This window comes from Rosa chinensis, chromosome 4, assembly GCF_002994745.2.
Source record: "Rosa chinensis cultivar Old Blush chromosome 4, RchiOBHm-V2, whole genome shotgun sequence".
NCBI classification, from domain to species: Eukaryota; Viridiplantae; Streptophyta; class Magnoliopsida; order Rosales; family Rosaceae; genus Rosa; species Rosa chinensis.
Window position 1 is genome coordinate 32454733 of NC_037091.1, and position 139589 is coordinate 32594321.

General features: G+C 37.6%; 9 protein-coding genes, 5 long non-coding RNA genes and 1 pseudogene across 20 annotated transcripts; 11 read left to right on the top strand and 4 right to left on the bottom strand.

The window, feature by feature from the left end:
• The first annotated feature begins 4553 nt into the window (after window positions 1-4553).
• Window positions 4554-7658, top strand: LOC112199129 (annotated as a pseudogene).
• Window positions 7659-20200: 12542 nt separating this feature from the next.
• Window positions 20201-32292, bottom strand: LOC121052829. Its single transcript, XM_040518718.1, has 4 exons — window positions 32118-32292; window positions 31721-31887; window positions 30474-30672; window positions 20201-20271 (listed from the first exon to the last, which is right to left on the bottom strand). Exons 1-4 carry the CDS (start codon window positions 32290-32292, stop codon window positions 20201-20203), a joined length of 612 nt encoding a protein of 203 aa, XP_040374652.1.
• Window positions 23616-27163, bottom strand: LOC112200788. 4 transcript variants are annotated; one of them, XR_005809465.1, is made up of 8 exons: window positions 26910-27163; window positions 26703-26819; window positions 26044-26160; window positions 25895-25957; window positions 25415-25448; window positions 24744-24816; window positions 24387-24462; window positions 23616-23948 (listed from the first exon to the last, which is right to left on the bottom strand). It is a non-coding gene; the product is annotated as an uncharacterized LOC112200788 (long non-coding RNA). The 4 variants fall into 4 exon arrangements; XR_005809464.1 differs by having other exon boundaries at window positions 25332-25448; window positions 26673-26819; XR_005809463.1 differs by having other exon boundaries at window positions 24979-25448; window positions 26673-26819.
• Window positions 32293-53446: 21154 nt separating the features above from the next.
• On the top strand, window positions 53447-56937 carry LOC121052490. Its single transcript, XR_005809249.1, has 2 exons — window positions 53447-53552; window positions 56613-56937. It is a non-coding gene; the product is annotated as an uncharacterized LOC121052490 (long non-coding RNA).
• Window positions 56938-58931: 1994 nt separating this feature from the next.
• Window positions 58932-60155, bottom strand: LOC112199133 (snurportin-1). The gene has a single exon (XM_024340183.1). The coding sequence runs from the start codon at window positions 60153-60155 to the stop codon at window positions 58932-58934; it is 1224 nt and encodes a 407-aa protein (XP_024195951.1).
• An 887-nt stretch (window positions 60156-61042) lies between these two features.
• On the bottom strand, window positions 61043-63045 carry LOC121052520. The gene is made up of 3 exons (XR_005809328.1): window positions 62694-63045; window positions 62034-62184; window positions 61043-61434 (listed from the first exon to the last, which is right to left on the bottom strand). It is a non-coding gene; the product is annotated as an uncharacterized LOC121052520 (long non-coding RNA).
• A 4375-nt stretch (window positions 63046-67420) lies between these two features.
• Window positions 67421-74331, top strand: LOC121052660. Its single transcript, XR_005809723.1, has 3 exons — window positions 67421-67595; window positions 67736-67828; window positions 74294-74331. It is a non-coding gene; the product is annotated as an uncharacterized LOC121052660 (long non-coding RNA).
• A 211-nt stretch (window positions 74332-74542) lies between these two features.
• On the top strand, window positions 74543-76668 carry LOC121052830. The gene is made up of 5 exons (XM_040518719.1): window positions 74543-74899; window positions 75022-75183; window positions 75540-75653; window positions 75773-76395; window positions 76557-76668. The coding sequence occupies exons 1-5, from the start codon at window positions 74543-74545 to the stop codon at window positions 76600-76602; spliced, it is 1302 nt and encodes a 433-aa protein (XP_040374653.1). The 3' UTR covers window positions 76603-76668.
• A 17-nt stretch (window positions 76669-76685) lies between these two features.
• LOC121052831 lies at window positions 76686-77362 on the top strand. The gene is made up of 3 exons (XM_040518720.1): window positions 76686-76847; window positions 76972-77217; window positions 77324-77362. The coding sequence occupies exons 1-3, from the start codon at window positions 76686-76688 to the stop codon at window positions 77360-77362; spliced, it is 447 nt and encodes a 148-aa protein (XP_040374654.1).
• A 681-nt stretch (window positions 77363-78043) lies between these two features.
• LOC121052832 lies at window positions 78044-92999 on the top strand. The gene is made up of 4 exons (XM_040518721.1): window positions 78044-78127; window positions 89542-92051; window positions 92142-92247; window positions 92346-92999. Exons 1-4 carry the CDS (start codon window positions 78044-78046, stop codon window positions 92997-92999), a joined length of 3354 nt encoding a protein of 1117 aa, XP_040374655.1.
• Window positions 93000-97272: 4273 nt separating this feature from the next.
• Window positions 97273-97824, top strand: LOC112196407. The gene is made up of 3 exons (XR_005809728.1): window positions 97273-97297; window positions 97379-97480; window positions 97605-97824. It is a non-coding gene; the product is annotated as an uncharacterized LOC112196407 (long non-coding RNA).
• An 8633-nt stretch (window positions 97825-106457) lies between these two features.
• Window positions 106458-111494, top strand: LOC112195771 (F-box protein At3g07870). The gene is made up of 4 exons (XM_024335969.2): window positions 106458-107823; window positions 108035-108172; window positions 110372-110509; window positions 111033-111494. Exons 1-4 carry the CDS (start codon window positions 106555-106557, stop codon window positions 111153-111155), a joined length of 1668 nt encoding a protein of 555 aa, XP_024191737.1. The 5' UTR covers window positions 106458-106554; the 3' UTR covers window positions 111156-111494.
• An 8699-nt stretch (window positions 111495-120193) lies between these two features.
• Window positions 120194-123102, top strand: LOC112198387 (probable 2-oxoglutarate-dependent dioxygenase AOP1). Its single transcript, XM_024339501.2, has 4 exons — window positions 120194-120379; window positions 121421-122197; window positions 122313-122631; window positions 122732-123102. The coding sequence occupies exons 2-4, from the start codon at window positions 121818-121820 to the stop codon at window positions 122987-122989; spliced, it is 957 nt and encodes a 318-aa protein (XP_024195269.1). The 5' UTR covers window positions 120194-120379; window positions 121421-121817; the 3' UTR covers window positions 122990-123102.
• A 192-nt stretch (window positions 123103-123294) lies between these two features.
• LOC121052944 lies at window positions 123295-126233 on the top strand. 4 transcript variants are annotated; one of them, XM_040519113.1, is made up of 4 exons: window positions 123295-123822; window positions 123991-124101; window positions 124189-124249; window positions 125842-126233. In XM_040519113.1, the coding sequence occupies exons 1-3, from the start codon at window positions 123521-123523 to the stop codon at window positions 124238-124240; spliced, it is 465 nt and encodes a 154-aa protein (XP_040375047.1). In that variant the 5' UTR covers window positions 123295-123520; the 3' UTR covers window positions 124241-124249; window positions 125842-126233. The 4 variants fall into 4 exon arrangements, with proteins under 4 accessions (XP_040375047.1, XP_040375046.1, XP_040375045.1 ...); XM_040519112.1 differs by lacking the exon at window positions 125842-126233 and adding an exon at window positions 124333-124396; XM_040519111.1 differs by lacking the exon at window positions 125842-126233 and adding an exon at window positions 124336-124395.
• Window positions 126234-128536: 2303 nt separating this feature from the next.
• On the top strand, window positions 128537-133535 carry LOC112198212 (protein CMSS1). The gene is made up of 6 exons (XM_024339294.2): window positions 128537-128863; window positions 129003-129198; window positions 129368-129440; window positions 131459-131508; window positions 132705-132818; window positions 133205-133535. Exons 1-6 carry the CDS (start codon window positions 128578-128580, stop codon window positions 133335-133337), a joined length of 852 nt encoding a protein of 283 aa, XP_024195062.1. The 5' UTR covers window positions 128537-128577; the 3' UTR covers window positions 133338-133535.
• Window positions 133536-139589: the final 6054 nt, after the last annotated feature.

Here is a 139589-nt window from a genome sequence, read left to right on the forward strand (position 1 = left end):
TTCGAAGACTTTAAAAAGTATGCTTAAAGTAGCTTTTGGGCAAGTTCTTCTCTATAAGTTAGAGCCAAATCAGCATATCCAACTGGTTAACATTATACACATCCTCATCTTGGAATTAAGCTTCTGCTGGTGTCATTGCTCCTTTTGACTTTGTGAATCATTCACTGAAAGAATCTTTTCCATACTTGGTTTTCAGCTAAGAAGTGTGCCCAGCTTTTTTGTCGATTATACTAGATGTTTCACAAACTAATAGAACTAATGAACAAAAGTTTTGATCATGTGGGAACTGCATTTGTAATTTGGGCTGTTTTGTGTCAAAGGTTCTTAATCACATGTCAAGAACCTTGTTTCTAGTTATTGTATCGCCACTGTACTAATTATGCAGATCTTTGGCTCAATCTCATGCTTTAGGTGAAATGTTTACTCGCATTCCTTGTATGGAATGAAAATTATTTTCTCAAACTGTAATCATGCGTTCCTCATATGAACTGCCATAACTGTGCCCCAGCATTGTCTGATAGTTGTTGACTTGTTGTCGTCTTTCAGATCAGTTGAGCAGCACCGTTTCGCCACCAAAAAACAACACCGTTTCGCCACCAAAAAACAACACCGTTTGATTCTGTTGTTCCCCATTCTTTCAAATTCATCATTCTCCAATGTTATCTCAATACTGTTACTCTACTTGGTTCTCTATGCTTAGTAATAAATGTGAGTTGATGTGGTAGTATTAGTGACTTGGTTTTCAAGTGGGAAATCATCTGCATGTAAAATGTGTATGTTGCTGTCAATACCTGTTTTGTGCGAGTTGGTTTACTGTTGTGCTACAGATGTGGCCAGATCATTGGCCTGTAATTTGGTTGCAACCCTCTTCATTCTTCAAATCAATATTTTTTTTTGGAATAAACATTAATTATTATGCATTTCTCACTTAAGGAAAGTATTCTTTTTCTTTTTACTATACTTCTCTTTATTATTTACATGTACACTATAACTTAAATTGTTCCTGAGTTCACTATGTATTGCTGCAGTATTTGGACGAGAACAAGTCATTGATTCTGAAGATTGTTGAGAGCCAGAATTCAGGGAAATTGAGTGAATGTGCAGAGTGAGCATTTATTTCTTTTATTCTCCTACTTTGCAATTTATTAGCACCACGCAGTAAGTTGGACCCTCTAAAGCCTAGGATATTGGAAACTGCTTTGTGGGGTTTAACCTATTAGTTTCTAGTAAAATCAGAATTCTTGTTTTGAAAGTTAGCCCTATTTGGCTTGGAGGTAAAACGTGTACTTTCAGAATTTACTGCTAATTAAAGCCAGTCAATATATCTGGGTGCTGCCTAGTAGTGCACATAAACATGTGCCAAGGTCCTGCTGAAGGCAGACTGGATATTCGAAGTGACATACATTTTTGATTCATGAACTACTCTTTAGTATACTATAATGATGAAGTTTTAATTTTTTTTTCTTTTCATTCATAAAACATGCAGTAGAGTTTGTTATTAGGTCTCTGGTTTCAGTCTCTACTTCTCACCATTTAACAAATCTATTAATCTCTTTATGTTCCATTATTGTTTTCCAAAGTATCCTATAAGTCTCTCTCTGACAGGTTATGGAGGTCATGAAGATATTGGAGATTGACCTTGAAAGTGGATGGATTTTGCCCAAGTTATTTCAGGTAATTGATAATAACTTTTACTTGGTCAAATTAAAAGCATGCCTCCAGAGTTTTTGTTGTATCTTTAGGATTATTTGTGATAAATAAAGACAGCAATGCACTATGCCAAAAACTGCATCACACTACACTTTTTAGACAACGAAAAAAAAATTTCCGTTGTGTGATCACTGAAACTGCTTCACACAACAGGTTTAATGAGATTGGCGTTGTATAAGGAAGTCGTACATCAATTTTTTTGGGTCCAAGATTATTGTACAACAGTTTTAAGGATTTGTCTGTTGTCTGAATGAAAAAAGAAATTCCCTCCCACCTTGCTCAAATTTGGTTCAAAATTTTGACTCAACTTGTACAACAGTATAGTTGTATCCATTGTATGAGAGTAAATTACAAACTATCATACAACACATTTTTTATTTGTGTTGTGCAAGTTTGGAAGAAAAATAGATGTCCCTTAAAATGAGAGTCATTACCCCCAAAACGGTCAATTTTTGGGTGAAATGCTTGTAAGCTCCTACAACAGAATGAGCTATTTCTGTTGTGTGAACGTGAGATGGCAATCCTAGGCGGGAGAATTGAGTTTGTAATTCGCACTAGCTAGGCGGGAGACTTGCTTGTTGGGTCTCTAAATTTCAGGTGTAGACTATCAGACAACCAAAATTCATTTATGCGTTGTCTGAATTGATTATACAATGTAAAAAATTACATTTAATGCGCCTCTATCTATGCACATTGTCTCACACCTAGCCGTTTTCAAGACTTAGCTAGTCTTCCAAAAAAACTGCAAAACCCATCTTCTAGCTTCTGAAAGCAGAACTCATCTTCTTCTTCTCTTAAAGAATCGAATCCATCTTCTTCTGGAAGCCCATCTTCTCAAAACACCATCTTCTGAAAACACTCGACTAGGTTCGATCTACTCGGACAAAGAAAAAAAAATTCACACTTCCCCTCTCTCATTGCACTTCTCTCTCTGCGATTCTCTGAGTCGCAAACCCTAACCTCTCTTTTCTTCGATCTTCGATTTTCGGTTTTCAAGATGCGGGAGATTCTCCTGTCTCTACTCTCTCGACTTGAGATTGGGGTTCCATTCGTAAAGGAGGATTTCAGGTTCGATCTGTAAGAGGAGGGTTCTGTGTACTGAAAGAGGAGGTTATTTGCTCTATAGGTTCTCCGTAGTGGGAAGAAGAAGCTCATCAACGGAAATGAAGGCTGGGTCTTCAAAACTCCAACAAATCTCGTGAGTTCGTGGCCGAGACATCTAAGATAATGAGATCAAAACAGCGGCGCTCAAGTAACAAGATTAGGGTTTGGGAAAAGGAGGAGCGAAACGACTGCGTAAGGTCCTCCACCCATTTCGTCCGCCTACTCTCTACATTTAGATTCAATTTCGGTAACGAAATTTCCTTGCATTAGCAATTTTGTTGAAATTGAAAGTTGGGTTTCTAGACTTGAAACAGATCTAGAATTGAAAGTTGGGTTTCTAGACTTGAAACAGATCTAGAATTGAAAGTTGGGTTTCTATAGAAACTGGGATTAAAATATTGTGTTCTGGTTAGAGTTGGTTTGTGTCACTACTAGAATAATGTCATTAGACATCGCCACTATTAAATCGGTCAGGATTGCACCTGATGTTAAAAAACATGTTAACATCAGTTTGTGAAAAAACCGATTTCTATTGTTATTATAGACATCAGTCACCAAATTAAACAATGAGAAAAGTTTCGTTCGAAAAATTTTAAAAAACGCAGAGGGACTAAGTTTTAAAGTTTGAGAAGCGCGGGACCAATTATTTCATTCCCCCCCCCCATTTAGTATTTTTTTCCGCTTTCTCTAAAACTTTCGAACCCTAGCTAATAACAACTCTCACAATTTGACTTCAGCAGCCCATTCACCTTGTCGACCTCATCGTTCTTCAACCTGACCTGTGTCGAGTCCCCAACCTCCTTCTCTAACCTGACGTGCTCCAAGTCATCGACTCCATTCTCCGACGCAAGCCGACCTGACCCCGCCTCCTCCCTCTCGTCGGCGCCATAGCTGGCTACTTCTCCTTGTACCCCGGCAGGCCTGAAGAGGTCGACATCGAGTCCGGCGAGGTCTTGTACCCCGGCCTCAGCAAAGGTGAGAATCAGCTCCTCCTCACCACAGCCATCTCCTTCTTCACTGTTCTCTACGCTCCGCTCAACGATCTCCTCAAGGGCAGCCCTGGCCTTCACATGTTCTTCGCCTTCCTTCCCTTCATTTGTATGTACCATCCAAACCCTAATTTGATTCTCGATTTGTGGTGTTTGTTGGTGATTTAAATGTTGGTGCTGGATGGTTCAAATTTAAGATTGAAGGTTTAGATCGAATATTGTTAGTTGAAGATAGAAATTCAGATCTGCTCCCACAATCTATGTTCGATTCGGACCAAGCTACTCTCTCTCTCTCTCTCTCTCTCCCTCTCCCTCCCTCCCTCTCATCTCTCACTGGAAAAGGTACGATTCCTATCTTCAATTCAGAGTTTCAATTGAACATCCGCTATCAAATTTTCGGAGACGAAAAGTTTGATTTATATCAATTCCGTTGCTAAAGGTTTGGATGTTTGAGGTGATATAGAATTTTCAATCGAAATTCTCAATATGATTATTCTTCATTTCAACTTTCAGCTCAGCTTTGAACTAGTTCAATATCAGAGATTCATTTGCTTGTGATTTTTACTCTTTATTTTGTGCATGCAGAACAATCAGAACCTGTTCAGGCTTTTGGGCTTTGCGGTGTAGTGCTGGTATTCTAAGCTTTGCAATCAAAAATTAAGATGCAAGTTAGATACAATTCATTTCATTGCTTTTGTTTTTAGATTTTTGTGTATGGATGTTTATCCAATTGCTATTTAGGTTGAGAACATGTATGATATGATGATGGTGAGTTTAGCATATTATTACTAGTTTCGAGGGGCTGTGGCTATTTGGATTTTTTACTGGTGTCATAAATCTTTTGCTAGTGTGATACATGCACTCCGTGGCCTGATGATAGAAAACCTGAACTAAAAGCTTTTGATGATAAAAAAGAAGGTGTTAAAGGCCTTGTAGATGCTGGCATAACCGAAATTCCTCGAATTTTTTTATCATCCACTGATCCACCTGAAGAATGCTCCATTGACAATACCTCTGGTTCAGAAGAAGTCCAGTTTAGCATTCTGGTCATAGACCTAGCTCAAAGGCCTCTTCGATCCAACTAAACGAAAGGAGATTGTTGCAGATGTTGGAGAAGCATCAGAGACGTGGGGATTCTTTCAAATTTCCAATCATGGAATACCTTTTGATGTGCTAGAGGAGATGAAGGACGGGGTACGTGGGTTTCATGAGCAGGATACTGAAGTGAAGAAACAGTTTTATAATCGTGATGACTCCAGTAGTCCATTCGTCTACAACAGCAACTTTGATTTGTATAGTGCACCGACAACTAATTGGAGGGATAGTTTTTTGTGTCATATGGCTCCTACTCCTCCTAAGACAGAAGACTTGCCAAAAGTATGCAGGTACATGAAGAGTGTTGAACTCTTTTATGTTTGTGCTATAATTGGTATGTTTATGAGTGTTTATTTAATTCAGATTCCATTGTGAATTAGATGGTATGATTATGTTTTGACATTTCCACTTGTTACTAGAGGGAAGTTAATACATTGACCAGCTTAAGGGTAGGTGTGTTGGACAACAGACCCATAAGATAAGAACTTGTAAGCAGATTTATACAGATGGGTAGGCAGAGTCACATAACAAGCTAGTCTTTGCTAGTACTTAGCCTGTGTCAGAACTGGCTCAGTTGCTTATCTGATATCGGAGGGGTTTTAGGGTAGAATGCCATGGACATGAAGAATCATATTTCGAATAAGAGAGAGAATCTCTTGGTTTCTTCTATGAATGAGTGAGCAACTTTACTATAGGCTAGCTAGTCGGTTGGCTTGAATTGCAAAAACCCTGTCCCTAGCAATAGGTTGTATTGAAGAAATTACCATTCTGCTTAAAGAAACCTTCTATTTAACAAGTTTCAAGCCATTTACAATTCGATATACCAAAAGGAATTGGTCATTAGAAAAATATAATTGCAGACATGTAATAGTAATAAACGTGTGTATACCCGACACATATATTATGTACTATTGTTTTAGGAAAAACAAGATGGTATATATGACTGCCTCATATGCTTTTCTGGGTTTCCAATTTGCAGAGAAATCCTTGTTGAATACTCGAAGCAAGTAATGAAGTTGGGGAAGCTATTGTTTGAGTTGTTGTCTGAGGCTCTTGGGTTAAAACTAACTCACTTGAATGATATAGATTGCAGTGAGGGGCTTCTGGTTTTAGGCCATTACTATCCTGCTTGTCCACAACCAGAATTAACAATAGGCACAAGCAAGATAATATTGGTGGTCTTCAAGTCCTCCTGCAAGATAATATTGGTGGTCTTCAAGTCCTTCATCAGAACAACTCGATTGACGTACCCTATGTACCGGGTGCCTTAGTGGTTAACCATGGAGATCTTATACAGGCAAGTTTAAGCATCGATGCTTCTTTTCAATTAAGAAATGCTGCTTTGCTTGTTTATCTCTTAGATCTTGGTATATTTAGATTTTTGCATGGCATTTGGGACTTTGTTTTTCGTCCTCTCAAATCTAAAGTGGCTATCTCCTAATGTTGTATTTCCTTATTATTGATTCTGTTTGAGTGACATTTTCTATAATGCATTTATTTGCAGAACAAGGCCCAGCTTGTGGTTATCGCTCATGATGTCGATCCAATTGAGTTGGTTGTATGGCTCCCTGCTTTATGCAGAAAGATGGAGATCCCCTATTGCATTGTGAAGGGCAAAGCACGTTTGGGAGCGGTAATTCTTCTTACATATACATTCTGTTTTTTTGTTCTATCATGCCACGGCTACTTGAATAAACTTTCACTATCTTCTCATAGAATCCTTAACCTTTATATGTTATAATGTCACTTAATTTTCTGTCATGCCTGGTCCACTTGAGGTGGCATCAAGTTAGTATAATTGATTCTCTAAAACTGCTATCACTATTTCGATCTTTCCAGTTTCGAAAACCAAATACAAAACAAGGTAAAATGGCATTTCTGAGGTCCGTGGCTAGTGCCATAGCTACCTCTCTATTACCGGCTGCCCATGCCTCTTATTCCTCTCAATATTTCCGATTCCCTAAACTCCAAAGCTTTCCTTTCTCTCCTCCTCCTCCCCAAACCCAAATCTTCTATTCCTCGCTACAAGCCTTACCCACTCTCCCTCAGCTCTCCACATGAACGCTCCCACATTGGAACGGAAGTCCTCCTTTCAGGTCGCACTGCAATTCTCACACCCTTCTTTGTTTTCTATTCATTCTTTGATGGGTTTAATCTGATTCGTCGATTTACTTAAATTTCATTGATGGTTTCTATTATAAATCTTCAAGTACTCAACTTTTCTTTACTGATTCTGCAAATTTTATTGTTTTTCAACTGCAGAATGATGTTGTATTGCCAGAGCTACTGGTAACTTCCAACCTTCAAGAATTTACTTTCTTTTGGTTTAACTATATCAAATTGCATCTGTTTCTATTGAGAAATTTTGATTAGGATATGAGTTTCCTGGGCTGGAGTAGATTTGATGTTTATTTCAGAGGAAACAGTTATCTATGCTGGCGTTTTTTAGTTATGAAAATTAAGGGTCTGCTGATCTTGCTGAAAATCTGAACTGTTGGTTTTGGTTGGTAACAGACAGAGTACATGGTAGATATGAAATGTGAGGGTTGTGTTAAGGCTTTCAAGAAAATGCTACAAGTTGTTGATGGTGAGACTTTTGAGCTACTAAATTATACTAGAATTTTATGCTGTTTTGCCTCTCATCAGTAGCAATTATCTTATGCTTAATGGGGTTTTCCTTTAGGGGTTAAAAGTGTAGAGGCGGACCTCAACACCCAAGTCTTTAGGATTCTAGGTGTAACCTCTAAAGACCATGACTGAAACTCTCAAGCAGACGGGTCGAAAAGCGAGATTGATTGGGCAAGGGATCCCAGAAGGTTAGGTCTTTTTTCTTGCTTTTGGTTCAGTTCAAATTTGTTTTCATTATCTTCTTACTTTGTCATTGAATCAACCATTTAGGGTACATATTCATTGTCATTGGTACCTTTTGCATGGCTCTGGTTAAAGACTAAGATTCTTATTCGAGCGAGTTTTTCTTTTAAGTAATGTGAAAAATGAACAGCAAGACTACTTTTTAGGTAGTCTAGTGAGTTATAAAGTTAAAAAAAAAACCGTCTTTTAAGTTACAAGTAGAATACAAATGATATATCTGAGTATGAAGAATGGTATGGTTAGGCACATAGAGCTTGTTTTGATTACCCATATTAGTCGATCACAACATCCTGGTTTTCTTAATGGACTTTCTTTTCAGGTCTTCCCATTAAAAAAATTGTGCTCTTGCGTATCGGATCTCATAACTGAAAAGGCGTGTCACAACCCAACCTTGAGTCATGACTAAGGTGGTGGTTAAAAACTGAAATCAGAGTAAGACATTTTTTTTTTATGGTTAAATTCTAATCTTTTTGGGTGAATAAGTATTGAGACTCTTGTGATCACAAGAGTCTCAAGATCACAAGAGTCTCAAGTACTTATTCCTCAGAAAAGATTTGTTATGTTAAAGTTCTGTTTCATAATTTGCTGGAATTCTTCGAAGTATGAACATAAACTATAATATTCTGTGTCTTCTTCTTACAAAGCTTTACGGCAAATAAAGCTGCATCATGTCTTTGCCTATTAAAAGTTGATGCTCAAGTGAAAAGCTGATTTGAAACTAGCATTTGAGCCATACTTACAGAAATTCTCTACTTTGTGCACACCAAATTATATCCTCAATTTTACTCTTTTCCTTAAATGCTTTCTCGTATCAAGTTCTCAATTTGGTACATATGACGTTGTGTTTTGGTATGAAAAGTCTGATTTGAAATACACTCTTGTGTCACGTTCGTTGAGTCAAACTTGGAACCAAAACTTTCATTATTGGGCCTATATTAAAACAAAGTTCTTTTCTTTCTCTTTTCTACACCCTTTCGAATTTTACGACTGCTGATATACATGTTCAACATACTTGCTGACTTCTTTCCTGCCTTGCAAAAAAAAAAAAAAAACTGATTTTTGATTTACCCTGCACTACGTTTTGAAACAAAGCTTCTCAATTGTGGAATTCACTTGAAGCAAAGCTTCGTTCTTTGACTACAGCTACACAGCTACATTGAAGTTACGAGTTTACGAACTCAAAAATAGATCACTCAATGAAGGTTTGCCTGTATTAATAACTAATAGATGCTCTTGGCTTTTAAGTACTTGTGACGTTTTAGCCTTGGCCATTTACCAAAAGCCTTGGCAATGACTTTCTGATCTGAACAAAATCTTTTAGCTGTGCACAGTTGGTCATTTTCCCTTTTTTTCCCTGAGTTTGCTTACAGTAAAGAGACTTTACATGTTAAGTTGATGCCAATTTCAGTTTTTGCTAATGAAAAAGCTGATCTCTCATACTTTCGAATCAAAGTATGGGTAAACTTTTCATTTGTTTTAAGTCTAATTCTTTTATCTGATTACCCTTTTACTCATGGTTTGTGAACTCGAATTTGTATGTTGTCGAAAGTCTAGCTATGCCTATGAAAACCAACCATTACTTCAATGTACAAGGTTTATATATATGTTTACTGATTTGGCTTTTCATTAAATTTTATATGAATTATTTACTTGAGATCAAATTTTATTCCCTGATCATGCCCCTTGGTATTCGCAAAATGATTAACTAATCCTTTTGATATAATAAACTGATTTCAGTGGGAGAGGAGAGGCAGCAACCAATGCACCCAAGTGGATATTGATCAAGTGCGAAATGAGTGGGAGAAGTTTGTTGTCAACACATATGTGCATGAGCCATGAAGTAGCGCGCTTGTTGCTGGTCCATTTTTGCTAAGGAAAGCATCTTTTTTTGTGCTCATTGTCATGCACCATGTGTTGCATGTTTTGGAACAATGGATATATATGTATTAGCTTTTTGATGTCCCAAGTAGATGGGCATGCACTAGAATGCTTTTCTTGTTTAAAATGTTGGGTTCAATGATTAGTGGTTTGCAATGTTTATATTTGATGGTTTGCAATGTTTATATTTGGTATGTAAATGGATCAAATGCACAATTTAATTCAGGAATAGGATATGTTCAAATAATCAGACAACAGAACAAATATAATGATAACTACCTGTTGTCTGAATGACCAAAAATGGGGACATATCACACTGCAATCATTCATATATCATACATCGGATTTTAACAAATCACTGTCTTCTAATCTACACTCACACAACAGAAGCAATTAAACTCTGTTGTCGCAAAGTTAATCAGACAACAAAAGAAATTGAATTATGTTGTCCCAAAGTTAATCAGACAACAGATATAGTCCAAGAACTGAAGTTTGAATATCAGTCCGACAACACACAAAATAAAAGTCCGTTGTCTGAGAAGCTCAACATACAACAGCTTCAAAACTAGCACTGTTGTCTGAAGGCAGCGCCGCAACTGCCGCGCAGGTGCGCCTGGCATCTGCCGAGCCACCTGCCGAGCCATCTGCCTAGTATCACACAACACATTTAACACATAAACGTTGTCTGTATGTTTCTCAGACAACTGTGTTCCACCGTTGTCTGAATTTTCAACAGACAACGGCTCGGTCTACAACGGTGGCACTCCAAATCAGACAACAGTTTCTGTCTGTCGTCTGATACGTTTTTAGGCATAGTGATGTATGAAGTGCTTAAAGCTGTTGACTATGAGTGTGCATATAAACTTTGTTAATTTTCGCTTCTTTTACTTGCTACCTATTTACCAATTTCTTTCTCTCTCGATCTGTTGGTATCATATGCCAAAGCTAGCATGTTTGCATCATCTCCTTTCGAATAGACTGCAGCTAAAATCTAAGATGTATGAAAACTATTTTCACTATTTGAATGAAATGTGATGATTTTCCTTTTGTATGTTATTTTTCTAATTTACTCACAAGAACAAATTCCGCAGCAAAGCGCGGGCAGTATTTCTAGTATATATATATATATATATATATATATATAAATATCAACTCCTTCCAATTCTGATTACTGTTGTGAAACATATCCATTCACATTAACTTGTATTTTTTTTTTAATACTTGCAGTGGGAAAGGAAAGCAAATCACTTCTACACACAAAAAGACATTGATCAGGTCCCGGCCGAGTGGGCAAAGTATGTCAGCCAATTTCAACAAAGCTAGTGTGTCGAGAAGATTCTAATTTTGGACATGCATCATCTATAACCCATATTAACTAGTTATGCAGTTGGTCTAAGTATCTATTTTTGGCCTGCAAGTACAGTTTATGATCAGTAGTATGAGATATCAGTGTTTTTTGGGTTACATTTGTTGATCATGCCAACTGCTATGGGTTATTGAACTGATGTTTATTAAGTTTAGCTCCATGATGGATGTATGTATAGCTGCAGGAACAGATTGATCAAATATTGGTATTTTTGTGAATGGATTTCATATTTGATGAATGCATTGTGTTGTTCCCAGATTTACATGATTATGGCACAACAGGGATATTAGTATGACATCTGGAATAGAAAGCAACAACAAAATGATGTTGTTGGACGCGTCAAAGAACAACAGAAACAAGAAAAAATGTGTTCATATTTGGACACTCAAACAACAGATAATTGTCGTCTTCATGTCAAAACAAAGACAGAGTCGAAAATGAAACAACATTTAACTGTCGCTCAAATTAGCTTCAAGCAACAAATAATTGTCCTGGTGCTCTTCAACCTTCAGTTAATTGTTGTAGAGTATAAACCACAACAATAGATAAATGTAACCTTAACAACTTTTAAACCACACTTAATTGTAATTCCAAGTTATATGCCACAACAGATAACTATTACTATAAGTTAATAAAAACCACAGACAACTGTTATTTGTATTCTCTTTAAACGTCATTTAACTGTCATCTGTGACTAAACTCAAACGGTAAATAAATGTAGTATTAACTAAGTTCAATGTACACTTATCTGTGACTATAATGCATATAAAACAACATATAAATGTTATCGTAGGCGACTAAAGACGATAGATAATTGTATTTTAAACTGAATAAGAATGACAGTTAACTGTTATTGAACTGGAATAAAACAACACTTAACTGTTATTATAAGTCCATTCAGACCACAGAAATTATAAGGAACTGTTATTTGTTTCTAGTTCACACGACATTTATCTGTCGTTTGAATTCACTAGCCTCATATCTCGATTTCATCAGACAACAGAAGACCTAACAAATTTCTGTCGTCTGATAAATAAGACGACAGAGGAAATCTGTCGTCTGATGACCCAAGAGACGGCACCGTACTAGACAACATAATTTTTTTTAATCAGACGACAGATCTCCTCTGTCGTCTGATTGCTTTTCTGGCATAGTGTCATTTTCCATCAGAACAAAGAAATCTCAGAAACTAAACATACTGACCCTCATAAACTAAAGCTAATGATCTTTAGATGGTCCATATAATCATAGATTGCACATATTGCAGAATTTTAATGCTACTGACGCTCAATCATCATAGATTGCACATATTGCAGCATTTTAATGCTACTGACTGTCAATAAGCTCAGACAATTCATTTTGTACTATTATCAGCCACATAACATCAATTTTCACTGCCTAGCTACACATAAAAAATGAGATTGCAATACACATAGATTTACTGACCCTCAATAGCCTAAATGTTAATTTCTTAATTTGTTAAAGCTACTAACCCTTAGAATTTCTCAACCATTGAGAATAATTAAAATTTCTCAACCAAAATCATTTACCTGAGGGAGAGACTGACAACACGAGGCTGAAGGTACTGACCCTCAGAATTTCTCAACCAAAATTTCTCAGGTAAAGCTGCTAAACATAATCAAATTTCGACAGTGTTGAATGCATTGCACAAAAATCAGACCATAGTTATTGACCTTCAGTAACTACAAATTTCTCTACTGACCTTCAAGACTATAGCTACTGACCCGCCGGTGTCTCGCCCTTACTTCGCTGCTGGGGTCGCGCCCTTGGTTCGCCGTTGAGGTCGCGCCCTTGCTTCTCCGCCGGGTCGCGCGCTTGCTTCGCCGCTGGGTAGAACGCTTGCTTCGCCGTCGAGGTCGCGCCCTTGCTTCTCCGCAGGGTCGCTCTCTTGCTTCACCGCTGGGTAGAGCGCTTGCTTCGCCGCCGGGGATGCGAGCTTGCTTCTCCACCGGATCGGGTCCTTGCTTCGCCGCCGAGTCGCCCCCTTGCTTCACCTCAGGGTCGCGCGCTTGGTTCGCCCGCTTGGTTCGCCGCCGGGGTCGCGCGCTTGGTTCGCCGCCGGGGTCGCCCGCTTGCTTCACCTCTGGGGTCGCACTTGCGCCCTTGCTTCGTTGCCTAGATTCACCAGAGCCCTAGATGTCGATTTAGTTCAGACGGTTTAGATTTTGGGATCGCTTTGATTTTGGGAGAAATGGTTTATATTGGTCAGTGGCATGTTTGGTAATTTTTTGAATACTTGAGAGTTATTTCTTTACGATTATGGCCGCACGGACTCCATATTTTGGATTTTGCTATTGGTAATTAATAATAATGCCATTTTGTAGTTATTGGTCATTATCTCACAGATTAATTGAAAACATCAATCAGTTAGAAATCAAAGCTAAGTAAAGTTTTGACCAACTTGTACAGATCAACATATAGCTGCTCAAAAAACAAAATAAAATACTGAATGGAATCCTTGTAATTGAGATCGATTTCTGGTTTAAGCTTGTGGTTCTAATTTTTATCGATGATTTAGCATGCAGCAAAAGCTCAGAATCTTCCAAGTACTCTAGTGCGAAGCGATAATCACGTACTAGATCAAACTTTGGAAATACGAACACTATACCACCAGTATGTCTCAACCTTTTTGACATCAAGTTTGTAACAGCTACGTACGTACATGTCGCCATCTTGAGTTAGAAACTAGTCCTTAGTCCTCGATCAATCCTCATCCAAATCTTTACCAATACAATTTGAGCTTTGAATCCCATAATCACATCATCCACTAATGACTAATTGATTAGACAACTACACTATTTTTTTTCTTTTCTTTTCTTTTCTTCTAATCTCATAACCTCCGGCCGCCTATTTTCTGTTAGATCTCATGCAGTTGAGGAAACCAGAGATGAGGGTGAGGAGGGCGAATGAAAATTAAAGAAGAACGAGTTAACTTTTCCGCAAGTCGTTTTCTACCACAGAACAAAATGAATTACTGGTTGAGATATTTGTAATTCAGATCTTTTTTTGGTTTAACAGTGTAGTTATATATATATATATATATATATATATTTTGACAATGATCTGTGCATGAACTCATGAAGCAAAGCTTGAACTCTTCTTAGTATTGTGAAACCAAGATGAATATTAGATTCACATTTTAAAGCTCACCATTAATTTCAATACAACAATTAAGTTTGGATCTTCCCGTGTTTATATTATCGCATTATATCCTTTAATAGTTTAATTGTACCCTATGACTTCATACGCATAAACACATGATCAATCACAAAATATCTAACTAACAACAAATGTCTACTGACATGAGGCATGTCCAAGTCCCCAAACTATCCTCTATCCATATATATCCATGGACGTATGGGTTCAAATCCTTAGAGTGAGTGTAACAGCATATGTACGTGTTGAACTCTTTGTAGTTGAGATTAGCTTATGATTTTTCTACTTTAGTTTAATTTATGATGAACGTACGACAACAAATTATTTGACATAACAGATCGAGCTGATTATGTTCATAGACTATTGTTTAATGACGCTCACTAGAACTAACTGAACCAGAGATGTAAATAGGTTAGCCATTTCTATAGTTCGGGGTAACAAAGTACATAGCTTAACCACATTCCTGTGCGCCTGCTCACGTATATCAGAGATTTTTTTTTTTTTGTTTTTCCAATTTTTTCCACAAAGAAAATTCTTTTCCTTTTTGTCTTGGGTTGTAATATTATTCTTTCCTAGTTTCTTTAGCAAAGACTTTGTCTCAGCTTTACTAGCTAGGAATCCGTTTGGATCTGGGAAAGAAATTATCTATATAAGGAGGTCCTTGGGCTCTGTATTCCTCACACTTTATTCTCAAAGCACTTCGTGATTGAAACTTTGATTGGTACTTAGCTAATTGAGATTAATCAAGACGAGATTTCCAAATATGTCGCAAGAAGGCAACAAGTGGACGATGGCTGGAGACAACAAGAAGGACCATTCTCAAGAAAACCGCTCCTGTGAAGGCCGTTCGTGTCCACCAGCTCCAAAAAAGAGCCAACCTTCTCCAAGATACAATGACTCTTTTGGCGGACAAAACTTAAACACGAATTTCAACCAAGAAGCTCGAAGGAGTAGTTAGAGCATATGGTACTATGAAATAACAATTTGATTTGTTGTGCTTTGATCTATTGATCACTTTCTGTTTTACTGTTTCTCTAGCTATATTTTATGTAATAATGACTGGTTTTTGTTTAGTGATGGAGAATTTATTATATCTTAATACAGAAATTTTTTGTTAGAATGCATGAGTTAATTTTAACAATTCTTGGTTATTAGTTTTGAGAAACTTGCGTTTCAATTTGAACTTGTCAATCACGCATAGATGAGCTGAAGCTAAGAAAAGGAGATTCAGAAGATCTTTCTCCCATTTTCTTTGGATCTTGGGGGATTTCTTTCCTATTTTCAATTGCATGGAACACCATTTATTTTGCTGATCGAGGCAATAATGGAAAACAAACAAACATTCTTTACCATATATTCTGTAGACAGTTAAGTTAAATTTCTCCTCGATCAACAGGAAAAACATTCATGTGATCGATAAAATACAATTTAGTGTTCTGGGATCACATACTCGTCCAAAGAATTAATGCTTGACCAATCAACTGTTATCTAATTCGTGAAACTCTATCATCTTGAATTCTTGATTTATGTTTTGTTAAAAAAGGCCTCACTAGCTGGCGATAATGAAATTCTTGAGATCTATTTCATTGATCATTCTGAAGGACTATTTCAACACTAATGATTAAATGATTCAGTAACGCAATTAAAGCTAGCAAGTAGCAAACAAAGGCATAAAAAGAGAAGGCCAAAATGTCAACATTACACATAATCCGGTTTCATCAAGTTGATGAGATCGATCAAGTCCTGCGACACAAGGGAAGTAATGAGACAGACACCAATTAAGAAAATCATTCACGTTGAGTTTGTGATGTGAGAAATCTAGGCTCATGATCCACCAATTGGCTGAGAATGACGAATAAACAAGCCTTGGAATCAACTCCTAACATTAATCTTGCTAAATTATATTTACTTCCAAAGAATTTCACAATCTTCATCCAAATAATAATCGAACTCTGGCGGTAAATCAAATTAAGTTCACAAAGCCTTCTTTCTCAGTTCTTTGATTGATTGCTGTCCAAGGATCATGGAAACCTTTGAGGATGTTTCCTCGCCTATATTTTCAGATAATGCAACATGTCTGCTGAGCATTGAGCATGACTATATGGCGTACTCACCATTAGCTCCTCCAACTCATGGTACTCAAGCTTTTTTAGCAGACTTTAGTGGAGTGTCAAGACTTTTATGGAGTGCCAAGTCTTTCTTTGTCAAATTTTTTTGTTTTAGGCCTGTTTCAGCAGGCCTCTTCCATGTAACCAAAAAAGAATAAAAAATTGTATGCAGGAAACTAAAAATTTTTTACTGGCTGGTGTAACTGTGATTTCCTGCACCACTATATATCACATACAGATGATGTGAAGTCACTAGATTTTCACAAAACTTCTTTGTTCTGTTTTTAAAGGGGACAAGCTAGCCTTACAATTTTGATACTAGTACGTAGAAGTAATTCAATGTTTTGATTCTTTGTTCACTGTGTCTTTGATACTGCAAGAGTAGTACTGTTGACGTGTTAAAAGGTATATGATGTAGTCAGCTTCCTCTTGAATTCTCTCCACTTCTAAGAAGCTGAAGCTAGGACCAGTTCCTTGCCTCCAGCGGTACCTCAAATACCATCTAAACAGATGACAATTGTTCAGATTAAAACCAAGTCTAGGAAGGTGAAGTTGCTGTTACACTAATGAAATAAACAAAGGGGTCATTTGAATACCTCAACACATTGCCATATCTTATTTTTACGATCTCTTGGCACCTGCTTCCAAGTAGGTCTCCAAATAGGTGCCTTGGTACGTGCAAGTATACCCCAATGTATGACTGCATTTCCTTCGCTGCAGCACCATAAGGCGAACCTTTCTTGTTAAATGTACAAGACTTTAAGCTTTACACCAAGGATTTTTCAGCGCACAATCCTATGCATAGTTACACAACCTCGCTTCAACAACTATAAGCCATGTTTTTCGGGGCTGGAGGCCTTTGATGACTTACCCTCCTTCTTCTTGGTCAATGACTTTTTATCTAAAACAGAATTAATTGCAATGGGGAGCAAGTCATGGAGCACTATATGGCAATCATGCGATTTCATGCCAACAAGCAGAAGATCTTCCATTGACACTAAACTCCTCACATTAGAACAGAAATGATCAGCTAACTTCATACTGAAAAAAGAAGTGCAAACTATTCTCTTCTCTTCTAACATTAAATTCCAGCTTACCAACGGTAACTTCTACTTTTTTCTCGAAGTATCGGGCTTCAAACTAGTCCTTATACCCATAGCAACCATATCAAATCGAGCAGCCACCCCATCTTTTATTTTCCCAGCAATGTTCAGCAATGTTCCAATGATTGCATCACATACATTCTTCTTGATATGCATGACATCTAGAGTGTGTCGAACAGGTAAAAACTTCCAGTACTCCAATTCGAAGAAAACTGATTTCTTCTTCAACATGGTCTGTTCACAACTTCAACACCCTTATATGATGGATGACGATGCTTTTTACCAAAAGGCATGTTCAACCCTTCCACTCTTTCCAACATTTCCTGTCTTGTTAATGGAACATGAGCGAGGTCAACTTTTTCAGTGTTATCGAAAGCTGTTGCTCGCCTTCAATAAGGATGGTGACGTGGTAAGAATCTTCGATGCCGCTGATACGACATCCTTTGACCATGACTGAGCCTAAGAGGTTTGGTGTTCTCTAGACAAATAGGACACGCATTGTATCCTTTCACAATTCTGCCTGATAAGTTCCCATATGCAAGGAAGTCGTTGATTGTCCAAAAGAGGATTGTTTTTAGTTTGAAGTACTGATTCCTATAAGCATCATAGACCCGTTCAACCCATCCCACAAAATCTTCAATCATCTATCAATAGTTGGAGGTAGACATCAATGTCATTTCCAGGTTGTTTAGGTCCTGAGATTAACAAAGTGAGCATCATGTACTTCCTCTTCATGCATAGCCAAGGAGGAAGATTGTAGCTCACTAATATGATAGGCCAACAAGAATATGTACTAGATAGGGAACTGTGGGGATTGAAGCCGTCGGAGGAAAGTGCGAGCCTTAGATTCCTAGGGTCTGAACTAAAAGCAGGCCACTTATCGTCCACTAACTTCCAAGTAGGGAAATCAGTTGGATGCCTTAATTTGCCATCCTTGACTCGCTCATCAGCGTTCCAGGTCAAAGTTTTAGCTGTATGCTTCAATTGAAACATCTTTCGGAACCTAGGTATAGGTGGAAAATACCACAAAACTTTACCTGGAACCCCTTCTTTCTCTACATTATTCTTTCCTAACTTCCACCTAGATATACCACAAGCAGGGCAGCTAGTGGCATCAACATGATTGTCCCTATATAAAATACAGTCGTTAGGGTATGCATGCATTTTTTTTGTAGCCCATTCCTAAAGCACACAACGTCTTTTTGGCCTTGTAGAAAGGACCAGTATCTCATTACCTTCTAGAAGCAATATTCCGATCAGTATTAACATGTCAGAATAGCATGCATCACTCAACCCTTGCTTGGCTTTCAGATTATACGTTTTAACAAGCCCATTCAACTTTGTAAAACGGGTACAACTAGGGTAAAGAGGTTTATCACCATGATCGACAAACCTCAATAACTCATCAGAGTCTTCTGAAAACTCGACCTCATCATCGTGCCCTCTATACCTATGTGATTAGGTTTCCATCTCTACAATTTCTGAATACCCTTCATTCTCTGAATTTCCCCCATGGTTAATCCATTTTGTGTATGTTCTGTCTATGCCAAATTCGATTAAATGATCTTTCACAACTCTAGCCTTATGATAGTTAACGTGCGCACAATTCAAACAAGGGAAACATATTCTATTAACATCACAATCATTCTCTAATGCAAACTGAATCATCTCTTCAACCCCTAACTGCAAATTTCGCTATCTTCTATCAGCATACATCCATGATTTATCCATCTTACAAAGAAAAGAAAAAACCAAAAAAAAAAAAAAAAAACACAACTTAGAAAGAATTCCCACAAGTAAACATCATACTTATCAAACATTTTTATCGCAACTATTCCAGGTTGTATACGATATGCATGTCATCACAACTAGGCATTTCAACAAACATATGCTTTAAACTTATAAACCTATATATATGCTTCACTAGCTAGTACAGATCGAATAAGAGAATATATGCTAAGAAATACTCACTTCAGCTTATACTCCTCCACCAGTGCGCAATAAGGTTATACTCTTCCACCATAAATAACACTAGGCCAAAAAAGCGAACAAACAACGGACCAAATTCGTTGTGTGATTTGGATGATCTCCGTTGTGTATCGGAGCGTTGTGTGATGAAAAATGGCACAACAGTGGAAACCCGTTGTGTGAATCACAAACAGTCAACACTTATTTGGTTAAAACTGTTGTGCCTTCTCTCGGCAGATGGCAACCGCAGTTGCCGCGCAGTCATGCTGCACATGTCATTGGCATCATTCACACAACAAAAGTTGTTTCCGAGCCGTTGTATGAAAGGTGAATCAGACAACAGCATTTTATTTTCTGTGTTGTATGAGTTATCCTCACACTTCACTTTTGGAAATTTTATTGTTGTGTGTTAGTTTTAGATAACGTATTCTAGTTATTACAGTTGTGTGATTGTAAATCAGACAACGTATGTTTGTTAGAACCGTTGCATGTTATATAAGGATTCATTATGTGAACATCCAAATTGTTACTTCACAACAACATTATTAGCATAAGAAATTATGTTGTGTGATAATCATCTTTTCTGGATTTTGTGCATTGTTAATAATGCTCCATTTTACCTAATGAACAGTGACTAATTGTGTGAAGTTTACTATATTAGTGCTTGAAATCATTATCCAATGAACAATGATTAATATTTACACCAAAAGCAATGTGATACATCAATAAAATTCCAATATATCCACCAAATATTGAATCCAAGTATTATGTCATTGCTATAAAGTTTCATAGCTAGCTGAATTTACATGATGAAAGAAAATATATTTTGCTTCATTGCTTGGTATTCCATGCTTGATCACTTAGTGACTCTTTAGGCAACATTTCACTAGATATTCCCAAACCTGCAAACAAAATAAGCAAAATTCAAGGTTATGAAGGATTTAATCAGGTAAAATAAATGTCTGGTCATGGGAAGAGGATCTGATAACCTAGTTTTTCACTCATTTCTAAGTAATCAAAATTGCAAAAGCATTAAGATATGTCAACCAAAAAAATTGAAAACCCAGAAAACAAAAAGTTAGGGAAGTGTCATAACTAGCTGCTATCTTATCAAAGTTGGGTTCCTCCCTTGAGGGAATAATACCATATCTAGCTCGAGTAGGAAAATATCTGAAGTAAGGAAAATATATTACAACTAAGCATTAACTAAAAGAGTAGTTTTAAATACACACCCCTATTTTCTTAATACACATCCCTATTATTTTATATTTCAAATCAGATTTTATAGGTAGGTTAAATGACCAAAACAGACATCTATCATTAGGGAAAAAGAAAAAAAGAAAAAAAAACTGAATCGCGCCCTAGCCGTCTAACGTCTTCTTTTCTACGTCTCTTTTCCTAAACCTAGCTTAGACGTTGCAATACATCTCTTTTCTCCACAATTCATCACCTGAATTTCGACTATTGATATAATCACATGAATTCTCAATCTTCAACAGAGGTATGTATTCTTCATCTTGTTTAACATTCTCATGTTGCTTAATTGTTTCCAATTGTTGAGCACTTGAAAAGTAACCATAGCTTCTGGGTTGATAAATATTCTGCCCGTTTTAGTGTTAAATTCCTTCTAATCATGTGGTTATGGTGTTGCATCGATTCTTGGTCAAATAAGAAAGAAAGGTTCGTTTATAATCAAAAAACTACATCAAGAGTATATAATAGAAAGAAAGGTTCGTTGAAGCATAGAAAGAAAGGTTCGTTAACAATGCTTCTAATCATTGAATTTTTGCTTAATATGATGAATTGTTCTCTTTTGCATTTTAGGATATATAGAACTTAATTTGGCTCCTTGTTTGCATAGTACTGTAACTTTGTTTCATCCTAATCAATGCTTCGAAGACCTCTGGTCATGCCTCTATGCTTCGAACTTTGTTTCATTCTATTTGTCATGCCTCTATTCTATTTGTCATGCCTCTGGTAACTTTGTTTCATGCCAAATTCTGCCTCTGGTCATGCATTTTAGGATATATAAAACTTAATTTGGCTTAGAACTTCTAGTGCTGCCTCTAATATAGCAAGCCAACCATACATTAGAATTTGACTTCACCTAAATTGAATACAATACAACATGATTTCGATACCTAAATTAATAAGTTTGTGAGCATAAGCATGATTCTTGTAACATAGTGCTTTCTTTTGCAATACTCTTACTTGACCTGCTACTATTCGGTCAAGAGGAAAAGTTTTGACATCTAACTTTTATTGTATTATAGCATGCTGAAGTCCAACAACAGGATGTCTCGACCATATATAGCAGAATTAGAGAAGAATGTTCACCTGATTATACCAATGAATTCACGACGTACCAGGTAATAATTGTTCAATTTGGAATTTGGATTGTGAGTTGTTATGTATATTAGGTAGTAAGTTGAACGTGTTGTGTACAGGTATTTGAAAGCAAAGCCGCATTGATTCGATGGGTCCTTACGACGGGGAAGAGAAACAATTGTGTCATAGTGATACAGAGGTCCAATTTCGGAAACTCGGGCAAGAAAAGAAGGAGACCAAGAATAAGATTCAGTTGTGAGAGGGGTGGAAAGTTTAGAAAGTTTAAGGGAATAACCAAGATGGTTGACAAAAGTACCCAAAAATCTGAAGTAGATAGTAACAAGGCTGATGAACAACAACGCCCGAGGCTGACTTCTACAAAGAAATGTGAATGTCCATTCTTATTAAAAGCCTTTAATATTGGTAGGGATGAGTGGGTACTTGAGGTTGCTTGCGGAATCCACAATCATGTTGCCCCATCATATCTAGAAGGTCATTCCTATGCAGGGCGACTATCTAAAGAAGAACATGAGTTGTTGGTGGATATGTCTAAGCGTTTAATGAGACCCAAGGATATATTGACTTCCATAAAGAGCCGAGATCCAAGTAATACATCAACGATGAGAACTATATACAATGCTAGGTATTTTGCTCGGATTATCGCTAGAGCAGGCAGAACTCAAATGCAACAATTACTAAAGAATTTGCGCGATCATCATTATATTGAGCATCATAGAAGCGAAGATCACGTGGTCACTGATTTGTTTTGGTGTCATCCATTCAGTCTTCAAATGCTACGTACATTCCCACATGTTCTTATCATGGATTGCACCTATAAGACAAACAGGTATCGTTTTCCACTTTTTGAGATTGTGGGTATTACATGCACTGAGCAAACTTTCAACGTTGCGTTTGTTTACATGTCAAAGGAGGCAGAAGATAATTACAGATGGGCACTGAGTAGGTTAAGAACACTTATGGATGAGGATTCTATGCCTGGGGTAATTGTCACTGATCGAGAATTAGCACTTATGAAAGCCACTGAAAATGTCTTTCCCGATACTCATCAGATTTTATGTAAGTGGCACATTGGTAAGAATGTGATGAGAAAAAGCAAAGGAAAATTCACAACAAAAGAAGGGTGGGAAGCATTTAATAATGATTGGCATAGCTTGGTGGATTGTAGCACTGAGGACGAGTATGTACATAGCCTTACAGCTTTTGAATCAAAATACTTTGCATTTCCTGAGGAGATAAATTATTTGAAGACCAATTGGTTGAACAAGTATAAGGAAATGTTCATTGCAGCATGGACAAACAACTACATGCATCTTGGTGCAAAGACACTACACCAATTTTTCAATCAGACGACAGTTTTTCACTGTCGTCTGATTATATACTTTGCTGTTGTCTATCTCAATGCCATCTGATACATGGATCAGACAATACCAAAAAACTGTCGTCTGATAAAGTTTACTACAACATCGACTACTATGCTGTCTGTTGTCTGAACACCAAGAAAAACAACAGCGGCTTATATACTTGCTGTTGTCTGAATGCTGTGCTAGACAACAGCGGCTTATATACTTGCTGTTGTCTGAATGTTGTGCTAGACAACAGGGGCTTATATGCTTGCTGTTGTCTGAAGGATGTGCCAGACAACAAGGGCTTATATGCTTGCTGTTGTCTGAAGGCTTAATCAGACAATATGTACTTGCAAATCTCATTGTCCATCCATTACTGATACTATAGATTTCTCCAAAAAACTGTTGTTAGTTGTTTTGCTGGACAATGACTTTCTCGTTCTTTTAGTCCTTATAGTATTATAGTTAGATGACTCATACAACAGTTTTTGTTAGGCATTTTGTGATGATCAATTATTGGACAATAGTTTTTAGCTGGATTGAACGATCTGATAGACATTCAAAATGACATCACATCCAAAACACATTCATTTATGTTAAAATCCGATACATTCATCCATATATCCAACAAAGTCATTACATCAACAGAACTAGTTTTCTAACAAAGTTTAGTAAAATGTTGAAACCAACCAAGTCTTGAAGAACACACTTTGTGATGACAATGAAGATGCCAGCAAAAGTTGCATCAACAACAGCCTTTACTTTCGCTGTCACTCCCCTATGCCTTGATGCCTCTCCTGTATGCAATTGCTGCTACAATACTTCAAGGGCATCATGAATAGCATGGTTTTACTATAAGCTCGGTTGTACTATAAGTTCAAGGCTTCCTATATAAAATAAAACCAACAGATTTCAGTACTCAAATTCTCGTATGTAATTAGCAAGGAACTCTCTAAATATGTAGACAGAAGTCTTCAGAGACTTTTAGTCAGAACCGGGTGTTCCTCCTCTATTATAGTGCCCTCTTCTACTATAGTCCTGTGGGGTATTCTTGCATTGAAGGCTGAGTCTATGTATCGTATTACAACTTCTCTCCAATTTGAAATAAAATCATTATTATAATGTAATTTGGATAATATACAAATAGGACTCTAGCATACCCTTAAACTCTTGAAATAAATTTCCAGAAAAATTGTTAAATCTGTTTGATTATCAAAGTAATATATCAAGACTTGGGTATAATTGGAGTTCCAAGAATTAATCAACCATTTGAGAATCGACAATCTTTCCCAACAGAAATCAGAATATGAGAATAAGGGACTTACAAGTCAGTAGTCCCTGGACAAGCTTAGCATACCACTCCAACATGTCACTGTGAGCCAGAAGCAATCTCTTTTTACTCTGCATAAAACCTACAACTTCAGTATCTCAATTACAGCAGAAATGAGCCTCACATACAAAATATCACCTATGAGACTAAAACATTGCTGGGCTAATCATTTCGAACATCATTTTTCTGCATAAGAGAACCAGCTAGACAAAATATCGAACATCTGGTGTGCATAAAAGTAACTTGTAAACTGACACACAATTATCTGTAAACATACAAAGGAATTGAGTCCATGCAGCAGACAAGGATACACCAATGTTGTAAAAGAAGAACATACTGAGAAAGATCGAACCTTTGATTAAGGGAAGTCTGATCGATTCACTTCTCAAATTCCAATCAGTTTCATTTCCACAAGAGACTTCAGCCTATATGACAAGAAAATCCATGTAATGGAAACTAGATGTCAAACCTTGTAATATTTTTAGAGTTGGACAACAGGAAATTGCAATTGCAAGCACTTGTACAATAGATAATATAGGATTGTTTAAATAAAAAGATAAATAAACTTATTATATAGGACTACTTACAATGTTAATATCAGATTACCTAATAGCTTAGGTAAGAGCGTCCTGAATTAGTCAAAAAGCTAGACAAGGTGGATATGATTGATTGACAGATTTATATCACCAGAAAGCATGGTAGCATTGCATCTTGTAATATACAACATTTGCAATTGATATGTTAATTACATGCCAGAAAAGGTGCAAACACCAATTACCGAGCTCCCTGCTGGCTGCTTATTGTTAACATACAGATTGCAGAGAAAGCTTCCTTTAAACTAGATTATAAAATTAGAGTAGTGATCTATAAACTAGATTATGCTCAGATAATTAATTCTAAAGTAAAGATTCATTCAGAATTTGCATTTGGTGATCGATACCTGGGCATTTGAACATATTCATTTAACCCCAAACAATGAGAAGACTACTGATATTTCAGCAAAATAAAGGCAAGGCATAATACCTCGTGCTGCAGCATCCTCTTTCCGTTTTACAATCTACATGAAGCACCAAAAAAAAATGAATGTTGAAATTTGTATTGTATGGACCAATAAAGAATTATAATACAAATTTACAGGAACATTTGATGCCATTTTTTTTTTTGTAGGAAAGGGAAAGTAAGAAAAAGATCAACAAGAGACAAAAAAATCTGCTCTAAGAATGCTCAAGTAAATATCTCAGAAATCATTCCCAGAAAATTTATTCCTCGCAAGATACTCCTATTCATCTGTAACTAGAGTCACCGAAAAAAAAAATGCATAATGGCAAACATCAGTGCTCTACATCCTTTATGTTCAAGATAGTTATGAAAATTTTCAGTCTCTTTATAAAAAAATATATAAATAAATAAAAATTTGATAAACAGGTTGACAAACATCAGTGCTCTACAGCTGAGTATTAAATTTCCATGCAATCAGACTTTAGAATTTCTTTCAAGTCATACCTCTTCACACTTTCTCAGTTCAGCTTCTTTAGCTTGGAGTTCCCTCTCCCTCTTTTTCAAATCCTAAATCAAATAATAACAACTAAAATTAGAAAAACACTATGCCAAATACAAGTAATCTAATTAACAGCCTCTAAATTCAAACTCACCCCACTTCCATCAATAGGTATATCAACGGTTTCACCAATACCATAATTGAAACTAGCACGTTCTGGAGGCAGAGGTGATAGTCTGGAGTTCTTGGCAGGAGCAATGCTTCCATGATTCTGGTCAATATAGATGCATTAGAGCTCAAACAGGTATAGTTTCTATGTTTATACATACAAAAACCAACGGCTTTCTCCGTGCCTAATGACTTCACAGTCCATGCTACGACTCGCCAAAATCGATCTAACAACCAAGGAAAGAAGCACGTACGAAAACTGAAATATTCAGAAAACTATCTTCCAATGAATGTTGTAACATTTCCCATTAACAGAGGCCAAAACATATGCAAATATGCAATTCAATCAATCAATCGATTCAATTCTCATTCACAGAGGCCAAAACAAATGCAATTCAATTATTAATTAATCAATTGATTCAATTCCCATCCAAAATAGATACAGAGGCCAAATATTGATATTTCAAAACAGATACAGTAAGCAAAGTCGTCCAAAACAGCTCGAACCCAGCAACTTAATCGAACCCAGAAACACCACAGCCCAAAATCAAAAACTTAAGAATGAGAAACTTAATCGAATCACCGAACTTAACAAGAGATTCAAGAAATTCGAACCCAGAAATTGAGCTTGAAGAATCACCGAACTTGAACCCAGAAATCGAACACAAATTTCTCCAAGCTTGAGTCACCGAGCTTCACAGAATCACAACTTGAGGAAGAGTCGAAGAGAGCAAACCAAGAGTGAAGAGTTCGAGCCTTCGACTGAGAAGTGTAAACCCAGAAATTGTGAGATTGTGAGAATCATGATTCATGAGAGAGGCAGCAAATCAACTAAGAGCCGATTTTTAGAACCTTTATCGTGAAGGGGGTCGGAGGCGTCTAGGGACAGAAGCTAGGTTGGGGGTTTGGGGGAGAGACGACGGCGACGACGTTGCTGAGAGGATGAGAGGGTCTCGGTGGGAAGAGATGCACAGCAAGAGAGAGAGAGAGGTCAACTGAAAAATAGAGGCGGGCCGAGCAAAATTGCAGTGCGAATATGTGTGGGAAGAAAAAGTGGGAAGTTTAACTTTCGACCAAAAAATTAGGCGGGCTGAGCAAACTATATATTGAACCCTAAAACTCAGACAACATCAATTTCAGTACATTGTCTGAAACAAAGTCACACAATAGACAACTAAAAAACTGTTGTGTGAATCAAAACAATCAGACGACATATTTTTCAACCATTGTATTAAGAGTAATTGCACAACAGAAAAGTAATAACTGTTGTGTGATTAAAAACAATCAGACAACATCTTTTATCTACCATTGTGTTAATCAACCTTGGACAACATCACATAATAACTGTTGTCTAAATGAATTAATTTAGACAACATCAAAAAAATCAACCATTGTTTGAAATGCTATTGCACAAGAGCAAAAAAAAAACTGTTGTTGGATTCGAAAACTTAGACGACAGAATATTTTTTGCTGTCGTCTGATTAATTCAGACGACAGTTAAAATGTTTGCTGTCGTCTGATATGTGTTGTCTGATTCCGAAATTGGTGTAGTGAGACTTCGAATCGGTAATATTTATACATTGCCTCATTTCAACTTTGTTATTCTTAATTATCTTTTTTACTTAATCAATTTATTTCTTGATCAGGGCCGAGAGTGCACATGCAAAGCTCAAGCGAGAACTTAGATCTTCCCAACTTGACTTCAATGTATCATGGGAGCACATCCACTCATTATTGTGTTTACATCATACTGAAGTTAAGGCTTCATTTGAAAAAAGTCGATGTTTTGTGCAACATGAGTTTAAGCATGCATACTTGAGAGAGTTGATAGGATTTGTGTCCATTGCGGCATTGAACAAGATCGTCTATGAAGCGAACAAGTAAGCACTCATTGAATTTTAGATTTATTATGTTGGCAACCTTCTATGGAGATAAATTTATACAATGCGAGGTTGTGTTTAGGTCTGATAGTAGGATTTTTTTTTGGATTACATAGGGCTGATGATATTACATCGGAACTTGCATCATGTAATTGTGCCATACATAAAACACATGGGTTACCATGTGCGCATGAGATAGCTGAATATAAGCATTGTGACAGTCCCATACCAATTACATCTGTGCATCACCACTGGAGAAAGTTAGAGATCGGGGCAATAGTGGAAGACTCGAAAGTGCACGAAAAGGTTCCTTTAAAAGAACAATTAGAACGATTGGCAGAATGGGCTGAAGAACAAAATGAGGATACAAGACGTCAAATCTTAGTGAAGATTGATGAGCTGATAAATCCGACCTCTACTTTACTTAGGGAGCCAGCTGAAAAGAGAAAGACCAAAGGGCGTCCAAGTAAGGAAGACAGTGGCACTCGTCGTTTGCCATCCGGGTTTGAAATTATAAATACATTGTTGTCTGAGCGTGAGACCCATTCGCCTCTTCCAAGTGTTCAAAAAGTCTCACGTAAGTCAAATACGAAAACAAGTAATGACCACTCAGAGAAAAGTAAGGTACGGTACAAATATGCTTTTAGTAATATGTACTTGAACTTTATGGATAATTTACTAGTTGTTTTATGTATAGTATTATCTTTTCACAGGAAGATAAGCTGGCTCAGAAGGATATGAGGTTTGAGCTAACTCAGAAGTATACAACACAGTTCATATTTGGCATGCGGCCATATATTATCGGTTCGATGGATGTCGAAAATGATGGTAATTGTGGTTTTAGAGTTGTGGCATCGGCTTTGGGATTTGGTAGAAAACATTGGCGTAAAGTGCGAATTGATTTGCTAAATGAGCTAAAAGGCACGCCTGAGCTTTACGAAGCTCTTTATGGAGGACAAGGTGCTGTGGACAAACTTTGTAAACGAATTAACCATTCTGCGTCCAATATTGCACCTAAACGGAAATGGATGGATCTACCAGACATGGGGCATTTGATTGCAACTTGTTATGGAGTAGTGGTTGTCAACTTATCAGATGGTCAGTGCTTCACATTTCTCCCATTACATGAATACAGCGAGGGAAAACCAATGGAAGCAAATTTACGTGAGATTGGCCTTGGATTTGTGAACAACGATCATTTTGTTCAGGTGAGGAGTAACATAGATCAATTTGCTGGTAAATTTCATATATATAATTTTATGTGACTAATGAAACTTCTTGTTTTTTTCAACACAGATATGTTTATTGCCTGGGCACCCATTGCCACCGGTTACACCAAATTGGATTTACCATGCAGATGATAAAGCTAAAAGTTTGTACTTGAAATATCAAGACCGTTTCCAACAATATGATCAATTGCCACATCCTGAAAGAGTGACTAATATATGCTCAGAAACAGTGCAACTTGACGATGACAATGAACTTACTGATGAAATTGTTCAACTTGGTGATGCCACTATATCTAGCAAAGAAGAAACAATGCATCTTGGTGATGACTGAATTGTTAGAAACGTACTGTTGGGTTTATTAGCTAACTGTTCAACTTATATTTATTTATTGAATTTGTATAACATTTTGTTTTTTTTTTTCCTATCTGTTTTTAGTTTTAATCTTGCAGACCATATTGAATATGTATACATGTTCACCTTACAGACCATATTGAAAGTGTGAATTTTGAAGGACTTCCAAATTAATGTTTGAAAGTTTATATTTTCAAATTTCAATCGATTGATGTCGTAATGGAGCTAGGACATGCCAAAATTTCCAGCAAAAAATAGAACAAAGTATGTAAAAAAAAAAAAATTACGAAATGTCAATACACTAATATATAATAATTATATTAAATAATTGCCTTAATATAGTCAAATAATAGGATTAAAAAAAGTAAGGGTATTTTAGGTACTTTGGGTTGTGTATCTAGTCAAATATTAGAATGAAAAATTAGATAGGTGGTGTATTAAGTATGGGATGTGTATTAAGAAAATAGGGGTGTGTATTTAAAACTCTTCTAACTAAAAACAGATACTGTACTTCACCAAAAGAACATAATTCAACCCAGAAAAAGTTCACACTTGACAGCAGCAAAAATGGTATCAGAAGCTCCTAACAAGGCATTATTATAATGCTTCTGGGTGAAAAGACCTCCTAGCAAAATTTACAAGTCTACAACTCATTTATTAATACTCAGAACCTAGGACCTAAACCTTTACCTGCCCTCCCCACCAACTACCCACAACTCACCATCAGACCCATTAAACTATCTACCAAAGCCTTGATCAACCAAAAGTACCTAAGCAACCAAAATTAATAGAATCTAGTTCGATGTTATCAAATTCAATTTCCTCTATTGAATTATAATAAGCTGTTTGAAATTGCTCATCTAGAAATGTAATTATCAGGTGCAAAGTTAAAAGACTCCAACCACAGACAAAATCACAACCAAAGAATGTCAAATATGAGTACACTGCAAACTCACCCTGCAACAGGCTGAAAGTAAAAGAGTTTATCTTTGATACTGTTGGGTCCATGGATTGCATGTCAACTATGTATCTTATATGCAGATGACTCACTGCTGCTCTTGATTTCTCCAATGCTTCTGAGTTAGTACTACATTTCTTTAGCTTGCTCAGCGAGGCGACCTTCTTTTGGTACTCAAATTTCATAAGCTCACCTGCCTACCCAATAATAGTCAATCCCAAATAAGATCGAGTACACAGCTAGCTGATATATAGTAAAATAAATAACACACTAATCTGAAGTGTCAAACTGGTATATCTAGTTCTGTAATCTGAGGTTGCTGTGTATGACATTGATACTAGTATGACAAGAGACCACAATCAACAAGAGCAAAGAATTATGGAGACAATTTGACAAGTTAGAGTCATTTAATTATATGAAAGTGCAAATGAATTCCTCTAAACATGATCAGTATAGTTCTGTAAGAAGCCGAAACGTACATTTCTTGCCCACATGATCAGTATAGTTCTGTAATAGAACAAAAAAGGTCAGAAGACTTCTTTTTAAGTCATAAACATTACTATTTTAACTCTTAATAAGCAGTCAGCTTGACCTGAATTGGTGCAGACAAACTAGATATATCCATCAGCTATATATTCAAAAAAGAAAAGAAAAGTTACTTTAAGTAGATACAAGTTAATTGCAGTAGAAACTTGTAGATATATCCATCAGTTATATATTCAACAAAAACAGAGGTTACTTTAAGTAGATACAAGTTAATTGCAGTAGAAACTAGAAGCAAAATACAATACAATTGGCATAAATATGTGGTGTTTGTTTTCCAAATTAAGACAAAACACAATAAAACAATGACAATAGAAGCTAAATGAATAGAAACCGGTTTACTTGATTAATGCAAGTTAATGTTTACCAACCAATGTTACTTATAAACATCGAATTGATATAGTATAAGAATCGCAGGTATCACAACTACCACAAATAACCTAATAACAAAGACTAAGGAAAAAGTACCAAAGCATGCTTATAACAATCATATTCTTAAAACCAAATCCAGAACAGTGTATTAAAATATCAATGATATAACAAAATGTAAGACTTATAAAATTACATTTGAAAGACATCATATAACCAACTACCCCAAACTGAACACGAGTGAAATCGATCATATGATATCAAGCACGCAAATTATCCTTAATCAATACCAGCAAGGAGCAATATTATCTAATCAGTCATCTAAAACCTCACCTGCCAATCCAGCAAATCAACAACAACATTCTCAGCCACCCCGTTTTTGGGTTGAAGCTCTTCCAACACTTTGGGATTGGAAACCTCAACAACTGTGGCAACTCTCGTGTTCTTGCTATCGAAAATCCCTCTCTCTTTGATCAAAAGAGGATCTATCAACGCAATCGCTGCTCAAATTCAAAATAAAACCCTTAAATGAAACTCAAATTCCATTCACAACAAAAACCCAGATCCAATTCCACCGAAAGCTTTCACCTTTATCAAAATCTCAATGTTACAGCAAAAACCCAACAAAACCCAAATGCAATTCCACCTAAAGCTTCCACCTTTATCAAAATCTCACACTTACAGCAAAAACCCAGATCAAAATAGACTCTAAAAGTTTAAATCAACTTACAAGACCAGACATCGGTGAGTTTCTGACTCTGAAACAGGAAGGTGTTCCAGCCTCTCTCCACGGCGGCCGTCATGACCTGCTTGCTCTCCGTCCAAACCCACACCATCTTCTTCGAGCTCCCAAACGACGTCGTAGAAGAAGCAACTGATGAACTCTGGGTGGCCTTGGATTCCATTGGGTGTTTATTATGTGAAGAAATCAATCTGCAAATAAAAGGCAACCACATAACCATAACAATAAAATAGAACAATTAACTAATAGACAATTAAATATACATTTATTGGGGTTGCTCGATGAGGAGCGCATGAACGGCTTGTTAGCCTTGTTGGGGTCGCCATTGGCTTCTCGAATCATCTTCTGCTCCCCAATGCTTTGTACTTTTCAGAATCTCAGACAAACTCAGCATGCTTTGTACTTGATATATGCCCACAGTTTACTTTACCTAAATAACTTAAGAAACTGGGTTTAGGGTTTAGACACTAAAAACATATCCTCAAAAGCATATTGAGGTTTACATCAGCAGCAATATCCAACAAACATAGTATATAGGAAATGAGGAAGTATAATTGCAAGTTTCTCCACATATATGTACGAAAAAGCTGTTATCTGTAGCAAATAATGGTACTCGATCCATAAACATATAGTTTCAAAATTTCATAATAAAATTCTCAACCGCACCAACTTACGCTGGTATCATCCTAACTATTAACCCTTCTTAATTCTTACAATTTTACTGCATCATCATGCTACAAGCGAAATCCATATGAATTGAATCAAACAGTGCTCTGAGTGTTTTGGCCTATACTTAAAAATCAAGCCCAAGCATGAATCCACACACACTACCTTAGTGCCCGAAATGACGTCGTCCGAGAACGAAGGGATATGCGAGTACTCTATAGCTGGAACCTCACCATGTCCATCACTTTGACCAAGTTTCAAAAGCCGCCGACTAGAATTTCTAGCAAAATCGTCAACATTAATTGCTACTCATAATGTCTGTAACCCAAGTTATCTTATCAAAACTAACAAAAAATCATAAATTTCTAAGCAAAACATTTATGCTAAAAGGCATAAGTAAAAAAATTCAGATGAAGGTGTATTTGCCTGAAGGACTTTGGGACCGAGAAGATGAGATGACTTGCGAAGAGCGGCCGGGTTGGGTAACGACTTGGCTCCGACGGATTTGAGATCCATGTTGAGGAGCTCCGATTTCATTGACTTCACCACCGTGCGGGTTTCATCGGCGAATGCCCAGTGGATCAGGATCATCGCTTAGAGTTTCTCGAAGTCGCCTCCGAAGCACCATCCTCGGCTTCTTAGGGTTTCGATTGTGGCGTCGGAGAGAGCCCAGAGCTTTCCTTCCTTCAATAGCTTGTTTGGATTATAAATCTCAAGTCGAGACAACTCCCAACCCCCAATCTAAGCAGATGCAGAGAGGATGAGACAACCCCCAACCCCTAATTTCTGAGAAACCCAATGACAAACCTAATAACAAACCCAGAACCCTTTGTACCAGAACACATAATCTTTCAATTTCCGTAAACAAACCTTTGTCGGCCGCTTTAGGGTTTGAGAGAGAGGATGGGGATGGTGAGAAGAGATTTGGGGATTTGAGAGGAAAGAGGAGAAGATATGGGGATTTGGGTCGGTATATCGAGGAAGAAATGCGGAGGAGGAGTGAGAGGGGTCCAGAGGTTTTGGGTCGGTATATCGGGGAAGAAAGGCGGAGAAGGAGTGAGAAAAGGTCGAGAGGTTTTGTTTTCTATTTTTCCCTTTCGCACAAGATATGGCTAGGTCTAGGGTACGCATTAAACTTTATTGAATTCTCAAGTTGATCCCACAACAGAATCGTAGAACACTGTCGTAGGAGTGCACGACATAAAATCAAAATGTGGAAACATGGAGGGAAACAAGGCGCCTACAGCATTTTGGCTCAAAATGTTGCCGCCTAGTTCTAAGTTCACACAACAGAAAAGCTTAAATCTGTTGTATAATTTCTACAGCTTGCACTAAGTGTATCTAGTAGAAGACATTCAAGCAAGCTTCCTCAAAATTTGGTGCTCAGTTTTTCAATCATACAACGGAAATAGTGAAACCGTTGTACCTAGTAGCCCAAATATATCTTCCTTGATCAGACAACACAAAAACAGAAACTGTTGTATGACATTTTGCAAGCTACACTCATACAACATATATAACTATTCTGTTGTCCTTTGGAGCACCAATTTAGAGCCAAATTTGAGTTAGGCTAAGAGGGAAATCTGCCGCTATTTTTTTTTTCATTCACACAACGAACTATTCTTATAACTGTTGTGCAATGATCTACTAGCTAAAAAGTTCAGAATTTTAACCACCTTATACAACGCAAGTTTTGTAAACGTGTTGTGTGATTCACTTTTCTTCATCACACAACACTTTTTTTTTTTTCGTTGTGCAAAAAGTGTTGTATGTTGAGGTTATTGGCCTAGTGTAAGCTTATATATACTCCTCCACCAGCAATAAGATCAAAGCACAGTTCATCTGCCCATATTGCAAACTAAAAGTTACATTTTCACAACCATGCATTGTCATCGAAATCAACAGCAAACAACTTCAAAATCATACAAAGCAATAAGCTATGTTCATCTGCCTATATTACAAACCAAAAGTAACATTTTGACAACCATCATTGTCATCGAAATCAATAGCAAACAAGTTCATAATCATACAAAGGAATAAGCTCAGTTCATTTGCCCATATTACAAACCAAAAGTTGCATTTTCACAACCATTCACTACTACAAAAATTGAATCAAACGACGGCTAAAAACCGTCGTCTGATATGTAGGCTAACCGTCGTATATCGAGGAGTCGTCTGATGAAAGTTGATTGTAGGGAACCGTCGTGTGAAAGACTCGGCAGCATGCCTGCAGTCTGTCGACAACATTAGTTGTTGTGCGACTGTTATTCAGACAACGGGCAACTTTAGAAACCGTTGTGTGATTGCGATTAAGAAGTCGCTTTATTTTATATCCGTTGTGTGACTTTTATTCAAACGGCAATTTTTCAAAGTATCTGTAATCTATTTTATATTCATACTACAGTTCTTATTTTGGTTTATTGGGGTCATTGTGAATATTGTGCACATACGACAGTTTTTTTGTGGTTATTGTTATTTTAATAGAATGATTCAATGCATTGTATATACTGGAACAGAAATAAAAAATGATAAAATTAATAGAAGCTGATCAATATATAGAAGAAATTGTTATAATCCACATCATGCACCAAAATAGATTGTGCAAAGGTAATCTTTCATCCACAAAAGGAGTACATCTAATACTACGTACTCTCCTAGCAATATACACCAGAAATTTACTTAAGGAGTCTAGCTTTGCTGCTCTCATGGCCTCATTGGAGTCTAGCTTGGGAAGCTTTTGTAGGAGCTTTTTGCTCTCTTTCTGTAGTTCCAACTGCATATGGATCAATAGTTCACTGAGGGGTACACTTGCCAGAACAGAAACTGAACCAATATGGGCAGAACACTAGTTACATCTGCAACTCAATTATACCCTTTCTCACCAGTCAATGCTAGGATCATGTACCTGAGATTAGAAAAAAGGAAACAACAGACTTATTCATATATGCGGTCAATGAAATGTATTGCAACCTGCAGAACAGAGAACAATACTAAAAAGTGTTGTAGAGAATTGGAAAAAATGTATTGTATTCCATCTCACCATGAGGTTTATATAGGGTTACATCATATATACAAAAGGCAATACATAATAGCTATACTAATCAATCGCACATTACAAGTATGTCAATCGCATACATTACGAGTCTGTCAATCGCATACATTAAGCAATACCTATTGCATGAATAGTCATTATCATTCACAACACTCCCCTTTGGATATTCCATGTCAATAGTGTTGCCTCTGCTATGCGCTTCTAAGTTGCCTCGTCAAAAACCTTGCCAAGTAATAAATACCCTGTGGGAAAAAACAACCTTGGTCAAAGGAGAAAAAGAGTACAACGCACGTGAATGTGGAGTAGTCGACATCCTTCAATACTCCCCCTTGTGCCGCTCAAACTTGGTGATGACGCTTTGATCGTTGCCTCACTAAAAACCTTGTCAGGTAACAAAAACCCTGTGGGACAAAAATAACCATGGTCGAAGGGCAAAAAGAGCACAACACGTCATTCACTCTTCGAGATCAAACATGTAGACATCATACCTCCCCCTGATGTCAAGGTCTCCCCCTGATTTCTACAATTATGGGAGTTCGGATAACTTTCTTAATCTGATGCTCTTCACATGTTTCTCGAAGGTGGATTTAGGTAACGACTTGGTAAACAAGTCCGCTACATTATCCTCTGAACAGATTTGATTCACTTCAATATTTAGAAGTGTTTGTTGTTGCTGATTGTAAAAGAACTTAGGCGATATATGCTTGGTGTTGTAGCCCTTGATGAAACCTAACTTCATTTACTCAATACAAGTTGCATGATCTTCATAAATTCATGTAGGTTCATCTGTGGTAGACTTCAAACCACAAGTTCCTCGAATGTGTCTAACTACAGACCTTAGCCATATGCATTCTCGCATGACTTCATGTAGAGTGATAATCTCTCCATGATTTGAGGAAGTAGCAATAAGGGTCTGCTTTGTAGACCTCTAAGATATCGCAGTGCTTCCCATGGTAAAGACATAACCAGTTTGGGAGCGACCTTTGTGAGGGTCAGAGAGATACCCTGCATCAGCAAAGCCCATCAAGACATCGTTGTCATTTTGATGGAAGGGAGGAGGAGCACGGAAGGTGGCGTTTTGCCTTGTGGAGTCCGATCCCACACTTTCATTATTTCTTTTCTCTCTGTAGGGATAGAACAAGCACATATCAATCGTACCTCTCAAGTATCGAAAGATTGGCTTTATGCCAATCCAATGGCGGCGTGTTGGTGCAGAACTGTGTCGAGCTAACAAGTTCACTGCGAATGAGATGTCTGGTCTTGTGCATTGAGCTAAGTAAAATAATGCACCTATTGCACTTAGATAAGGCACTTCAGCCTCTAATAAGTCTTCGTCCTCATCCCTTGGACGAAACGGATCTTTTTCAGGCTTAAGACTACGACCAATCATGGGAGTACTCACAGGCTTTGCTTTATCTTCATTAAAGCGCCTTAATCATTTTTGAGTATATGCTGACTGATGGATCATAATCTCATCACTACGGTGCTCTAGTTCTAGTCCGAGGCAAAACTGTGTTTCCCAAGATCTTTCATCTCAAATTCGGATTTCAAGTACTTAGCAGTTTCCTTTAACTCATCTAGAGTTCCAATTAGGTTCATGTCATCAACATAAATTGCTACAATTGCAAATCCGGAACTTGTCTTCTTTATAAACATGCATGGGCATATTTCATTGTTGACATATCCCTTCCCAATCAAGTAGTCACTTAGACGGTTATACCACATCCGTCTGGATTGTTTCAATCCATATAGTGAGCGTCTCAATCTTATTGAAAACGTGCTCTGTGGTTTAGAGCCACTTGACTTGGGTAATTGAAGTCCATCTAGAACCTTCATATATATCTTTGAATCTAGATCTCCATAGAGATATACTGTAACCACATCCATAAGCTGCATGTCAAGTTTTTCAGAAACTACCAAACTGACAAGGTAGCAGAACGTTATAACGTCCATTATGGGAGAATATGTCTCCTTGTAGTCGATTCCAGGGTGTTGTGAGAAACCTTGCGCCACAAGGCGGGCTTTGTATCTAACAACCTCATTTTTCTCATTACGCTTTCTAACAAAGACCCATTTATGGCCAACAGGCTTTATACTTGGGGGTGTCAGCGTTATAGGCCCAAATACCTGTCTCTTTGTTAGTAAATCCAATTCAACCTGGATCGCATCTTTCCATTTAGGCTAGTCTGCTCTTCGTTGACATTCTTCAATGGAGCGAGGTTTGATATCATCGTGTTCTATAATTCCTTGAGCAATAGAATATGCAAACACATCATCAAGGATAATAGAATCTCGATTCAATGTCTCATGTACACTAGTGTAATTCATGGAGATCTCCCTATTCCCTGGAATTGGTTCTAACATTGGAGCATCCCCCAATGATGTCTCTTGGACATAACCATAATCCGGAATATCTTCATGAGACGGGTTATTTATGTCGATGATTGATGGATCTTTCTGTGCCAAACTCGCTTTCTTTGTCGGGCGAGAATCCATCGAACCTTTGGGCCTCCCACGTTTCCTTGTTGGGAGCCGGGCCTGAGCCACATTGCCATCACTATTAGTGTTGGCAGCGCCATGCCCAATACCCCTAGGGGTGGCACCATGTCCATGATTTTTAGGGACATCAATCCTTGCAGGCACGTTTGCAGCAGGTATATGTGATCTTGTCACTTTAGCGATATCAGAAAACGCATCAGGCATAGAGTCTGCTACGTTCTAAAGATCGAGAATTCTTCGCACTTCAATTTCGGACTGTGCGGTTCGGGGATCAAGATGAGACAAAGTGGGGACAGACCACGACAATTCCTGTCGTTCCTGTTGAACATTATTGTTCATATCTCCCCCTAATGACTGGAAGACTGTCTCATCAAAGTGACAATCTGCAAATCTAGCGGTAAATAGATCGCCTGTCAAGGGTTCTAAGTAGCGGATAATGGTTGGAGAGTCATATCCAACATAAATGCCTAATCGTCTTTGAGGACCCATTTTGGTGCGCTGTGGCGGTGCAATTGGCACATAAACTGTACACCCAAATATGCGTAAGTGTGAGACATGAAGCTCATATCCAGTAACCATCTGGGATGCAGAAAAGGGTTGAGTGGCAGTAGGCCTCAGACGAATGAGCACAGCTGCATGCACTATTGCATAGCCCCAAGTAGAAACAGGGAGATTGGTGCGCATAACCAATACTCTAGCGACCATTTGAAGTCTTTTAATGGCAGCTTCTGCGAGACCATTTTGGGTGTGAACATGAGGAACAGGGTGTTCAACCTCAATCCCAATGGACATGCAATAGTCATCAAACATTTTTGATGTAAACTCTCCAGCATTGTCAAGACAAATTGACTTAATGGGATGATCAAGGTGGTGAACCCTTAATTTAATGATTTGTGCTAGGAGTTTAGCAAATGCAGCATTTATTGTGGACAATAGCATGACATGTGACCATCGTATCGATGCATCAACCAACACCATAAAATATCTAAATGGTTCGCAAGTTGGTTGAATAGGTCCACAAATATCACCTTGGATTCTTTGTAAGAATGGAATATTTTCTTTAGTGTCCTTTGCATAGGATGGTCTTGATCCTAATTTTGCTAAAGAGCAGGCTTTGCAAAATGAAATATGGGCTTTAGAAGCAACCAGGGAAGTACCCGGTTGAGCCACGAAGTCACAATTGACTGTAGAAGTAGAAAAAGGAACCAAGGAGGTATTGGTGGCGTCAATACCACTTTTTGGCCACAGGGGGTAGGCGACGCCAGCCCTACCTTGGATCGAATTTTGGTTCTGACTTCTTTTCGTTTGAAAAATGGATGTCCGTGTGAAGTCTTTAATATACGGATCATCATATCAAGACCTGGGTGTCCCAAACGGTCATGCCAAAACCTATATGTGTCAGAATCCCATAAGTCATCTCTCATGACATGGTTGGATTCAATAATTCAAATAGTGGTTGCATACAACCCACTAGAGTGACACATAAGTTTCTCTAATACTCGTTTATGTCCGTAGTCATTAGAGGTGATGCAAAGGAACTCTTGTCCATTCTCACAATGTGTTTCCACATGAAAACCATTGGCTCTTATATCTTTAAAACTCAATAGAGTTCTTCCAGCCCTAGGAGCATATAGAGCTTCAGTGACATTAATACTTGTGCCATTTGGCAACATAAATTGAGCTGGTCCTCGACCATGAATCAATTGTGATGGTCCAGCCATTGTAGTCACAGAAGATCGACTAGGCGTCATCCATAGAAATAGTTGCCTATGTCCCAATATAGTATGTGTGGTGCCACTATCAACAAGGCATTCCAACTCTCCAGGAAACATACTGAAAAATAATAAAGTTCGGAATTAAAACATGTCCATGACATCGAATAATAATACGATACTTTATTAATAAAGATAGCCAATGATTACATCAAAGGTCCCAAAAAGTCTAATCCAAAATAAAATCAAACTAAGACACATTGTAGTCACTCTATCCGTTTGATAACTCCAATCAAATATGACCAGGAAAGTAGAGAGAGATGTTGGTGGAGCGAGGCTCTCTTAAGTACCATTAATCTCAATGACTTTCCTAGACATCATATTTCATTAGGTGCACCACATAAGAAAGAGTTTAATACAATTGTCATTTATTGACTAAGGCTTATTGCCATTACAAAAATTCTTGGAAAATAAAAGGACTATTCTAATCAAAGTCTGCAGCATCCTTGTGCACTTCATCTTCAGCTTTGAAGTCCTCTATGGTGAGATTGACATCTTCACCATCTTCTTCTTCTTCTTCTGCAAGGTACACTTCTTGCTCCCTCAGGTCCCTGTATGCCCTGTATCTTGAACCTAGTTGCTCACTTGCCTTGTCCATATGGCGTCGCATCAAGATAATTGCTTGAGCATGCTTCGTAGGTGTTCGCATGAACACACGATCCGGGTTAGGTGCCTGGATTATGGGTAATATTCCCTTTGAAGTGAGGTGGTTCTCAACATCGGTTACCCAACTGTGGTAATCCGAGCCTGTTGAGTCAAGCATGTGAAAGTCGAGTATAGGTTCATTCGACATCCTGAAAATAAGAAGAGAAGATATATTAGTTTCGGAGCTAAACTTCCACGAAAACTAAAATAATAAGATTTCTGAGCTATGCTACCAAGAAAAAAATTTCCAAGAATCTCTTTTGGATTAGACCAAACAATAATGTTTTAATATGGTCACAATTTGATGCTTACGGACGCTCTTAGTCCGAGCATTATGAACACTCTTAGTTCTTTAATCGTGAATCCCCACAATTCCGCTTTATTAAATAATCGAACCCATGTTCGTATATTGAAAATCCTGCAGAAAATAAAGGAATTTAAAAGACAAGAAAGCAGGAACTTTAATCTTTAAAACTTGTTGAAATTCGGAGCAGATTCGCTTCTGAATAGCTCCCACTTCAAATGGTGTACAGATCTCAAAATGACTCCAATAGGGCTGAAATTTGGAGGTCAGATAGAAGAGGCAGAGATGAACAACTTTGATGAAGGAATGATTTTGATCTGAGGTCCTTATCAAGACGTTTCTGGGCGTGCAAACAGGATGATCTGCACAGGAATGAGTGTGCTGCTGTGCTGCAGGGGCAGCAGGCGTGCAACGATGCTGCAGGGGCAGTAAGAGATACACGGGTGCTCAAGGGCTGCAGGAGCAGTGCAAGGTATGGCTAGCAAGGGCTAGGAGCTTGCGGCAGTTTTTGGTGAAAGAAATTTCAGGTGTTAGGGTTTTTTTTCCTGACTAGGGCTTGGGTTAGAGTATCGTGCTGATAACGTGTTGTAGAGAATTGGAAAAAATGTATTATATTCATCTCACCATGAGGTTTATATAGGGTTACATCATGTATACAAAAGGCAATACATAATAGCTATATTAATCAATTACACATTACAAGTATGTCAATCGCATACTACAAGTATGTCAATCACATACATTACGAGTCTGTCAATCGCATACATTAAGTAATACCTATTGCATGAATAGTCATTATCATTCACAACAAAAAGTTCAAATAGTACTCATGTATTCTTTTAGCATCACATGTTTTGTTGTCATGGTGACCAAAGTGCCTCAGCATCAAACAAGTTATTTGTCATCAAAATAGAAAGCAGATGATACATTTGCACTTCAGATCAGAAATACCAAGTTCAATATATATTATGAATCCAGGAGATCATTGGCTTCCATAGTCACTTGAGGGATTTTAATAAACTTCGGAAGGAGCCCAAGAATCATAGGCATAACAAAAAAGGGAAAAAATGACTGTAAATTCCTAATCAGATGAGATGAAAGAATGCATACTTACGTTGGTATCCCCACTATATCCTTTAAAGCACCTGCTCCAAGTTGCATACCTATATACTGCATGGCCATACCAGAAGCTATACCAGACCCCAGCCCAATAACTATACAACTTTTAATGTAGGTATCCACCTAGAATGTCAAATATGAATCTTCCTTCAATTAGTTCCTACATATACCAAGCATACAAATATCATCAAAGTAAGACATAAATATATAAATATAACTACTGCCAGCTCTATGATTTCAATTTTCATGTTCCTTCTAGCTAATCTAGTGAGCTATAGTTCAACTACTCCAGCCAAAATGATAAGACCTCCAAATTCCACTAGAAGCCATATGAATTGTGGTCCCATCATATGTGTTCTATTCCACAACCATAAAATGTGGGAATGCTAAAATATATGTTATGGCTAGACTCATAAAATGTACTCGTAAAAATCAGCATATCTTCATATCAAAGAAATCAAATATAGCAGTTAGAAACTGTACCAACACCAAGGTATTAGTTTAGTAGTGCCAAGTCAGTTACCTAGTGCCTTTTAGACATGAGGAACATAGAAGGATGACATATATATATATATATATATATATATATATATATATGCAAATAAATTAAGAATGCACAAGAGGTTAAAAAAAGGTTCTTTTCTAAACATATGCAAATAAATACCAAAGGAAAGCAGAGGTGCTTGGTGATTATAGGAACTGTAAAGTATCTGAAATTCAGTTATCGGATCCGATACGCAAGAGCACAGTTTTTTTAATGAGAAGATCTTACAAGCATGTGAGTTTCATTTTGAAATTCTTGAGGCATATTTTCCTTGTCAATAGTAATATAAAAAATTTGAGACATAAACAGAGTTAATTTCTCAAGTTCATTCAAGTACCTACCAAGAAGTGAACAATCCAAATTCTAGCAAATTCAAAATTTTACCATGACGATGACGAGTAATGCTATAAGAATATGTGCCTTCAGCTATTTCAGTGTATAAATTAGCCTCCCTGGCAACACGTCTTGCACAATCAACCCAGTTCCAAATGTTACTATACAAAAGTAGGACGAAGAATATATATGGCCAGATTTTGCATGGAAATGTAAGAAACAGCTAGTGCATCCTAACCTGCTCCACTAACACCAGATTTTGAGTCGATAAAAGTATTGTTAGATTGAATGAGATTAGCTTGCAAAGAAAGTCCATTAAGAAAACCAGGATGTTGTGATTGACTAATATGGGTAATCAAAACAAGCTCTATGTGCCTAACCATACCATTCTTCATACTCAGATATATCATTTGTATTATACTTATAACATAAAAGATGGTTTTTTTTTAACTTTATAACTCACTGGACTACCTAAAAAGTAGTCTTGCTGTTCACTTTTCACATTACTTAAAAGAAAAACTCGCTCGAATAAGAATCCTAGTCTTTAACCAGAGCCATGCAAAAGGTACCAATGACAATGAATATGTACCCTAAATGGATGATTCAATGACAAAGTAAGAAGATAATGAAAACAAATTTGAACCTAAACCAAACGCAAGAAAAAAGTTCCACCCGTCTGCTTGAGAGTTTCAGTCATGGTCTTCAGAGGTTGCACCTAGAATCCTAACGACTTGGTGTTGAAGTCCGCCTCTACACTTTTAACCCCTAAAGGAAAATCCCATTAAGCATTAGATAATTGCTATTGATGAGAGGCAAAACAGCATAAAATTCTAGTATAATCTAGTAGCTCAAAAGTCTCACCATCAACAACTTGTAGCATTTTCTTGACAGCCTTAACACAAACCCTCACATTTCATATCTACCATGTACTCTGTCTGTTACCGACCAAAATCAACAGTTCAGATTTTTAGCAAGATCAACATACCCTTAATTTTCATAACTAAAAAACGCCAGCATAGATAATTGTTTCCTCTAAAATAAACATCAAATCTACTCCAGCCTAGGAAACTCATATCCTAATCAAAATTTCTCAATAGGAACAAATGCAATCAATATAGTTAAACCAAAAGAAAGTAAATTCTTGAAGGTTGGAAGTTACCAATAGCTCTGGCAATACAACATCATTCTGCAGTTGAAAAATAATAAAATTTGCAGAATCAGTAAAGAAAAGTTAAGTACTTGAAGATTTACAATAGAAACCATCAAAGAAATTTAAGTAAATCGACAAATCAGATTAAACCCATCAAAGAATGAATAGAAAACAAAGAAGGGTGTGAGAATTGCAGTGAGACCTAAAAGGAGGGCTTCCGTTCCGATGTGGGAGCTTTCATGTGGAGAGCTGAGGGAGAGTGGGTAAGGCTTGTAGTGAGGAACAGAAGATTTGGGTTTGGGGAGGAGGAGGAGGAGAGAAAGGAAAGCTTTGGAGTTTAGGGAATCGGAAAGATTGAGAGGAAGAAGAGGAAGAAAAGGCATTGGCGGCCGGTAATAGGTCTAGAGGCAGCTATGGCACTAGCCACGGACCTCAGAAATGCCATTTTAGCTTGTTTTGTATTTGGTTTTCGAAATTGGAAAGATCGAAATAGTGACAATATAGGCTTTGTTTTCGATTTCGAGTTCGCGAACTCGCTTCTCGCAATCGTAAGGCGGCAGACGCGTCGGAAATTAGATCTATTAGTGAGAAAGAAGTGAAACCTAAAATCATAATCGAGTCACTGAAGGTGGTAGATCGGAGAGAGATTGTCGCCGGAGAAAGCATCTTTGGTTGACTGCTCGAAGAAGTCTTGGACCGCCTCCGGGTTTATGTTACTGCACTTCGTTTCTCCAATCCTAGATTGAAACCTTGAGCGACATCTTGGGGATTTGAAAATTGAAAATTTGAGGATTTGAAATTTGGGGATCTAGACGGAGTGTGGTGGAGATTTGAAAAATTGAAACCCTAGAAAGCTGAGGGAAATATTTGAAATTTGGGGATGCAGACGTTGTATAGTGGGGATTTGAAAATTGAAACCCTGGAAAGCTGAGGAAAAGAGTGAGGGTTTGGGAGAGTGAGGCTTTGGCAGTGGGTTTTGGTTCTAGGGAGACGTTGTCGAGAGACTGAGGAGCATTGGGTTTTGGTTTTGGGACTGTGTCGAGAGAGAGTGAGGAGCTTTGAGTTTTTTGTTATTTTTTTGCCCAAGTGTTAGGGTTACAAGCCGGGCCTATATCAATTTGGACAAGGTCTGACACAACAGAATTTTATAAAAATGTGGTCTGAATGCAGCCATTTTAAATTTGGGGTTTGTCTCCTATCAATTTGATTTTCCTCTTTGGAGAGTTGGAGAAAGATGATGGTGGGAAATCTCCCTCCTTCTTGTCAAACATATTGATTAGACCACATTTTTTTTATTTTTCGTCGTATGATCAACACATGTAGGAGGGAAATTTGGGGTCAGAGAAGGGGTTTGGCACCACAGAGACGGTGGGAAATTTGCCACTCAATTTTTTTAGGGTCATACAACAGTTTTATCCTTAAACGTCTTCTGAACTAGTTCATAATTCCATATCAGACGACGGATTTTATAAAAACGACGTACAAAAAAATAAAAATCAATCAGACGATAGAAAACTACGATGCGTTGTCTGAGAGGTGTCGTCTGATTCAATTTTTGTAGTAGTGATTGTGCTCTAAATTAATAGCAAACAAGTTCAAAATCATACAAACCCTAAAATTACAAATTTGAGATGCAGTTTATAAATTTCACAACCCCAAAATTGAAATCAACAAAAAACCCCCAAATTTGACAACCCCCAAATTGAAATTACTAACAAACCCTAAACCCAATTCGATTTCTACCCCAATCCCCAAATCCATGTTATCTAGAAAATCAAATATACACAAAAATTGATTTGAATTCGAAACCCTAATCCCATATCCAAATCAACCCCGAAACCCTAACAAACTTGTAAAGTACCGTTCGTACCTAGCTCAAAGAGGGAGTAGTGAGCTTCAAGAACCTCCAACGCTTCAATTGAGGGAGACGACTACAAAGTTTCGATTGAGATGTGGATGGATGAGTGAGAGAGATGGCTGAGAGTTTGATGGCTGAGGGCTGAGTGATGAGAGAGAGGTCAGGACTTCGGATCTAGAGAGAGAGGGGTGAGATCATCGGGGACAACGATTTTGGGAGAGAGAGGTGATGAAGGCTCAGGTTTTTGGGAAAGAGTTTGGGCTGAGGGCGGGCTCGAGTGTTTTGGGAGGGCAAAAGTAGAGGGAAGTTTTAATTTTTAATTTTGTCTAAGTGTTGAGATGTATATAAGTCAACTAGGGTAGAATAAATTATAACCCTAAAAACAGACAACATAAATTAAAGACTAATTGTATGTAACAATATCACACAACAAACAACAAAAGATGTTGTCTGAACTGAAAATATTAGACAACATAAAAATATGGTGATTGTCTGATCATTAATTGCACAATAACACTGTGAAAAGAGTTGTCTAACTAAATTTATTCAGACGACATCAAATTTCAACCATTGTTTAAATAACTTCGTACGAAACAACATCATCATTTATTATGTTGTCTGAAACTACCTATTTGGACAGCAATCTGAAAATCTATTGTCCCTTAAAGAAATGCAGACAACATCACACCTATTTTATAGTAACTGTTGTATGATTGAATCATACACAATAGAATAATTCTTGCTGTCGTCTGAATTTTTCAGACGACAGAAAATATGTGCGTAGTTGTTTGATGCGTGTCGTCTGATTCAAATATTGGCATAGTACTGTTAGTCCTTAGTCCTCGATCAATCCTCATCCAAATCTTTACCTATACAATTTGAGCTTTGAATCCCATAATCACATCATCCACTAATGTCTGATTGATTAGACAGCTAGACTTTTTTTCTTTTAATTCTTTTCTTTTCTCCTAATCTCATAACCTCCGACCGCCTATTTTCAGTTAGATCACAGATGATGAAACCAGAGATGAGGCTGAGGAGGACGAATGAAAAATAAACAAGAACGAGTTAACTTTTCCGCAAGTCCTTTTCTACCACAGAACAAAATGAATTACTGGATGAGATCCTCGTAATTGAGATCCTTTTTTGGTTTAAGAGTGTAGTTATATATATGTTTTGACAATGATCTCTGCATGAAGCAAAGCTTAAACTCTTCTTAATTAGTATTGTCAAGCCAAGATAAATAGATTCAGATTTTAAACCTCACCGTTAATTTCAATACAAGAAGCAGTTTGGATATTCCCGTGTTTATATTATCGCATTATTTCCTTAATTTAATTATACCCTATGACTTCATACGCATAGACACATGATCAATCACAGAATATCTAACTAACAACAAATATCTACTGACATGAGGCATGTCCAAGTCCCCAAACTATCCTCTATCCATATCCATGCACGTATGGGTTCATATCCTTAGAGTGAGTGTACCAGCATATGTACATGTTGAACTCTTTGTAGTTGAGATTTACTTATGATTTTTCTACTCTAGTTTAACTTATGATGTACATCAACAAATTATTTGACAAAACAGATCGAGCTGATTATGTTCATAGACTTGAACGGTCACTAGAACTGAACCAGAGATGTATATAGCTTAGCCATTTCTATAGTTCGGGGTGACAAAGTACATAGCTTAACCACATTCATGTACGCTCACGTATATCAGAGATTTTTTTTGCTTTTCCAATTTTTTCCACAAAGAAAATTAATGCTTTAATTTCCTCTTTGTGTTGGGTTGTAATATTATGATTCTTTCCTGGTTTCTTTAGCAAAGACTTTGTCTCAGCTTTACTAGCTAGGAATCCGATTGGATCTGGGAAAGAAATTATCTATATAAGGAGGTCTTGGGCTCTGTATTCCTCTCTCAAAGCACTTTGTGATTGAAACTTTGATCGGTACTTAGCTAATTGAGATTAATCAAGACGAGATTTTCAAATATGTCGCAAGAAGGCAACAAGTGGACGATGGCTGGAGACAACAAGAAAGACCATTCTCATGAAGACCGTTCCTGTGAAGGCCGTTCATGTCCACCAGCTCCAAAAAAGAGCCAACCTTCTCCAAGATACAATGACTCTTTTGGCAAACAAAACTTGAACACGAATTTCAACCAAGAAGCTCGAAGGAGTAGTTAGAGGATATGGTACTAGGAAATAACAATTGATTTGTTGTGCTTTGATCTATTGATCGCTTTATGTTTAAATGTTTCTCTAGCTATATTTTATGTAATAATGACGGGTTTACGTTTAGTAATGGAAGAATTTACTATATCTTAATACAGAAAGCTAGCTTTTGTTAGAATGCGTGAGTTAATTTTAACAATGCTTGGTTTTTAGTTTTGAGAAACTTGTGTTTCAATTTAGAATTGTCAATCACGCATAGACGAGCTGAAGCTAAGAAAAGGAGATTCAGAAGATTATTCTTTCCCATTTTCTTTGGATCTTGGGGGATTTCGATCTTTCCTATTTTCACTTGCATGGAGCACCATTTATTTTGCCGATCGAGGCAATAATGCTTCTTGCTAGGCTTTCTGCAAGGGAAAACAAACAAATATTCTTTACCATATATTCTGTAGACAGTCAAGTTAAATTTCTCCTCGATCGACAGGAAACGTTCATTTGATCGATAAAATGTTCTGGGATCACATACTCATCCAAAGAATTAATGCTTGACCTATCAAAGCTGCTTCACATACTGTACTGCATAATCCTTCAACTAGTCTACTTTCAAGTTGCACCTCTAACACCAGACCCTGACTTTACTTATCCACACTGACCCAAACACCTAGTGCAAAATTTCAATTATCCTTTTCGGAAGACGGTACATATCTCCAAGGAATCCTAGGCTAATGGCATACGGTGACTACAAGAAAAGCTTGAACAAGCCAAACATTGAAAGAGCAAAAACGCAAGAAAACAGACCATTTTCCAGTATCCTTCCACGAGAAGCTGAGATTTCGGTTTCCCTGGAGCGTACATATCTTCCAGCCAGTTGGCTCTGCAAAACACACACAACAACATCAACACAGTGATAATCAAGAACAACATATATGTAGAAGAAGACCCAATAATACCTGGCCCGCCGCATTCTTAACGAAAGTGGGTTCCTCAGAGAAAATGTGATGCTCTAAAACCTTGCCACATCCGGAACACCATCTAAAAAACAATCAAACAATTACAATTGCAAACAACAATAAAGCAATCAAGTTTAATGGAGATAGAGAAAGAAAAAGGGTGAGTGAGACTAGTCACAGTCTACCAGCATCGCTGGTTTCTTCAACTAAGACAAACAAGGGCAACACCAATTTGGTTGGTTGTGTTGGAGAGTAAAGATCCCACATTGGAAAAGTGATAAATAAAATATAACTTATAAGTGGGTGGATCTCACCCAATTGTATCGAGGCCTTGTCATGGGCCCGAATTTGGGTTTCTTATATTGCCATCGGAAAATTCCGATTGGATTGTTACCAAGTGCCCGATGTGGGCCTTGGATTGTTATATTGGCCAAGTCTCCGATATGAGACTTGTGTCCCAATTTCCAATGTGGGAATTGGATAGTTTAATTATTTCACGTGCAAACCTAGAGCTAGGTTGCACGTGAGGGGGCGTGTTGGAGAGTAAAAATCCCACATTGGAAAAGTGATAAATAAAATATAACTTATAAGTGGATGGATCTCACCCAATTGTATCGAGGCCTTTTGTGATTAAAACCCAACATCTATCGGGTGGTTAAGTTGGGACAGTATCGGTACAATGGTGGGCCACGGGCCACGCTTGTCGCTGTTTAACAGGTTGCCCACAAAATTTGAAGTGAAACAAAGTCGAACCCAACAGAGACAACAGTTTGGTTGTTTTGGGTTGTTCTTGTACTCGGTATTCCGTCGGACTTCAGAGACTCTTGTCTTTACAAGGTTTAGTGGGAGAATGGGTTTTTTACTTTTTACTATCCCACGATTCAGGGAAAACTGTGCGGTTTATAATTTAGCTCTGGGTTTGGTAAATTGTCTCGCTCTGGTAAAGGGGTTTCGGTAATTCGGAAACTATTTTGTGTCCTTTTTTCCGTTCCATAGCTATTGCTTCCATTTTGAAGGGGGGAACCAATTTCTTGCCTGCGGCAAAATAAATGTCCCATAAATGTTTACGTTTTGTTATTTCTGTAATAAGATTTTTTTTGAAAGAGAGGACGTCATATTTCATTGAGAAGTACTAATTGTTACAAAATAAATTTCTGTAATAAGATTGTCATTATTAATAGAAAAATACTTAAATGCACGTTTATACTTTAATGCACAATCTTCTAAATACGTTTGTCATTATAAATGTACTTAGTGATTAAGATCATTCAATTGTCACGCACTTTTTCAATTTATAGATGATTTCATTAAGAGTTTTAAATATTATAATTTATAAATATTTTGGACAATTCATGTTGCGGTGAAACTTGTAACACCAAATGAGCGCTTGAGCTTTAGGACTTGGGGTTTTCATATCCAATAATTTAGGGTGTCTCCACCCTCTGTGGTGAGTTTTCCCTAAGCTTTGTCTCAGATATGAGGCTTTATGTCTCATTTTCATATCGTCTTCTTTGCTCTAGGCCAATTCTTCTCCAAATTAATGCCTATATTTACTTTCACTTCTCTCATCCTCAGATCCACCTCTCTGTTCTATCCCATCTTTTTCTCTTTTTTCCCCAATTCCCTCACACTCATTCTCGACCTGGGTATATACACCTAATTCTACACTTAGGAATAGCTGTCGAACCGGTACTCCACCGATGTTTGTTGACGTCACCAGACCAGTGGAGTTGTGTTGCTCGGTGATCTCCAGGCCACCACCACGATTGTCGTTTTTATGTCCTTTGGTACCTTTGTCCTTCTTGTGCAGACTGTTCGAGTATGGAGAATGATGGTGGACAATATTTAGAGTATCTACTAGCCAATATTGATGAGCCAGCAGATCTAATATTCCCAAGTAGCTTCACCACCGCAAACCTCTTTTATACTGTCCTATATTTTTAGTCGCGAAACTTTATCCTACCAGAAGCTCCCCAGCTCTTTCTATATAGGTCATAACGTTAAACAACAATTAGCCATCACATCCCCAAAAACCCCCAGAACACAGGTGATCAGGAAGAGCTTACAGATTTATTGACTTACAGACACTTAAGAGACTAATCAGTTTGTAGTAGATGGACTCTATAATAGGACATATTAATTGAAAACATCAATCAGTTAGAAATCAAAGCTAACTAAAGTTTTGTCCAACTTGTACAGATCTATATGTAGCTGCTCAAAAAACAAAATGAAATACTGAACGGAATCCTTGTAATTGAGATTGATTTCTGGTTTAAGCTTGTGGTTCTATTTTTTGTCGATGATTTAGCATGCAGCAAAAGCTCAGAATCTTCCAAGTATTCTAGTGCGAAGCCAAAATCACGTACTAAATCAAACTTTGGAAATACAAACTCTGCTATACCACCGGTATGTCTCAACCTTTTTGACATCAAGTTTGTAACAATTAACTACATACATGTTGCCATCTTGAGTTAGAAACTAGTCCTTAGTCCTTAGTCTTCGATCAATCCTCATCCAATTCTTTACCAATACAATTTGAGCTTTGAATCCCATAATCACATCATCCACTAATGACTAATTGATTAGACAAGACAGCTAGACTTTTTTTATTTTCTTTTCTTTTCTCCTAATCTCATAACCCCGCGCCGGGCCGCCTATTTTCAGTTGGATCTCAGAGAATGAAACCAGAGATAAGGGTGAGGAGGACGAATGAAAAATAAACAAGAGCGAGTTAACTTTTCCGCAAGTCCTTTTTTCTACCATAGAACAAAATGAATTACTGGATAAGATCCTTGTAATTGAGATCGTTTTTTGGTTTAAGATCGAGTGTAGTTATATATATATTTTTTTTTTTTTTTTTTTTTTTGACAATGATCTCTGCATGGAGCAAAGCTTAAACTCTTCTTAGTATTGCACTACTATTGTGAAGCCAAGATGAATATTAGATTCACATTTTAAACCTCACCATTAATTTCAATACAACAAATTTGGATCTTCACGTGTTTATTTATCGCATATATTATTTCTTTAATAATACCCTATGACTTCATACGCATAGACACATGATCAATCACAGAATATCTAACTAACAACAAATCTCTAGAGACAAGAGGCATGTCCAAGTCCCCAAACTATCCTCTATCCATATCCATGCACGTATGGGTTCATATCCTTAGAGTGAGTGTAACAGCATATGTACGTGTTGAACTCTTTGTAGTTGAGATTAGCTTATGATTTTTCTACTTTAGTTACTTAATTTATGATGTACGTCAGCAAATTATTTGACATAACAGATCGAGCTGATTATGTTCATAGACTATTGTTTAATGAACGCTCACTAGAACTGAACCAGAGATGTAATTAAATAGCTTAGCCATTTCTATAGTTCGACTTCGGGATAACAAAGTACATAGCTTAACCACATTCATGTGCGCCTGCTCACTTATGTCAGAGATTTTTTTTTTTTTTTTTTTCCAATTTTTTCCACAAAGAAAATGCTTTTCCTTTTTGTGTTGGTTGTAATATTATTCTTTCCTGGTTTCTTTGTCAAAGACTTTGTCTCAGCTTTATTAGCTAGGAATCCGTTTGGATCTGGGAAAGAAATTATCTATATAAGGAGGGTCTTGGCCGGGCTCTGTATTCCTCACAATTTATTCTCAAAGTCGTGATTGAAACTTTGATTGGTACTTTGCTAATTGAGATTAATCAAGACGAGATTTTCAAATATGTCGCAAGAAGGCAACAAGTGGACGATGGCTGGAGACAACAAGAAAGACCATTCTCATGAAAACCGCTCCTGTGAAGGTCGTTCGTGTCCACCAGCTCCAAAAAAGAGCCAACCTTCTCCAAGGTACAATGACTCTTTTGGCGGACAAAACTTGAACACGAATTTCAACCAAGAAGCTCGAAGGAGTAGTTAGAGGATATGTTACTAGGAAATAACAATTTGATTTGTTGTGCTTTGAGTTTGATCTATTGATCGCTTTATGTTTAATGTTTCTCTAGCTAGCTATATTTTATGTAATAATGACCGGTTTATGTTTAGTGATGGAAGAATTTACTATATCTTAATACAGAATTTTTTTGTTAGAATGCATGAGTTAATTATAACAATGCTTGGTTATTGGTTTTGAGAAACTTGCGTTTCAATTTACACTTGTCAATCACACAGAGACGAGCTGAAGCTAAGAAAAGGAGATTCAGAAGATTTCTTTCCCATTTTCTTTGGATCTTGGGGGATTTCTTTCCTATATATTTTCACTTGCATGGAACACCGTTTATTTTGCCGAAGCAATAATGCTTCTTGCTAGGTTTTCTGCAAGGGAAAACAAACAAACATTATATGGTAATATTCTGTAGACAGTTAAGTTAAATTTCTCCTCGATCAACAAGAAACATTTATAGTGTTCTGGGATCACATACTCGTCCATAGAATTAATAGAAAATTACACACAAATGATCTTTTGAAACTTTAATTAGTCACAAAGCCACCTTATATTTTTTTGTCTTCATAAGGCCACCTAATGCTTCAATTTTTTCTCCAGTTGACAAATTTGCCCTTCCACCTTATCTAAACGAGATGAAATAATAAGCACCATTCTGCTCCACATATTCTCTCTCCCTTATATTTTTTTGTCTTCATAAGGCCACCTAATGCTTCAATTTTTTCTCCAGTTGACAAATTTGCCCTTCCACCTTATCTAAACGAGATGAAATAATAAGCACCATTCTGCTCCACATATTCTCTCTCTCTCTCTCTCTCTCTCTCTCTCTCTCTCTCTCTCTCTCTCTCTCTCTCTCTCTCTCTCTCTCTCTCTCTCTCTCTCTCTCTCTCTCTCTCTCTCCCTCCCTCCCTCCCTCCCTCCCTCCCTCTCTCTCTCTCTCTCTCTCTCTCCCTCTCTCTCTCTCTCTCTCTCTCTCTCTCCCTCTCTCTCTCTCTCTCTCTCTCTCTCTCTCTCCCTCCCTCCCTCCCTCCCTCTCTCTCTCTCTCCCTCCCTCCCTCTCTCTCTCTCTCTCTCTCTCTCTCCCCTTCAGTTCTTCACAAACCCACACGACACCGTTGCCTCTCTCTCTCCCCTTCACAAACCCACACGACGCCATTGCAGACCTTAGACCTCACAAGCTCACCGGCAAAACATCTGATCGTCGACGGCAAGCAGTTCGAGCCTAGCCGGAAACATCTGGTTCTCCACAAGCAGTTAAACCTTCGGATCTTGGATCGTGGGTGTAGTGGATTGAGCTCGGATTGAGGTCGGGAGATCCGTTGTTCCGGTTAACGGTGAGAACGAGGTCTGTTGTACTCGTGGTCGAACGCCAAAGCGTAGCGCAACCGTAGTCGAGAAGCTTCAGCGAGCTGAGGTCGTGGATCCGGACGATGACCTTCGACGACCAAAAGCCTGGAACCTCCGATCTCCACTCTGTAACTTGATTCGGTGAATTCTGGCACTGTTATCCTTGATCTCGTATTAACAAATCATCAGATTAGTCATGTTGTGATTGAAATTGTTCCCTTTTGATTGAAATTGTTCCAGTTTGAAATTGTTTCGTAATTGTAGGACAGAATGAGAATTGTTGAAGTTTCTGTTAAGAAGGATTGTCATTTTGTTCTGGTATAGATGGATGAATGTGATGATTACTTTATCAAGTTCTTGAGTTGTGTTTGTTTGAAGTTGAAATCAGAGTAATTTGATTCAAGTAGTGGACATTTTCAATTTATATTTGTTTGATGTTTCATAGTAGCTTTTGTATTGGCTAGGAACAAATTTCTTAGTCATTGTGAGTAGCGTTATTAGTCTTAATTTAAGGGATTAGCTTTTGTGTTACTTGGTAGTAGATTTTGTTATTGGTGAGAATAGATTTTGTTGTTTGTTTGAGTAGCTTTTGACGTTATTGAGAGTAACTTTTGTTGTTGATTAGAGTATCTTTTGTTGGTGGTGATCGTAGTTTTTGTTGTTGGTAAGAGTAGTTTTTTGTGTTGATAAGAGTAGTTTAAGTAGTTGGTGAGAGTCGATTTTGTTATTTGTGAGAGCAGCTTTCTGATGTTGGTGATAATAACTTTTGTTGTTGGTAAGCGTAGCTTTTATTCTTGGTAAGAGTATATTTTGTTGTTGATGAAAGTAGCTTTTAATGTTGATGACAATACCTTTTCTTACCTCGTCGAAACTCTCACTGGAGTAGTTTTTGTTGTTGTTAAGAGTATCTTTTGTGGTTGGTGAGAGTAGCTTATACTGTTGATGACAGTAGCTTTTCTTACCTCGCTGGAAATCTCACTGGAGTAGCTTTTGTTACTGGTAGGAGTAACTTTTGGTGTTGGTGACAGTAGATTTTATTATCTTGCCGAAGGCTGTCGAAATTCTCAGGAGTAGCTTTTGTTGCCGATGACAGTAGCTTCTGGAGGTCGCCGGAAATCTCAACAGAATAGCTTTTGTTGTTAGTGACAGTACCTTTCGTTGCCAGTGATAGTAGCTTTTGTGACTTCACCGGAGGTTGCCGGAAATCTCATCAAAGTAGCTTTTGTTGCTAGCCACAGTAGCTTTTGGTGTTAGTGACAGTAGCTTTTGTGGTCGCCGGAGTTCGCCGGAAGTTGGCCGGAGACCAGTCGGAGTTCGCCGGAGGTTGGCCGGAGACCCGCCGGAGTTGACTTGAGACCCCGCCGGAGGAGAGAGAAAATGATTATTGACTTTTTACTGTAGTGGCATTTTTGTAAATATGTTGATTTTTATATCTAAAATATAACATCTTTTTTAATTAAGTGGCCTTATGAGGGAAAAAACTAGTTGGTGGCCTTATGACTAAAAAACATTCCGAGATGCACTTATATGTATTAATATGGGTTAATTTAATGCTTGACCAATCAAAGCTGCTAATTCGTGAAACTCTATCATCTTGAATTCTTTATATAAAGAATGCCAAGTTTTGTTCAAAAAGACCTCACTAGCTGGCGATAATGAAATTCTTGAGATCTATTTCATTCATCATTCTGAAGAACTATTTCAACACTAATGATGAAATGATTCAGTAACGAATTTAAAGCTAGCAAACAAAGGCATATATAAAAAGAGAAGGCCAAAATGTCAACATTACACACGGATATATAATCCGGTTTCATCAAGTTGATGAGATCGATCAAGTCCTGCAACACATGGGAATAGTAAAGAGACACACCAAGAAAATCATTCACGTGAGTTTGTGATGTGAGAAATCTAGGCTCATCATCCACCAATTGGCTGAGAATGACTGATCAACAAGCCTTGGAATCAACTCCTAATATTGATCTTGCTATCAATTATATTTACTTCCTCCCAAAGAATTTCACAAAACTTCATCCAAATAACAATCGAACTCTGGCAGTAAATCAAAGTTCACAAAGCCTTCCTTCACAGTTCTTTGATTGATTGCTGTCCAGGGATCATGGAAACCTTTGAGGATGTTTCCTCGCCTATATTTTCAGAGAATGCATGCAACATGTCTGCTGACTGCTGAGCATTGAGCATGACTATATGGCATACTCACCTTTAGCTCCTCCAACTCATGGTACTCAAGCTTTTTAAGCAGACTTTTATGGAGTGTCCAGACCCAGGAAATCTGGGATTTAGCTGTAAAGGCCAAGTCTTTCTTTGTCAAAATTTCTTGTTTTAAGCCTGTTTCAGGCCTCCTCCATGTAACCAAAAAAGAATAAAAAATTAAAAAATTGTATGCAGGAAACTAAAAGACTTTTACTGGCTGGTGTACGTAACTGTGATTTCCTGCACCACTTTTCAACAGGCATATATATCACATACAGATGATGTGAAGTCACTAGATTTTCACAAAACTTCTTTGTTCTGTTTTTTAAAGGGGACAAGCTGGCCTTACCATTTTGATACTAGTAGAAGTAATTCAATGTTTTGATTCTTTGTTCACTGTGTCTTTGAGACTGCAAGAGAGTTGTACTGTTGATGTGTTTAGTTCAGCATTCACAGCCACTGATGCTTCTCAGCACTAAAAATCCACATGTCGAGTATGACAATGTAACTCATATTCAGTGTGCATGAAAATTATATGATATAACATAATGCAACAGAACTGAGAATTTGTAGAGACCTATTTTAGCTGCGAATTCCATCCACACATCAAATGCGGATTGCCTTGGCTTAATTTACTCTAGCCTATAACAACCTCTTTGTGTACTTGCACATCAACTTCCCGTTATCAGTATTGTAATTAATAAATGGTAAAAATAGGAATACAAATTTAAGACCATATTATACTAAAACAAAATCTATGACATTATTACAATGAATATCTAGCTTCTTTGCAATCAAACCACTATAGAGACTATTGTGTGATTCTTTCCGCATAAATCTCACTTTTTTTTAAAGTTCGGAAGTAAAAGCCTTACTGGGTAAGTCTTAGCTTAGAAGCCTAGATATATACCAGAAAAAGATATCTGCTGTACCAGGCTGCAAGGGTAAGTCATTCGCGCCTTCAAAAGTGTCAATACGTCTGTCGTAAGTTTACATCATTGAGCACGCTTTAGCATATGTCTGCAGTCAATTAAAAGCTAGAATTTATTAGATGAATGAATCAGAAGACAAACCTCAATATATAATAAGAGCCAAATGTCATTAGCAACAGTAAATGGTGAGCAGATCCAATACTATGTGGGACAATCCATACACTGCGTTTCCATAAGGCCTTCTTTCCTGCAACTCCAGATATTTCACATCTGATAATATCACATACAACTCAGTACATGGCATTTTAGAGTATATAAAAAAGCCAACAAGTCGTCAGCTCCAAACATATAGCCATTTACATGCATGGGTTTCCCTAATTAAAGTCTACTTTGCTGATTAACTACTCAAAAGAGACGTCCCCCAGTGCGTATCGGTATAGCTTACCAAAGTAGAGGCTCCCCAGTGCACAGGCCTTAGAAACCTCTCGGCAGAGATTGCAATTAAAATTTGAATGGATTCATAGATTGGACAGTATCTACAATTAAAACCAAAGCACACAACTGTTGACAGAAAACTGTAAACTTCACTTAGATCGAAGATGCAAATTGAAAAACTTCGACCAATCAAAAAGCTGAAAGATTAGAATTAACAAATTTTCAGAGGTTCTGCATGATGTCAAATAAAAGCTTAATATCATCCTCATTTTTGCAATTCTCAATCATGGACCACAACCAAACATTATGGGACATTAATCATTTGGCATTCACAGATTCCAGCATTTTATCATTCAGCTCCTTCAAGTCTTACACTAAAGTGTTAAGGAAACATAGGAACTAAACAAAAGCAAATGAGACTCCCCCAGAATTTGTCCCAGAAGCATCAACATGTTGCACACCAATAAGTGTCAAAGCAACTAATTTGAAGTTTTGAACTAAGAAAATGTGAATGTATGTCACTTGTGAAAAAGAAGCAACACAATTAAAAAAAAAAAAACAATGTGACTGCTATAAATAATTTTGAGAAAACAGATACATATAATTTTCAAAAAAAAAATGATATATATACATATAATTTAGATGCAAGAGGTGAAACAAAATAATTTGCAATATCACGACGAAGTGCACAGCTAGCGCAATTTAGAGAACTTACCTCTAGCCATTGTTGTTCAAGTCTGGACAGATTAGCCACATCATTTCACACCTCTGTAAAACGCTTGAGTAAAATAAACACATCAATAAACAACATAAAGGCAAATTTGTTACCACAATCTAATTATATAATTACCATTAACCATCCATCATCTCAACATCAGGTCCGTTTGCTCCATCGTCGGATGAACTAATTGCTGCTATCAGATCATCAATTTTAAGAGAAGATCCTCGAACCATACTTTGAAACATGATTTTGGAGTAACTATCTGCAAATGCACGTGCCCGGTTGGACTTGCCAAGGTAATGTAAATCTGCCCTCTCAAGCTTCCCATCCACAATGGTCAATCCTCCGTCACCAATAGCAAAACGAAGAAGATATGGTGACTGCAATGTTCCCAACTTCTGTATCAAGTCCAAACCTAAGCAACCAAATACAACGGGAGGATTATCAGATGTAGTCACTTTTCCATCACGTTGCAGCTCCAAAACTATCTGCTGATGGCTTGGGACCTTTCCTTCATTGTTTGTGTCAACAACATATTTACTACAGTTCTGATCCTTCCAAACCAAGGCCAAGGGTGTTATACCGGGTTGATAATGTGCATGTTTATTATAAAACATTAGACCATCCTTTACGTAAGGTACCGCTCCGGTATATGCTGTGTGTAGGGCAGTGAGATCACAGGTATACCGAGGAACCAAGCTGAATCTATACCTATGATAATATGATGGAGGGTCGCAAACCCGGGTCTCGGCTAGCTTAGACTTTAACCAAAAAAACCTAAACTCAGCCGTGCAATCATACAAAGAGTAATCTCTCCAGCACAACATGTCAATGACATAATAAGTCTGGTCCATCTCGTGAAATATACAGTCTAGTATAGAACAGGAAGGTTGTGCTTTGGTCCTGCAGCAACCATCGGATAAAGCAGACGGGAAACGATGAAGAACGGTGCCGTTTCGTCTCCTACTGACGGTGGTTCCGCCGTATGAAACAACCAGGCAGCGTTCCCCGGCTGGCCTGGCTAATACAAACCAGTCTTGGGGCAAGCGACGAGGGACGTCGATCATCCACTCGGGAAGCATGAGCTGCTTTTGAAACCACTTTCGACCCTCTAGGCCTCCTTTGAGAATCTTAGAAGCGACCTCGGAGGCAAGGTGCAAGTCGGAGTAGTACTCCGTCGAGGAGGCTCCGGGTTCTAGAGGGAGGGAGAGGAGTGCGGAGGATACACGGCGGGCGTGGAGCTGAGAATCACGGCTTTGCTCTTGACGCTTCAGAGAAAGATCTCTGCGCCTTTGCTGGTCTGAGAGCAGTGGCCTCTTGAACGGACGGCGAAGGAGATCGGAAGAAGGTGACATCTTGCGGCGGAATGGGCTAAGTTACCTATTTGCTGGTCTTTCGCACCATTAATATAGACGTAAATAAAAAACCATTCCTTTGTTCTAATCCAACAAGGATTGGAAGCACTTTCCTAAACGAAAACCTATTCCATTACTAAAAGGATCATACCGTATTCCTAAAGGATTATGATCGATTAGGGTTTTTCTTTTAAAGTTTTTTTTTATTTTTTTATTTATTTATTTTTTATTTTGTTCGATCGGTTTTCTTTTAAAGACAAACTACCAGTAATTTTTTTTTTTTTTTTTCTGAAAGATATAATGCAAGACAAAGCGGTAGATGAACGTACATAATTTTGTTTTGGTAAACTACACTAGCACTCTAGCAGAGTAGCAGGGTCTATCCATTGTGTGTGCGGACAGAAGTTAATTATCATTACCACGTTTTTCTACTTTTTATATTTTTATTCTTTTGTTTTTTATTTTACAATTTATTCTATCCCTATTGATTAATTTTTTATATTTTGGACAACAATGTAACTCCCCACCCCACCCCACTCTTGATGTCAGTAGGATTTGAACTCATGACCTCCACGGTGTTGGTTAGGCTAGCTAGCTAACCAACAAGCCAAGGCTCACCGACCCTTATTGATTAATTATATTTCATAGTTTTTTAATATATGGGTTAAACATTTCAACAAAAAAAAGGGTTAAATTGGTAAATAAAATTCAGTTTTGGAGAGTAACATCTCTTCTTTTAGTAATATTATAGATTAACAGATATTAAATTTTAAGATTTATGTTAAATTATGTAGAAAAGTATATTTCTAAGATTCTTATTAAATCAGTTGCAAAAGCAACACGTATGTATATGATGAAATGCTATTTGTTACCGCAGGGGCTTTGTTCTGATCTTCATCAGCTTTGTACGTGCTCAATTTTGGTGCGGTGATACTTACACCAAAAAGAAAATACATTGGCAATCCTGGGAGAGATTGTGTATCCCAAAGAATGAAGGTGGTACGGGATTTAAAGATCTACATTTGTTCAATTTGGCGATGTTAGCCAAGCAAGGTTGGAGGCTACTTCGAAATCCAACATCTCTTATTGCTCAGGTATACAAAGCCTTTTATTTTCCAATTGGGATGTAGAGTTAGGGCCGCAACCTTCCTTCCCTTGGAGAAGCATGCATCCTTAAGGCACGTGAAGTTTTACAAGTGGGAAACAGAGCTGATAGTAGAATTTGGGAACACATGGCTCCCTGCTGACCGCTATGCTCTTAAACCTTGGTCGAGTTCGCCTGTACAAGGTTCAGTTTTTGTATCAGAGCTTATTCATCGAGGGACTGCTACACTAAATGAGGCGTTGATCAATGAACTTTTTTCTCCTGTAGAAGCAAGTTTAATCAGTTTGAGTACCAGATTGCCTCGGGACAAGCTTGCACGGCATTCAAATAAGAAGGGCCTGACAACCAATTCTGCTTATTTTGTAGCCCGTGACATAGCTATGAACCAAGTTGTACACCGGCCTCCAACTGATGCATTTCAACAGCTCTGGATATGAAACTCAGCTGCGATTTTTTATAATGGAAAATGTGTATCTATGGATTATATACCCTTCTCCATTTCCTGCCGTACAATATTCCCTCAATTCAACTCAATTCAGGACCAACAAGGTACCAATATTTTTGGGGTGTGTATTACAAAGGAGTCCTTGTCGAAAAATCATGAAGAAAAAAATGATGCCAATAAGACCATTGTGCAACACAACAATATTCAAGCACATATAAGAAAGTATATATCAACATGCCGTTTTCATTGTTCTTCGACTAACGGAGGTTGAGAATCAAATCAAACATCAAGTGGAATTGAACACAGATTTTCAAATAATGACATGTACCTGCAACTGGAGCCTCTTCCCAGCCAACATTATCTTGTCCTTCATCTTCGAAGTTTTGAGTCATGACTTCATGCTAACCTGACAACTCTTTGCTGCTTCTTCTTCTTGTATTTTTATTAAAGGCAGCGTAATAAGCTTTGAAATACTCATCCTATAGCACAATGAAGAAACAAATGAGTGATGTTTTATACCTAATTGAAGAAGAATATGAGTGACATTCTTTCTCCTTCTTGTTATTATTATTATTATCATTATTTTTTGTGAAGGGGTGGGGAAGGTGTAACATCAAGGCAGAAAAGAAACTTGCATCTACATCTTTGACTCTATTACTCTTTCTAAATTTCAATTGTGAAGTTCACACAATACACATATATATTATTGTATAGATAGTAAACTCAGAAAATGAGAAGACGAAGAACATTCGAGGAATCTAAGATTAAATCATATCCCTTGAGCTAGCTAACTCAAACATGCAATCCAAAATTTCAAACATGCAAAACTTTGCAATTCAGATACAACCTTAAACCTAATAAAATTCTCAACAATCTGATACTCATGGTGATGAAATTTTACACAAAACCCTTAATCGAATAATCTCAAAGGGTCAAACCCAACAACATACTTTGACCGCAAATTTTACATAAAGAAGTTACCTTTTACCTTTGAAGATTGAAACTTTGAAGGTGAAACGGAAATTCTGAAATTGGGAACAGACTAAAATCGACAGAAGGGTTAAGTTCAAATCAAGAGAACGGGTTTTGGATGATGCCTAGGAATCAAGTCAGTTTTGTAATTATAAAACCAATGGATTTCTAATTTAACTATCCTGAAAACCCAATTGACCAAGACATCGATCCCTTCCTCCTCTCTAGACTTTCCTTCAACAAATCTTCTTCTTTTTCTGATTGGTGGCGAAATGTCCCTTCCCTCCTTCTCCCTCTTTGTCTCTCACTCCGTGCAAGTCGAGCAAAAGCTCTCTCTCACAGAGGAAGTCGAAGCAAAACAAACAAAACGAAGTGGTGCATAACAACAAAGAAGCAATCTGAGCAAGGCCAGTCCTGAGTAGGGATGGAAATGGGGCGGGTTGGGGATGGGGATCACAATACCATCCCCATCCCCGGGGTCATTTTCTACCCCCATCCCCGCCCCAATCCCCAATAAAAATATGTTGGGGATTCCCCATCCCCATCCCCATTGGGGACTAAGCCTCCAAACCCGCCCCAAATCCCCAATAAGAATTTAATAAATAAAATAATTTTTTCTCATATTGTCTTTTTAAAATCTAAATCTACAACAAATAAATTTAAAATATGATTAAATTCATAAATCATAATTCAGTTAGTGCAAAAGTCAAAACACCATTAAAGTAAAACTGAAGCTATTAAAGTAAAGTTGTAAATGTATATATTTGTGATTTATATTATAAAAAATAAATTAATATATATATATATAAGTTAAATATATGTATATATTATTGGGGCGGGTTTGGGAATGGGGATCACAATATCATCCCCGCCCCATCCCCAATCTTAGATAGCGGGGATTGGGGATCCCCATCCCCATTCCCCATTTGTCCCCGAATTCTCCCCCCATTAGGGGCGGGTATCCAATGGAGCTCCGCCCCGCTGGGGATTTTTGCCATCCCTAGTCCTGAGATTCTAATAGCCTGAGGCGAAGAATTAAAATGTGGCCTCCCGTATATGTGTATGTGTGTGTGTATTTGCTCCAAATAACAATAAAAAATCATGTATTTTGAATAAAAGTAAATATGAAATTAATAACAAAACAAAAGTATATGAATTTTTATTCCCTACATAAATTTCTAAATTAAACTAGTTAGTCATGTAGAAAAAGGAAAGGAAAAGTTTTTTTTTTTTTTTTTGAAAGGAAAAAGGAAAAGTTTATATGGAAAAGGAAGAAGAAAAAAAAAATGGTGGGCTGGGTCACGGGGTCCAAGAAAAATAAACTTAAGAGACTGAATAAAAAAGAGAGAAGTGAAAACAAGACTGGGAATTGGGGTTTCGAACCTTGGTGAGGAAGATGCAAACTGAATTCAGTTCCGCTGGAACAACATGCAATTTGTTGTTTGTAAAGGCATACAAACACTATGCCAAAAAGGCCTTCAGACGACACACTTCAGACGATATTAGTTTTGTTTTATGTCGTCTGAGTTTTTCAGACGACATAATTTTTTTTTCTGTCGTCTGAATATACACTAAAACCATACTGGTTTAATTTGGAAAAATGGTGAGCATTCAGACAACACATTTGTGTAGTTGTAGAAGGTGGTGATTTCCTATCTCAAATTTGGATAAATGGTGAGCATTCAGACAACACATTTATGTAGTTGTAGAAGGTGGTGATTTCCTATCTCAAATTTGGAGGGATATCCAAAAGTTGATGAATTCTTTTCCCTCTCAAATAGCCATATGCCCTAGTTGACTGGAATATGTTGTGACATTTAGACAACATTTAAATGTTGTCTCAATGTGGGGGTTGTTTTAAAATTTCCCAAGTAATTTTGACTTGTGCTATTTGACATATATCCCTCGCAATTAAGTCGCTTTCTGTCCTTCTCACTCGATCAATTAGCTCTGTCATCTCGACCTAGCTAGCTAGAACCCGCGAAAACTAAAACACCAGCCTCACTCTCTCCTTTTCACTTAGCTCTCTCAGCTCTCTCCGATCTCAGTTCTCTCTCAGCTAATTTTTATTCAGTTCTTTTCTATTTGGGGATGGGGTGCCTTTCATCCTCGTCAAAATAACAAACACCGTTCAGTATTCTGGTTACTTAAAACCCAGTCCTCTCTCTCTCTATTAGCCTTCTTGATAGACGGCGGCGGCGAAACGGCGGCATTCAATGACTTTGCTTGGTGTCTTCTTGAATTCGAAGTCAATCACTCAGTGAGTTGTCGTCTTCTCTCTCTCAATCTCTCATGGACGGTCGCCGGTACTAGCCCTCTCCCTTTGTCCTCGAAGCTCGACTACACCATTGAAGCTTTGTTTTGAGATTCTTCACCCCAAAGCAATCAAGAGCCAACACAAGAGTTCCCTGCAAGAAAGATTAGGTTGCTATATCGACCATTGGGGCTTGGTTGCTGTGATTGTAGCAAGGTTAGTTCTTTGTAGACTTTTGAATTGATTTTGTTAATAGGAAAGTGTGAATGGAGAGGACACCGTCCCAATAAGCATGCATGGTTGATTTTTTGAAGAACCAAAAACTGAATTGAGTTTGGTGATTCAAATAATTTTATGGTCTATTTTGTTGCCCAATGAATTGAATTAGTGCAGCAGTGGAATGGTATTTGTGTATCTCAGTAATGTAGTGATAGTTTCCTTCTGAGAAGAAAGAAAATTGGGTTATGGTCCTATTTAGATTGTTGTTTATCAGTGTAAGTGTGATATCCTGCACCTTCAAAGTGTTTTTGTTTTTGGGTTAGTTTCTTTTAAATTTCTTATTATTTTGTTACTTTTCTTTAGTTAAAACTTTCTGTTATATATATATATATATATTATGTATTAATTAATTGTTTTATTTATTTTGGGGGGGGGGGGGGGGGGGAGTGGGTGACAGAAAAGAAAGAGAGTTAGAAATCTATTGAAAGGGGAAGAAAACGGGAAAAGAAAAGAGAGAAGAGGGAGATGAAAAGAGGAAAAAAAAGAAGAAGAAAGAAAACATAAGGGAGGGGATCGATTGAGTGTTAGAAGAAAAAGGAGGATGAACAAATGAGAATGGGAGTTTGATTTTGCTGCTTTTGAAACTGAACTGTGAGAAGGCAAAGGGAGGAAGTTTTCAGAAGTGATGGGTTTCCGTTCGGCTTGTTTAGTATCTATGGTTGTCTTGCTTTAGGTGGCTGACTCCTCTGTTTTATAATTTTACTTGAATTTCTTTATTGCTCTGTTGATGCTTGGTCAAGATTCATGGCTTTGTGAATTTGTTAGATGTTAGTTATTGCTTTTCAAATCAAGTACGTAATTCATTTGTGAAAATTGAGTTGAGGATTTGGTGGTCCGATTATTCTATTGCCTTGAGCATATGAACTGATTGTGGGATTGGTGTGCTTGGATGGTTTGATTATTCTCGGTTTGATTTGAGTTGGGGGAGTGGCTTTTCTTTTATTCTGTTTTTCAATAATAACCTATTTCCAATTTATGTGATTTCAATTCTGTTTTACCTTTTAGCCTTTTAGAATTCTATTAATTTTGGTACTCTGGGGGTTCGACATCCTTGTTCTAATTTGACTTAGAGGAAAGGTTGTTGTCCAATAGCTCTAATCTTTCTTAAGATAGGATGTTGCTTCAACAGTTGCTTGGTTTCCTGAGTTTGTATTTCAAGAACAGATAACTTTCTTTTTTAGGAAACAATAGCAGTTTTGTCCAATTGCTAGTATTGGGATTGTATTCGAAGTTTATGTTCTTCTACTTTGTCTTTTGAACCCAACTTCGGGAAAGCAATTTCATCTTGGCTTATCTATAATATGTGATAAATTTTATTATGGTTTTTCTGCTTGATCAATACCTTGGCTCTCAAAAAAAAAAAAAGGTTGTTGTCCAATAGAATATTACTTCTAGTTAGGACTGAAGATTATTAGTTGTTGTTACTTTGATTTAATGGCATGCACAATCTTCTGAATCTTCTTTGTGATTATGTTGAGTTTATTTCTACGAATAGTATTGTGCCTGTTTTAGCAATCTGACAAGTCTTTAAAGAAGTAATTATATGACTTATTTTTCTTCTCCCTACTTGAGTTTTATGTACTGGTCAATGTATTCAAGTTAGAATTGGATTCGACTTTATGAGATTGATGCTTTTGTTTAATTGTGTAGTGGTGCGAGTGGCTTCTACTTTCTGATTTTGTGTTTCTTTTCTTGATAATTATGTTTTATTGATTATACTTTACAGCTGTGCATATACTTCTACTTTGTAATTACTATATGGAGTACTTGCTGTGGTTTGGTCAGTAATCTTGTTACCGTAAACTTCTTACTTGCTTTATTAGTAGTTAACGATGTTTTTCAGAAGAAGTTTTGAGCTGGGTCTTTACAGTAAGGCATTTGGATGATTTTCTTTAATAAATGTAGTGATAGTTTGCTAATTCTCTTTTTACTATAGCTCTCAGAATTACATTCCATTGGGTTGGGGTTAAATTGAAAAGAACAAAATGAGAAAAATGGAATTTGGAGAATAATAAGGTTGCTCTTTTAAGCGCTGAAATGTTCGAGGACCCTTTGCATATGCATTGCTAAGACTGCCATATATCATTTTTTTTTTAAAGTAAACTCTTAAGGATTGAATAATTCTAGTGTTCACTTTAGTGATGTGTTTAGAGGCTAAATTCTCTGAGGTCAGATTGTAACCCCTTTGTACCCTCTTTAAACTTGTTTTGTAACTTCTTCGTACTCCATGATGGGTGGTCAAATGTATAGCAGGCATTTTTTTTTTATGCAAGCCTTTGTTGTACTAACACAAGAATATATCAAATGCACCAGGAGGGCGAGATTGGCACACAGGGGAGACGCTTTGAACACAAAGTAACAATGTTATAAATTTTTATTCCCAAAGTGAGTCGGCAATTTCTATGACACTAGGATCCTTTATAATATTTTTGATATTTTGATTTTCTTTGTCTTTTTTTCTTGTTTTGAGTTTGAATAATAGTTCTTTTTCTAACATGTTCCTTCTGTTTTGTTGACCTTGACAGGGAAACTTGATGGTACAAAAGGATTTGTGAAGGAAGACTCACTGCTAGTAGTGTAGTGGAGAAAAACAGAAGGCTTTTTTGTAAAAATTTCTGGTGAGTCTTCAGTGTTTGTGATTTATACATATATGAGTCAGCAAGTAGCTAATTATCCTTTTGCTGATGTCTTTGCCTACACATAATGATTATACGTTTACTGCTAGCTAGTTGAGTATAATCATAAGTTCATTTTTTATTCCATGATAGAGTATTGTATTATTTTGTATAATAGAAGTATCAGCATGGTATGCAATCTGAACATTAGAATTGTCATGGATCGATGTAATTGTTGCAGCTATATGTGGATGAATTTGTATGTGTTAAGACCACTCTTTTTTTTTTTTTTTCGGAAGTGACCTAAGGACTAACTCATCGCCCTTAGTCGAAATTTTATTAAAAAAAGAAGAAAGGTACAATAGGAATGGTGGACTAGGCCAAAACCACTTCCAAGAGACGCAAAGCAACAAGCCGGGCATACCCAAACTTGCGAAGGAACAATACCTAAACAGTACAAAGAAAAACAATCCGACAAGAACAAAGGACAAGCTATAAATCTACTGGAAAACATAAACTAAGAAAAGAAATAATTAATTCTTGAAGACAAGTCTCTACTAAACTCTGCTAGAAAGGAAGAGGGTAAGGTTCTCCACCAGACTGCACCAACATTTGAGGCTCCAAAACGGGCAAATTTGTCAGCTAAAGCATTCCCTTCTCTAAAGATATGTGTCATTTTGAAAGTGATCTGACTAACCTTGTGTAAACAATTCAACCATGAGGTACGCAATCTCCATGGTATTAAACCAGGGTTCTTGAAGTATCGTAGTGCTAGTATTGAGTCCGTTTCCAACCAAATGTGAGTCCAGCGACGGACCAAAGCAACATTAATTGCTTCAATAACCGCGAGAACCTCAGCATCAATAGCACTGGACACCGTAGCATTATATGAGAAACCCCCAATAAAAAGCCCCTCAGAATCTCTGAACACGCCCCCAAAGCCTGCTCTTGTAGTGTCTGAAAATGAACCATCTGTGTTTACCTTTATCCAACCTGAGGGAGGAGCCTCCCAAACCACTGGTATAAACTTTGGGGCCTTTGCTCTGAGTGGAGAGACTCCCAACAAAGAATAAACCGGCACTGCAGACGTAATTCGATCACAAGGGACAAAGTAACACAGTGCTGATTCCTTAAACGAATTAAGAAGGAACTGTTTAAATCTCCAGGAAACAAATACTCTCCCATCAAACCTGATTTTATTCCTTTAAGTCCATATACACCAAAACAGATTGCAAACAGCTAACCTCCATAACAGTTTTGAAGCGAACGGAAGTTGGTTGAATAAAACGAGAGAGAAGAGCCCTGGTAAAGAAATTAATGCTGGGCGCTGTAGGTGGAACATGGCAAACAACCAAGTCCATACGTCATGAAGCATAGAGAAATTAATGAAAAGATGGTGGACAGATTCCACAGCCGAGTGACAAAGTGAGCATTGAGAGCAAATAAGCATACCTCTGCGCTGCATAATTTCATCAACCAAGATTTTGTGATGGAAAACTTTCCAACAAACAATGCTTTTTCGGGGTTGCAATGCTTTGTGTCATATAGCCTTTCCCCATGCAAGAGGAGCAACCGGGTCAGAGAGAAAGGTATAAGCCTCTGCTGCAGTCAAGGAACCAGACGAAGTAGTAGGCCAGATCACGGTATCCTCCAAAGCAGCCTCTGGAATGTCAATCTTCATAATATCATTAGAAGCTTCTGGAAAGTTCTCAAGCAGCTCTAATGGAAGGTCCCATTGATTCTGCACAATATAATCACTAACACGATCTTGAAGGAACGGCAGAACTGAAGGATCAATGTTCAATCTGACTGCTAATGAGCTACCGAGCCAATTATCCTTCCAAAAATATATATTCATGTCGTTACCTACCTGCCATCTCAAGTTTGATAATAATACAGACCATAATTGCCTCAGACCGGTCCAGACAGATGATCTTTGATAATAAGAATAAATGTCTAGATTCACTTTTAAGAACCTAGCGCGGAGAAACACTGAAGAGGAAGATGTACCTGTTACCATATCCCAACATCGCTTAAGAAGCAGAGAGCTATTTAAAGTGAAAATATTTTTTAGGCCAAGCCCTCCACAATCTTTAGGCAAGCAACAAGTCTTCCAAGCAATCAAAGCAGCGCCCTTCTACAGAGGGTCCCCAGACCAGTAAAAGTTGCGCATCCAGCCTTGCACTTTCTTTAGTAATTCACGTGGCCAATGATAGACCTGAAAGCTATAAACCAATAAACTTTGGATGACAGAAGAAATAAGTTGCAGACGCCCAGCTTGTGATAACTGCAAGCCTTTCCAAGAACTTAATTTGCAGCGAACCTTGTCTACAATAGTCCTGAAGTATGCCGTTTTAGGCCTCCCAAAAAATATTGGGACCCCCAAATAATTAAAGGGCACACAACCTTCTCTAATGCCAAGAATATGTTGAATTGCAGTTGCTCTTGGTCTTGCATATTTTCCCAAGAAGACAGAGGATTTTGTTTTATTAACCACCTGCCCTGAGTTTGCTGCATATTCTTGAAGAAACCTGTTTAGAGCCCGTAGCTCCCTGGAGGTACCCTGCATAAAAATCATCACGTCGTCTACATATAAGACATTGGATGGAGGTTCTTACCAGTACTAGTCTTAACGAATATATTGTATATTAAAAGTATGAGCATGTTAAGCAATGTTACTTTTAGAATTAGCATCTATTTGAGTGTGTTTTTGTTATATATGAAGGAACCTATATATTTAAGATGGATAAGTCATGGATGTATGCTGATAGAAGATCAAAGAAGTTTGAGCTAGGACTAGCAGAGTTTCTCAAGTTTGCCGAGTCTAATGCCAATAACAAAAACAAGATTTCTTGTCCTTGCTTGAAATGTAGTAACACGGAGGGATTTTCTGTTGGAGTTATTAAGGATCATATATTTTGGAATGGTATTAACGAGAGTTATAAGCATTGGAGGTGGCATGGGGAACCTACTACATCTGCTATGAATGACAATAGAGTTGAATCTGAAACTGTAGATTGGGAACCTGGGATGGGGGAGAATGATTGGGGCTTTGGAGAAAGTGAGGATGAGCAGATTTCCGAAGACTCTAATGAGTTTTTGAAGTATGTAGAGGATGGGGATCAACCTTTGTACCCAAGTTGTACGAAGACAACCAAGCTGAATGGTCTGATTCAGACCTTTAATTTGAAAGCAAAGCATGGAATGACCGATGCTTGCTATTCAGATATGCTTATCATGATTGGGGGTCTGCTTACTGAAGGGAATCAGGTTCCTTTGTCTTTGTATGAAGCGAAAAAGACACTTAGTGCTTTAGGGATGGAGTATGAAAAAATTCATGCTTGTCCTAATGACTGCATCTTATATAGACAGCAGCATGCAGATGCTCTTATCTGCCCCAACTGTGGTGTTCCAAGGTGGAAATTGGGTAGGGATAAAACTGTGAAAGAAGGGATACCTGCGAAGGTTTTATGGTACTTTCCACCAATCCCAAGGTTCAAACGAATGTATCAATCGACCAACACAGCTAAGAATCTTACTTGGCATGAGTCTGGTAGAAAGAAAGATGGAATGATGTGACACCCAGCTGATTCTCCTACTTGGGAATTACTTGACAAACAATATCCACAATTCAGTAGCGACCCTAGAAACCTCAGACTAGCCCTATCTTCTGATGGATTTAACCCGCATAGTTCTCTAAGCAGTAAGTATTCTTGTTAGCCAGTTATACTGGTCACATATAACCTTCCTCCATGGCTTTGTATGAAGAGGAAGTTTATGATGTTGACATTGTTAATATCGGGACCGAAGCAACCTGGTAACGATATCGACGTCTACTTGCAGCCATTAATAGATGATCTGAAAGTATTGTGGGATGGAGTTGAGGGAGCATACGATGCACTAAGAGGGGACTACTTCAAATTGAAAGCGGTGCTGCTGTGGACTATTAATGACTTTCCCGCATACGGGAACTTGTCTGGTAGTATTGTTAAAGGATACAATGCTTGTCCAATATGCCTTGACCAGACTCGACCTTATACGTTAAAGAGAGGTCAAAAAAATGGCATTCATGAGGCATCGTAGGTTCCTACCTAGACATAATCCGTATAGGAAACAGGCTGCTGCTTTTGACAACACCGTAGAGGAGGACCTACCTCCTCTACCATTAACCGGAGATGAGATGTTTACTAGAGTAGAGGGTCTGAATTGTGTGTGTGGGAAAAAGAAACGCTCTCCTCCTGCCAAGGGTGTTGAAGACCAAGGCAGACCTTGCTGGAAGAAGAAGTCTGTCTTCTTTGAACTAGAGTACTGGAAATATATTCCGGTACCACATAATCTCGATGTCTTACACATCGAGAAGAACTGCTGTGATGCCATCATTGGTACGCTGCTGAACATTCCCGGGAAGACAAAGGACGGGGTTGCAGCGCGTTTGGACATGTTGGAGATGGGTATTAGGGCTGGTTTGAACCCAAAAGTTGGTGCCAAAAGGGATAAATTACCTCTGGCTAGTTGGAACTTCATGCTTGCTGAAAAAAAAAATAGTTTGTGGCTCTTTTTTTGAAATGACGGTTCCTGTTAGGTTTTCGTCAAATGTAAGGAATCTTGTCTCTATGGAGGATTTAAAACTTGCCAGTCTAAAATCGCATGACTGTCACACTATCATGCAGATTCTTCTTCCTGTTGCTTTATGTTATGTTCTTGAGAAGCCGGTTAGGTATGCGCTTCTGCCTTTTCTTCAAGGCAATATGTGCTAAAGTGATCGATGTTTCGAAGCTGGAAAAAATGCAAGCAGATTTGGTTGTTACTGTTTGCTTATTGGAGAAGTACTTCCCGCCTTCATTTTTCGACATTATGATCCATCTAACTGTGCATCTCGTAAGAGAATTTCAGTTTTGTGGTCCGGTATTTTTTCGGTGGATGTACCCCTTCGAGAGGTACATGAAAGTCTTTAAAGGGTGGGTTAGATGTCGAACGCATCCTGAGGGATGCATAGCAGAGTCTTATATTGTCGAAGAGGCTGTTGAGTTTTGCACTGAACGTATGCTTAGTGATGCTTCTACTGCTGGAATCCCTGAAAGTTCCAAACCACGAGCCTGTAATGCATCCAAACTGCTATCAGGCGCTACCATGATTTCTATCTATGGCAAGGAGATGCATCAAGCACATCTGTGTATATTGCAGAATACCGAGGATGCAAGTCCTTATTTCATGTAAGTCATAAACTTTTAATTATCATCAGTTTTCCTACAGTCCATGAATTGATTAAATATTTTGTTACTTAAATCATTGAGTTTTGTGTGTTTGATATTCAGTTAACATCTGGAATTGTTGAAGCTTCTCAATCCAAGGTTTTCTAAAAATGAAAAGTGGCTTAAGGATAAACAAAACCAGACCTTTATTGTCTGGTTAAAAGAGAGGGTATGCGATCATATACTTGATTCTCAGTGATTAACAAAAAATAAGATTTCAACATTACGCTAATGTAATCTATTATTGATTTGAAGGTTTCAAATGAACTGCAGTTTCCGGACAATAATGTTTCGGAAACAATGAGGTGGATGTCAAGTGGACCGAATCATGTAGTGCCGACCTTTAGTGGATACCAGGTTAATGGTGTTGATTTCAACACTAAGGAGCGGGACAATGTGCGATCAGTGCAAAACAGTGGGGTTTTTTTGGTGGCTGATGCAATGCAAGTTTCTAGTGCAAAGGATAAAAATCCCAAAACTGATGATATGGACTTCTATGGTGTCATACAACAAATATGGGAGGTGGACTACTACAAGTTTAGGGTACCGTTGTTTAAATGTGATTGGGTTGAGAATGTTAGGGGCATTAAAGTAGATGAACTAGGGTTCACATTGGTAAATCTGAATAGGAAAGGTTATCTTAATGATGCTTTTGTCTTAGCTAGCCATGTTAAGCAAATATTTTACATTGAGGATCCCCTCAATGCTCAATGGTCAGTGGTAGTAAGGGTCCTAGATAGAGACTATCAAGGGGCTAATTCGGATGAGGAGTTAGAAGATATTGAAGTAGAACAACAGCCATTTGAAGCAACAATGCCATCCATCGAGACTTTTGATAATATAGATGGTGATCAACATAGCAATTATATGCATCTTGGAGATGAAGCAATATGGGTGGAAAATGACTGCAATCAACGTGGCTGAGGGCAAAAAAAACAAAAAAAACACTTAGTTAAAGTTGTTTGTTCGTGATTGATTTGTTTTAGAATGCCTATATATATGTACTGATGTGTTTGATGAAACATGTATATTAACACTTCCAATTATGTTAGTTATTTCATTGTCTTCTGTGTTGTTTAATTTTGAGTTGTGTTAGTAATTTCATTGCTTTATGTGTTAGTTATTTCATTGTTTTATGTGTTTTTGTTTCATCTGTTTATTGACATTAATTGTTAACATATATTATGGGGCTAACTGTGTTTATTATGTATTGCAGGTCATGGCTCCATCTGCAAGCACATCGAAAGTTGCTAGATCTATAGCCTTAAGGATAAAGGCGGTGTAGATAAAACGTAGTAGAAAAACCGTCTCTGAACCACCTATTACTTCTCCAAATTGTAAACCTGCTCCCCCCAAGAAGGCTGAAGCAAGACTGACAGAAGCCAACAAGGCTACCTTCCCTAGGAGAAGTCCGCGAAAACATAAAGCTACTCAGTCCAGCAAGGATGTGTCCGCCAGGAGAAGTATGCCACTGCCTAAAGCAGGAAATTCCAAGAAGGCTGTGGCAACAAAGAATTCGTCGTCTAGTCGTAAGTCTGCAAAGAGCAAGTCATCCGAGGATTCTGATGATGATGACAACATCACTGGTGGATTGAGGTTGCTTAAGCGAGGGATGGTAACCATGAATAAAATTACCAGGCGACTGATTCGAGCAAAGAAGCTAAAGGTGAATTCTAATGCTGATGGGGAGCCAATTGGGAAGGCAGCTAAGGAGATGCAGTCATACATTGGGGTGTTGGCACGCACCAAGATCCCAATATCTATAAATGATTGGAGAAATGTGCCTTTGGATGAAAAAGACAAGATTTGGAATAGTATTCAGGTAAACAATCAGTCTATATATAAGTTGTTGCTAGTTGTTCACTGATTTACATTTCATTATTCTTATTTTTTTTCAAAAAACAGTAATTAAACCTATGATACTTTGTATTCGTTAATGTGTAGGATGCTTATGTGGTGCCAAAACAATGGAAGAAATTGGTGATTACATCAGCCGGCCACAAATGGAGAGAGTTCAAGAGCAAACTAACCAACTGGTACATTATTCCCTATCTGGATTCTCCTGAACTTTTACAGTTCCCTCCAGATGATTATCAATCCATTGAGGTAGATGAATGGAATACGTTCGTGGTTGATAGAACTTCACGACAATTTTAGGTTTGTCTAATACCATACTTGGACATGCAGTTGTGGAACAGTTTATGCATTATTAGTTAGTGTTTATGCAGATACTAAAATATAATGCATAATTCTATATATGCTTTATAGATACTCCATGAAAAGTAGAGAATAAAAAGGAAGGAGAATAAGTATCCTCATCGAATGTCACAGAAAGGATATGCTAACTTCCAAGAATTACTGGTCAGTATTCGTCTTACAAATCTATTTACAATATATTTGTTATTCTTTTCGGTTTACACCAAACTGATCATGATGTCACACGTATCTATTCATATTTATAGGCTGAAAAAATACCGATTGAAGAATTGGATCGTGCTACGATGTGGATAAAGGCCCGGCAAGACAAGAGCGGCAACTTCAAAGGGCCAGCAGTGAAGAAGAAGGTCAAAAAAATTGTAAGTTCAGTTTTTTGTAATTGTTTATTACTGGTTGCTTTTTTTTTTTTTTTTTTTTTTTTTTCAGGTTTTGTATCCTAAGGATAATTTTTGTGTGCTGTGATTGATGTCTATATCAGGAAAGTTTGAAGAGGAAAGTGTTTGAAGGAGAAATCAACCCTGAAGGAACAGATGATGTTCTGACTTTGGTGTTGGGAAATCCTGAGTATCCTGGTAGGGTACGCGGTGTTGGTGGCTTCGTCAAGCCTTCGGCATATTTTCATCTACCTAAACGCCAAATGCTAAATGTAGAAGATAGTGTCAGGGTAAGTGTTAAGAAGATACTAGCAGAAGAGAAAGAAAATATCATTGCTCAGGAAAGAGCCAAATGGGAGTTGGAGATGGAGCAACAAATTGCTAGGGAAAGAGCCGCTTGGGAGGAAAGGTTTCAGAAGTTAGAAGCGATGGTTAATGGGAAAGAGATGCCAGCTGACTCACCCAAACCTGTGACACCGCTGAATGATTTAGGCTCTGGCCAGGGCAGCTGTTCAAGGCAACTTGAAAAGGCTGGTTTGAAAGCTATTGAAATTGAAGCTGCCAAAACTGCCAAGAAGAAGTTAGATTTAGGGGAGGACCAGCAGAAAGTAGTTGAGGAGAATGAAGTCTTTGTGGATGGGGAGCTGAACATCAAACTAACCTCAATTATTGAGGAGGAGGTTAGAAATGATTTAACTCCGAAAAAAAATGCAGTTGTGGAGCAAGTGTAAGTGCCTGTAATTAATCGCTACCCTAGCTTTACTTTCTTTTTCCTTACAATTAGTTTTCTTTTCTTTTTCTTTACAATTACATTTCATCAACCATATTGATGACATTGCTGCCTCAAATGTGACTAATGCTTACATATTTTTTGGTTTGAATTAGCAGGTTCAGTCCACCAATATTGTCCAGTCAGGGTGTAAACTTGCGATAGATTCATTGGACAACATAGTGGCTGAAGGAACGATCATTCAAGTGGATGTTGAGTCCGGCAAGCAAACTATCCATGGTGTTCCAATGGCTGAGGAAAATGTCCGAGTATCGATCACCAAGTCTATTGTTGATAATGCTTTGCTACCAATTCCTATTAATGATGAGATTCTGTTTGTTCGCGATGCAATTGGTACATGCATTGCTTGGCCTAGAGACTGGGTTATACCCACTGCAGCTGATGCAAAGGTAATGTAGTTTGCTTAAATTCATTTTTAACCTTTTTATTCTTACCAAAACTCCCATGTGAGCTGCTATATTACATGATATAGAAATACTAATCATGCAATGTTATTTTTTATATCAATTGCAGCAGCAAAAGCATAAAATTGTGAGGAGGAAAAATAAGGATATATATGATGAGGATTTTGATCATGATGATTTGGACAAGCTGCCACCCAATTTGCCTCCACCACTTAAGACGTTTGCCACATGGGCTAATGATAACTTGAAGGATGGGATCACCATCCATACAACCTTAGGCGAGAAATTATTTGGATATCTAAAAAAGGTCGCCATCTTCAGAAGGGATGTGTATGTCATGACCAACATGAAGGAGGTTTCTGCCGGCTGCATTGTGATGTATATGAGGTCTGTAATGCATTTTAAATGAAGCTGTTAATTCAGTGTTATTGAATGATATTTTGAGACTTGTGGTTTTACAGCTTCCTTTATCAAGTGTTGAAGAAATCGAAGATGCTTGATATGATTGGCTTCGTAGATCCTGCTACTGGTGTCATTGGCTGTGGAAATCCGACTGAACGGGCTCGTTCTTTGTCAGTTTCTTATGAAAGAGGGAAGCCTGGTCAGATTTTTTTGGTCCCCTATAATTCAGGGTACGAAAGCTTCATTCATGCATTTTTGTTTTTGTAAATATTGACTTCTGATCTCATAAATATAGCAATGCAAGTACCTAAATCAGATTCGTGTTGGTATTGATTATCATAAATTTGAATGCCAGCTGTCATTGGATGTTGATGGTGGTGAACCCCATTGAAGAAGTTGTGTATTTCATGGATCCGCTAAAGAGGCGACTCATCACCGGTGAATGGAGAACTATTGTGGACAAGTAAGTGCAGCTAGCTTGATGGGTTTTTTGTTGGTATTATGTACAAAACGGTTTAGTCCTCTTTTTTTTGGAGATATCGATTCTCAATTTATAAGTTGTTAGTTTCATCATAATTTTGTGTATTGTGTTGTTGTTGAAGCTCCATCTAAATATTCAATGCACAAAAACATAGGAAAGACCGAAAGACAGTTCAATGGAAAAACTGTGCAGTATGTGTTCCCCATCTAGTTAACTATTTATATTTGCATTTTTCCAGTTCAGGCAAGGCTTATTAGGTACTGAAAATATTTATTTCTTTCAGGGCATTCCGGAGCACATGGGTGATAAGACTTGTGGATATTGGATTATGCATTACATGAGGGATATAGTGGAGGATAAAAACCAAGAGTGGAGTGCTAAGGTAATCAGTAACTAATATATCTATTGTACTAGTGATTTATTGGATTAATCCATTGTGATGCATAACTAAGCTTCTGTCCTTACAGTGGGAAAGAAAAGCAAATCACTATTACACAATGGAGAATGTTGATCTGTACGGGCAGAGTGGGCAAAGTTTGTTATGAAGTTCAAAGATAACTAGTGCATGTGTAGGTTAATTAGTAGTTGAAGATATGTAGCATCAACTTTTGGACATGCATAGTTGATATATATATAGGCCAAATTTTGATTGCAGTACTGCTAGCTATTTTGCTATGTTGTTTAGTTGGTTGCCCACATTGTGTAGTGCTTCTGGTTTATTAGCAAGAAGTATTGCATGCATATATTTTACTGGCTACCCAGATTAGTAGATATGGGCCATTTAGAACTGATGCTGATGATTAGGTTTGTGTACATGAGACAATGGTGGATTAATGGAAATTGCAATATGATTTTGGATGTGGATTTTATGATTTCAGGAATAGCCAATTTTAATTTCCAGAATGCATGCATACCAATTGTACAGGGGACTACTAAAATGTGTCATCACAAACTGCAAGCTACAACAAAAGCACACCAAAACGTGTGGTTGCAGCTGCATAGACACAACACAAAAACCAATAAGAAGTCTATTGTCTTTTTGACAATGGGACAACAGAAAATTGTAGTCTGAAAGGCAAAACAACAACATAAGTTAGTTGAAAGTATTGGCTAAAGTGTATAACAACAACAAATAAGTGTGATTGGATGTGATTACAGACAATATAAAACATATACTATTAGTGGTCCTTTTTATATTCAGACCACAAATATTTGTCGTCTAAATAATCTCAAACGACAGTAAATTGTCGTCGTAATGAGACTGACATAACAGAAAGAATATGATATCTATTGTCTAAACCATTTCCCAACATCACATATGTATAATTTCAAAACCTTTCACACAACACTTAAATGTCATACAAACCTACCCATAAACGACACTTAATTGTCCTCTGATGGTCTTTACGACCACATATAATTATCGTTTAAAGTAAATTAGCACAACCTTTAATTGTTGTTGTATGAGATAAGACACTACATACGAGGTTTCATATTTCTTATTTAAGGGCATTCAGACCACACAAATAAGTCTTGCAAATATGCTTCACACAATAGCATTTAAAAAATACTGTGGTTGTTTTGTCTATCAGACAATACAAAACTGTTGTTTGAATGCTTTTAAAGATACAGATCACAATGTTCCCAAAATGAAAAACTCATCAGACAACACAAGATTTTTATTTTTTTATGTCGTCTGATTTTTCAGACGACAGAACACTTCTGTCGTCTGATACCCCCAAGAGACGACACCGTACTAGACGACACATTTTTGTTCGTTCAGACGACAGAACAGTTCTGTCGTCTGAAGGCCTTTTTGGCATAGTGAAAATATATATAGTATCTTTAACACATCTACAGAAACTACGAAGGCCCCCGAGAGCCGGTGCTGCCTCAGGCAGCAGCCCTTAGGGCCGGCCTTGATTCAGGGGTAAAACAATCAAAGCCCAGCGTCAGGGGCAAATCGTCAAATCACTTAGGCCGATATAGTGCTTATAGAGTATTAACGTTAAGAACCGGATACTCTAGTTAACTAGAGAGAGAGAGAGAGAGAGAGAGAGAGAGAAGTATAGTGGTTCATTTCCCACTTTAGGGGAGAATACGTCAACTTTAATGGGCCTTGCGGCCCAAGTAGATTACAAATATTGTAATGGGATACTTATCTAAGTGGGAGAAGGTCCATTTTATAAATAAGGGAGCCTCCTTCTTTCACTTGCTTTCCAATGTGGGATGAAAAAGAACCATTCTAGTCTAGAAATACATATTATATATGAAGCATCTTGGCAAGGCCAGGAGGGAGGCCTCTCGGCGAAGTCTTGGCCGCCTTCGAATACTACAGGGTAGCTTGGATGTTGGTCTACATGATCTATGTCATGGTTGGGTCCCATCATGACTTGTGGGCTCACTAAAAGGGTGTTATATATTTATACTTGATGACAGTTATGCAACATAGTTATGCTATAGGTATCTACACAGAGTATAATTTGGGTGAACCAATTGAGTAATGGACTCTTTAATTTATAGTCCAAGTTTGTGAAAGATTTTTCCTTTTATCCCTACTGAATATACTATGTCTAATTACAAACAATTTGTATTAGTTTACGGAATTTCTATAATTTTTTATATTTTAGTGTAATGATAGACAAAAGAACAAAAATTACATAATTACTGTAGACACAACTTAGAAGAAATTTAGAAATTTATATGGGATAGGGAAACTAAAGTAAAGAGGAATGATTTTGTCTCTAACAAGTTCTATTACTGTAGTACCGTACTCAACTTGAAGACCTATGATCCATTCATCTTGAGCTAAAGAATGCTCTTTGACTGTAGCTTCGTATCTGTAAGTTGCATTCCACACTACTACAAAAACTGCATCACACAACAGTGGAAATCTGTTGTGTGATATGGACCATGTCTGTCGTCTATCTCGATGTTGTGTGATGAGCACACTCATACAATGGTGAAACACCGTTGTGTGAATATCATAGACACAATGCACTGCTTAAAACCGTTGCACCAATTCTGATGAGCACATTCAATTGTTGTGTCGATGTAGTCAGACAACAGAAGTAAGTAGGGACCGTTGTTGGTTAACTTCTCACACAATAGAAAAATGACACTCAGACAATGAAAGTAATACTATATTGTTGTTGGTTAACTTATCATACAACAGAAAAATATGGAACCTGTTGTGTGAGTACTAATGAGACAACAAAATTTTATAGGGACCATTGTGTGATTTAGCATTGGGCAACTGATACCTATTTGTTCTGTTGTGTAAGTACTAATGAGACAACAAAATTTTATAGGCATCATTGTGTGATTTAACATTGGACAACTACTATATATTTGTTCTGTTGTGTGAGTATTAATGAGACGACAAAATTTTACAAGTACCGTTGTGTGATTAAAATTGATTTGTTGTGTGATACGATATATACGTATTCATACTACGTAATATAATTGATTGTTATTTGATTATTTACCTGAAATATTTGCACAAAAATAATGCACAATATAAGATTTATGTAAAAGTAAATTGGAATTGGGATTGGTCTCCTCATTTCATTTCATAGTCCCTTTATATAGGGATAGAATTACAATAGAAATATCAATTACATTAATGATACTAAATGCTGATTGATCAGTAATTGCGCTGATTGATGGTAATCACTGATTCCTTGATTCCTTCTCCGTCAGTCGCTTTGACGAAGGCACATAATGTGTTTTTCCTTTAACACTCCCCCTTGTGCCAAGTCAAAGACGAAATGGTGCATGAGTTGTTGCCTCACTAAAAACCTTGCCAAGTAACAATAAAAACCATGTGGGACAAAAAATACACCTTGGTCGAAGGAAAAGAGCACAACGCACCATTTACATTTGAGTATGACATGTGTGTGTTAGACTCCCCCTGACGTCTACACCTCCCCCTGATACTTATATTAATCAAGGGAGCTTGGAAAGTCTTCGTATTCCTATACTTTTCACATGTTTCTCAAATGTGTCCTTAGGCAATGATTTGGTGAACAAATCTGCCACATTCTCCTCAGACCTTACTTGATTCACTTGAATCTTGAGGAGGATCTGTTGTTGTTGATTGTAGAAAAACTTTGGCAATATGTGTTTTGTATTATCACCCTTGATATATCCTAGCTTCATATGTTCGATGCAAGCTGCATTATCTTCATAAATGCAAGTAGGCTCTTCAGTGGTAGAACTCAAACCACTAGTCCCTCAAATATGTGTGATGATAGCTCTTAACCATACACACTCACGAACTGCCCCATGTGGAGCAATGATCTCTAAGTGGTTCGAGGTGGTAGCCACAAGAGTTTGCTTGGTTGATCTCCAAGATATCGCCGTGTTCCCAATGGTAAATACATAACCAGTTTGAGAACGATCTTTATGTGGGTCAGAGAGGTACCCAGTATCAGCAAAACCAACCAAAATGTTATTTGGCATTTTAGTGTAGTGATTGGCGCTTTCGCCATCAACATTTCCTTTAGGGATTACAGTTCCATCTGCGGTCCCTCTTGTCTCTCTGTAGGGAAAGAACAGTCCCAAGTCAATGGTTTCTTTTACGTATCGTAAAATGTTCTTGATACCATTCTAGTGACGTTGCGTTGGCGCTGAGCTAAATCTAGCTAACAAGTTCACTGAGAATGCAATGTCTGGTCAAGTACATTGGGCTAAGTACAATAATGCGCCTAGTGCACATAGATAGGGAATTTCAGCTCCCAACACCTCTTCGTCATCTACTTTTGGACGAAATGGATCTTTCCTTGCATCCAAACTTTGACCGATCATGGGAGTGCTAGCAGGATATGCTTTGTCCATGTTATATCGCCTGACTTTTAGACATATACAGACTAGTGGATTAATATTCCACAAACTCGGTGTTCTAGTTCAAGGCCTAGACAGAATCGAGTTTTCCCAAGATCCTTCATCTCAAATTCAGATTTCAAGTAGCTCGCGGTTTCTCTTATTTCATCAAGAGTACCTGTTATGTTCATATCATCGACATATACTGCTACAATTGCAAATTCGGAACTTGTTTTGTTTATGAATACGCAGGGGCATAATTCATCGTTCTTATATCCCGTCCCAATCAAGTAGTCACTTAGACGGGTATTCCACGTCCGCCTGGATTGTTTTAATCCATAAAGTGAGCGTTTCAAACTAGTTGCAAACGCACTCTGTGGTTTAGAGTCACTTGACTTGGGTAATGTAAGGCCATCAGGCACTTTCATATATATTTCTGAATCTAGATCCCCATAGAGATATCCAGTAAGCACATCCATGAGCTGCATTTCCTGTTCTTCTGAAACTACCAAGCAACTAAGTAGCGGAATGTTATAACGTCCATTACGGGAGAGTATGTCTCCTTGTAGTCAATTCCAGGGCGTTGTGAGAAACCTTGCGCCACAAGGCGAGCCTTGTACCTCAGGACTTCATTCTTCTCATTACGCTTTCTGACAAAGACTCATTTATGTCCTACAGGCTTTACACTTGGTAGGGTTAGCACTACCTGACCAAATACCTGTCTCTTTGTCAGAGAATCTAATTCTACCTAGATTGATTCTTTCCATTTAGGCCAATCTGCTCTTTGTTGACATTTTGCAACAGAGCATGGTTCGATACCATCGTGCTCTATGATTCCTTGAGCAATAGTATATATCATCAATGTGTATGGAAGATCTTTCTATCAACTCATATGCACTCTCATAATCCTCTGAGATTTCTTTGTTCTCTGGAATCATTTTTAACATCGGAGCGTCCTCCAGTATTGATTCATGGACATAACTATAATCAGAGACAATCTCATGAAAGGGATTCTATACATTGATGATTGGTTTGTGCCTTACTCACCCTCTTCTTCCTTGGGTGAGTGTCAATCGAACCAAGTGACCTCCCCCTCTTCCTTGGGGAGCCACGGCCTCAACCACACCTCCACTAAGTGCGGTTGCAGTGCCTCTATCTGCGACACCGTGCCCCTTGTTGGGGACTTCTAACCTTGCAAGCACATTTGCAGCTGGTATATGTGATCTCGTCACTTTTGTGATATCAGTAAACGCATCAGGCATCGAATCTGCTACATTCTGAAGATCGATTATTCTTTTCACTTCACTTTCACTTTGTGAAGTGCGGGGATCAAAATGAGACAGAGTGGGAACAAACCACGACAATTCCTGTCGTTCCCTTGGAAAATCCTTTTTTCTATCTCCCCCTAATGACGGGAAGACTGTCTCATCAAAGTGACAGTCCGCAAATTTAGCGGTAAAGAGATCGCCTGTCAAGGTTTCCAAATAGCAGATAATTGTTGGGGATTCGTATCCAACATAAATACTTAATCATCTCTGAGGACCCATTTTGGTGCGCTGTGGGGGCGCAATAGGCACATATACTGCTCAACCAAATATGCGTAAGTGTGAAATGTCAGGCTCATATCCAGTTACCAATTGGTATGCAGAAAATGGTTAGCTAGCTGTGGGTCTGAAATGAATAAGTAAAGCTGCGTGCAATATTGCATAACCCCAGGTAGATATAGGCAGGTTGGTGCGCATAACCAATGCCCTAGCCACCATCTGTAGCCTTTTGATGGTGGCTTCTGCGAGACCGTTTTGTGTATGCATATGGGGTATAGGATGCTCTACATCGATCCCAATAGGCATGTAATATTCATCAAATGCTTTTGATGTAAACTCTCCAGCGTTATCAAGCCTTATAGACTTGATAGGGTTATCAGGGTGGTGAGACCTTAGATGTATAATCTGTGCTAGGAGTTTTGCAGCATTTCTTGTGGACAATAAAGCGACATGTGACCAGTGTGTCGAAGTATCCACCAGAACCATAAAGTACTTAAAATGGTCCGCATTCTGGATGGATAGGTCCACAGATATCTCCTTATATCCTTTATAAGAATGGAATGTTTTATTTTATATCTTTAGCATAGGAAGGTCTCGATCCTGTTTTTGCTAAAGAGCAGGCTTTGCAAAACGAGTGATGTGCCTTTGAAATAGTCAATGAGGCATAATGGGAGAGTGGTAGTGCTTCTGGTACTTCAGAAGGCAATGACTGCATTTGAGCAGTACTAGAACCGACACCGTGCAGTGTGAAGGATTTTTGTCCCATTTTATTTTTCACTCGAAAGAAGGGATGTCCATATGAGTTCGTTAAAATACGGGTCATCATGTCACGACCGGGGTGCCCTAGGCGGTCATGCCAAAGCCTGTATGAGTCAGTGTCCCACATTTCACTGTTGGTGACAGTATAGGATTCAATGATCCAAATCGTAGTGAGGTACAGTCCACTAGATTGACTCATAAGTTTCTCTAAAATGCGTTTCCTTCCACATTCATTAGAGGTAATATAAATGTATTCAGTTCCATTCTCACAATGTGTTTTTCCATGATAACAGTTGGCACGAATATCTTTGAAACTTAACAAGGTTCGATTAGCTCTTGGTGCATACAGAGCGTCTTTGACTTTAAATATATCTCAGATTCTTTAGAGTATTTCTATTTTAGTAGAATAATAATCTTTTCATTCTAATAATAATTTTTTCTCTAGATGTATTGCTTTACATCTTTATATTGCAATTTCAAACCATGTAAATATGTGTAGTAAATAAATTTGAATAAATTCAGTGCTTGAGAATAAAATTCAAAATTTATTAATGAGCCAACGATAATCAAATCAAGGTCTTGTTCTAATTCATCAAACCATTATTGTAATAAACTTTAAGACCAAGCAAGCAATAGTCTAATTAAAAATGAGGCATTATGTCTTCACATCTGTCTTTGGAAAATAAATAAAGCAGATCAGTCAAGATTGAGAGCATCCATTGACTTAGCAAGTTCCTCTTTGCCATTGAAGTCTGCAATTGTAAGGTTGACATCTAGGTCATGACCTCCTTCTTCCATATAGTGAGCCTCTTGTTCTTTAGACTCTCTATACCTCTTGTAATTGGCTGCTACTCTGTTGTTTGCTTGGCAGTTCTTGTACCCACTACACCAATTTTGTTATCAGACAACACTTTTTGCACAACGAAAAAAAAAATGTGTTGTGTGATGAAGAAAAGTGAATCACACAACATGTTTAGTAAACTTACGTTGTATAAGGTGGTTAAAATTATGAAGTTTTTGTTTAGAAGGTCATTGCACAACGGTTACAAGAATAATCTGTTGTCTGAATCATAAAAAAAAAATAGCGGCAGATTTCCCTCCCAGATCGACTCAAATTTGGCTCCAAATTGGTACTACATAGCACAACAGTATAGTTATATCTGTTGTATGAAAGTACCATGCAAAACATGATACAACGGTTTTTGACTTTTTGTTGTGTGATGAAGTGGGAAATATTTGAATGTGCCTTTATTTGGCCCAAAATGGCACTCGAGCCCCCCAAAAACCTCCAAGTTTTGATTGAAATATATAGCACCAAATTGATAATCAGACAACCAAATGAGTTGTTTCCGTTGTGTAAATGAGCATTGGCTAGCATGTTACTTTGGTTGCATATTATAGCGGGAACTTTTCCCTCTTTGGAACCTTAGCTGAGATTTAATTTGTTCACAATCAGACAACAAAACTTCGTGTTTATGTTGTCTGATTTATAAAGCAAAAATTAAAAGCCCGCGCACCTTTGACAACTTAATTAGCTAGCTAGGTTTATTGGATTTACTCTCACTTTGTCAAAACAGCCGTTTCCTCTCGTCGAGTAGCTCTCTTCTCAACTTCATCAAAAACCATCACTCTCTCATCAAAACACCATGGCTCTCTCATGAAAACACCATCTGTCATCAAAACATGCACATGCATCTCGATTAGATCTATCTCTCAGAAGCCATGCCAACCCATTCCCTCTCTCATCTCCCCTCAGATGCAAACCAAATAGGAAGCCGCTTGGAGTTTTGATTCTAAGCAAAATCACCACGAAGCAGTGACCTTGTTGTTCTTGCGCAGCCTACTTGAAACCACTGAGCAGATCTCTCTCTCTCTCTTTCTCTTTTCTATCCGTCACTCGCTATTAATGGTGCTCCGGCCACGAACCCGTCTATAGTGAGCAGTTTGACGGCGAATCCTACCAGACTTAACCTCCACTGTGATCTGTCGAAGCTTGTGGGTTCAGGTAAGATTCCAATTCCACCTCTCGAATATGGGTCATCTAAATTCATGTAATTCATGCTTATTTTCATTAGTTATGTGATTGTATTGAACTAAGAAAGCAAAAACAAGCATGCCCACAAAGAAAAAAAAATGATGTAGTTACTGTGATTGTGTGAGTGGTTTCCCACGAATTCTCCTTCTCTAGACTTGGTCTGTTCGCCTCATTCTACCATGTTTGGATTTCCTGATTTTGATTTTAGGGTTTTTTGGGGATTTTTTTTCAACGGAAAAGACTGTTGCTTTAGGAAATTGGATAACTGATTTGTCAAATGGAGATAAGGTTTTTGACATGTAAATTGCTCAAGTAATGTCGTAACAAATAGCAACTCTGTTTGATTAGAGTCCAGGGAACAAAATAGTATTTGATTGGTTCAGACTTACAATCTAGATTATCTAAATTGGTGGTGAGTTGATGGTGTTAGTGTTTGGAATATGATTTGATCTTTTCATGATATTGTTAGACCCCAGAAAGTGAATTTAGTTTAGGCTTAGTAGATTCAGTGTTCTTTTCGCATTTGCCTTGATTGAAGATGTATATTCTGTGCAGTAAAGTGATTGTAACTTCATGGAAAAATAGAGGGTTCGGTTACAATATTGAAAGTGTAGAGTATCATGGTGACTTTCAGTTTCCATTGGCTTGTATTGCTTGAATGTTGAATGTGAATCTTACTTTCCAAACCGAAAATGTGGTGATTTTTCTTCAATTAGTATTCCATAAGTCAAGGACAGCATTTCAAAACAGGCCTAATTGTTTTTTTGTGTACAAATATCGTTTTGAAGTTTGGATATATTTGTTTTTCACCTCAGGTATGATAGTGTACGAAAAGCAAGTTGTGAATATGCACTTTAAAAACATGTATCTATTTGGTTGGAACTAGTTTTCTGAGCTTTTCTTTTTTCAGTTTCTTCTTGTTGGGACAGGGAAGAATGAGTTTTATTGGCTTGCAATGAATTTTTTCATGCTAATCTTGCTTATAGAAAGTGATGTGATTATTACTAACGGGAGGAAATAATGTGGTAAAAGCTAGTTTTTAGGGAAGAAGGGAGTCCTATGATATATGTGCTTAAGACCTTTCTTCCTACAATCATATGAAGAGTCTTATCCCTCTTGGGAATTGATAGGGTGGAAGAGGAGAATGTCAAAAGACTCAAATACCAACAGAAGGCTAAAAAAAAATGAAATTAAGTGAATGGTTGTTTTATGCATGCATTCAAGTGCTAGTTAGTTACCCCACATTTTGACTCTACAAATGTTTCACTGCTGTTATGTGTTTATCATCTACTGTTGTGAAAGATGCATGAGGATAGTGTGATCATGTGATGCAGTGTTGAACATGATGCAAATTTGTTTTAGCTTGTCGAGACATAATTAGATTACTAAACTTAGAAGACATAAAAGATGTAGAACTGTCATCCGGTTACCAAGAGTGGTCTCATAGACTATACATCGAAACTGTTTCAGTCTAGGGTCAATGTTGTTGCTTTTGAAAGTTCAATATTGTGACTTCAAATGTTAAATTTGAACCACTTAAACTCTACTCCCTCCCAAGGCTGTTAGGGAACTTGACTGAAAGTATTTTCAAAGTCCTCATTTAAAGAAACTACGGCTTAGCAACACTACTAATATCTAGAATTGCCAGCATTTAACAAAACATGTTGTACAAGCTTCCAAATCCTGCAGATTCTAGTCTTTATTCAAGAATGCCAATAGGTTACAAAAAAACTATGGCCTTTGGCGCTGGTAGTTTTATTGAACAAATTTCATTTAGGTCTTGTCTAGTCATGCATTATGGAAGCTAGGAGTTGTTGACCTTTCTTCCTAAATCTGATGGCCTTGTTTATTATTCTCAGCAGCCGCACAATTAAGGCATATATATCTGGTGGAGTTGGAAGAAGCTGTAGAGTGAGTTGGACTCGTGCACTGAGCTTCACTGCTATTGTTCGTATTCATTGCTGGAGCTGGATTGGTGAGTACTGTGAGCTTCACTGTTGAATTTGTGGACTGCTATTAAATTTGTTTTGAAGCTTTAATTTGTTGAAATCTATTGTTCTATGCTTAATATATATCATGGTATCATTGGATTTGTTCAGGTGAAATGTGTAGGACTGGTTTGGTTCATATATACTACATCTGCAGTTAATGTTCTTATTGGAGAATTGTTTGGATGTTGTTTTAGCATAGCTTTTCCCAATGGAGAATATGATATGTGTTTGTTCATGAACCTCCTTTAATTTTTTTTTTTTTTTTTTTGCATTTTTGTTTTTGGATTTGCTTAGCCTAAATGTGTATCGATTTGTTTTTCTTCATATATTGTGGCATACTATTCTGTCTTGTTATTGGATTTTCTTACCCTAAATGTATATCGATTTGTTTTTCTATATATATTATGCTATTCTGTTGTCCTTGTTATTGAATTTGCTTAGCCTGAATATGTGTCGATATTTTTTTTTCTCATTGCCTGATATTGGAGCATGTATATATGTAAATAAACTGCTGTCGGTGATTAAGAGTACCAGAGTTTGAATTGGTAGAGTTTATGGAACTTAGTGAATGCATGCAGGATATGTGATTGGGGTTTTGTTGCTCGATGATGTAGTTTTGGTTTGTGGTTTTTGTTTAATGTAGATGGATAGGTCATGGGTGCATGCTGATAGGAGATCTCATGAATATAAGTTAGGGGTGGCAGAGTTTTGTCAGTTTGCTTTGGGAAATGCTAGAGACCCTAACCGTATTTGTTGTCCTTGCACAAAGTGTGCAAATGTGAAAGATTTTTCTGCACAAGTGATAAAGGATCACTTGTTTGTAAATGGGATTGACACAGATTATGTGAAATGGACAGAACATGGGGAGGTTGTAGTGGAGTCGGGATCATATAAGGATAGTGAAAGTCTTGAATCAGAGCCAATTGAATCTGACTCTGTACAGGGTAACATGAGGGCAGATTATGAAGTAGAATTAGATAGTGATGTGGAGTTGGAAGGTGATGAGGATGAGGAGCTTTCGAGTGAGTGTAATGAATTCAAGAAATTTGTTGACGATGCCAACAAACCCTTGTACCCTGGTTGCAATAGGCACACCAAGATGAATGTGCTTGTGAGGCTTTACAACTTGAAAGCCAAGCATGGGATGAGTGATTCGGCTTACTCGGACTGGTTGATTGCCTTTGCTGAGTATCTGCCGGAAGGAAACGAGATACCTTCCTCTGTGTACGAAGCAAAGAAGAGTTTGAGTGCATTAGGAATGGATTACACCAAAATACATGCATGCCCTAATGACTGTATTCTGTACAGAAAACAATATGCCGATGACACTATTTGTCCTACATGTGGTACATCTAGGTGGAAAAAATGCAAAAACAAGAAAGAAAGAGAGGGAGTCCCTGCAAAAGTGTTATGGTATTTCCCTCCTATTCCTAGGTTCAAAAGAATGTTTCAATCAACTGAAACATCAAAGGCCTTAACTTGGCATGCCACCGAGAGAAACAAGGATGGCTTAATTCGCCATCCTGCAGATTCTGCGGCTTGGAAGTTGGTAGATGAAAAATGGGCAGATTTTGGTAATGAGCCACGAAACCTACGACTTGCATTGTCAACGGATGGGTTCAATCCCTTTAGCTCCTTAAGCAGCAAGTATAGTTGTTGGCCCGTTATTTTGGTAACCTATAATCTACCTCCATGGTTGGTAATGAAGAGGAAACACATGATGCTTACCTTATTGATATCGGGCCCTAAACAACCAGGAAACGACATCGATGTTTACCTTGAACCATTAATAGATGACTTAAAGCTGCTATGGGAAGGGGTGAATGGAGTTTACGATGCCATCAAAAATGAAACTTTTACTCTTAGGGCTCTACTATTCTGGACAATCAATGATTTTCCAGCGTATGGTAACCTTTCAGGGAGTATAGTGAAAGGCTACAATGCATGTCCGATTTGCCTTGATAAAACAAAACCTACAAGGCTAGTTCACGGGGGAAAGATGGCCTACACCATTCATCGGCGATTTTTAGGAAGACACCATCCTTACCGAAAGCTAAGGGCTGCTTTCAATAACCAGCCAGAACATGTAGCAGCTCCAGTGCCATTGACTGGAGAAGAATTGTTGAGCAGGGTGGAGGCTGAAGTTCCACATTGGCCGTTTGGAAAAAAAAAACCTGCTCCTGCTTATAGGGGGGCTAAGGATGAAACTAGGCCATGTTGGAAGAAGAAGTCGATATTCTTTGAGCTTGAATATTGGAAGTATCTCCCTGTTAGGCACTGCCTTGATGTCATGCACATTGAAAAAAATGTGTGTGATAGTCTAATAGGGACGTTGTTGAACATTCCAGGAAAAACCAAAGACGGTTTGAAAACTCGTTTGGACTTGGCGGAAATGGGTATAAGATGTGGATTGCACCCAAATGTAGATGGTCCGAAAAAGAAGCGCTTGCCATTGGCAAGCTGGAACCTAACATTAGATGAAAAAAGATGTATGTGTGGATCATTTCATGGCATGAAGGTTCCTGAAAACTACTCTTCAAACATTTCAAACCTTGTTTCAATGGATGATTTGAGGCTGATTGGACTTAAATCCCATGATTGTCATGCGTTAATGCAACAGCTGCTCCCAATTGCTATCCGAGGGGTGTTGGAAAAACCGGTCAGGGTTGCAGTAATCAGGCTTGGCCTTTTTTTTAATGAAATTTGCAGCAAGACTATAGATGCTTCAAGGCTTCCCAAAATCCAAAGTGATCTGGTCGAAACTTTGTGTGAGCTTGAGAAGTACTTTCCGCCATCTTTCTTTGACATAATGATTCATTTAACAGTCCACTTGGTTAGAGAAGTTGCGCTATGTGGACCGGTTTGCTTCCGATGGATGTATCCTTTCGAAAGATATATGAAGGTCTGCAAGGGCTATGTTAGGAATAAAACGCATCCGGAAGGGTGCATTGCTGAGTGTTACATAGCTGAAGAGGCGCTTGAGTTTTTAGGTGAACTTTTCTTTGATGATAGGACTGTTGGCATCCCAAAAGAAAACATCACAGCTGACAAGCCTACCTCTGGTGCAACTGTTGAGTCTGTTTATGGCAAAGAATTTCAGCAAGCTCATCTCTGCGTGCTTCAAAACACTGAAGAATTTAGAAGCTACTTTTTGTAAGTTGATCACTATCTATGTTTTTTACAGTTTTGCTTATTTTCTTGTTCTAATGCTTATACACTAATACTTAATAAATATTTGTGTAGGGAACACACGAAACAGTTGAAGAGGGAGTTCCCCAAGTACAAAAAGAATAAAAAGTGGTTGGTGGACAAACAAAACATGACTTTTGCTCAGTGGGTGAAGGAGAGGGTAAGTAGTTTCCATTTAATGTAACTGTAATTTATAGACTGATAAAGCTTTTAATAATCCAGAACACAGTTGGTATAATGTTTTATTTTATTTTGCAGGTTGAATCAAAGGTTGCTGAACCAGGTTGTGATGTCCCTGAGATTGTGAGGTGGCTAGCAGATCAACCAAGCCATGAAGTCCCGAAGTTTAGTGGTTACCGAATAGGGGGAGTGCAATATAACACTAAGGTGCGCGATGATCTTAGGTCAACACAAAGCAGTGGGGTTTATTTGGTTGCTAAGACTCCTCAAGTAGCTAGTGCTAAGGATAAAAACCCTATTACTGAAGACATGAGCTTCTATGGGGTGATTACCGAAATATGGGAGCTTGACTATGGTCATTTTAGGGTTCCTATTTTTAAGTGTGATTGGGTAGAGAATGAGAAGGGTGTTAGAGAAGATGATCTTGGGTTCACTTTAGTTAATTTAAATAGGAAAGGTTATCTAAATGACTGTTTTGTTTTGGGAAAAAGTGTGGAGCAAATATTTTATGTTGAAGACCCTGTAGATCGTAGGTGGGCAGTTGTGGTGAGAGATCCAAAAAGAGATTACATTGATTCTGTTCAGGAGGATGATGTTGGGGACACCATTCTTTCCCACCCCCCCATCGCAACTACAATGCCAGCTATTCAGTCACATGATAACTCTCAAGATGAGGAGCCAATGGGTTATAGGCGTGCAGGGAATGAGGATATAGTAGTTGAGGGAGAGTAGTTCATATAGTCGTATTGATGTAATTTATAATTGTCATGCCTAAAGGATACTTGGCTCACTAAATATGTTTTTAATGTTGGTTATTTTCTGTTTACATGATTGTACCAAGTGTTAAGTGTTTGTTATTTTAAATACTCTTATTTTTGCTTGGATATGTGTTAAGTGTTTGTTTATTTAATTACTGTTATTTTCTGCATTAATATTTGTAGTAATATATGTTAAAGTGTCTGTTATTTTAAACATTAGCAGATTTGTTTACTAATATGCAGCTTATATGTTTGTTATACAAGTTACTCATATATGTGGATTTGATGTACTAATGGGGCTAACATTTGTGTAGATAATGGCTGCATCACAATCTGCTAGTGTATCAAAGAAGAGAAAGTCGAAAGAAAATCGTTCGAAGCCTAAGAAGACTAAGTCTTTGAAGTCACCGACATCATCATCATTTTCCGATGGATCTCATTCAAAAAAGGGAAAGTCAAAAAAGAAAGAACTTGAATCAACTGGGGGCCTAAAGTTGCTGAAGCGGCATGCGGTGACTATGTCACGCATTACAAACCGCAAGAGTCGTAAATGCAAGAAGGTTGTTTTATTTAACAGAAAAGGGACCCCTTGTGGGAAGGTGGCTAAGCAAATGCAAAGCTACATTGGTGTGTTGGCAAGAAGGAAGGTACCGGTAATAAGGGAAAATTGGAAAGCCGTAACTCTTGAAGAGAAGAACAAAATCTGGCAACGTGTTCAGGTGATTAAGTTCCTTATCTATTTTGTTTAGTATTGAAGGTGTAGTTAGTTAGGTTGGTATGATAGTGTTCATTGTTTTCATTTTTCAGTAGTTTCTGAACTTGAACTGATAGTTAGCAATGAAATGTGCACAGATTCCATTTTTGATTGGTCCTGAGCATAAAAAATTGGTTTTGGAATCTGCTGCAAGAAAGTGGAGGCAATTCAAGTGTCTACTTACTTCCAAGTACGTTATCCCCTATTTGGATGATCCTGAAGCCTTGCAATATCCTCCAGATGATTATCCTTTCATCAATGCTGATCACTGGACAGAATTTGTCAAAATGCGGACAAAGCCCTCATTCTTGGTATAAATGCACTTGTATTTCAATCATTTAGTTGTAGTCATATAAAATGCAGTTATGTAAATATCGAATACTCATTTAACTAATTAGTACCCCTATTTTGCAGGAAAAGCGTCGTGAGCAACAAGAGAGGCGCAGCAAGAATAAGTATCCTCATAGAATGTCCCGTAAAGGATATGCAGGGTTGGAGGCTGAGTTGGTTAGTGAAACTGTTTTCTACCTTACTTATGTGGGGTTCCTAGTTGTAATGTATGCATTAACTATCCTATTTTGTAGGCTGATGGAATGAGTGATGGAGAAGTTGATAGGGCCACTTTGTGGATAAGAGGACGACAGACAAAGGATGGCAGTTTCAAGGATGAGGAGTCAGCAAAGACGGCTGAAAAGATAGTAAGTCCATATATTTATTGGACTATTTTTGTATGTATAAGGTTTGTTTAGATGATATGTGATGATATTTCCTAATCTAAACTGTCAGACAAACTTGAAAAGAAAGCTTGACAGTGGAGAGCTAAGCGCTGAAGGAAGTAATGATGTCTTAACATTGGCGTTAGGGACTCCGGAGCATGGGGGAAGAGTGCGGGGAGTAGGAGGTTTTGTCACTCCCTCTACTTACTTCCACCTCCCTAAACGTAGAAAGGAGAGCATAGAAGCTACTGTCAGACTTAGTGTGCAGAAAATATTGTCAGAGGAGAGAGAGAAGATAGTAGAGGAGGCAAGGGAGAAGATACTAGAGGAGGCAAGGGATGAGATAATCAAGGAAGCGAGGAAAAAAATTGTTGCAGATGAGCGGGCTATGTGGGCGGCCAAGTTTGCTGAACTTGAAGCAAAGATAAATGGAAAAGAGGCTGCAACTATTCACCCACATGTATCTGGCCATGGAAGCTGCTCAATGACAGCTAATGAGATTGCTCAAGAAACGGATAAAGGTCCGTTGGAAGAAGTAGTGAACAATGTGGATGGAGCTAAAATTCTGAGCGTTTTTGAAGAAATGGAAAACAAAACCATCATGTGTAAAAGGAAAGGGACAAAGGTTGTTAAGGAAGGCAGGTTGGATAAAAGTCCTAGGTGCAAGAAAGGGAATGAGTTTCCCAAGTTGCTTGAGAAAGTAGTTGTCAACCGTGAGGAGGTCAATGAGGCTGTTGAAGAAAATGTCAATATGATAGATATCAAGGAGCCGGAGAATGAGGAGGGAGCAGAATATGTGGATTTGACGATGCGTCAACCTACATTAAAGGTAATTTGGTTTTACTTAAAGCGAATAATGAACTGGAAAAAGATTAAAGTTCGATTACTGCATACATGTGTTTGACACCCAAGCTGAACCAGTGGGGCATTTCATGATTTTTGAAAAACCTTTACTTGTAGCTTTACTCTCAGTTTTTGACAGCTTAAAGGAGACTCTTCAATGATCATTTTGAACTTGGTTTCGTGAAAAACAAAGTTAAAATGAAATACTTATGCTATTTTGATCAAACTGCACTGTTTCAGGATTTCTGTTTTATTCAGCGTTTCTGTCACTTTAGATTCTTGTTTGACAATTCATTTGAACTGCGAATAGCATGAAACTCTGGAAAATAGTAGCTTTGCATGTCTACTTGAAATCTGGAAAGTTGTGCTTCAAATCATTGAAAGAATAATTGTTGGTGAATTTTTCTTTCAAGTCACCACTTTTCTGAAACTGTCTGAAGCTTGCAGCATGTTGTTACTCATAGAATGCTTATGAGTTGCTTATGAGTATGCTTGTCGACTACATTTAAATCTGTTACTATTTCGAATATATATAGGGAACAACTATAAATCTTGTTTTTTTGGTCCATTTTTTAGTCAAACGTAGCTGAGGTTGATTGCAAGTTGGCAATAGGTTCTGTTGAACATATTGTTGCTTATGCCACTATTATGGAGTGCGAGGATCCTTCCCAACTCGTTCATGGCACTCCATTAGGGGATGGTAATGTGCGTGTTTCCATCTATGCCGCGCTTGAGGAGAAAGCAAAAGTGTCATTTCCTGTGAAAGATGAAATTGAAACAGTGAAGCAGGCTATGGGGAGTTGGGTCGCATGGCCTAAACACCTAGTCATAAAATCTGCAGTCAAGGTAAGAATTGTGTATAATTCAACCTGTAGCTACTTTGATAACATTCATTTGTTTATAGAAATTCACTTAATTGTAGATATGTAGCTTATATTTATGATTTGTACCTTACATTTATTTTCTTATTCTAGAAACCTACCAAGGATAAAGCTGATAAGAAGAAGAAAAGGAAAGAGATAGGGAAAGAGGACTCGGAGATTGAATTTGGCTTGGCCAAATTGGCACCATCGTTGCCAGCTTCACTGAACATGTTATGTTTGTGGGGTGAGGATGCATTCAAAGATGGGAATACAATCAACTTCTACATGGAGCCTGAAGTGTTTGGATATTCTCGTAAGACATTTATATTGGGAAAAGATGTTAGGCGACTTGCAAGCATGAGGGAAGTAACTGGAACTTGCATTGCTGTGTATCAGAGGTAGAAAAAGTCCTTGAACTGATATTATAGAAATATAAATATATATATATATATATGCTTTGTCCGTAATGCCTTGATAAGGAGTATAGTTGTTGAAACCCAATGAGTTGGTGCAAATGTTTGTTATTAGGTACCTCTATGATAAGTTGAAGGCTTATAAAATGCTGGACATGGTTGCGTTTGTTGACCCTTCACTTATTGGTGCTGTGGGGTGTGGGAATGGAACTGTCAAGGCCCAACACATCAAAGATAGACTTGTAACTGCTAAACCAGGGCAGATGTTCATGCTGCCATATAACTCAGGGTAAGTTAATGAATGTTTGCAAACTTTCATATCTACTGTGTCTGAACATATATAACAAATTAGTGTTCAAGATATATGACATTTTGTATACATGTAGTGATCATTGGGTGTTGACACTAGTTGATCCGGAGAAAGGAACTGCCTATTTTATGGACCCGCTGAAAAGACGCTTACCCACAGGAGATTGGATGTCTATCGTGGATACGTAAGTCCCTCGTTTACATATTGATCGAAATGCCTCAATTTTATGAAATCTGTTTAATACACTTGTTTGCCTCCCTTGCATTATGGTACATCATTGATCATATTATTGTTTTGGTGTAGTGCTATGCGTATGTATATTTCTGAAAAGAATAAACAAAGTCGGAATTCAGTCCATTGGAAAAATTTGGCTGTAAGTTTCACCACTTGTGGTTTTCAAAAAACAGTTTTCCATGCCAAGTTTTCACTTGTTCATTCATTTGCTTGTGTTTAGGGCATTCCTCCCCAACCTAGCAACAAGGAGTGCGGGTACTTTATCATGCGATACATGAGAGATATCATTGAGGATAAAGACATGTCATTGTTTCCTTCCAAGGTATCAACATACATAGCTATAAATATAGTCACTTGACTCAATTTCTATTAAGTGTGTTATTATATCTATGCCTCATTCACCAAAATGATTAACTGATCCTTTTGATATAATTAACTAATTTCAGTGGGAGAGGAGAGGCAGTAGCCAATACACCCAGGCAGATATTGATCAAGTACGAAATGAGTGGGGGAAGTTTGTTGTCAACACATATGTGCACGAGTCATGAAGTAGCACACTTGTTGCTGGTACATTTTAGATAAGGAAAGCATCTTTTTTGTGCTTCTCTGCTGGTACATTGTCATGCACCATGTGTGGCATATTTTGGAACAATATATGTGTATCAGTTTTTTGATGTCCCAAGTAGATGGGCATGCACTAGAATGCTTTTCTTGTGTAAAATGTTGGTTTCAATGATTGGGAAATGCATCCCTTTTGCTTTTGAAGTTTAAAGTAATGGTTATATGAATCATTTGATGGTTTGCAATGTTTGTATTTGATAGAGTACTATTCATTTCGTAAATAGACCAAATGAATGCACAATCTAATTCAGGAATGGAATGTTCAAATGATCACACAACAGACCAAAGCTAATGATCACTGCCTGTTGTCTGAATGACCAAAAATGGGAGAAAAATATATTGTGATCAATATATCACACATCGGTTTTTAACGAATCAGTGTCTTCTGATTAATACTCAGACAACAGAATTAATTGAACTCTGTTGTCTTAAAAGCTAATCACACAACAGAATTAATTGAACTCTGTTGTCCTACAAGTTAATCACACAACGGAAGCAATTGAACTCTGTTGTCCTAAAGTTAATCACACAATACATATAGTCTAAGAACTGAAGTTTGAAGAGCAATCAGACAACAGACAAAATAAAAAAAATGTTGTCTGATATTCTTAACATACAACGGTTGCAAATTGGCACTGTTGTCTGAAGACGCCCCTCAACTGCTGCCCAGCTGCGCGCTTGGCATCTGCCGAGCCATCTGCCGAGCTATCACACAACAGTTATAACCCATACTTGTTGTCTGTGTGTTTATCACACAACTGTGTTCCACCGTTGTCTGATTTTTCATCAAACAACGGCTCGCTCTACAACGGTGGATCTTCAAATCACACAACGGTTTTCTGCCGTTGTCTGATAACAAAATTGGTGTAGTGACCAATGCCCAATGAATCCACACCTATAGCATGGTTCATTGTCAACTCTTTCCTTTTGCATCTTGTTTCCATGATCCCCATGTCCCTTTCCACGTGGTGCATGGTTGCCACGTGGGTAGGGATCAGCACGTCTAAACCCCTTTGCATTGGAGTTCTTTTCACCTTTCAATTTTCCATAATTAGCCTCAGGAATTTTCTTTGTCCTAGTGGGCTTGACATTGTTATTCAAGAGAATCTCATTACGTCTCTCAGCCACTTGCAGTAGGCTTATCAACTTATTGAAGGTTGTGATTCTTTTGTTGTCATACTTCAACTGATACTGGTTCGCTAGTATAAAAGCTGAAGTAGGAAAGGTGGTAAGAGTCTTGTAGATCATATCATCTTCTGTGATTTCCCTTCCACAGAAATTGAGACGTGCCTTTAAGCGCAACATGTCCTTGTTGAAGTCATTGACTTTTTTATAGTCAAGCAAGCGGATTCCATTCCACTTAACAGCCAGTCCTGGGAGCAAAGTATCGTGAATGTTCCCAAAACGTCCTTTAAGGGCATCCCACAATTCTTTGGGTGTCTTCAACTGAAGGTACTCCCAGCGTAGGCTAGGATCAATATGTCGCCTAAGAAACATTAAGGCATCTGTTTTCACCTTATTAGATAGTTCATCATCTTTGGGGTCAGTAATGGTAGCAGTGTAGTCTTTTGCCACAAAGGCAGTTTCCATATCGGAAACCCAACGATGGTACTCAAGTCCTTCTGAGTCCAAAATGTCAAATTCAGGTCGAGTTGGATTAGCCATCTACATAAACAAGAGAGAAGATATAAATTACGTAGTCATAAAGATATCCACGTAAATTATTTTCCAAACATATGAATTAGATTTCAAGACCAAGATTCGTAATGGTCACATTTTTTCGATGCTATGTGACAATACTTTATCACAGTAAGTGTGTATTTATAATGCGCATGAACTTTCATTATCATGGCAAAACGCAATTCTTTTTGTATAGCATTCTAAACAAGTAATTATCATAGCACGTAATAAATAATAAAAACATAGCATATATTAAAATAAATTACATGGCATGCTCAAATTTCACAAATGTATACCAAAATATATGTTACACATAATAATAACAATAATATATCATGCGCAAAATAAAATATAAATAATAGCATAATATAAAGGCATGCTTAGGAATAACTATATAAGCGTAAATAAAATTCACAAAACATGCTCAGAATTGCATAAATAATATATAACAAAATATATATGGCATGTTCAAAATAAAGTATAAACTATAGCATAATTAAAACATGCTTAAACATAATTATTTAAAACATAAATAACAAGGCATGCGTAAGAGGATCAATATTATCTAACGAAACATGTTCAATAACAAAATATAAAAAAAGCATAAACAATAAAGTATAAAGCATGCTTAAAAATAGAAAAGATAAATAAAATTCACATGCTTGATTAAAATCATAAAAACAAAATAAAGAAAACATACTTAGTTTCTAGAAAACAAAACGATCCTAGCGCACGCGCGTGTTGATGCAGACGTGCGTAGCAATGTTTTTTTTTTTTCTTTTTCAGTCTGGGCCGGGTCTGCTCTTTGGGCTGGCCCCTTTACTTTGGGCCGAGTTTCTTTTTTTCTTTCTGTTTTTGTTTTTGTTTTTTTTTTCTGGGCATTCTGTTCTTTGGGCCGATTGTTTTTTTTTCTTTTTTTTCTTCTTTGGGCCGGGTATGTTCTTTGGGCCCGGTCACCACTTTTTTTTTTTTTTTTTCCGTTTCTTCCCTCTCTCCTTCTTCCTCCCCTGCTCTTTTTCTTCTGATTCTCTCTCTTCTGTTTCCTGGAGATTGGGCCAAGGTTGCGCAGGGATCGAGGCTGAGACTGCTGCAAGGCTCGGTCTGGCCGGCTGCTGCAGACCTGTAGCTGTTGCGCATGGGATCGCCGGATCTGTGCTGGGCAGGGATCGCCGGATCGGTGCTGCGATAGGCTGCTGGGATCGACGCAGGTGGGGCTGTGGTTGCTGCTGGATGCGGGGCTGGAGGTTGAATGATCGATCTGGCTGTCCGGCGGTGCAAGGTTAGATCAGAGGCGCTGGGCGAGTGGGCTATTGATGCCCTGGTTAGTGCAGCAGCGTGTGGGAGCGGGGGCGCTGTGCTGGTGAAGGCGGGGTGCTGCAGCGCTCGGCCTAGTGGGTTGGGATCTAGTGGGAAGGCCGCCGGTTGTGGGAGGCTGGGAGAAGGATCTGGAGGGGCCGGGTGTGCTGGGCGAGGACCCGGGAGGTCGATGGGTGCCGAGAGCAAATTGCTCTGGGCTGGGTGCGAGACGGGATTGGAGGTGAGGCCAGTCTGGATGGGGCCGGTCTTGGACGGAGAAATTTTTTTTTCCTGAGAATTGTTGTTGTTTGTGGCGGCAGAAAAAGAAGAAAAAAAGTTTTTTTTTTTCTTCTAGGGTTTTGATTTTTTTTTTCGACGAGAAGAAGAATGAAACTAGAAAATTAGATTTTTTTTCTTTTCCTATTGCCTCTGAGCGTGCTGATAACATGTAAAAGTAAATTGGAATTGGGATTGGTCTCCTCATTTCATTTCATAGTACCTTTATATAGGGATAGAATTACAACGGAAATATCGATTACATTAATGATACTAAATGCTGATTGATCAGTAGATGATTGATGGTAATCACTGATTCCTTGATTCCCTCTCCGTCAGTCGCTTTCACGAAGGCACATAATGTGTTTTTCCTTTAACAATTTAGGCATTGAAATACTCTAATTCAACCATCTAATGTACCAAAAGAGGTAGCATTCATGTATCCATCCATACCATAAAACCAAAAAGAAGACATTCTAGCTAGCTTGATGGCTGCTACATTCTAGCTAATTACATTGAAAGATAGCGAAAGCTGATACAATATCATTATGCCAAAAACATACACATGCTGACACTATTGCATTTAAGTGCCTTCTCCCCACTCGCTAGCACTAATGCAGTTGCACCATCACTATCCAAGAGAACAACAGAACCCCTTATGTACGATTAAAAATATGAGACCAATATGAGAAGTACCTAAGCACAGACACACACACATAGATAGCATTATGATAGAAGCATTGCTAGCAGAAACTAAACCCCCATAATATAAAGTAAAAAATAAAAGAGATACTCAAACGCTAACATAGATAGGGCATTCATGTGACTTGCCTTTGTCCAGCCAAAACCACATAACATCGTGCTCATCCTCAGCAGACATATATATATATATATATATATATATATATACAGAAATTATAGTTAGCTGCAAGTGCGGAATGATGTAAGTTCATGAGGGAAGAAAAAGATGCAGCTGGAGGAGTTTACCTCCTTCATCACCAAGGCATCCAACTATTCTTTTGTCATAGTAGGACTTGACTATAGCAGGTGCTTCCTACAGCACATAAAACATAATAGCCTTAGTTACATGATAATGTGAGTCGAAGACATTTATACATGTTCTTAATCATGTAAACAAACTTCAACTTCACCACAACTGAAATTCACATGGGAAACAACAGGTAGTGTACTAAGAGGTTTGTAATAAGCATTTTCTGTTTTCTATTCTTGCACTAAAGATGTTGAGAGTACTTAACCATGTTGACTATGACTAAAGTTCACATAGGAAGATGAGAGGAAGAATTTACTAACAGGTAAGAGGAGTCCCTAGCAGCTCAGTTCGTTCTTATTCAAAATAAGCACCAGAACCATCATGTGTATGATGCATGCAATGTTTACATAGATGAATGAAGGCAGAAAATAGCAGCAGTACCTAAAAAAAAAAAGGCATAGTAAACCAGTTAGGGCCATAACAAACAATCTTACTGACTACCAGTTAGGTTGAATAATACTAGAAACCTCCAGAGCACTGCTTGCATCTTTGTCACCAAATAAGCTATCAAGGGAATCTGATGACCCAGAATCTGATTTCTACGTATCCTATTCAGTCAGAAACAGATAAAATATAAGCATACAGTATCAAACTTTTGCCTATACTCTAAATATTTAAAACTTTTTTCCAGATTTCTAACCAACTAATATAGTACACCCTAATTATTTGTGTACTTCTTGAAACATAAAGTCTTTGTGTCATCCTTCAGTTTGTAGACAATATTTACCAAAATAATTGAAAACCGCATTGAAAAGTTCAGTTCCAAACTTCTAATTAATTGAAATGTTGGAACCTAAGCAGACATAGTGCTTGTATCTCAAACAAAGCTGATATACTAAAAAACCAATAATACTTTGATCTTTCAACTTAAGTAAATAAATGAAAAATCTTCCAGCTACAACCAAACTGAAAAAGATTGTCAACAAAACCAAACAATGTGCCTTAGCTAAACTACAACACCATAATTGACATAAGGGAATCCATATCCAATCACAACTCACCTAGATAACAACTCCCAGCATTTAAAAGAATCTGAATAGCCTCAAGAAACCCAAGAACCCAACGAGAAACAAGAACAAAAAGAGAACCAGATATAAAGCAAGAACTATGGTGAGCAATTTATACTACTACAAAAACTTATACTAAGACTATACCAAAAAATTACAATCCAATTAAGAGAAGGCTAGGGATTCAGAAGTTAGCACACAATATTATAGAAACTGGAAAAAAAAAATGAACTTCCTAAAGCTTAGTTGATTCAAAACTTTTGAAATTCATTTTAGGATCAGTATGAATCCACTGAAAGTAAAGAAATAGGCGGCTTTCAGGATACTTGGGGAGTTGTATGGGGCCTCTGATGGGAGAAAGGAGCTGCTGCTTATTTTTTTGTAAAGGGAGGAACAGAGAACCGCTATGACTGACAAACAACACAGAATCGAGAAATATCGTTGGTCAAGTTAAGGCACTTTCCAACTTTCTCTAACAATTCAACTGAAAGATCACTAGCCATTGAATACCTTAAGTTCTGGGGACCAGTGATTGTCCAACAACTATTGTTTTCTCAGTAAGTCTACCAATTGAGAGTATATCAGTTCTTTAGTGACATCTCGGTTACTTTGGCTCAGTGTAAAAATTGTTGCACCCGGCTGATTCTTTAACCTTGCAACTCCACAAGTTCAGACACTCTACTCATATTCATATACAAATACACCAAAAGAAAAAGCTCTTTTCCCCTAATTTACTACTTCACACAAAAACAACTACGATCACAAAACTTTTTAGAAAATCATCAAAACTAAAGCAAATGTTGAAATATATATATATATATATATACATATATATATATATATATATATATATATATGAAACATTGCACAAGGATTCGCCTTTTAATGCCTTTTCCCCCCTCTATTACCAAAAGAAAATGCACAAGGATTTGCAAAGAGCATGAGTGATTGAGTAAGCATCACAAGCCAAAGTAATCAAAAGATAATAAGAAGAAAGAATGGCATGTATGAGGGTTAGGTACCTGTGGGTATATCACGGCCAACTTTTGGAATTGGAATTGACGCCAAGATTGGAACATTGAATCAAACCTGTGGATACAATCTTACTGCATCATCATGCTAAAAGCGAAATCCATATGAATTGAATCAAACACTGCTTTGAGTGTTTTGCCCATACTTAAAAATCACTCCAAAGCATGAATTCACACACACACCTTAGTGCCCGGAACGATGTCGTCGGAGAACGAACGGGGGGATATGACCATGTCCATCACTAAGACCAAGTTTCAAAAGCCGTCGACTAGAATTTCTCGCAAAATTAATCGTCAACATTGCTACTTGAAATGTCTGTAACCCAAGTTATCTGATCAAAATTAACAAAAAATCATAAATTTCTAAGAAAAAAATCCAGATGAAGGTGTATTTGCCTGAAAGACTTTGGGGCCGAGAAGATGAGATGACTTGCCAAGAGTGACCGGGTTGGGTAACAACTTGGCTCTGACGGATTTGAGGAGCTCCGATTCCATTGACTTCACCACCATGTGGGTTTTGTCGGCCAATGCCGAGTGGATCAGGATCATCGCTTGGAGTTGCTTGAAGTCGCCGCCGAAGCACCATCCTCGACTTCTTAGGGTTTCGATTGCTAGGTCAGAGGGAGCGTCGGAGCTTTCCTTCCTTTAATAGCTTGTTTGGACTATAAATCTCAAGTCGAGACAACTCCCAACCCCCAATCTAAGCAGATGCAGAGAGGATGAGACAACCCCCAACCCCCAATTTCTGAGAAACCCAATGACAAACTCAAAACCCTTTGTACTAGAACCCAGAACCTTTCAATTTCCGTAAACAAACCTTTGTCGGCCGCTTTAGGGTTTCTGAGAGATGGAATTCGTTAGAGATAAGGACCTTACTGGATCAAGAAGCCTTGAATTGATTTAGATCTTTAGCCATAGAGAGTGAAAGAGAGAGAATAAGGGTAAGGCAAAGTGGAGCTTTGATTATCGAATAGGTAAATGGAGTTGGAGGCGGGTTTGGAGAAGTGAAGAGGGAGCCCCAATTCGAACCCTAATTTCTCGCTAGGGACTAAGAACAACCGGTGAATTAAGGTTTCAAGGAGAAAAGTAAATCGGAGCAAAAGTATATCAGGGAAGAAAGAATTGAAGCTCGGAGCTGGACTGAGAGAGAGGCTCAAGCTCAACATTTTGAGAGAGAGAGAGAGAGAGAGAGAGAGAGAGAGAGAGAGAGAGAGAGAGAGAGGAAATAGTTAGCTCAGTCCGAGTCTTAGGCTCAGTGGGTTGAGTAGTTCTAGCTCTTTTGGATAAGAAAGGGAAGAGAAAGTGGCAAAGAAGATGACTGAGAAGGTCGAGAGGTTTTGTTTTTCACTTTGCAATTAGGTCGAGATATGGCTAGATCTATGTGACATAATTAACCCTCAATAAATTTTCCAAGTCACTCCCAGAACGTTTCTATAACAAACTATTGTAGGAGTGTATTGCATAAAAACAAAATGCTAAAACATGGAGGGAAACAATGCTGCCTACTGCTTTGGGCTCAAAATCTTGCCGCCGATGTTTTTAGTTCACACAACAGAATAGCTTAAATCTGTTGTGCAATTTCTACAGCTTGCACTAGGTGTACCAAGTGGAAGACATTCAAGCAAGCTTGCTCAAAATTTGACGCCCAATTTTCAATCACACAACAGAAATAGTTGTACTGTTGTACCTAGTAGCCTAAATTTCAGTGTTTTAAGAGGCAACCAAGACTCTAAAGTGGGGGGAAATCTGCCGCTAAATTTTTTAAGACTCAGACAACGGACAATACTTAATTCCGTTGTGTAATGTAGTTCTAATAAAAAAGTTATCACTTTGTTGACATTTACACAATAGAATATCACTAATACCGTTGTACAATAGAGTTTACTTAAACACACAACAGATGATTTCTGTTCCGTTGTGTGATTAACTTTTTGTAGTAGCATTTTGAGAGTAGCCTTCTTTAACAACACGAAATTTAACATCTGGATGTCATATAAAAAAGGAGCTAAGAGATATATATATTTTTTTTCCTGATCGCATCAACCTTAATATAAAGAAAATTTTGTTTTGTTTTGTTTGTTTTTTTTTTTGAGGAAAACTTTTGTTAGATACTGTCTTAACATCATGTGAAAAACAATTTTAATGAATGTGTACACATATCGTCAGGCTCGATTTCGCACTGAGCGCGCGTGCAAGAAGGCTAGTATTTGATAAAATTACACGAGTTAATGTTAGCCTATTGGGTGGGTCTTCAGTCAGTCTTGATAAAGTTTCCATTTTCAACCCAAATAGGCTGACATTGACTCGTGTAATAAAATTTCCATTTTCAACGCACACTTTCCACCTGAAACGCTTCTTCAAATTCTCCTTTCTCCCTCCATTTTCAAGCTACACTCTCCCTCTTTGTCCCTGTTTATACGAACCCTAACCGGCGATGAAGAATACCGAGCTATGCCATAGCCGCCGACCTCAGAAGCAACATGAGAAGGAAGACGACGATGATCAGAAACCCTACCTTGTACAATTGCCAGACCATATAATTGCCGATATCTCCTGCAAAATCCCAATCAAGACCCTCATGAAATGCAGGCATGTCTGCAAATCTTTGCGATCTTTGTTCGCAGACCCGCAATTTACCGAAGAACTATTCTCTCGAACACGCCCTTGCCATTTGGTGTCGAGCCTCAATTCGGATAGGTACTTCTTGGTCGACTTCAACGAGCGGAGGCCAAACGGCGTCGCAGCACTGGATCTTTCTATAGACTCAGCGACTCCTAGCAGCGCAATCATGGTGGGATCTTGCAAGGGCTTGGTCTGCTTATACAAGATGTACTGCCCTTACGGTTTTTACATATGCAATCCAATGACTGGTGAGTCTTCATCTCTTCCACCTCCTATTAGGGAAGTTGATTCCAGTTTCCTTTATTGGCCTTTATCTCTAGAGGAGGAGTTAACTCCTGTAGAGTCCACTCCTACAAGACACAGTGAGGAAATTTTGGAGCCATCTTTTTGTGGATTTGGGTTGGGATATAGTACCATAAATGGTGTCTACAAAATTGTTCTTATTGCTTATTCAAGAAAAATGAGGATGGGGATTCGGCCTCCAGGTGAGATTGCGTATGGACCTCGGGAGGTGATGGTTTTGACTGTGGACTCAGGGGGTTGGAGACATGTTGGGGAATTTGATATGAACAATTTTGATCATGTACATGGAGTTTATATTCATGACTGTCTTCATTGGACTGGCCTACCGGTAAAGGGTCCTCGTTTGATATATGCATTTGATGTTGGAAGTGAGTGTTTCCGAGAGCTACCAGTACCTCGTTGGACTTCTTGGGAGAGCCAAATGACTAGATTCAACCTTGGAATCTTGAATGATTGCCTTTCTATAACTGTTTGTTGGAGAGCTAGTATCCATGTTTGGGTGATGAAGCATTACGGTGTCGAGGACTCTTGGACCAAAGAGCTTGACAGTAGTGTGGAATATGGTCCGTCGTCGTTTGGTGGTTATGCACAAATTTTGAGTGTTTCACCAGAATGGCAAGTCCTGTTGTGGCAGGGTAGGTTGCAGGCTCATACTGCTGTAAGTGAGGGCTTTGTTGGGGTTCAGGTTGATGGGATACCATCTTCGGTTGACAAAGCCTATCCCCATGTTCCAAGCTTTATTTCACTTAAAGATGTTATCAGGTGTCAGAACCCTGAGGTAATATATGTCAAACCCAGTAAAGGCTTTACTCTTTCATACTATGTGCAATTTCAAACGTACTAGATTGATATGTAAATCAAAAGACCAAGCTAGCTACCAGCAGTCAACAAGAAGTATTGTTCTATTCAAACCATCTTTTTTCAAGTTCAGAGTCATTGAAATCAGTTAGGGTGATGAGTGAGTAATTCAATTTCATGTCTTGTTGCAGGGGCAAGGAAATGTGCAAACCACTGCAGTAGATCATGGGAATGCTAAGGAAGATAAACAGAATTTGCAATCTAATGCTCATGGATTAAATCAAGGGAATGTGCAATCTGTAACTGTACCAGTCGATCAACAGCAACAGGTAATTATTTAGGTTTTAGTGCTTATAGCGTTACCTTGCCTCTATAGTGTTGCTTGATTATAAAGGTGTCATTACTTTAGGGTTTCTTGGTTTGATGAACTCACTTCAGGTTTTAATGTTTACAAAGGGATAGGGCTAAATGATTAGTTCACTGTTGGTTTGATTAGTTGTCATGTCTGCTTGCTGGTTTTAATGGTTTCAGATATGATGGATTGGTTCCTTGTCATATCTGCTAACTCTAATAATTTCACAAAACTAGGTTAATTTCATGCCCCCAACCTTCTTGACCCTTCAACTTTGGGCCTCTGTAGTTATTTGCTTGACTATCATTAGGCAAGGTTATGTGGTTGCTTGTTTGCAGCCACAAGTTCAACTTTGAAAATCCTTGTGAAGATAGCAGATAAGGAAATAAAACAATGGTATTCCAGTCATTTGAGTAGATACAAAGTCAATAAAAAGAGAAATGATCATTCATCTCTGTATGCTTATTTTTCTGACAAAGTTATCCATGTGCCTCCAACCTTCTTGACCCTTCAACTTTGGGCTTCTGTAGCTATTTGCTTGATTCTCTTCAGGGAAGGTTATGTGTTGCTTGTTTGCAGTGTTAGTTCAGCTTTGGATATCCTTGTGAAGATAGCAGATCCCCATCTTGAAAATGATAAAACTTACCAGGGGAAATAAAACAATTGTTAAACCAGTCATTTGAGTAGATACGAAGTTCATAAAAGAAGAAATGATCATCATCTCTGTATGGTCAATTCTCTGGCAAAGGCAATTTACCTAGGTAAAACATAGCAACTTAGGCTCATTTTACTGGTTTTTGAGAACTTGTTTTAAATATCCTCTTTTTTATCTCCCTTAAAGAAAAAAGTTATCAGTTTCATTCCAAATAATTTCTGATGTGAGATGCAAACATCTGAAACCTCAATTTTTTGTTGTAATGAAACTAGACTTTGGAAAACATTTTAATTGTTGACTTTAAGTTTTAGAACCCATGCATTAAGCAATTCTTTGGATTACTGAAGCCCACTTTTTTCTCAAAGAAAAAGTTATCAGTCTCATTCTAAATAATTTATGAAGTGAGATGGAAACATATTCTGAAACGTGAAACCTTCAAGGCTTTAAGTATCATACACAATATTAGGAGTTCGGTAAAGTGGGGGACAACATATAGGGGCTGCCCTGGTTGCTCTATAGCTTCCCTCTTTGTTCTCCCACTTCTCTCATCCTTTCACTTTAATTTATGTGTTTTGATGTTAATACTTAATAGGGATATTATTGTTTGAAAGCCTCAGATCCTAGCCTTAGTGGCCCTAACTAGGCACTAATACTATGATATATGAATAATTTGGGCTAGTTTTCTAGAGGCTAGCTATGGCATTTGTCACACTTTGAAATGAAAAATTTTTAGTTGAAATTACTTATCACATTGCGGTTTTAGCATGGAAATAGTGCTTCAGTGCACTCACACCTTATGTACTCCTGTGCTGCTCATGGAATGTTTAGGTCCCACAAAGTAATCCACTAGCTGACCTTAGATGTTGAGTATTTCGGATATTGAGTGAGACATATTATCCTATACACCTGAAATATGTATGAATATTAGGTATATGTGTGTGCCAATCTGTGATTTTCTCCATTTCATTGATGTGCAATGTTCTCTCTGTTTCTCGTTATGGAGTTGCAGTTTACAAACCTCGGCTTGATTTGGTAGACGGTAGACCCTTGATATTTTGCACAGACATGTCCTACATGTCGGTATAGCTTGTTCGCTGCATAATATTTGGAGAAATTTATGACATGTGTTCCATCTTCGGGCATCATCAAATGTTAGAAAAATGCTCAGCACAGTTTTGTTCTCATGAACACTAAAGCTGAAATATACTAACATAGTTGCATTGGCTCTGTGTCACATGGGTCAAATGGTGCAATGTCATAAATGAACTTGAATAGACGGTTACACATGGATCAAATGCAATACCAAAACCTTTGCTCACATATCAATGTCATTGGGAAACTAGATGACAATTGAAGTATATGTAAAACATTCTTTTTCTTAGATCGATATGTAAATCAAAAGACCAAGTAATCAGCAGTCAACAAGTACGGAGTTATTCAAACTATCTTATTAGAGTTCAATGTCATTTAAATGAGATTTTAAATGAGATTAAGAGTTGTTTAATTATTTTCTTGTTGTAGGGCCAACTGAATGTGCAATCCAATGCAGCAGATCATGGGAATGCTGAAGCAGATAAAGGGAATGTGCAATCTAATGCTGATCAATTAGATCAAGGGAATTTGCAATCTATAGCTTTAACAATTACCCAAGAAAGACAGGTAATTATTTAGGGCTGCATGAGTTAAGTGGTTGCTCGGGGTTTGGTTTATATGGTGCTCAATTTAGGGTTTGACTATATATAGGGTCACTTTTTGGTTTAGTGATGCTTAGTTTTAAAGGTATGATTACTTTAGGGTTCCTTGTGCTCATTTTGGGTTTTAATGTTTACATATGAATAGGTTTTTAGATGATTAGTTCACTGTTGGTTTGATTAGTTGTCAAGACTGCTTTTTTATTGTCAAGGGTACTTAATGATTTCAGATGATGGATTGAATCCTTGCATGGTTTTCTTTTACAAGTCTCAATATGGTTTGAAATGATAGAGTTTCAATTTTTTTTTGCATGCTTGGATTTCTGTTATAGTTTTCTTTAGGGTATCAAATGAATGTATGGGTTGCCAAATAATTCTATTAACTGTTATTAGTAGTGACTTAAATTGATGAATCCAAAAATGGTATTTTTCTGTCCCAGATTACTCTATATATACCCCCCTATTAAGCCACAGATTCACTGTCTGTACAGGAGAATAGAGCACCCAAGAAGGCAAAAACCACACATGAAGTTCAACCAATGCAAGCCTCTGCATCCCAACCATTTTATGCATCACCACCCAAGCCAACACAGCCATCTGTTGTGCAGCTATGAACTGCAGACCAGTTCATTCATCCCACAACTGCGATAAAGATGAAGACCAAGCCCCCTGCAAAGAGGAAGAGAGCTCCAGCAGAGAAGTAACTGAATCCCCTGCTAAGATGAAGCATTTTGGGTGTAATTTCAGATATTTCAAAGCATTGGGCTTTATAACAAATCATTTGTATCGAAACTTGGTAACTGATCCAAGTGTTTTGAAACTCTGTAAATGATGCAATTGTCTGGTAGTTTGTAACTAATCAGTTGTTTTTGGAACTTGGTAAGTGATCCAAGTTTGGTAGTTTGTAACTCATCAGTCGTTTTTTGAACTTGTTAATTGATCCAAGTGGTTTGAAACTGTAAAATGATCCAATTGTTTGGTAGCATTTGTTTTGGTAAGTAGTCCAAGTTTAGTAGTTTGTAAATGATCAGTTGTTTTCGGAACTTGGCGAGTATTTAGAAACTGATCCAATTGTTTGGCGCACTTTGTATTTGATAGTTGTTTTGGAACTTGGTGTTGGCTGCCTAGAATTGCAAAAGCTTAGAGCAACTCTAACAAGATTCTCTATTTTTTGGTGGATCCGCTTGGACGAGCATGAAGCCATGAACGGAAGTTGCCGCGAGTACAAACAATAGTGGTCTTTTGTGTTAGCGCGTCTTTTCTTTTGGGTCTCTTTTTAACTCTAGAACTAGTAAGATAACTAGAAGTTGAATTTAGCTTGAACTTACTAATGACAACTGATTAAAAGGTTCGTCTACGCTACCACAAAATAATTTTGTACTTTCTCAGATTGTTCATCTTACTCTGAGGGATGAGATTGCTCCGAATATCCCACATAAAACTTCCATAAGAGCATATCTTTTTCTTTTTGTAACAGAATAGGAACATTTCTAAAATGCATAATATTTTTAGAAAAAATATATAGTAGCACCAGAGAACAGTGAAAAAACAGAAAACCCAACTTATCTAAAAGGACTCTGATATTTTATGCGCAATTACGAATTAAAACAAATTTTTGTTAAAATTACTGTGATGCCACTGTAGGGTAGACTTACCTCAAAACAGGGGTCTTCATCCCCAAAACAGATTGCTAATTACCCAAAAAAAATTAGGATCATTGAAGATGAGTCCCTCAGTGGTTGCAAATGATGGTGTTTCATCTCCCGCGCCAGTCTCTGCTTGTGTCGCCTCCGTTTAGAGTGAGGTTCAATTGAGCCGTATCGACCACCCGCTTTCTCTCCCCTCAGTGCTCAAAAAGCTGTTCAAGCTCGTTGACGAACCAGCTAGCTCTATCGCCGGCAATCCAGATCAATTTCATATTTTCACTCTTTATTCGGATCCACCGGTTTTAGTTTATCAATTGCACTCACATTCTTGGAGAGGCTAATTTTCTAGTCGATGTTTTTGCTAATTTAGGATTATTTCAACTAATGCTATCTGGACAAGTTGTTTGCCCCTTTATGCATGTCAAGCGTTCAAGTTTGATCAGTTTGGAAGGGGTTGTTGCAGACATTTTTTATTGTAAAAAATAATGAGGTGTAAGAGAATGTTTAGTCTAGAGTGGACCATTGTTTTTTTTCTTTTTTTTTTGTGAACATATATGTTTAGGGACTCTGATATATATATATATATATATATCAGTACATCATAAAGCCCATTGGGACGAGCTGGGTCCTATGACCACCTGAGTTTTTTATTTAAAAAAGTTTCATGAGTAAAAAAACATACGAATACTTTTTTGTTTCTCTCATGAGAAAGACATGTGTTGGGCACCCGCACTGCCACACCAGGTGGTAGACCAACACTTCTGTAGGTTGTTTTTAGAAGCTGCTGTGATTCAAAACACACTTTGTAGGTTGTTTTATGTACTGACAGCACTTTTAAAAATATTATTTACCAAACACGAAACTGTTTTAATTCATAGAATCACAGTTGATTATTCTTACAATACAGCAGCAGCAGTTGTTTTTTTTAAAGGGAAAATCGTCCGTACAGTACCGGACCTTTTCTCCATTCTAAACTTCAGTACCTCACGTTCAGAAAATATCAGAACGGTACCTGAGGTTCTGACCCCGACAGAAGATTGGTACCTGGTGCCGTTACCTTCGTTACAAAAACTGACAGCTGGAATATTTTTATCATTAAATGACCAATTTACCCTTTTGTTTTTGTTTTCTTTAGTTTTTTCATATAATAAAAAAAAAGACAAAAAATTTTTCTATTAGTTTAAAACTATTTTTAGTTTTGAAAATTTATTTAAATTTTTGGTTTGTCAAATTTTATCTTTCTAACCCGTAGGATTAAACTAGACGTCGTTATGAATTTTTGGAAGATTTTTCGAACACCCAAGCTAATTTTAATGATTTTTGGAAGTTTGTAATATCCAAAAATATGATTAAAAATATAATTTTAAAGTCAGCTACATCCGGACCGTTGATTTCAAATGGCAGAAGATCTTGACCGTTGAAGGAATACATTGATCGAGACCTAGACCGGGTCAGAACCAACCTGAATAGCCGCCACACTTTTCCGGCATATTCCCGACGTCGGACCGGCCTAGTTTTCTTCGTCTCAGTGTCGCCGTCATCCCTATGCCTTCTGTTTTGTCAAAAGACGTCCAATGACAGAGAATTGAAGGAGAGAATGTGGCGGCTTCTCCGGCAGGTTTTTCCGATTCCGGCCACGTCGTGGTCTTGCACCTATATCAGAAGCTTCCTCTCGATGTGGCCGACATATTCATGGTATTTGCTCATTCAGATGATAAGCCAAGAGAGATAATCGAGGAGAAGAAGTTTTTGAATCTTCCGGCAATGTTTGCTCTGTCTTCCGGTGAAGTTTGGTTTCGACTTAGGTATCAAACTTGTTTCCCTTGTCGAGCTCTACCTCCCTATATACTTGAATTTCAATTTGGAGGAGATTTGCAGAAATCGAAATATTGAGGTTTTGATGGTCACTACGGGTTCGCTGGGTTTGAATGGACATGTGAGAGAGAGAGAGAGAGAGAGAGAGAGAGAATTCTGGGTTTCATGGGTTTAAATGGGAACAAGACAGAAAAAGAATCATGGGTTTGAATGGGGACGAGAGAGAGAGAGAGAGAGAGAGAGAGAGAGAGAGAGAGAGAGAGAGAGAGAGAGAGAGAGAGAGAGAGAGAGAGAGAGCTCTGGGTTTGAATGGGAACGAGAGAGGGAGGGGGGAGAGAGAGAGATGAACAGTAGTAATAGAGAAAAAATTAAAAAAAATGTTTAGATTAAAAAATAAGGGATTAAGATATGAAAAGACGAAAATATCCTTCAACCGTTAGTATTTATAACGGAGCTAACGGCTCCAGGTACTAATCTTCGGTCGGGGTCGAAACCTCAGGTACCGTTTTGATATTTTCTTAACGTGAGGTATGAAAGTTTAGAATGAGGAAAATGTCAGGTACTGTACGGACGATTTTCCCTTTTTTAAAAGTCAAGCAATCTCAAACTAGCCCTTGAATAGGTACACTCGAGTAGTGTGGTGTGAATGGTGGTTGCACAGCCATACCACCTTGGTTTTTTTTCCTCATGTGACTTCCAACTACAACTAGGGATGACATTTGTACCCATTGGGTATTACCCACCTAATAATAATTTGCGGGTAATACCCATCAAATAATTCGCGGGTATGAGTATTTACCCACCCATTTTTAAATGGGTAAAACCCATACCCATCCATTTACCCATTTTCAATTGGGGCAGTTTTTTTTTTTTTTTTTTTTTTTTTAAGGACTTTAGCCTATTAAAAGCTGGGATTTTTTTTTTTTTTTGACAAATACACTTTATTGTTTTTCTTTAATCTTAATATGGGCAATTTTTTTTTATTTATTTATAATTTTTTTTCTTTATACTTGCTACAAACATCTACCACTACATTATTTTTTTTTTATATGAATATTTCTACTTTAGTGTTAAGTTAGTAAATAAAATTAAATTTATTTTTCAACACCGACTCAGATAATGAAAATGAATAAGTGTCTTCTAAATATAACTTCAATGATAAGAAGAAAAAAATTACAAAATGAGAATTCTAATATCTGAATCCTATAACTAAAATAAAGGTGAAGAGTGTGCTCTTCCTCTGGGTGTATCAATGTCACCCTGCATCCTCTGAAGTAGAGTAAGATCATCATCAATATCATGGCAAGACTCCTCATCAACATCAACATCAACATCATCCTCTAATGTGCTAGGAGCATCTCGTATCTCACTCCTCATCCAATCACGAGCACACATTAAAGCCTCCACTGTGTTTGAGTGAAGTCGGTTCCTATGCGGGCTCACAATCCGTCCACCAGTACTAAATGCCGACTCTGAGGCAACAGTAGATACAGGAATAGCTAGAATGTCACGAGGATAACGTTGATAAGTTACGATGGATATTCCAACTATATAAACACTCCATCAATACCCTATGAAGCGTATCTGCATCATGTGGATAGGGAACATATACAAATCTGCATAATAGTAAGTTACATTAGAAATCAGTTCCATGGATGATAATAAACATTATCATAACAGTAAGTTACATTACAAATCTGCATAACAAGTACCATGATTAACAGATAGTGCAGCACTATAAACATATAATGACTAAGCAATATCAATACAAGACAGAGATACATTTCAGTAGCTAAGTAATACAACATCAACACTAAAAAAGAGTGGAAATCATATATACCTCAAAAGTCGACTCTGCAAGTTCCAAGAATCATCAATAAAATGCGATGTTATGGCCATAAATCCTTTCTTTTGATTACTTGCAGTCCACATGTCTGTAGTGATTGCAATTCTACTTCTATTCATATGTATAAGCTTCATTGTCTTTTCTTTCTCGAATTCATAGATCTTCATAATCTCCTTCTTGATTGTGTTTCTACATGGAACCCTAAAGGAAGGTTGTAATGCATTAGAATACCTCCTGAACCCGAGATGCTCAACCATCGATAATTGGTACTCATGCAAGATGATCATATTGGCAAGCTCAGTCTTTGCATTACTCTCATCAAAATGACCAAATATGATTGTCCCCTCGCTCCTTGTTGATTGGGGCTTTAGTCCTTTACATGATTTAACATGTAAATTCAAGGAATTAGTTCCATTTGAAGACTTTGCACTTAGGATCTTGCCGCAATGCTTACAAATTGCTTTCTCTTCCCCCTTGATCACTTCTACTTCAAAATTATCCCATACTGCTGCTTTCCTCTTTCTTTTGCGTGGAACCCTTTGCTCCACATCCTCATCCATTATTTCATTATTAGCACAGCTATATGACATATCTTCCATACTGCAAGAAGTAAAATAGCATTCAAATGATGAATACAATTTCCAATATATAAGTAGATGCATATTGCAAGAAGTTAGATACACAAAAACCAATCAAAGGATGGTGATTTTAGAGTTATTATTAAGCTAGGTAAAATACCTAAAATACTACAGATGTGGAAGACATTATAACATCTCAAAACAGTAACTACGAACTTAAATATCTCATTCATTTGCTCAGTCACAGAAGCCGCTACCAGATGCAAACAATACACTTCAAACATTTCAAAAATCTAGCTGTACCTCCAAATCAAATTCCCTTCTTCTACTAGAATATCTCATTCAAATTCAAGTTAACAAAACCCAGAATCCCTTTGCAAAAATTAACACAGAATCAAACTCCATTCAAACAAATCCCACAATCAAAAGCCAAAACGTAAAAGCACTTGCTCAAATCCACAAAACTACGATCTTTGATCCCAATATGCTTAACCAAAACAAGAAAAACCACATGAATCGCAAAACCCACTTCCTGAAATCAAATCAAGCATGGCAAATTGCATATATACCGACAATAGATACAGATATAAGAGAGAAGGAAGCGAGTACCTTAGAGAAACTTGAGTATGAGTTCAAAGCTGGTGAGAGCCAAGATGGAATAGAACCCTAGAAATCCACCTCGTTTCCGCCGACGATATCCACCACGACCTCAACCCTAGACGCCGGAGTAGTCGATCTCCGGCGAGACTGCTGGGTCGAACAGAGAGAAAAGAGGAGATCGCGTTTTGGAGATCGCGGGTGAATAGAAATGGGTATTGGGTAAAATTTTAATACCCGTGGGTAACACCCATACCCACCCTTTTTGATATGGGTATTTTATCAAATACCCGTACCCACCCAAAACTCATAAACGGGTACCCATACCCGAAAAAAAATACCCAGAAAGAATAATTACCCGTGGGTTAAAATGCCATCCCTAACTACAACACCTCTTTTTTCTTTTCCTTTTCATGTGACTTGCAGCTGCAACACTTTTTTTTTTTGGGGGGAACATTGACTCGTTAACACCCTACTTCATTATAATTTTAAAAGATGGTCTATAATCAAAAGAGTACTTCTCTCTTTTTTAGTGTCTTACTCCTCATAGCAGTAAAGCAGCTCTTCACAGCAGTTGTAGACCACTCAAGATGAGGCTAAACCCAAACGTAATGAAGTCAATTTACTACCATATTGAGTTGGTCTATTTAATGAATTAATACATTAGCGTATGGTAAACAATGGACCCAAGAGTTAAGGAGACCCTAAGAACAGGGGTATAGGCCCCTGTAGTTAAACATGCGGAACGAGAGTTAACGGTAGCAAGAAAAAGCACTGGGGAGCAGGAAAGAAAGGAACCCGGTCTCGTTGGGATTGTTTCGCTATTAAAAAAATCAGCTTTTGTTTAAAATTTTAGATTTTATTGTGTTTGAGAAATAAATAAAAAACGGTTTTAATTGAAAATTATAGATCACTGGCAGAAAATTTTAGAAGGTTGCTTTTAAAAGCTGCTGTGGATTATGACTAGTTTGGAATTACTGTGATTTAAAAATAAAATGAAAACTCTTGCTGCTGTGTTGTGAGAATATGATAGAAACATAAAATGCGACAAATATAATGTGCAATCCTTTACACTTTTCTTAGCTCTTTCCTTTAAAAAGTCTAATTTAACTCTGTTTTCTTTTTAGGTAGTTCATGAAGTGATTCAAGAGAAATAGGACCTTAAGTGGAGCAAAGAAGCCATGGATCATGAAACATTGATGCAAAGGACTTAAATTGATCATTCATATGGCTGGAAGTTATAAGGGAAGTCCACAGAAATAGTTGTGCAATACAGTTGCTGCAAAGTAGAAAACTGCAGTTTCAGAATTAGTTTTTCGGGAACAGTTTTAGGGAGCATTTCTTGCATTCTTCCAACTGCACCTTTGCAGAAAGGGCCAGTAATCCTGCAACTACAACTATGGCCAAAGAACTAGTCAGAATCATCAACGAGGCAGGGGAAAATCGAGCTCAAAGTAAGCTTCCTGATATGGCAGAAACTGTCAGCTTTTCACGAAGTTTTTTGGAAGATCTTTTCGGGCGATTTACTTGGAGTTTTTCCAACAGGTTATTGATCATTCTAGAATATATCATGTCATAGAACATATAGAAGTCAAGAACCATCCAGAAACATAGCAAGAGAAAGTCGTTCCTTGTCCAAGAATTAAGCTTCAGAGACAAAAATTGAATCCTAATCAAAACAGGGTAGTTTGGCCGAGAATCTTCTTTGGATGGATTTCTTGTGAGTTTTTGGAAGGTTATTGATGCTGCAATTATCAAGAAGAGTCCTACAAGATTTTGGGAAGATTACTAAGGCTTGAAGGCAATTAAATTGTGTACTAATCAAAAGAAACCTTAAGCAACTAGGGAAGGTTTTGCAAGCAGAATTTCCATCCTTGTCGTTGTCCACTGCTCTGAGCACCACTCTGGAGAACCTTAAGCTTCCTTGAAGGCTCAAAATAGTTGTTGCAATGGCTGTACTCTCCATCTTCATCATCTTTACAATTTTTCTTAGCTTTGTTATTCAAGAATTCTTTATGTTTTTGATTATGGATTTAGTAAATATGAGTAGCTAACTTTATTTATAGTTAGGGGCTGTTCTAAAGCGCCAATTATGTGCAATATATGACTATTTTTCTCCTTAATTTCGTTGCTATGCTATGTGACTGGCCTCATTGATTCGTTTCATAGAAAACTCTTAAGTGTTTTATGTTCTTTGAGTGCACGCTTAGAATGTTTGCATGTATCTGTAGCTAGAATTAAGAGAGCATCTTTCTGCATCTTATTTCACAAGTAGCGACTACTATAGGACTATAGTAAATCAATATGTGCTTAAGTTATTGATTAGACATACTTTTTGTACTAGGACGAACTTAATCAACAATCAAACTTCCATTGTTCTTAATGATCTATGCATCCATCAAATAGACTTGCTTATGTGTCGTTCACTAAGTGTTTTGAGATTGCATGCTTAGAATGTTTTTAACTTGAGCGTGTTCACTAAGTTCAATAACTTAAGGGAAGTAATAAAGAACTTATGCATGCGTTCATGGTTTGTTCTTGATTGTTGTCTTTCACAAGCATAGTAAAGGAATTGCGAGTTAATAATCGGAATTGCATATGATTGGTGGTGGATTTACATGCCCTTGATTATCTCATTCCATTGATTTTCTTCTATATTATCTACTGCGTTTTCAACCTTAAAAACCCTCCTTTTATTTTACTTTGTTTTGTGTCTACAATCCTCAACCATCCCTAGTCTTCTCGCCACCTTTCTCATCTCTTTCTTTCTTTGTTTTAGTTTGTTTTGCTACGTGAATTGTTTGGAGTATCCTCAATCCCCGGCTTGTAATGATACCCTACTTATTCTACAATCTTCTGTAGGGTCTTAAATTGATTGCCAATTTTGGCCGATCAAAATAATCAACTGTGAATTAACGGTTTCGTGTTTAGTAAATAATATTTTTAAAAGTGCAGTCAATAAATAAAACAACTTCAGAGCGTGTTTTGATCTACAACAAACTTCTAAAAGCAACATCTAGGCTACTTCTAAAATCTGCTGCTAGTGACTTATAACTTTCAATTAAAGTTATTACAATAAAATCTAAAATTTTAAACAAAAGTTGATTTTTTAAAAAGCGAACCAATCTCAAACGGGCCCGACCGAGCAAACTTTCCGGCATGAGGTAGAAGAAGCAGCCGCAGCGGCCCAACAAGAATACCCAAAATGAAAACCAAATCGACACTCAAAAACAGCGAAGACGGCAACAACAAGCTACAACCGGCATCGACGTCGGCACAACTCAACTTGTTCCTCGGCAAGTTCCAATCTGCCAATCGTCTCCAGCTTTCTTCTCTCGAACTGGACTTCCTCACTGGTACCATTTCTATTCTTTTCTCTTCCCTCTGTTTGGTAGATAGGAAACCTTTTGAAGAAGTTCAAGAAATGTAAAATGTATATTAAAAGGTAAAAAGAGATTTTAGGCTTAAGAATTGCTCAAGTATCTTCAGACCAATTATTGAAAGTCATGGTGAATTAGTGAATCAGAGTATAAATGTTACACTTAGGGGTATATGATTCATCTACGCCAAAACTTAAGTTAACATGTGGAGCAAAAGAATATTAAAGACCTCAATTTGTATTGCAGTTAATTTCAAGTATCATGCATGAGTGGGTGTATTTGGTACGTACGTAATAGTTCTGGGAGTCTAGCTCCTCTACACATTCTCAAATATTTTCTTATGGTATCCTGATTACATAATTTCTTGTATGTTCTTAGCCTTATTGGTTATTGTGAGAGTAGCTGTAGCATATCATCTATTTATTCTTTGCTACATGCTTGTGTAAGCTAATGAATACATTCTGAGCAAAGAAAAAAAAAAAACAGCTGATGAATACATAAATGGTTACTAGCTAGTAAACATCCTATTATCTAAGATTTTAGTGTTCTTGGATTTCCAAATGCTCTCGGAGTCTAATTTAACAGAACTTAGATGGCCTCTGATTTGGTCTTTGATTCCATTTTGAAAATTTGATTGCTGGTAGTATATCATTGTCAGCTCCAAAACTATGCAATATGAATAAAACACCCTATCAAATAGCCAAAGTTTGTTCAAGTGAAGATTGAAGACCGGATTGAGGTGCAATTTCTCCTAAAATCAATTAATCAATCAAGGTCTACCATCTTTTGTGGTTTACCATTAAATGATGCTAATTGATATATGTTTTCATGTCTATCATATCATCATATGTCACTAGTGATGTTAAGGTAGCCGATGGTTTGGCGAATTATGGTATGACTTCTTTGAATATGGTGTGGTGGGATGTTACTCAATATTTTATCTTATTGCATTGTAATAGTGACATTGGTATTCCTCAATTTCAATTTTGATAGCTAATTTTTTCCTTGGCTTTGTAGGGAGGTTTGGTTTGGTCCCCCTCATAAGTTGCTTCTTCTTTTAATAAATTGCAAAGACGGGAGGAGCTGCTCCTCTATTAGCCTTCTATAAAAAAAATAAAAAAAATAGTGATGTTGAAACCTCATTTTGTCTAGAATATGAGATCTTTGGGCCTGTTATCTATTCTACAGTTTCTTAATCACATGTTTGTGTTATAGCTAGTTGTATAGTTAACATTGTATTATATAATTTCTTGTAGACTTGTAGTAATTCTTGGATTTTCTGAACAGCCTCAAGTCTAATTAATATTATCCCCTAGCTATCAAGAACTGTGCAATTAAACAAAACCCTCTCAAAGACTCAAACAAAGAAGCAATTCAACAGAAACACAAAGAAATAGTAGACAATTAGCAGAAAATGTGTTCTGATTGTCAATACCAGATTCCTACCATAGATTTCTCAATCAATTCACTGGAAATAGACCGAGGAACCGAAGAGTGGTACAGTTTGTGCAAGAGAGTTAGAGAGGCTTGTGAAAACAATGGTTTCTTTGAAATAGTTTATGATAAGATACCTCTGCAGTTAAGAGCAGAGACTTTCTCTATGATAAGGCAACTCTTCAGCCTTCCTCTGGAGACAAAGAAGAACTATTTTAGTTCAAGGCCTTATGGTGGTTACCATGGACAGAATCCGAAACTTCCCTTGTTTGAGAGCTTTGGCCTTGAAGATCCCTCCAACTATGAATCCCTCAGAAGCTTCACACAACTCATGTGGCCTAATGGCCATGACAAGTTTTGGTAGTAAATCTCGTTACTGTTTAGCCTATGTAGAAGTTTTTCTTTCTTATGGCTTTTAATCTCTCTTTGTTTTTTTTTTTCTCTTTTTTTTGTTAATGTTGTTCTCTTCCAATAGCAACACTGTAATTTCTATGGTGAAGAAGTTGGATGACCTGAAGCATATGATTGAAGTGATGATTCTTGATAGTTATGGTTTGGGAGAGAAGTCAAAATCGATCATGGCATCTATGACACTGCTAAGGATAATGAAATACAGCCCACCTCCTTCGGGGGAATCCATGCAGGGGCTCCATGCTCACACAGACAAAGCCCTTAGCACAATCCTTTGTGATGATCAAGTTTCAGGGCTGGAAATCGAAACAAAGGATGGACAATGGATCAAGCTTTCTTTCTCTCCTACCTCCTTGGTCTTTGTCGTTGGAGATCTCCTTATGGTAACAAGCCTTCAAACGTGACAAACACCCAAATCTTAACATTTGATTATTTATAAACTGACAAAGGTTGAACAAGAATCACTAATGATATCACTTGCAGGCCTGGAGTAATGGCAGAATGCATCCTGCAAAGCATCGAGTGATGATGAGTGGAGAGAAGGAACGATATTCTTTGGGACAATTTGTAGATCCAGTAGAAGGTACCATCATCAAAGCAACAAAGGAGCTAGTAGATGAAGAACATCCCCGTATTCTTGAGGACTTTGACTATACGAAATTTAGCAAGTTCTTCTTCTCAGAGGAAGGAAAGGCTGTCGACACAGAAATGCAGATTTTCGCATTTGCTGGGATTAGTTAGCACTAAAAGTGAATGCGCACAGTCGTTCATGACTAGCTAGCTGGTTGTTAATCACTCGAACTCTTCACACTTGCAATTTGTTTTCCCTAGTTACAAATCATATGCGCCTTTTTTTAATTTAGAAAATTACATAGTAGCACATGACCAAAGATGTAAACACAGAAAACCCACATTCAAAAAGATTTATACAAATAAGGACACAAGCTCAGGCTCAAAAGTCAAATGATGCAGGCCTGACTCCAATTTTCAATGTAAAATGACCAAAATACTAGATTTTCATCAAAATTAACGCACATTGCCATTAACCCAACACTCCACCCCCAAAACGACACCGGGGCTCATATTTCGACCGTCATCAAGCAAGAGTAGCCGGATGAGGCATCCGATGAGCCCGAAAAGCTTCCCGTCTCGAAGATTCTTAGCTCGTCGTCGATTGATGAAGTTCCTGACACCCAGGAGGAGCCCGTTCCGATCAAAATCAAGCAGGAGTTCTCCGAGGAGCCCGATCAGGCTGACACACTTGAAGGATCGATGCAGCTATGCGAGGTCGAAAGGATGAGTGTGGTTCCTGATAGCCTGGGGGATTTGGCGCAACAAGAAGAGGAAACTGTTTCGATCCAGGTACAGAGAATTGGATCTGAGGAGGTGGATGAACCTGTTTTGATCCAGGTCAAGAAGGAGGGATCTAAGGAGGTGGATGAGGCCGAAACGATGAGCGAGGTTCCGAATAGCCTCGCTGAACAACAACTTGAACCTGTTCCGATTCAGGTGAAGAAAGAAGGATCTGATAAGATGGATGAGGCCGAAAGGCTGCAACAGTCTAAGCCTGAGAGGTTAGAGTATAATGAAGGTCCAGTTCCTCGATTCTCTCTGTTAAATTTTGAATTTTCGGATATGAAATGTGAAATGTTGCTCGTGAGATTAGAGTTTAGTTTAGTTTGTGGATTTTGATTATTGTTTTGTGTATAGAATATCAAATTCTTATCTGTGTTTATATGCAGTGTGATGTATATATTTTGCAATGAAGAGCCACTCTGGTTGAGTTTATGCCTTAACACACTGAACGGTCCGCTCGAGTACAAAGGATTGTGGAAGAAGACGGTGCTGCATTTGTATGTCTCAGATTTTATGATTCAGTTTTCGTAGTTATGGTTTTCATTTGATAGCAAAAGTATGAGGAACTTGTGCATTTCGTGCAGGGAGAAAGTGTCGTATGGACGGGACGAGGCTAGGCTTGCAGAAAACCACTGAGTTTTGATGGTAAGGATGTCATGCCTTTCGGATAGCATCCTCATTGTGGTGGATCGTTTTGTTTATGATGGTGATAACTTTCTTTCGAATAGTAGGATTGGACGAGTATGAGTGCAGTAGCAGGATTGAATTAGCAGTGCAGTAGCAGGATTAGGCGATGACGAGTGCAGTAGCAGAACTAGACGAGTATGAGTGCAACTGGTGCAGTAGCAGGATTAGGTGATGACGAGTGCAGTATCAGAACACGAGTACGAGGGCAGTAGCAGAACTGGACGAGTATGAGTGCAGCGAGTGCAGTAGCAGGATTGGACGAGTGCAGTAGCAGGATTAGGCAATGATGAGTGCAGTAGCAGAACACGAGTACGAGGGCAGTAGCAGAACTAGACGGAGTATGAGTGCAGCGAGTGCAGTAGCAGAACACGAGTATGAGGGCAGTAGTAGAACTGGACGAGTATGAGTGCAGCGAGTGCAGTAACAAGATTATGCGATGACGAGTGCAGTAGCAGAACACGAGTATGAGGGCAGTAGTAGAACTGGACGAGTATGAGTGCAGCGAGTGCAGTAGCAGGATTGGATGAGTGCAGTAGTAGGATTAGGCGATGACGATGGCAGTAGCAGAACTAGACGGAGTATGAGTGCAGTAGCAGGATTGGACGAGTGAAGTAGCAGAACATGAGTAGCAGAATTGGACACGAGTACAAGTGCAGTAGCAGAACTTGATGAGTATGAGTGCAGTAGCAGGATTGGACGAGTGGAATAGTAGGATTAGGTGATGAGATGAGAGTAGCAATGTGTAAAAGAAAGATATATATATATATATATATATATATATATATATTGCTTTTAAGAAGTAACATAAATGGATTATTCTCAGAAAAGAAAAGAAAATAATATAAACAGATTATTCTCAGAAAAAAAAAAGTAACATAAATGGATTATTATCAGAAAAAGAAAAAAAAGTAATATAAAGGGATTAGAAGTCAAAATGAGCAGTTAAGGGGGGAAAAAAAGTAATATAAAAGGATTATTCTCAGGGAAAAAAAAAAGTAACATAAATGGATTATTCTCAGAAAAAGAAAAAAAGTAATATAAAGGGATTAGAAGTCAAAAGAAATAGTTAAAGGTAAAAAAGTAAATTAACTCATGACATGTGGCAAGTGGAGAGCAGATTGTCCTTATTTGTAAGATTTAATCCTTATTATAAGTCAAAATAAGTAGTTAAGGATAAAAAAGTAAATTAACTCATGACATGTGGCAAGTGGAGAGCATATTGTCCTTAAGTGTAAACTTTTGTCCTTAAATGTTCGAAACCAAATGTTGTGGAGTTTTTTGTGTTTTGAAATTCTATCAAGGGGGTATATGTAGTTTGCTATTTTTAATTAGCACGTAAATCAACTGAATCTGTTAGAAGCTTCGCAGAATTGATGTGGCCTAATGGTCATGACCAATTTTGGTATGTACGTAGTTCATTTCATTGAAATATTAGTGTAAAATTGCGCTGCTTATGCTTGTGATCAAAATCTATAAAGGGGTATTATTTGTAGTTTGATGAAAACATTAAAATGGAATTAATATTACTCATGTTATGTTCCAACGTACAGCGCGCAATGCTTTAACTACGATGACCAAGCAGCTGGATGAGCCAAAGAACAAGATTGAAATGATGATTCTTGATAGTTATGGTTTTGGATCAGAGAAATCAAGGTCGATCATGGCAAGCAAGTCGACGTTGCTGATTAATAAATACAATGCACCTCCATTAGGGGATGGTCACATGAATGGACTCCCTGCTCACACTCACAAAAGATTGTCCACAACACTTTGTGATGATCAAGTTTCAGGGCTGGAATTTGAAACCACAGATGGACAATGGGTGAAGCTGTCACTCTCTCCTGCCCCCATTGTCTTTATTGTCGGAGTTATTCTTATGAGTAACTTATAGTACTAAAATAACCAAAGTAGATAGAAATTAAAAATAAAATTCATATTGTGATTATTGTCATTTGCAGTAATTGACTGGCAGGCATTGAGTAATGGCAGAATGCATTCGATGAAGCATAGAGTGATGATTAGTGGACAGAGAGAACTGTATTCGTTACTAGTGATTGCACTTCCGGTAGAAGATACAATAGTCAAGGCGCCAAAGGAGCTACTATCCCCAACTTTTTAAAGACTTTTGACTATATATATGCTTACGATAAGTTCATCTATTCAGCTGAAGCAAGTCACATATATAGAGTCCGCAAAGCAAGTTTTCACATTTGCTGGCCTAATAAATAGTTGACTGGCTTCTCAGGTCATTCGCATCTGTAGTTGTTTACAACACTATCTACTTTACAACTGAGGTTAATGACTTTGATACAGCATTAGTACTACTAAAGCCAGCAAATTTGAATTTATAGTCAAACTGGAACTATATGTGTGGGTTGAAGCTTTCTATGGCCTTATTACGTAACAGTTTATCGCCCAAAACATAAACTTTGATGGTCCAAAAATTAAACATAAGGTTAACAATCAGTAACGAATCCAGTGATAACTGATCATCCATGATATTGACTTGCAGACATTGAGTAATTAGATAATGCAATTGGTGAAGCATCCAGTACATGATGATGTCGGGAGAAAAAGAACAATATTGAATAATCTTTAGGAGCATTTTCAAGTCCAGTATAGGGTACTTGCCATCATCAAAGCTCCAAAGGAGTCGGTCGCCACATGAAGAACATCCTGAAATTTTACTGACCTCAGGAACATATAAGTTTTCGACCGTATTTTGGAAGATTTCAACCCCGTCTAGGAAGATTTCTTACCGCACTTCAGAGAATAATCAGAATATTGTACCATTGGACGTGGGAAACACAAGCTTGTCAGCATATACTAAAGGTTTATTTGACATTACAATCTTTACTTGGTATACCTTGTGTAGCAATGACATTGTTTCTATATAAAACACATGCAATCATGCTGGACTCCTTAGATAATTACTGTGGCCTCATTATAGTAAGTATATTCATGTTTGAGATGCTTGCTTCACTTGAAAACTTTGATTCTTATAGGTTAAGTATTGTAGTAACTATGTGCTATCACCTATGTGTCTGTTGTATTTACTGATCGATAGTGCTGATTTGATGCTCGTCTAAGTAGCTATGGACATACTAAGCCTATTAAATCTGTGTGCTGGAATCCTTCTGGTGAGTTTCTTGCATTGGTTAGTGAAGACTCGGTCATAGTTTGGACGCTTAATGAAATGAGGAAGTGAAGGCAAATGAGTTGTGCTGTAGTGGGAACAAGTTCTATATGTGTTTTCCATCCTATCTAGATATCATCCTTCGCTGCTGGTCGTTGGCTGTTACGGGGCAAGTCAACTATGCACTAACTCAGTAACTCTTGTCGATTAGGTTTGCTCACTACATTTTTGGGTGGAACTGGTTCCTACATGTTAAGTGAGCAAATGAAGGTTGTTAAGTGCAGTTCGCACCAATCCATGTTCCCATTCTCAGTAAACCAATTCGCCGGAACTGGACCGAGGAATTGTAAGTGTGGTAAAGTTTGGAGAGGCTCTGGCCCTGGCCGACTTTGGCATATGCATATTGGGCCCAGCCAGGACCGTGCAAACAATGTTATGTGCCCCAACCATTTTATTATACACCCAAATTGTCATTCACTTGTTACTCTTAACTTTCGATCAAGAAAGAGAATTTCATGAAAGAAGATGATTTTTGCTTCAGATCGAATCAGATTGATTGGTGAGTTTCGATGAGGATCTATTTTGAGACGATGAAATCAATGAAATGAGACTGAAAACTCGAGAAACCAACTCGAAAAAGACGATTCGAGCCTGACTCGAAAAGTTTTGGTTCGATCTCAAGTTCAACAAAATTGACATCTGGGCTTGTCTCATGCCCAACCCTAATAAACAATATAAAATGCCCTAGCTAGGTGCAAAATTTGAAATTTATTTATAAAATTTTGAAAATGTGCTGCTATTTGAACCCAATAATATCTAACAGTATTCTATATTTTTTCAATTGTACCCCTGTTTAACTCCATTACTCTACCCATCAATGATACAAACCCACTGTAACTCCTTATAGCAGTAAAGTAGCAGCTCCCTATAGTTATAGACTAGTTCAACACTTTACCCTGATTGTTTATCAATGCAAATAATTTACTGATACAATATATGTAAAAACGAACCTTAGTGGATTTAAAAGTTAGGACCCAAAATCAGAGGGGAGTATAATTTTGGAAAAAAAGAAAAGAAAAAAAAGAAGAAAGAAGTGTGGGGTTTAGTTAAGTATGCGGAACAAGGGCTTTAGGGAGAGCAGGAGAAAACAATGGGGAGCGGGAAAGAAAGGTTCAAGGGTAAGCCGCTTGGCCCCAAAACAACTAAACTCAAAGCCGACTCCCACTCCGGCATCAACAACAAGAACAAGAACAAGAAGCAGCAGCGGCCCAACAAGAATACCCAAAATGAAAACCAAATCGGAACTCAAAACAGCGAAGACGGCAATAACAAGCTACAACCGGCATCGCCGTCGGCACAACTCAACTCGTTCCTCGACAAGTTTCAATCGGCCAATCGTCTCCAGCTTTCTTCTCTCGAATTGGACTCCCTCACTGGTACCATGTCCATTCTTTTCTGCTCTGTTTGGCCAAATTACTTATAGTATTGACTTTGATTTCATATTCAGCATGAATTTTGTATCTGTGGAATGTTATGGAAAGAACTGTATTGTGTTCTAATATACAGATTTCGCAGATAAGTGTATTGTGGACCTGTCTGGAAGCACGGATCAAGATGTCGAAAACTTGGGGAAACATGTGAAGGCAGCTTTTGGTCCATCGTGGAAAGCCGAACTATGTGATAAGCGTCTCTTGGAAGGAAAAGTTGATCCAGGAAGTCCAGCAGTTCTTATTATTAGTACATCTGCCTTGAGATCAATAGAACTTCTAAGGTGGAGTTATGTTTCTTTCAATTTTGGACCGTAACAGAATTGCAATTAGCTGCAAATATGATGTTGCGAACCCATAATATTTTATTAGACGAAAATGTCTCGGTAGCATATTGAATTTTACCCCTTTTAGCACACAACTAACGCTGATGTCTACATTCTGTACCTCTAGGGGCTTTCGGTCGCTGACTAAAGAATGCCATCCAGTGAAGCTGTTCTCAAAGCATATGAAGGTTGACGAACAGGTAGATTCTCTGAATTTTTACAATGCCTAATTGATCAAGCATGCATTACTATTTACTACTTGTGTATCTTTATTAATGGGTTAGCAGTCTGTATGAAATAAGATGTTTGGAGATGCATGAGTAATGTATGAGAAAGGCTTGTGTTGTCAGAAGTTCCAGTTCTTTGAATCATTAGCTGTAGTTGTGTGTGTAAACATATACATACATAACATATATATATGCTAATGTATGTATGAATTATGTTCCTACTTGAAGTGAGCAACTAGGTAGGATAGACAAGTAAAGCTTAGTTTGGTGGTGAAAATTTTCCCCCAAATGTTGTAGAATAATTACAACTATGTTGGAGGATTAACTTGGCCGACTCAGTCACCAGGGGAACTGCTACATACAGCTCAATTATATCAGTTTTTCACTCCAATAGAAAGTCGAGCGTCTTGGCAACAGCTGTGATATTTAATATTTAGTAACTTGCTTAATTACTCACATAGATGACGTAAACTGTTCCAAGTAGTTCTCGTTATGCCGGTCCTCTTAATTCGTTTAATCACTAGTAATCTTGCTAAACCAAAATAATATCCTTGGCACAATGGCTTTGTAAATTATCTTCAATGTGTCTAAAGTCTAAACAATGTTGAAAAAAAATTATCAAAGTCAGCTTTTATCAATCTTGTCGTGGCTATCTTATCTATAGATTATATGGATTCAAAAGTGTTCTGTATACATTTGTAAAAGCTCTGCATTTCTTTTTGATAGACAATATATAGGCTTGTCGATTATATTTCTTTTTGGAGAATGAAATTGACATTCCCTAATTTGCAATCCACACTCCATCTTTCTTTTAGTTGAAATTCTTACAAAAAGACAAAATTTAAAATACTAAAAAAGGAAAGACATATTGTGGACCTTAAATTGGGGAGGGTGAATTTCAATCCCCTTCTTTTTCCTGCTGTCACACTCCCTTTTCTCTTCATCATTAAGAGACAAAAGGGAGTATGAATAGTTTTATTTGCTCTTCAGTTTGATCCCAATTACTTGGTGAAACTCTTTAGGGTTTCATCTACTTTTCATGAAGGTATTTACCCGCAGTGGTGGCCACTGCATTGTGGTTTCAGAAAATGATGGTGAGATTTAAACTGGTTAACAGAGGCTCCTGCTCTCTTGAGCATTACTTTTGCTCATCAGTCTGATCCAATTACCCATTTTTTGTTTGTTAATCTTCTTTACTATAGTGTTTTTCTTCTGCATCAAAATTAGTTCTGACTTTCAGATTCTTTATGTCTCATCCCATTTCTATTAGGTTTTTGTCTGAGATTTTCATCTCTTCAATTTCTATTCATGTCATCATGCTCTTCAGTTCTCTAAAAAGATGGGCAGAACTTTGTGTTTGACATTGACTGTTGGGTCTGCTGCTTCAATTTAAATTGTTTAACACTGGCTCCTAGTCTATTGAGTGTTCTATTTGCACGTAAATTTTGAACCCAAATCCCCACTCTTTCTGTTTATCTTATTGTCCATTAGGTTTTAGGTTTTTTGTGTTGGAGTGAGCACTCTGATCTTCATATTGCCTTTTTATCCTTTTTCTTGTAGGATGAGTTCTATGTATAATAGATCCTTTGCCATTTTATATCAGTTATTAATGCTTCTATTAATGTTTAGGTAGGGTTGATTTGAAATTGATGCTATCCACTTAATAGTGAATGTAGCCCATTCCTAGGTTCATGGTGCATCTCTATGGCTGCAACTAATAACTAAATAAATAGTGAAAGTATAAAACTAACATACATGGCCCTGTAGAAATGAATGATTTAAATTATTTATTTATTTATTTATTATTATTATTATTTTTTATGCATTTGCAATGGCTTAGGTTTCTCAATAAATACCTAATTTTTGAAGTGATACTTTATGCTAATGTTATTTTAGTCCTGTAACCAGTCCTATTTCATCTCCCTCTTTACCAATCTCGATGCAGTCAAAATATTGTTGCCTTTTATCTCATCCACTTATGCCTTTTCCAGGTCTCCTTGTTAAAGGACCGTGTTAACATCGCTAGTGGTACACCAAGCAGGTAATTACAATTTTCTTCATTTATTAACCTTTTTGTAGGTAACTGTAACCCAATATGTTCAGCTGTTGTTTGATTGCTTTTCTTAGCTCGAGTATCATTTTAGCAAGCATGGTGAAAATGTTAAATTCTGCTGGTCACTTTGAAGTTACATGTGGAGTGTTTTGATACTTTGGTGTTGTCATATGTGTGTAGTTTGGGCTATTAGATTAATTAGTATAGACAACTTTTACATGTTATACTGTCATAGGGCTTTCAGTTGGACTCTTCTTCTCTCCTGATATGGTTTGCTTTTTTCACTTGTACTTATAAACAGTTTCTCATAGGGTTCTTTTCTTCTTCTTTTGGGTGTTTTGGTGTGGATCTTGCCTCTGCTAATTTATGTTTTTGAGTTCCCTGCTGCTTGTGTCTTAGGTGGACATCTTCTCCACTTTCATTGGGCCTTTATTCCTTCCTTTGGTTAATAGTATATGTTTCTGAGAGACAGGCAGTTCTCACATCTTGCATGACCGGTCTATTCATACAGTCTTTAGGGCCTTGTTTTGAAGTTTGTTCAAGTTTTCTGATGTACTTTCTGGTTTGGTTTGCTTGTGTCTTCTTGTTGTGAACCACTTGTCCTCTTTATTGTACCATTAAAATCTTTATTCATAAAATATATAAATATGTATTATTAAAAAATTTTTTTATCACATACCGAAAAACAGTGATACCCTATTCAAGAACACCTCAATTGGACTAGAAATAAACCTAACTATAGTCTGTTGTAGGTGTTGTTCTCTGACCAATATCCATAGTACTCAGAAACAATTTGTAATCAGTCAACCACCCTGTAATCTTCCAAATAAGGGTAAAGGAAGTGTAGGGAAAAACAAGTCCAGGTTTTGCTGGTCCAAAGAAAATAAGATAAAACAAAAAAGGTTATGCTCGCATTTTGCATTAGAAAACATTAGCAAAAGAGGTCTAAGATTAGTATGCTTCTTTATACCAACATTAGAACACCTCTTTAACTTGGAAAATTAATTTGCAAGGTAAAGTTAAGGGAGGGAGGTAAGCTTACTGCTGATGGCTTGTTGCACTTTTACTTTGTTTGGAGTTCATAATGGTCATGGAATTGCAGTACTGCAACATATCCTGTATCTTTCTTTTTCTTGTAAGTTATTCTGTTTGAATTGAATGGCTTGTTGAATTGTTTATTCCAGGATAAAGAAGCTAATTGATATTGAGGCATTGGGACTTTCACGGTTATCAGTGATTGTGCTTGATGTGCACCCAGATGTAAAGGGCTATTCCCTGTTGACGCTTCCACAAGTCAGGTTAGATTATCAGTGATCTCTCGCTGGTTTCCTATTTGCTTTGTCCTGGTTTTGTTGCTACTATTTTTATCATCTTTTGCCTCCCAAGTTAATTCACAAATCTAAACTCTTCCTTTACTTGCTAATTTATAGAACTAAGTGTCAACCTTCCTTGTGGTTTATACATTCTTTGACAGAGATGTTATGTTCTGTTTCATGATGAAAATTGAACTACAGGCGAGTTTACAAGAATTTTTACTTATCATATCTTCTTTTTCTCTAAGTTCACTAACTAGTGTGGGCTGTGATAGTGCAAAAATCATATAAGAGATTTTAATATGTCCTTTTGCTCTTTCTTGCCTTTCTGCTTTATTCTCAAATAACAAATTGTGTTATCTTTGTGGCAGAGATGAATTTTGGGACTTGTACAAGACCTATTTTCACCAGCGATTACTCCAAGGTTCCTTGCGTCTCTCTCTCTATGGTCCATTAATATCTGATAACGAGTTCAAGGGAAAAAAGAAGAGACCCAATGAATAGTTATATACAGTTTGGTACAAACTTGAAGCCACTGTACTAATTTTTTCCCCAGTGATCTTAGAATATGTCTCACTTCTGTATTGGGGTTACTCTGCATAAAATGAAGCGTCCTTTCTTTCAAGCTTGTATTTTTTTGTTATGTTGCCGAAGATCAAATGTTAAATTTGTTTCTCTTTCAGTGACTTTATTTATTTTAAACGGTAAAATCTTGCAAGAATTTCTTCAATTTTCTGCTATAAGGAATATGGACGAATTTTTATTTGTAGCTGGTTAAGAGCATGTCTGGTCAATGGAGAGTCAAAAGGCTTGTATGGAATTTGAGGTTGACTTGGCAATTGTCATTTTGTTAAGCTTGAACTCCAACAAATGAGTCAAATAGATGTGCCAAACCAATTTAAATGGATGTAGGTTGTGTTAACGGTGGCTTTTCATATGAAAATTTTAAAAACCCTAGGTGCCGTTACTACTCGGAAAACCCTAGATTGAAAGATGACTTTTTCCAGTCTAATTCCATCGTGAAATTGCACCAGATGATGTCCATCGATGAAGACACTATACCCTTTGCCACTTCGTTGGCTCTTGATGGCAACAAAGTCATTGATATCTCAAGATTGGCAAGTGGATCTTCACGTAAAGGATTGCAATGCTAGCCAAACCTCTGGCACCAAAACCTATTTACCTGAATGACATTCGACGCTTTTTCAGGTGTGTATGGGTTTCAGAGTGTTTATTAGGCCTATCTAGTTAAACTAGAGAAAGAGTCTCATGCTATTATGACTGTTAAAGTCACTAAGATTTCTGAACCGAACAAGGCTGATGCTTTGTTCACCGAGGCTTAAATTCTTTATCAATGTAGGACTTCCTTTTGTTATCAACTGTTATGGAGATCAATGGACATAAAAGTTTTCATCAAAATTTGTTCTCTTCTAGTTTGCTATTAGAATTTGCGGCTGGAGGGACTATAGGAGATATGATTCAGAAATCAGCATCCGGCTTATCCATATGTGAGATGATGGAGTTCACTAATCTGTTCTTAGAGGTGTCCAGTGTATTCATGACAAGGGTTATGTGCTTGTGACATAAAATATGATAGCATTCTTCTTAATGACATGACTTCTCATATCAATTTCATGGCTAATATAACAGACTTCGGATTGATAAATAGTGCTCAAAACAAGTATTCTTGCCAAGGCACTGCAATGTATTGCCCTCTTGAAATTGTTTTTAGTAGCATATAGGAGAAGCAATCAAACATTTGGGCCTTAGGATGTATAGTTCTAGAGATGTTGATGGGAACATTTTGGCATTTCAAGATAAGTGAGGATCTAGACAGTTGGGTTGAACAAGTAGCCAAAGTTCCCACATTTTACGTACAATCACTGCATTGTGTTATCACTTTCATAGTTTTATATCGTTAAGGGACTCTAGCTCGCAAGAGGGCTTGGCACTCATGTCAAACCCTGCAAGATCTGTGGTTGCAGACACATGGTGCACAACGCCAACAATTTTTGCTGTAATGGGCGTTGCATGGTTTATTTTCTAGAATTTGCATCATATTTTTTTTATAGTTTTAGTTTTTCTTCCGACAATAATATTATACCAATCTTATATGAACAATAAGAGAAAAATAATCATGACTTGCAGCAGAAGAGTTTTATATTTGAACCATGTATAAAATACTCTATAATGTCATAGCCGAATAACTTTGATAACCAAACGAGTTGGCGACTCCTAATTATTAAAGAAAAAAATCACTAAATATGTAATTTCCTAGTTCCATACTTACATATCCCTTGTACACCTAGATAAATATAAATTAAATACACCTTTTAAAGTCTAATTAGAAACCAAGAAAATAAGAATTAACATAGAGGTAGTAAAGTTGGCTTTTTAAATTTGGTCTTTGCAATCTTAATTATTAACTCGTTTTTTTTTTTAGGGGAACGGAATCAGGTTCCATTAAATAACGATGTCACGACGTCAAATTTGAGGGTTCCATTAATTATTAACTCATTTTCTTTTTCAATGTCTTTAACATTTGTATGATATGTTTAATTTTCAAGTATTCATTAGTTCAACCTTAGGCATTACTTGACGTGGAAGAAATGATCTGACAGCTGGCGCTTTCTTTCCTTAAGAAGCTTAATAGCTTGGAAACTGATAAAATCAACAGCATCATATAGAAACGGACTCATTCTATTAAGCGGATATTTGTCTCGAGGCTGATCAAGATGTTCGTAGCTTTTTGTATGGAAATTTTAAAAACCCTAAGCGCTGTTACTACTAGGATGCGTCAAAACCCTAGATTGAAAGGCAGATTTTTCCCATCTAATTCCACTGTGAAACTGCACCAGATGACGTCCATCGATGATGACACTACATCCTTGGGTCTTGCAGCAATGAAGTCATCGATATCTCAAGATTGGCATGTGGATCTTAAGTAGAGGATTGTAATCCTATCTGCTAGCCAAACCTCTAGTACCAAAACCTGCTGAACTGAATGACCTTCAACGTTTTTTCATGTGTGTATGGGTTTCGGGAGTGCTTATTAGGCCTATCTAGTTAAGCTAGATAAAGGGTCTCATGCTATTATGGCTGTTAAAGTCACTAAGGTTTCTGAACCAAACAAGGTTGATGCTTTATTCACTGAGGCGAAAATTCTTTATCAATTTTGGATTGCCTCTTGTTATCAATTGTTATGGTGATCAATGGACATATAAGTTTCATCAAAATTCGTTCTCTTTCAATTGTTATTAGAATTTGTGGCAGGAGGGACTATAGGAGATAGGATTAAGAAATCCTCATTCGGCTTGTCTGTATGTGAGATAATAGAGTTCACTAATAAGTTCTTAGAGGTCTCCAGTGCATTCATAACAATGGTTATGTGCACTGCGACATAAAATCCGAAGACTTTCTTCTTGTGAATGACATGATTTCACATGTCAATTTTGTGGAAGCTGATAAAAAGCACTTAAAACAAGTATTCTTGCCAAGGCACCGCAATATATTGGCATTCTAAAACTTTTTTTAGTAACATACAGGAGAAGCAATCAGACATTTGGGCCTTTGGATGTATAGTTTTAGAGATGTGGACTGGAACGTTGTGGCCTTGCAAGATAAGTGAGGATCTAGATAGTTAGGTTGAAGTAGCCAAAGTTCCCGCATTTCACAATCATAATTGTGGTCATCGCGGTTGCCCAATTTTATACCCTTACGGGACTCTAGCTTGGAAGACGCACAAATGACTGAAGAGGTTGTGATCTATATAATGACAGCATTTTTCCCTTGGCACTCATGTCAAATCCTACATGATCTGTGGTTGCAGACAAATGGTGCACAAAGCCAACAATTTTTGCTGTAATGGGCGCTGCATGGTTTATTTTCCAGAATTTGTACCATGTTTTTTATATTTTTTTTTTTCTTCCAACGATAATGTTATACCAATGTTATATGAACAATAAGAGAAAAATAACCTTGACTTGCAACAAAAGAGTACTTTTATACTTGAACCATGTATGAAATACTCTATAATGTCATAGGCGATTAACTTTGATAACCAAACGAGTTGGTGACTCCTAATTCTTCCGACAATAATGTTTGACCTACACAAAGTTAGTGCTCAATTTAAAACCCTATCAATGTAGTAAGAGTAAATAGGGTATCGTTCTCAACTGGGGATTTGGGAACTTATTAATTCCTGAAAAATTAAAACGTTAGAAAAACAAATCAAAGAATATATATATACATTATTCACGAAAAATACAAGTAAGGGGATTTAAGATTTGTTTTCTAATGTAACAACTAAGTAAATATATACATGTGACACATCAAAACACAAAATCAAGTAGAATTATATGGATGGAACGAAATTAGATAGAATCAACTACTACTAACACGTTGGCAAGATTTCAAACATCAAATCACCAATCAAAATATGTCATAGCATAGAATCAATCAAGAACAAAGATGAACGCATACAAAGTTCTTTTTACTTCCCTTAATTAAATTAACTAGATGAACGCACTATAATTAACCCTATTAACCATGCAATTACTAGTGGTAGCTAATCACTAACAAAAACACTTTTAATGCAGTATACACAATGGAAGTTTGATCAATTCAAGCCAAGAACACAAGTTAGAACGCTAATCAAGCCTAGAATGCTGACTCACTGTTAATTTACCTAAGTAATTATAAGTTTTCCACTTAGATTATTAAAGCCTAGTATGCTAGCACCTTAATATGGATTCAATTACATGTTCATCAACCTAAGTATGCATCCAAAGATCAATTAACACATAAAAGATGGGATTGAAGCTCGAAATTAACAATCATGCTCAACATATAAGAAATCACAATTTTCAATTTAAAAACCTAAAATCTAAAACATGCTTCATAGTATTCGAAGACTACATATCTAAAATCAACACTTCATCATCAGAAGAAATCGTAAAACATAAATCCAAGAGAGAAAACCAAATCGCAATTTTATATAAAACCCAAAATAGTTTACGTAGCAAAACCGAAAACATAAAAAGGTGTTCATGGTTACACTTTTTTATCTTTAAGGATGCAAGAAGCTTCAAAATGTGGTGGAATGGATGAGGATCATGGCAAGGATGCTTAAATGGAGAGGAGGATGCTTCGCGACCTTGAACTTGGAATTCTTTGAAGTTGCCGAAACTTGGAAGAGAAGGGGGAGTGTTTGTAGCTTTTGATTCTAAATTTTGTGGTGTGTAGAATGTCTTCACAAACCTCCTTTATATAGTGAACGGTAAGGGCTAGGGTTTCCTAGTAATTCTCCTCTTGTGACATCATTCAACCAATGAGAAAATTCCTTGAGAAGTGGAGAGCAAGTCACCTTAGTCTTTGCCGAATTCTCTCATGTATTTAGACTATATTTCGGCCTCCTTACATGTAGAATGGAATCAAGAATCCAAAATCAATATTTATTCCTTTATTTTCTTCTCCAAAATTTCATAGAAATCCAAAATTATCCCAAAAAGATGTTTGCCGAAATCTTCTAGTATTTTCCTTTATACATCATTGCAAAAAGCAATGTTAATGGGCCAAGGACTCCTCAAGACGTCATAGACGATTCTAGAAATTCATGTCCAAGTCACATGCTTCAATCTTGGGCCAATTCGAAAGTCCATCATCATAATTGCCGAAATTCTTCATTAATCTAGAACATTCTTGAACTATCTTGAGTCATCTTCAAGACACAGCATCTCCTAGTCTCACCAAGTCTCCTAGTCCAACTGGGACTCTGTCATTTCTTCATTGCCGAACATAATTTTTCCGAGCTCTTTCCTAGTTGAGTTAGGGATTCCTACTTCAACTGGGATTCCTTTTCCTGGTAGACTGGGAAAACTTCATTTCTCTATTTCTGATCATTTCTGCGCATATAACTCTTTGCCTTCCATTTCCAGACTCAAAACTACCTAAAAACTCAAAACAAGTTAGAAATGACATTGATAGGGAAATAACTAAGCAAAATGTAGAGAGAAATGCATTAAAAATGTAGAAGAAATGAGTCTCAACAATGTTATACCAATGTTATATGAACAATATGAGAAAAATAATCTTGACTTGCAACAAAAGAGTTTTGTACTTGAACCATGTATGAAATACTCTATATGTCATAGGCGATTAACTTTGATAACCAAACGAGTCGGTGACTCCTAATTATTAAAGAAAACGATTACTAAATATGTAATTTTCTAGTTCCATACTTACATATCCCTTGTACACCTAGATAAATATAAATTAAATCTAACTTTCAAAGTCTAATTAGAAACCAAGGAAATGAGAATTAACATAGAGGTAGTAAAGTAGGCTTTGTTTTTTTAATTTGGTCTTTGCAATCTTAACTATTAACTCGTATTTTTCTTCAATGTCTCTAACATTTGTATAATATGTATAATTTTCAAGTATTCATTAGTTTAACCTTAGACATTACTTGACATAGAAGAAAGGATCCGACGGCTGGCGCTTTCTTTCCTTAAGAAGCTTGATAGCTTGGAAACTGATAAAATCAACGGCGTCATATAGAGACTGATTCACTCTACTAAGTGGATGTTTGTCTCGAGGCTGATAAAGATGTTCGTGTCTAATGATGCATTGACCTTTCCTGCATGACATTTTCAGCAACTGGCTTATACTCTTGTAGACTAGGAGTAACAAACTAAAGGCAGTGGCTTTTTCAGCTTTCATCAGTCGCTAGTTCATCCAAGGGCTATTTCACATTAT

Bases quoted from the DNA above. Each gene is read 5' to 3' on its own strand.
- LOC112198212 (XM_024339294.2), top strand. From the start codon at position 128,578: ATGGGGAGCGGGAAAGAAAGGTTCAAGGGTAAGCCGCTTGGCCCCAAA. The intron at 129,199-129,367 runs GTGGAGTTATGT...CTGTACCTCTAG, and splicing joins AGATCAATAGAACTTCTAAG to GGGCTTTCGGTCGCTGACTA. The intron at 131,509-132,704 runs GTAATTACAATT...TGTTTATTCCAG, and splicing joins GCTAGTGGTACACCAAGCAG to GATAAAGAAGCTAATTGATA.
- LOC112198387 (XM_024339501.2), top strand. From the start codon at position 121,818: ATGTGTTCTGATTGTCAATACCAGATTCCTACCATAGATTTCTCAATC. The intron at 122,198-122,312 runs GTAGTAAATCTC...CTCTTCCAATAG, and splicing joins AATGGCCATGACAAGTTTTG to CAACACTGTAATTTCTATGG. The intron at 122,632-122,731 runs GTAACAAGCCTT...TATCACTTGCAG, and splicing joins TCGTTGGAGATCTCCTTATG to GCCTGGAGTAATGGCAGAAT.
- LOC121052830 (XM_040518719.1), top strand. From the start codon at position 74,543: ATGCCACTGCCTAAAGCAGGAAATTCCAAGAAGGCTGTGGCAACAAAG. The intron at 75,184-75,539 runs GTAGATGAATGG...TCATATTTATAG, and splicing joins ATGATTATCAATCCATTGAG to GCTGAAAAAATACCGATTGA. The intron at 75,654-75,772 runs GTAAGTTCAGTT...TGTCTATATCAG, and splicing joins AGAAGAAGGTCAAAAAAATT to GAAAGTTTGAAGAGGAAAGT.
- LOC112199133 (XM_024340183.1), bottom strand. From the start codon at position 60,155: ATGTCACCTTCTTCCGATCTCCTTCGCCGTCCGTTCAAGAGGCCACTG.
- LOC121052832 (XM_040518721.1), top strand. From the start codon at position 78,044: ATGGGTGATAAGACTTGTGGATATTGGATTATGCATTACATGAGGGAT. The intron at 78,128-89,541 runs GTAATCAGTAAC...TGTTTAATGTAG, and splicing joins ACCAAGAGTGGAGTGCTAAG to ATGGATAGGTCATGGGTGCA. The intron at 92,052-92,141 runs GTAAGTTGATCA...ATATTTGTGTAG, and splicing joins GAATTTAGAAGCTACTTTTT to GGAACACACGAAACAGTTGA.
- LOC121052944 (XM_040519113.1), top strand. From the start codon at position 123,521: ATGCAGCTATGCGAGGTCGAAAGGATGAGTGTGGTTCCTGATAGCCTG. The intron at 123,823-123,990 runs GTTAGAGTATAA...GTTTATATGCAG, and splicing joins CAACAGTCTAAGCCTGAGAG to TGTGATGTATATATTTTGCA. The intron at 124,102-124,188 runs GTATGTCTCAGA...CATTTCGTGCAG, and splicing joins AAGAAGACGGTGCTGCATTT to GGAGAAAGTGTCGTATGGAC.
- LOC121052831 (XM_040518720.1), top strand. From the start codon at position 76,686: ATGGCTGAGGAAAATGTCCGAGTATCGATCACCAAGTCTATTGTTGAT. The intron at 76,848-76,971 runs GTAATGTAGTTT...TATCAATTGCAG, and splicing joins CCACTGCAGCTGATGCAAAG to CAGCAAAAGCATAAAATTGT. The intron at 77,218-77,323 runs GTTTCTGCCGGC...GTGGTTTTACAG, and splicing joins TCATGACCAACATGAAGGAG to CTTCCTTTATCAAGTGTTGA.
- LOC112195771 (XM_024335969.2), top strand. From the start codon at position 106,555: ATGAAGAATACCGAGCTATGCCATAGCCGCCGACCTCAGAAGCAACAT. The intron at 108,173-110,371 runs GTAATTATTTAG...TTCTTGTTGTAG, and splicing joins CAGTCGATCAACAGCAACAG to GGCCAACTGAATGTGCAATC. The intron at 110,510-111,032 runs GTAATTATTTAG...CTGTCTGTACAG, and splicing joins CAATTACCCAAGAAAGACAG to GAGAATAGAGCACCCAAGAA.
- LOC121052829 (XM_040518718.1), bottom strand. From the start codon at position 32,292: ATGGAATCCAAGGCCACCCAGAGTTCATCAGTTGCTTCTTCTACGACG. The intron at 30,673-31,720 runs GTGAGGTTTTAG...ATTATTGGGTAG, and splicing joins TTGATTTGCTGGATTGGCAG to GCAGGTGAGCTTATGAAATT. The intron at 20,272-30,473 runs GTGAGTTTGCAG...TTTTGTTTGCAG, and splicing joins TACTTTCAGCCTGTTGCAGG to GTTTGGGAATATCTAGTGAA.